Genomic DNA, 144,179 nt, shown 5'->3' on the forward strand with positions numbered 1-144,179 from the left:
CCGAAAGGCGGTTACAAAGAGATTGTGATCCCGGGGACTGGCATTTGAGGGCCATAGGGTCGGTGAATGTTCTGACGGTATTAAAAATTTCCCTCGAAGAGCCTTGTGCTTTGTTGATTTTATCCTCCCGGTAGATTCTTTTTTGATCAATAATCTTTTTCCTATAATTTTTGAGAGCTGATTTATAGTCCGCTTTACTGTCAAGAGAATAAGATAGTCTCCAGCGTCTCTCCAAGAGCTTACAGGCAGACTTGCATTTCCGAAGTTCATCCGTGTACCAAGGTGAAGAGGGAGCAGCTCGGAAGGTTTTAATGGGCCTGATGGGAGCAAGTGAATCTAAGGCAGTAGAGATCCAGTTGTTAAAATAGGTCAGCCTAGAGTCCAGGTCTGGGCCTTCCATAGGAGCGATGGTGGCAAGGTGTGCTGCAAGGCTTTCTGAGGAGATCTTGCTCCAGTTGCGGCCGTGTGTTTTGGCCAATACTCTGGGACGGTCTTGGTGGGATAAGGAAAAGGAAAATGTGATAAAAAAATGATCAGACCAGATCACTGGGTAAGGCTCATAAATAGTATACAATAAACTAGGTATATGTCACAATTGTGAAACTGAGTAAGGGACACTGGAGGAAAGAGAAGCCAGGCTAGGGCATAGAGGATACCAGGAAGCCACAGCATCAGCACAACCAGTTGGTTTCCCACTGCCCCAGGCTTCTAATTGCCTTGCTGTTCCTTATTGGCTGAAAATCGCCCTTAAGAATCACCTCTTGTAAAAAGTCCTTCAAGACAGCCAGCATGGCTGTTCCACACTTTGCATAGTGAGACTTATGGTGGCTGTGGTGAGCAACATAGCGTTCCTAATTATTACCTTCTCCATGACTTTTTTTTTTGTTTAAGAAGTTTTTTTTGAGTTTTCAAGTACATGAGACAAAACAGAAAATAAGAACAACAAAAAAAGGAGAAGCAATCTTAAATATATACAGCATATTACAAAATATAGGTAAGCAAATAACATAGTGGTGTAATATGAACCTAACATTGGAGAGAAAAAGGAAGGAAAAGAAGGGGAAAACGAAGAGAGAGATAGAATAGAAAGAAAAGAAAGAAAAAGAAAAAGAAGAGGAAGGAAGGTCTACAATTGTATATGAGAATAATATAGAGAAAAGAAGAAAAGAACTAGTTTACGGGAGCATGAGTAGCAAGATATATTGTAAAAGGCAGCCAAAGACGATCAGATTTAATTTTTTGAGAGAGGGAAATGGAGGAAACATTAGCAATTCTATGCTCATCACAGATAAAATTCCACCAAGTTAATGAAGATATTTTAGAGTTGTCTTTCCAGGATGATAAGATAACTTTGAAGGCTAATGCAATAAAAAGGTCAAATAACATGGAAACAGAAGATGAGTCATCAACATCAGGTGAAGAAGAACCTAGAAAAACGTTTTGTAACGATAATGTAAGATCACATTTAAAAATTGTCATGCAAATAATCCAAACTGATTTCCAAAGACTTCTTTTTTTAAATCTTTATTTAAAAAATTTGCTATAAACACGGACACAGTCCATATGAAGGGCACTTTCCAGAATCAATACAATCATTATAAGATGCAACCACTGTCCTTCAGTGAGACCTCCCCATAACTGTATATCATTATACATAACATCAAACTGATGAGCTAACTGCTCCAAATCACCGTAACCTTCCCCCTCCCTTGTTGCGCTTCCTTGATAGTATTTTACGTTGATTTCCTAGTGTATCATTTATTCCTCTGAGTCAATTTGAGGGTTTACCAAATTATACAGACTGTCCCACATTGATCCTCAAACATATTTCACAGAGCCTTCCATTTCTTATTTATTCACTCCGGGGCTGGGTGCAGGGCCCTCCCTTGTGAGTGTGCCAATGTAAGCCAGCTTTGTGTCATCTCTGCCCATTCTGCTATTGTTCCCTGCACTTTGGGGTCCCTCCGAGTTTGACACATGTTTGCCTCTTCTGCCCTGGCCCATTCCCCCATATCTGTCCCCCAGACCTCACTTGTTGAGGCCTGTGGACTAATCCAGTGATTAGCTAGTCGTCTTTTCAATATACGTAGGCCTATTATGGCATATCTTCTACTAGTCATTTTCTGTGAGATTCTCGGGGAGAAGACCTAAAAGACATAACTTTATTGACTGTGGAATTCGCGAGCCTGTGGCCTCCTGTAGTTGGCCCAGAATGTCTCTCCAGTAACAACAGATTACAGGCGAGTGCCATGTCAGGTGTAAGAAGTCTGCCAGTACTGCGTGGCATCTCGGGCATTGTAGATGTCTGGAAGGATATATATCATGTAGGCATTTGGGGTCACATAGGTCATATGTATGTTATTGTATTGTATCAATTAATTTAAAATGTGTACTAATCGATGCCCTTTTCACCCCTGCATGAATTTTGAGCCATTCATGTTGGGAGATCGGGTCCTCAACCTGGTGTTGCCAGGCATTCTTACCTTCTCCAATACTTGTGTTCACAGTTGAACCTCAATGGACCGTAAGTCATTTGCCACCCTCATCTCCTTCCAAGAACACCATGGCAGAATAGGAATTCTAAAAAAGGGTTTCCAGTTCAAAAGCATCCCATCAGCAGGGAAAATTGTTTAGGTATTTCAGTGAGGACTTCAGAAATGAACATTTGAATAGGGAATAATAATGAATGACCACTGTTTAGTAAACAGGCATTGCCAGGTAGGGATACACCCAAGTGAATTGGCAAGCAGGTTGTCAAAAATGAGCAATATGTGGCTTACAGCAATAGTAACATGATCAGCTCAGAGAGGGTATAGCGATTAGGTCTTTAGATTGGGGCACTATGGCATAGCTACCACCATCCCATTGACCAATTGCAGCCAAACTCAACTATGGGCATTCTGTCTTAGAGTTGTCTCCCGTGAGAGTAATGTCCCCAATAGGCACACCTTCAATGAGTTTCAATAAATTTCACAAACTGTTTTTTAATGGGTCGTTTCATACACTTGTACTTTTATTTTATTTTGGCGCCTGTTCAGGAGTGCGAACGTCCACGTCCAATTGGATTCCACATTCTGTCTTAGCCCCACATGGATGCCACAACCTCATCACAACATCTGAAATGGTGATGGGTGCCAGAGTCAATTGCAGGTGGCCTGAACCAGGGGGTCAAAAGCAAGGGGAGTAAAGAAGTAGGCACCATGATACAGCATATCTTGCCTCTCCTACTCCTTGAAAATGCATCACAAATTGTTTTCATATAACCTCCAGGCATCTTCCTTCAGAACAGCTTAAATTTTATTTTTTTATGACAACAAATTTTATTGAGATTTTAGCACCCAGAGGGTGACTCCCCACAAGCATTATTCAGACAGATTATAGGTACACAAGCTGCTGGTGAGGGGAGTACCTGAGGCTCAGCAAAACATTCGAACCAACATCCCCTGCTCCCGCCTCCCCCTCCGTTGCACCGCACCTCCCACATGAAACACTAAATACGCGCACAAACTTATAGGCAAGTCCCCACTCTGGCCAATTTGCAAATTAGATTGGGGAGTCATTATGGATGAGTCTTTCAATAGGGTCTGGATTCACTGACTTTGGAAGGATGGATATGTCAATGCCCCAGTATTTGGCCCACCTGGTCCAGATCTTGTCATGCTTCTGTGGGCAGCTCCGTGCCTGAAACACTGCCACCTTGGCCGACATACATTTACCCAAGGCAGATTTCCATGCCGCAACCCCCTGGAGAACAGCTTCAATTTGAAGTTCTGGGTAAGGATACCACCACCACTGCCTTCTGCACTAATACCCATGCTCTTCTTCCAGGCATGATACCTTAGCACCACAAGCCAAACTACACCTGAAGAGTTCCCACTCCTACCCCGCACACTATATAATTATGATCTCTTTTGAGTCTACCTGTAAATTTCACTCCAAAAGCCTTCCACTCTCCAGAGCCAAAAATGTACACGGGGGCACAAGCTCCACTGTTCTGCTCCACAGCATAGCCAATTCAAAGACTTCCAATAGCAGTTTTATGAAGTAGGTCAGCAGAATGTGTGCCTGTTTATTGCTGAGATTTGGAAGGAAAACCTGTTTTGTAAGTTACCAGGCCCCAGGATTAGGAGGCATTTAAGGATTATAATGAGTCTTTGACTTGGATATAAAGTGTCACAGTTGTCTGACGCAGATTAAAGAAATGTATTATGCATTCTAAGTAGTTCATAATGGAAATCAAATGAGTTTTGACATTCTGCATAAGCTGCAGCTTTTTCATTAGGATCAAGTGAAACAGCACAGTCAACATGGTGCTCTAGATAGAAGTGCAGACTAAGAAACATTTTATAGCGCTGACTTGTCTGCCAGGGAGTGGAGAAGAACAGGGAGGGAACCAGCATTTGGAGAAGTGAGAGGTACAGACTTAGACAGTGTATAGAGAGAGTGGGACAAAAACACTTTAAAACGTTGGACACTGAGGAGCAGCATAGAAGGGTATAGTAATAACGTGGAGAGAGTAAACCCAGAGGCACCCTTTGAAGAGGATGCTGGCGAGGGGAGAAGAGTGAGCAGGGAAAAGGGGTACAGGAACATGTAAAGGAGAACACAAAGGAGCATAGCCGAAAAGGATCAAATACGGATGAAGAGTGTGAGAAGCAAAAAAGAGTAGGGGGAACTCAAAGAAATGTCTTTGTTGTTGGCTCCTCTCGGGCAACATGGCACATTTCAACAGTGCTGCAGTTGATGTTCTTATTTTCCCAATTCCTTTTTCTTCATTTAAAAGTATACATAACCTATGGATCAAGATCTCAAAAGCTTGCGTGTGCCAACTGTGTGTCACTTATCATGAACACATTCTCCATGGTCACAGGCTATAAGTACAATTCTAGCACACACAATATTTTCTCCTCTTTGAATTGTGCATCTATCCGTTCCACCAGACCTTTGATGGGCACAGTGTAAACGCTACTCCTTGTCATGTTTTTTACACACTACCGGCATGGATAATCAGAGGTACTGTGCATTTCCTAAAAGGTGTGGCTTTCACCTTTACAGCTTCTACATGGAATATCGGTAACAACTATGCACCTCAAATCCTTCTACACCAAGATAGTAAAATTCTAATTAAGCAAAATGTAAAGAGAACCATCAACAGAAGGCGAAGAGTGGTACAATTGGCCAGAGTAGCACCCAAAAGTTTCAGGGAGTTAATATCCCTCAATCACTAACAATAGCCACACTAAGGGTGATGTAATCCTATACAATGTTATGAATAATGAGAACTGAATCATGAGTTTCAGTACTACCAGTAACGTTCAAACCCTAACACAGTTATCAATTTGGGTAATGGATGTGATTTTCAAGTCATGCCCCCACTCTTACCCAAATATACATAATGCATAGGCAATATTTAAGAAAAAAATTCCTCTTGTCAAGGGACATTTACTTAAAAAGCAAGCTTCCACCTACAACAAAATTATTACAAAAGTAAAACAAAAAAATAAACACATTTGGCCCAGCATAAATAATCATTTACTTTGAATATGCAATAATAAACTACTTTATCTAATACCCACTCTGAAACCCAATTTCAAGGATGCTATTTGCTTTTTAATCATACAATTTAGTACAACTTGCAAACACCTACACTTATAGTAGAATACACCACCAATAGAACGTTTGCATTAGAAATTACAAAATGAATAGCTCTAGCTTTTGTCACCTCCTCTGAAGCTGTAAAACATATGGGGCCCGATTCACAGAACTAACTTAAGACAAAGTCCTAAGCTTACTACCATTTTGGTATTCACAGAAGGCACTTACTCATCAATGAGTAAGTGCCATCTGTGAATACCAAAATGGGTAAGTGCCTTCTGTGAATACCAAAATGAGTAAATGGAAGTACATTTAGGATTTTGTTTTAAGTTAGTTCTGTGAATCGGACCCTATAACCTTCTAGGCCACTTTAGGGCTAATAAAGTGAAAACTACCCCACCTTTAGACTACTTTGGGGACAAGGTCTCACACACCGGTCAAAGTAATTTCACATCCCATGATGGAGCACACATGAAAGCACCAAAAAAAAAAGAAAGAGAACCCAAAACAAATAGTGCCACAGAAGTGCCACAGAAGGACAGCATAACTCTTTCTAGGAGGAAACCCTGAGAGATATCACCAACCGTATATCAATCCACTGAACTCCTGAAGAAAGAACACAGCTACCGAAAAGAAAGACAAAGCCTAACTCTCTGCCCTAAAGTCTTCAATACGGCAAAACAACTACAGAGATGCATGCTACACTAGCTACAATAGACTTTCTTTTTCACAGCTGACACAGTCTTGACTACCTGGAATCAATAGTATACACCAGAATATAACCAACACTCAGAATCAACTTAAAACTGACAATAAACTAACATACTACATCAAACCAACATCCAAATACCAATTCTATAACCAGAACTACAATTTTTACAAAATCCTTGCTCAATTAACTTGTCCGGTAGAATTATTGCCTCCATTATCATACTTCCATCCTAGAAAGTAATTCCAAAATGTCAGAACTACATATCACAATATGAAGAGAAAAAACAAATACTATAAAGGCTACTTACACAGCACAAGTTTCATACAGAATACATTTAAACATTTATATTCATATGTAATATAAATAATACAATCATATAAATACTACAGAAACTGTAATTCAAAATGCATGTGATAAATTTAAGTAAATTTTGTTCTTGTGATGGGCTTTTCACAAAATAAAAAATACACTAAAATAATTAAGTTCCATATCAAATCCAACAAACCCTCCTATACCCGAAAAATATTTCAAATTAAATACTGGTAAACCAAAAGGTAAAGAAATAGTTTGTGCGGCAAAGTGGACTTTTTGTTGAGTCCTCGTCAAGTAATAATGTTACAATTTTGTACCTGGTCCAGTTAGGGGCCAATAATTTAAACCTCACCATAACCATAGGTATTTATAGCGCAGAACGAACAGTCTTAACTTAAAAGAAATGTGTTAAGCACTTATCAGTACCAAACCAATTAAAAAGAAGAAAGCACAACACAAGAAAAATAACACTCCAATTTAGAAAAATAGAGTTAAATTTAACTAACAAATAGACATCAAATGATAAAAAAACAGAAATAGGAAACTAGAGATATGATTTTTAGAAATGTGAATCAAAATAGTGCCTAAAAGTGCAAAGTGCCAAGCGCGGTCATACGATCATTCCAAACCAGGTTCATAAACAAAAGTTAGCACTAATGACGATCTACTGCTGATTGTGTACAGGGATCAAGTTTGTTCCAATGGAAAGCTTACCTTCTAACTAGAAGATCTTTTTGAGAAAAGATCCCAGGCAAAGGGTCGTCGGCAAGTGTGGCTGCAAGCTGAGTCCGAAGGAGGGATTGCCAATAGCGGCCTGGTGAAATGTGGGTCAATGGTGGGAACCTTAGATTTAGCCCGAAACTTGGTTCAATCATTGTCGTAGATGGTGGAAAACTCAGAATGGGAGAAGTTGGGAATCTGTACCCAGGAAGGAATTGTCTGTGGTCGGATGCTGTTCGACATTGGCCTAGAAACATTTATGGAAATCCTTTCAGTGGGTTAACTGGCGAGTTGAATACGATTGGCAATTTGATGTCTGTGGTTGTGACTTCAGCGTTTATCCCACTCTTCACTGATTCTTTGAAGGAAAGGTCTGAAAAAGAGCCTAGTTTTGCAGATTTTAGGGTCAGAGAGTACAACTCTAACCAAGGGTCCAGGAGTTTGTTGTCACCAATAGGGGGTTGGACTCTACCAGAAGCTGCCAGAACGGTATCAGCATTTCCAGCTGGAACTGGCCAGCAGGGCTCTTTAACAAAGTAGGCTTCTTGTTGCTTTTTTGGCCCTGTAGCTTAACAGGAAATCTGTCAAATGAACCCTTAGAGTCCACTTATCTTTCTTTTTGGGGTACAAATGGTAAGAGTCTCAGCCCTTGGGGTCTCTCTTCATAGATTCAGCTGAAGATGCAGTGCTTCTCCTGTCTACTACATGGCCAGATGTTTTCTGAAAAAGGTAATGAGGGGTGCCGCATTTCTACCTAGCACTAGATTGCGGGTTGTGGAAACTCCCTGAGCAATGGCGAAACCATTCCCAGAGGCAGCTCTACCCACTTTGACCTCATTTCCTGGAGTGAGGGCTCTAAATATTCACACATTGCATGTTCTGGTAAATTCAGACATGGTAGAAACTTTCTTCCCTCTAGGCACATCCTAAGGTGTGTCGAGGGAAATGAGAAACTACCCTTGAAAATCAGTTCTGAAACAGGTTTCACTGGGATTGGTACCATTCATACTACCTGAAAGAAGAAGCCTAGGTGAGTGTTACAAGGAATATTGTGCAGTTGGTGAGCACATTCCCTAGGCCATCCCGTGGAAAGCCCCCATCCTCCTGGGAGGTATAGCGGCACCCAAGGGAGCAATACTCGGTTAAGATACACCTGTGGATGATGTCATCCGTGATGACCATATCATAAGTGATGTAATATGTGAGGTCATAAGCAGTGCATTGTGGGGCCTTAAGTTATAGTAGATCAGGTAACTATAACTGCAGAATTTCACTAGTTTTGTACGAGTGAAATCTGAGCTTAACTATAACGCTTTTTCAGTGAATTTCTAGTTTCTAAAAAAAACTATAGCATCCCTCTAGCCATTGTTTTTTTAGTGAATTTCTATGTTTCTTTTAATGTTTTCTCCTAACTATAACATTCCTGTAATCTTTGTTTTTTTCACCCCTTTTCCCAAACACTGGTTCATTTTCTTTTTAAATCCTTTTTCACATTACTTTTTATGAATTTGCAAATCCATTCCGAATTGACAAAACAAAACCACACATTCAGTACACTTCAGCACATTTAGAATTCACAAATCAGTTAGTGACTCTGTGCATCTGATGGATGTGTCAGTGTTTGAATGTATCAGTGACTGGGTATGTGAGTGTCTGAGTGGGTCTCTATGAGGGTATATGAGTGTCTCAGTAGGTCTGTGAGTGAGTGTTGAGTATCTGAGGGATCTGTGACTGGGCGCATGAGTGTCTGAGTGGGTCTGTGAGTTGGTGAGTGAGTGTCTGAGTGGGTATGTGATTGGGGGCATTTGTCTCTTAGTGGGTCTGTGAGTGGGCATGTGAGTGTCCCTGTGTGTCTGTGAGTCAGAGTGTGAGTCTCTGATTTGGTATGAGTGGGTACATGAGTGTCTGAGTGGGTCTGTGAGTGGGAGCATGAGTGATTGAATTGGTCTGTGTGTGGGTGGGTGAGTCTCTGAGTGGGTGTATGAGTACCTGAGTGTTTCTGTGAGTGGCTGTATGAAAATCTGAGTGGGTCTGTGAGTGGGTGCATGAGTCTACAAGTAGGTCTTTGAGTGGGAGAGTGAGTATCTGTGTGTCTTTGATTGAAGGTGTGAGTCTCTGACTATATCTGTGAGTAGGTATGTGAGTGTCTGAGTGGGTCTCTGAGTGGCTGTGTGATTGCTTCTGGGAGTGGGTGCATCAGTGTTTGTCTGGGTCTGCGGGTGGGTGTGTCAGGGCCTGAGTGGGTATATGAGTGGGTGCCTCAGTGTCTTTATGGGTTTGTGAGTGGGTGCATGAGGTCTGAGTAGGTCTCTAAGTGGGTATGAGCGTTTCTAACTGGATCTGCCAGTGGGCGTGTGAGTGTTTAAGTGGGTGTGTCAATGTCTGAATGGGTCTGTGAGTGTTTGCATGAGTGTCTTAGTGGGTGTGTGAGTGGATGTGTGAGTGTCAAAATGGGTCTGTGAGCGGGTGAGTGAGTGTCTGAGTGGGTCTGTGAGTGTGTGCATGAGTGTCTGAGTGGGTGTGTAAGTCTCTGAGGAGTGGGTCAGTGAGTGAATGTAAAACAGTATCAGTGGGTCCATGAATGAGTGCAGTAGTGTGTGAGTGAGTGTGTGAATGTATATATTAAAAAAAATGTTGGTGGTTTTTGCTAATCCGAATCGCGATATTGCAGGATGGCCGCACTGAGCATGTGGTTGTGGCCTGCCACTCACTGCATTTCTGTCGTCATGTGGATTCACAAGGATTCGTATCTCTATATATGAAATGGGATTTCCCATAAATATCTATAAAAACGACTGAACAGATTTATACCACATAATAAAAAGGGCTCTTTCTGCACCAAGAGCTAGCTTTCTGCCAGATTTGGTGTAATTCCGTCCAGAGGTCCGTGTTGCCGTCGTGTTCAAAATCGCTATGGGAATTAACATGGGGAAAAAGCATTTCGGGACTCCCCTTTTTCTCTGCCCCGCTTGAGAAATCACCCTGAAACTTTCAGCACAACCGATGGAATTAGTGCCATGCTAATTTTGAACATTTTGTGAAGTTTCGTAAAACAGCGCCAATGTTATTGGCAATCCCAAAAAAATTTGTAGGTCTAACTATAACTATATTATACCAATATTTATGCTGGCCGTTTTTCTCTGACTGGATTGGTTGGATTGTGTGGTTGCATATATATATATATATATATATAAAATGTATTTCACTGAAAACCCCAAAGGTTACAGACCATTATTGTTAGGGAATAGAATGTAAAAAACCTTAGAAATTCATTGTAAAACCAAACATTACAGGGACATTACTGTAAGACTGTCATTGCACTTGTGTATTTGCAGCGAAATAAAAAAGAAATGCTTTAAATCCCTGGTGGGGTCCCTGTGGTTGCCCACACCATATCTGGGGGGTCAGGGTATTCCTACCCTGCCCCCTTTTCTTAAAGGAGTCCCAAGATTGCTGCCAACACTTCCTGGTTGAAGTGTTAGCACCCAATCAAATTTCAGTAGCATTTCAGTAGTATTTTGGCTCCCAGATATCTATATTTTTAAAACTTAAATATCTCTGAACAGACTTACACCAAATCGCAAAAGCATGGTTTCAGGATCAACATCTAGCCTTCTGCCAAGTTTGGTGTAATTCTGTTCAGCGGTTTGAGCTGTAGTCAGGTTCAAAAAATGAAAAATCCCCACAAACATACCATGGGAGAAAAAAATGTGTTTTGAGACCCCCCTTTTTTCTCAGCCTCTGCTTAACGGGTAACCCCAAATCTTTCAACACAGTAGCTGAACCAAAAAGGGGATGTTGTTTTGAAAAGGTTGTGAAAATGTGTCAAGCGGTGCCAAAGTTATTGGCAAAACAAAAAAAGCTTTTCCGACGGAATGTAGGTCTACAGTTTGGTTCTTACTGTAACTACCTATATATAGATTTATTTATTTACTTTTTTTCTGTTTGGGGAAACCAACAAAGTACCTTCCATTTTTTGAAATTACTCCTTACCTCCCTTTTTCACTACCCATCCCTAAACCCTAAAATTACCCTTACCTCCCTTTTTCTCTATTTCCACCAAACCCTAAAATTACCCTAACCTCCTTTACCACTGCCCAAAACTAAATTTGCCCTTACCTTCCTTTACAACTACCCACCCACACACCTTAAAATTACCCTTGCCTCCCTTTATCATTGTCCACCCCAATCCATAAAATAACCTTACTTTCCTTTACCACTACCCATCCCAAAACCTAAAATTACCCTTATCTCCCTTTACCACTACTGAGTCTTAAGCCTGAAAATTACCCTAATCTCCTTTACCACTGCCCAAACCCTAAAATTAACCTTACATCCCTTTACCACTACCCACCCCTTTTTTTCAAATACCATAATGTGTATGCTCCTTAAAAAGTATATATATATATACGTACCTGCCTTATGAAGGAATGCATGGGTAAAGGTACTACTACTTATCTGGGTGGTGAAGGCTGCATGGTAAAGGCATTGCATGATAAAGACTTTGTTGTAAAGCTTGTTTCCTGTCTAAGAGCAGCTAGCAGAGTTGCTTTTATTAGTGACAATTTTATGTTAGGAAGTGCTGATAGGGGTGAGTTCCATAGTCAGGTCATGGGCATGTGTGATTTGTTTGAAGTCTTGTTCTGGTATGCATTGTTTAATACCTTTCAAAAGTTTGAGTTGGAATTGACCAAATGTAGCTGTGTTGAAGAAGCAATCTTGAAAGTTCAGCTACTTTTCAAGGTAGAATCTCAGCTGCGTCACTGAGCCCAGCATGTTAGGAGAAGTGTTTAGAAGTATGACTTGATTATAGCTTGGTGCGAAATGAGGAAGAATTCTGTTTTTCCATGCTGCACTAAAGTCAAAAACCTGGCTGTAGTTCATCTAGTAGCTCAGTTTCATTCTGGAATTGTTTGAGCAGCAATTTAACACAGCGTTCTAACACGTTTGCAAAGAAGGGCACATTTATCACTGGACCAACGTTGTTTCAATATTTTGGGTTAGCTCCTTGTTTTCTAATAGTATGGAGACTTGACTGACTTTAAATGAGCCAGGTAGTATTCATTAGGTCAGAAATGAGTGGATGATATTCAGCATAATGGAGCTATCAAGCTTTTGATGTCTTTCATGATAGATCAGTCAATCTATTCTCAATGATGGGATAACTGTCTGGTTTTGTTGTCTGGCTTAATTGAGTGTCTCTGCAATACAAAAGAATGCATGAACAAAACATAGTCCAAAATAATTTGGAAAATACTTGTATCTTCATGGTGGGAAAGAACTTTTTTTTGGCCCTTTTCTTTGGGCTCTCTTCGACCACTCAAGTCACATTGGAAAAGTCTAGTTGTCAAGTTATATTCAAATTTCAAGATCATTGCTATTATTGCTTAATGCTCCTTTTACCTTCATATACTGAGACACATCCTCATCATACTTTCAGAAGCAGGTAAAGCAGAATTGTTCCAGCCACTATTGGATCCATAATTTATTACTGTAATTTGCTTAACCTAGACATGTGTAAACAAATATTAGTAGACATTCGATTATTTAAAATTAAGCTGTAAGGTCACTAATTGTAGCCTCCTAAACCCCATTTCACATCAGCCAAGCCCATACTTTGGGAAGCTTCACTGGCTGCATGTGCATACTAGGATTATTTTCAAAATCCCTTGTTTGGTCCACATCTGTATGTATAGCTCTACACCTACTTTTATCAAATCTACACTACCTAAATATTTGCATTAATGATCTTTGCCTTCATATTCCTCTAAATTCTTTTGTGCCTCATTTCAACAAATCTACTTTGAAGCCAAATTATTCTCCGAGCCATGTTATCAGTAATGTTATGTGATTTGTGTGAGCAGGCTGCACTTTTCATTTCTCTCTAGAGAATGTATAAAAGATTATTGAAAGGACGGTGTTTGACACAGTGGTTTCCAATAATAAGAAAAGGGAGAAGATGGCAGGGGACCTAGTCAGAAACTTAAACGCTGGAATTGCTATCAATATGACTGGCAAACAAGATAAGAATCTGAAAGAGAGTCTCAAGGAGAAATCAGACTGGAGAAGTTGAAGAAATCAGAAATTTCTAAAGGATGACATGGCACTGTACTAGGACAGCGCCATTGACAAACAGACAGCCACAGTGCAGTTAAGAGTGGTGGGGAATGAGGGGGTGAAGTTGACAGACGACGATGAGGGAAAATAACACTTTTAAAAATGAAAGCCACTTACCTTGGCTTGACGCATTTCTGACTCGGAAATGCGGTGTCAGATTATGGGTGCGCGGTTTAGGGCTCGTCCCACTCTCCTCTCCTTTGTGGTGGGTGCTCATCTGTGTGTGCCTACTTGTGGGAGACCTCATTGTGGTAAAGTGAATGCCGCTACCATGTCCGGCCCTTGATGGTCATACTGTTCTTAACATCACCACATATGTACTTGATAAATTGTGCTGCCAAAAGGGACACCATATTATGTCCTTGTGTGTGTTTCCAGTCATACTGTTCTTATCATCACCACATGTGAACTTGATATATTGTGTTGCCAAATGGGACACCATATCCTTGTGTGTGTTTCTGTGTTTGTTTCTTTTACAGGACTCTTAGGAATCTCTAGGAATCTTTAAGTTCTGAATAGGACCTCATGTCCCAGCAATGCTGGATGATGGCCATCTTGGGTGTGGCATAGCGTATAAAATGAGCCACACCCAATTCTCAGCGCTCACTATTTTCCCGGAGTCTTGCGGAGCATTTTCTTTGGTCGGTGAATCTGTTTTGTCATTTCTGGGCAGTTTAGTCTATGTCCAATCATTGGAGAGTGGCAATTTTCTCTTTCCACACCACTGGCATGACCGCTCAGCAGGAGCCTTCATTTTGTTGCAAACTTCATCTGGGAGCTGCAGCGCTTGGATTCAGCAACGTCATGATAGCTTATGGTAGCTTTTAGTTTAGGTAAGAGGCAAACAAATTTCTTTTTGTATTTTAGGATATATACAGAAGTGAAGCTGATCATATATTTCTTGTTAAAACTTAAGTGCCTTTGAGACTTTAATTACACCTCCAAAAAAGCTTCCTTTGATTAAAAGATTCTTTAATTGATAACGGCAACAACCCAAGTTATGTTTTCATTTTAAGCTTTAAGATATTTAGCAGATTTCATGCTTAAGACAAAACTATTTTGATCTTGTAAAGAAAAGAAGTAATAACAAGGCGACAAAGGTAAAACATATCACAAATGACCACATGGATAGTTTTATTTTGCGTCTTGTTATTATTACTAATGAGTGATTCTAACACATAATATTGGTTTATTGAAAGCTCAAAAGAATATTTATTACTGCTGCTTATTCATAAAAAACACAAAAGAGTATTTGTCACTGTATATGGTGACATTGTTTTCTTGACAGGTCTTCTTCCCTGCTGCTCCCATCCCTATTGCCCTTCTCCCCTTTTGGCCACTCCAATACTCTGTACTATTATAGTATTTCAGAGTTGGAGGTGACAGGAATTGGGTCCTTCTGTCGTCGAATGCAGACCCTGAGGAAACAAATCTTTGGCGATCTGAAATGCGGTGAGTGCAATGTAAGTGTTTTTGTTTTTTTTATGGTATTTTCCCTCATCGTCTGTCGACTTCACCCCTCCTGCCCTGCCGCGCCCCACCCCACCACACCCCCCCGCTCTTACCTACTCCGACTGTGACTGCAAACATATCTTATGGGGCCAGTGTGTTCAAATCTTTCGCTTCATGAGCGGTTAGCGCTCTAGCTTTCCCAATTACGAGGGCTACATAGGCAGCGAGGAGCGGCGGGCCCATTGCGGTAAGGTTTAGACGGTGGCAGAGTCTTCCCTGACCCGCTTTTACACCAGCAAGCACTGTTGAAAGCAAGACTTGGTGGAAGTGATTGCTGTAGCACAATAAATATTTTACAGCAATATTTTAACAACTGATGCAATTTTTAACCTGTATGGTCACGCAACCTTAACTGTATAAGTGAATTTATTTTTACTTACTCACTCGCACGGATTACTCAGGTGCCTCTAGGGGTGTTTTGGGGGCTATTAACACTGGGGGTAGTCTGAGCTCTTTCACTAGCCTGCACGCCTCGGTCCGACTCGGTGATTACCACCATTGAGCGGAGGGCGGACAGGCAGAGCCAGTTACTTCCGCTTCACGAGCGGTTAGCGCTCTAGCTTTCCCAATTGCGAGGGCTGCATTGCCCCCTCGTCGCTCTGAGCGCGCAGCCGTCACGCGCAGGGGTGCGCCTAAGGGCGCGCCTAAGACAAGACAAAGAGAAGCCCGTCTGCACCCGTCCGCGACTGGACGGGGCCCGGGCCATGGCTCTTACATCCACGGATCCGGCCTGTCATTCTACTACTCAGGTAAGCTACTCATCATTGGACCTTCTAGGCTTATGGACGCCCTCTCAGCTGGGTTGTTCTGGAGAGATGGGAGCCCCCCCGGAGTATCCTTTTTCATGTCGAAACTGTCATTTTCAGGTCCAGCATGACAGAAAACTCTGTGACCATCACCGAGTTCCCTTTAGGGGGGGTAGGATCAAATACGCAACTAGGTTGTAGAAACCTGTTAGGTAATATCAGATCCCTGCCCAAACACTATAGTGAAGTCTGGGAATTAATTTCATCGTCACAACCAGACCTATGCTTCCTAACCGAAACATGGCTAAAGCCCCACTCGGTCCCGGCTATCACCTTAGGGATTCCAGAGGGCTACAAAATTGTTAGGTTAGATCGCCCAGTTAAAATCGGGGAGGTATATCAATTGCTTACAGAAGTGATCTATCGATCTATATTTTAGAGGAATGTAGCACCCCTGAGTTGGAACTGTTGATTTTTAAGGTCTGCATTTCTACTAAGGTCAGCCGTAAAGGGGCTTTAGTTTATCGCCCCCCCTGCCCCTGTGCTAATTTCTCTATCTCGCTGTTGGAGGCATTGGCTAGACATGTTGATTCGGAGAACGAATTCATTCTCCTTGGAGATTTTAATGTCCATAGCGAATTGAAGGAGTGTGGGGAGGCACAGTCTTTATTGACTGATCTTTCACTTCTTGGCCTAACGCAGGTAAACATCGGTCCCACACATCAGGCAGGGCATACCCTGGACCTAATTTTTTCGAATAAACCCAATACCATTAAGTGTTTTCCCCCTACACAAGTAAATTGGACAGACCATTTTATTATGGAGTTCCATACATCGAATCTAGGTAAAATCCCCTCACAGTTATTAGTTTTGCCCAGTAGACAGAGGCAATGGCATAAGGTGACCCCGGAAGCCTTTAAGAAGAGGTTTGTTGAGCCCCTTATTAGTTCCACGGAGGGAGTTGATATGTCCTTAGCCAATTTCAATCAAGCTGTCCTTGCAGCAGTGGATACCATTGCTCCTATAAAAGTGTTCAAACCACGTCCAGCACATAAGCAGGAAGTATGGTTCTCTGAACATCTACGGGCCCTTAAACAGTCCGCCAGAAAGCTGGAAAAGGTGTGGAGAACAAGCCATAGTGAGGACGATAAGAACATATACTGGTCGGCCCTCAATATTTATCATAAGGCTATTCGACTTGCACGCAAGAATCACATTGCGCCTCTACTGTCAGATGCGGGCAACACTCCCAGGGTATTGTACCAAATCCTGCAGTCCTTTGTGAAATCAGTTGTGTGTGAAAGTTTTGAACTATCTTCACAGCAACTGTGTGATGAAGTATCAGAGTTTTTCACACACAAGATAGACAGGATCTATGATAACATTACCAATGCTAATTTGTCCTCCGCTGGAGGTATATCATTGCCCTTGGTTGAAGAGGAAGAACCATGCCCGACTTCCCTTAGTACATTCCCCCCTATCTCCCTGGAAGAGGTTGAATGCCTTGTGAGCCAAATCAAGAGTGGCAGCCCTTTAGATATCATTCCTGCTGCGACGATACCGGTGGTGGTGAATACACTAGGTCCAGGGATCCAGAGCCTTGTGAATCTCTCATTGACCGAGGGCCGGGTTCCCGGGGCGTGGAAAAAGGCATTGGTTAGACCCATCAGGAAAAATGCTGCTATTCCTTGGATGGATCTGTCTAATCTTAGACCAATATCCCTGCTTCCATTTATGGGAAAAATCACAGAAAAACATGTGAATAGGCACTTATCGAACTTTATTGAACAGACCGATAGTCTAGATCACTCTCAATTTGGCCTTAGGCCAAAACACAGTACTGAGTCAGCATTACTGTCGGTGATAGATGATCTTCATATGTACCAGGATAGGGGCCATTCTGTTGTCCTGGTGCTGCAAGACTTATCGGCGGCGTTCGATACTGTATCCCACAACATCTTGCTCGGACGGCCTGCTAAGATCGGCCTTAAGAACACTGCACTGGCCTGGTTAAGGAGTTTCTTGTCTAATCGCACCCCATCTGTTAGCATGGGTACTTTTCGATCGGTGGAGACTGAGATCACCAAGGGGGTGCCACAGGGCTCTTGTTTGAGCCCAACTCTTTTTAACATCTACGTGGCCCCCCTGGCCAGAATCCTGAGAGAGTTTGGTTTCATCCCGGTATCTTACGCGGATGACACTCAGCTCTTGTTCCCTTTCAGGGCTCTCACCGACGACGTGACAACCTCCTTTTCCGATGGCATGAGGGCAGTGAGAAATGGATGTCATCAAATTGCCTCCAGTGTAACGAGGGGAAGACGAGGTCATGCTCTTTGGGGAAGCTAGGATCTTGTGGATTGGTGGCCGCAGGATCTTGGACCGGTGCCTGAGCCAAAGCAGTCCGTGAAAAACCTAGGGGTGCGCCTAGATCGTGAGCTCTCCCTTAAGCAGCATGGCAATTTCGTGGTGGGTTCTTGCTTTCACGTCATTGGCCTTCTACGGAAAGTTTTCCCCCTACTACCTGATTTCACCAGAAAAACTTTGGTGCAGGCTTTGATACTTAGACGTTTCGACTACTGCAACGGGCTTTTGCTGTCAGCCAATGATGGAGTATTAGCCAAACTCCAAGTGGTGCAAAATACGGCAGCCAGGCTGGTGTTAAACTCCCCTTCGAGATCACCGTCTAAACCCCTCTTGGATAAATTACATTGGCTTTCAGTCCGAAATAGGGTAAAGTTTCAAAACCTGCTGCTTAATTCATAAAAGTTTAAATGGATTGGGGCCAGCACACTGGACAGATAAATTTAGACCTTACAATCCTGTTCGGTCTCTCAGGTCCAGCAGCCAGCTTCTCCTGAGAGTGCCAGCTGTAAGGAAGGTCAGGCAGGGTGGCAAGGCTTTGTCCGTTGTCGGGCCTACTTTATGGAACAAGCTCCCCCTGGCACTCAGACAATGTACAGAACATCTGAGTTTCAGGAAACAACTGAAAACGTTTAATTCACTCCCCTACTGACTGCTTTGACTATGCTGCTGGTGTTTTTTTGGGCGCAGAGATACTCCTTCTGGAGTCGATTCGAGCGCGATATAAACTCATAAATATAAACATAAATATGTATGATGATCTGGAACATGATCATATGGTCAGAAGGGGAAAATAATTGATACAATTCCTATAGTACTTTGATGGAGAAAATTGAATATGAATTAAGATAGGAAGGTTGCTAAACCACAGAATGAAATTAAGAATCTTGAGAAAGAATTAAGAATCTTGAGAAAGAGATTGGTGAACCTAATTTACCAGCAGCAACTCAAAAGAGTTATGATATACTTAAGGAGGTTCTTACTAAACACTAGGAAGAGGTGAAAATGCAGAAGGCCAGGAAAAAAAAGAGATAATTAGGATTATTCTAGCGGACATATATTTACCTTTGAGTCTCTGAATAATTTGGTGGTCTGCAATAGGAGACTTTCCCTTTTTAAATGTAATTATGTTTATCTATGTATTCATTTGTTTAATATAAAAGAAGTAAATTATGCTTATATATTGTGTGATTTTCTAGCCCTAAGGAAAACTTTCAACAAGATAAAACATGTGTTGGCGAGATAGGTAAAATATGAAAAAAACAAGTATCAACTTTGACGGAGACTTGGACTTTTGTTTTTTGATGTTTGAAGGTCTCTGCTGCATTAATCTGAAAAATTTGAAAAAAAAGTATACATTCGGGGGCCAGATTTACAACTCTAAATCAAGTTCTACAATATTTGGGGAAAGTGCTCAAGTGCTTAAATTGTGACAGGTCATATTACTATTATATGTCTATCTCATGAGTACACATTAATTACAGTCCTCATTCTATAAAGAAATTCAGGTGCTCTGAACTACTCATATTTATAACTTATATCACTTTAGACATATGCAGTATAACCAGTCCCACTATAGTTTGTTTTCTGCATAACATGGTTGCCCACCAATTAATGGCACATGAAAGAAATTAAGTTACACTTTGGGAGTAAATGTGCATTCACATTTGGTGAATAGCCGAAAAAGTAGTAAATATACTCAAATGTGTAAATTATTCAAAAAGTGTGTATCCCTGATGCCTTTACATTTAGTGGTGAGATGTGAGATACTCATTTGGAGAAAATTTACACTTGGAGTTTGCGAATAACCAAGAAGCCACGTTCTTACTCAGAAGTGTAAGTTACCTTTGTGAAAAAGGCCCTATATTTCCATGCATTTAGCACACAGATGGCAGGCATTTTCATAGGGTTGGAAACTCACAGCGCACCAAGAGCCAAAACAAATTTCAGCACTAGTCTTTATTTGACTACCTAATGTAGTCTGTGAGTGGTAGTCTTGGTGAACTTTATTTGAACCAATTCGACTAATACTGCTAGAAGCTATGATTTGCCAAAGAAGAGGCTAGGATGTAGCAACGTGGTCTACTTTCACATATATCAAGTAATATCCCTGGATAATGTTGATGTATTGTTTGTATTTGGAGAATTGCCTTCAGTTGTTGTTATATAGCAGAAGAAAAACAGAACAATGTCAATATCATAATGTATTCTTCATCTACACTTTTTAATCATTATGAGAACTTTAAAATTAGTACATTTGCATGATGCTATTAGAATCTCTTCTACCAATTCTTCATTGTTTCAGTTCAAGTCAAAATGACAGTTATCCGAGTTAGATTAAGATGTCCCTGAGCCATCAGAATACCTTTTATTGTAAAGCTTGTGGGACATCAGGGTGTTGTCAGTAGGCATGAATGGTTGTTTCTAAGCAACAAAGCAAAAACAACATATACACTTTGTAGAGGATTACACAACATCAGGCTATATCTTTACTGAAAAAATACCCCAACAACAGCAGATACTGAATGAAATTGAAAATGCAGTTCTAAACAGATAGATTTGTTAAATGTGTTTACAACGATTATAGATTATACCGTACCAATTTAGAGTGTCAAGGTCCCCCCTTTCCTACACAGGCTGTTGTATAAAGACAATCAGGGTTACCAGGATTAGCAGTTACTTACCCTGGCTAGCCATTTACTTCCCTTGACATTTATTTTTGCTTGCCAGGCTCTCATAGGGCGTAAAGAAAGAAAGGGGCTGTAAACAGAATCACATTTACTTTCTTTAGTTGCCCTTCCTTGTCCTTTGTTTAGCTCCTTAGCAGCCCATAGGAGTCTATTGAGAGTCTCATTCCGGGACAACGAGGTCTACCCTGTGATTTCACTAAGCCTCAAAAAAGGTATGCGGTGTAAAATGTGCTACACCTAATGTTTTGTTCATTTGACACCCACGTTTCCATGTATCCAAAACAATAGATCTAAAAATATGTGTTCGTAGGGAATCACAAACTATGGAGGAGTGATAGTTCCACCCAGCCCAGGAGTGCCTCTACAAGCTTGCAGACAATGACAGGAGGCAAGAACTTATTTTATTAAAAATGAGCAACACTGACAACAAGCAGCATACCAACAGACCAGAATGAAAATGCTATTAGAAGTGAGGGACATCAACACTCACAGTGGGCCAACATCCCAGAGCCCCACTGGTATTAAAACTAAAGGTCTCTGAGACTAACAAAAGGCCAGCAGGTCAAAATACTACTGCTATTCAAAACAAGCACTGGTAAAGCTAATAGGCCTGTCATTGGTTGCCAGTCTTTTGGCTATATCGGTGCATGTGTGAGAAACCAATTCTCATTTACAAAAACAATGCTTGTAATAGCTTTGGTACAGTTAGCATACCTAATATGTATTAGATTGAATTTTTCCTGTTTGTGAATGCCCTTTCAGAAAATCGTCTAAATTCAGCTACAGCCCCCTTCCTTGGCTGAAGTGAAATGTTTGAAACATTACATAGTTATGAGCTAAACGTCTTATACTTTTGCAGAAACAGTCAATTCTCTTTATTTTGCATTAATAAAGAAAACATTTTTTTTCTGAGTAACAAATCATGGGCCTTATTAATGAGGCCTTGCGACACTTTTACGCAGCACGAGCATCACTTTTTGTGATGCACCAGCAGTGTAAAAATGTGCCTTGTTGCACCATATTTACAAAGTGGCACATCTCGGTAGATGGGTCACTTTGTAAACCCCTGCGACACATTACACCTGCGCCAGGTATAATGTATGCAGGGTGGGCGTTCTGAAGCAAGTAAGCCTCCTAGAAGTGACGCAGAGAAATCTATGAGATTTTAGTGCGCCACTTCTATGACATAAATGCGTCAATATCTTACGCCTGCCGCACAGTAGACATAAGACTGACGTAGGCACATTGAAATGGGACTTGCCCATGTTAAATGACCCATTGCTGAAGTTGCGTGAATTTTGTGACACACTCCAGCAATGCGTCATTTTTGCACTGTAAATATGACGCATCCAGCATGTCGGAAGGAGGCGCAATGAAAAGTGGCGCATCGCTGTTTTCTCGCAGCGATGCATCACTTTTCATAAAAGAGGTCCAATGTATTTAACAGCCAAATAAAATGTTGTCCAAGTAGAACTTGTTTGGAAATGAATACTGTAATTGGATTACAGTGCAAGAAACATTTTTGTCCTGCCTTTTAAGCAAGGTTGTGCCATGACGTTTTAGTGCTATCATTGTCCAGAAAATTGTAAATGCTTTGCTGAGGGTTACATTGTTATTCTGGAGAAGTGTGGCTAACTGGTTAGAGGCGGCAGACCCTGAAGCAGAGATCAGGCCCGGGACCGGGGTTCAATTCCCGGCAGGGTCTAGGATCAATGCCCGCGGACTCGATAATTCTCGCTTCGGCGCCTTCTCTAATCATGGGCCCCATGCTGCAACTCTGGGCAATAGCTTGCTTAGGGAAACATCCTTTACAACGCAACTTTAACCACGCAGTGCCTTTACGACGCAACTATTACAACGCATGTCATTACAACGCATAGCGCTGGGGGCGCTCTAGGATAGGGAATAGATTTAATTTACTATCCAACACCTTCCCTACTATCCACGGGGACTGGAGTTGGAATAGTAAATTAAACTATTCACTATCCAGCACCCCTAAGCGCTATGCGTTGCAAAGGCATGCGTTGTAAAAACTGCGTTGTAAAGGCATGCGTGGTAAAAGCATGTGTTGTAATGTCATACATCCGCTTGCTTAATCTCCACAACGGCCCCACCAGTGCTGGGATGCCTGGCTCCACCCCTCACAGGGAGAGCCAGGAAGGGTTCCACAGCCTAAGCGCCGAGATACCCTCATGGGTGATTCAGCGCTATATAAATAAATAATTATAACTAACTAACTATAACTATTCTGCAGTTTATTCAGAGAGGGCTGGTTATACATTTCTCCTTACACTTTATTTTTCCATTTTGCATTAAAGCATGGCACATTTAAGAAATGCTGCTTATAATTACTTACAGAAAATATTTGTTTCATTTATTTGTTATACTAGAGACTGCTAGGTTTACATGGTCATTATGTATTAGGGCTTGTAATTATTAATTTGACAAATGTGCTGTAGTTACTTAATTTCTTACAGGTTCAGTGCAATATTTAATTTATTATGATCTAGATTATGCGAATTCCTGTTTTAGCTAACTTTTGCTTTTTGTAATATTAACTAACTTTAATAGTTGAATAAATCTACAAAATTGAGAATTAGAAGGAAAACTTGTGCAAGTCTTTCTTTAATGATCCTAGCTGAGGACCTGCATTGAGGATTGTCCCATTCCCGCAAATCGGCACTCTTTAATTTTAATTGGGTTTGAGTGTCAAAACTTGTTTTATTTTGTCATTGTGTGTTTCCAAACTTTATTATTGGGAAAGCTACCAGGCCCTTATCACTCTGAATAAAAACGTAGTGGACAAAAAAAATAATATTTTTTGGTCTTCAAAAGGGTACATTGCTACATCTGCGTGTGAGTGTATGCTCCTTTTTAAAAATCAGAATGCTGTCACTCACAGTGATGTTAGCCAATGGCTGAAGTAAGCCCATCACCCCATGCTGTATGCTGTAGTGGGTAGAAGAAAAGGTAAATTACACAATAACAGACCAATGGATGAAGACGACCGGTTGAAAGTCCCAATGAGTAAGTATGTCATACATATAATTTCAGAAAACTCAAAAGGTCTTGGCTAACACCAAACCTGATGAGGTCATCAACCTTGAAAAGAAGGTCAGAGATTGCTGTCATTAAAACTAAGGGCCTTCTTTGGAGTTGGGCTGATTTGGGGTGTCTGCCAAAGGTGGCAGACATCCTGCCTGCTTCATTAGGAGTGCACTTACTTTACTGTCACTCTAAATAAGGTGAAAGGAACATCTGCCACTTTTTGGTAGATAGCCCAATTTGCCAAATTCTAAATAGGTAAGACCCAAAGTTTTGTAGGGGGTTGACACTTTTATGCTTGTGAATGTGAGTGTGTGAGTTAATTCTTACCATACCATTTGCCATTATGCTGCTTCGCGCTGGCTGTATGGGCCAACATTGATCAATATTTTCCTAATGCAAGATGCATTTTACTTAAGAAGCTTAATGAACAGGTAGATTAAGGAATTCTAATGAGCTATGTTCTCCCCCCTCCTTTTCCCTTCAATTAAATTGACATATTTGTTTAGGGTCTGCTACAGAAGCTGGAAGTCAGATTTATACACAACCAAAACAAAAAGAAAAATAGAAATCTAAACGTGAGAGAAACATTCCCACTGAGGTATAAGTGACTTCATGGATTTATGGATAAGAAAAGTGCTCACTTTATTTAGAAGCCTTATGATGCAAAGCAGGAACAAATGTAATTATTCATAAATTGCTATAAACTCAATGTACAGTCAACCATGAAACCACATGGCTTGATTTGAAGCCTTACATTCCAAGAATGGGAATCAACAATTTATTGAAAAGCACTTTGATGGTTGGTAATATGGCATCGACCCACTCTCATTTGCTTTTATTTGAACTGGGCCATTTTATAGATGGCCAAGCCTGGGGGTGTGGCTTGGTGCCTGGAGGACATGGCGGCTTCCCCGTAGGGCTCCAGAAACGAGGAGGAGATGATGAGCACGAAGACCGTAATGCGTGAAGGACAGTCTGAATATTTAACGCGCTCACAGACTGGGCAGAGTTTTTAACAGTTCTTCTCCTTCCCTAAGACCCAGAGGTGTTATTGTCTATTACTTCGAATATACAGATCTACTGAAAGTTTCGGCAGCTGCTAAGGTTTTGCAGTGTATTTCATGGTCTGGGTCTACATTATTTTATGCGCAGGATTACTCAAGAGCTACAGCAGCTAGGCGCAAGGCTTTCCATGATATGAGGTCAGATCTTCGGGCCATGGGAGCAAGATACGGTCTCTTCCACCCATGCATATTTAAAGTCACATTCAATAACAAAACGTCCTCTTATGATCACCCTGTCATCGACATCAAAACTTCATCAACTCAAACAGGTCGAGTCAAATGGATTTCACCTTATTTTGTATGCAGGTTCTTCGATGATTGCATGACTATTATATTTATAAGTTTCCATATAGACTTTCGATCCAGAGTTACGGCTATTTACCTTTAATGTTCTTTAGATTTAATGTTTTTGTTCATATATTAATGTTAAATGCCTCATCAAGTTCATGTTTTATCCTGTTTTTCTTTTCCTGCATTCTCTGCCTAAACAGTGCTGTTCATAGTGTTACTTGTCCCTTCCTCGGTTGATCCGGTCCCTGTCCGAAGTCCTGCTTGTTCCATGTGGTTCCCCCTACCCTCGCTTTCATGTTCCCTTAATGTTAGTATGTTTCTTGTTTTGTCTTATGTTTTAGGTTTTGTCGTACAGTTCTTCCTTCATTGTTATCATGGTGACCACTGCTTTCTCACCCATTCTCATTTTCCTCTTTTACGGGTTCCTTCTTCGAGTTGTCTTTTGTTCTGTATACTGCATTACATTCCTATACAACTTTTCTTATTCAATTCTTCTTTTGTGACTTTTTTCGCATATCCCTTATGTTTTTGTTTCAACTTTCTCTATGCTTCTAATGCCATTAATACAGTACTTATCTTATTCTTTGTTTTAAGTCTTATTTTTTGTAATCATATTTCTTCTTATGATGGTATCACCAATATTTTCACTCCCTCTTATTTGTTCAAATGGACTGGACTTTTGTGCTGTAAATTTGAAGCATTTTTTTGTTGCACTTTTTTTTTTTGAATTGGATTGTTGCACTTTGATGTTTTTATCATCCCATTTTTATATCTCATGTCACTTAAGTTAGTCTCATGGAACATTAGGGGTCTAAATTCTCCTATCAAGAGACAACGAGTTTTATCACACTTGGCTAAATTGAATACTGACATTGCTTTCTTACAGGAAACTCACCTTACAGATTTTGAATCTCTAAAATTGAAAAGGGGATGGGTGGATGAGGCTTATTTCTCTCCAGTGATGGCAAATGAAATGAAGTGGTGATATTATGCTGTAAATCTTTACCAATTACTTTGTTAACGCAAGAGTCAGATGATGAGGGGAGATGGATCATTGTTAAATTATCACTAAAAGGCGTTCTAATTTCTCTCCTTAATGCTCCTGCACCTACAGGAGAAGATGCTTCCTTTTGGCCTGCTCTGGCACATCGTATTTCTCATTGTATTGATGATAATTTTATTTTAGCTGGAGATTGTAACCAGGTGTTTGATCCCTTTTTAGATAGGAATTCCAAAGTGTCCTTTTTACCCAACATGTCACACAAATCTTTTATTCACACTATACAGCAAAATAAATTGCTTGACGCTTGGCGCCTATGTAGCCCAACAACTAGGGAATATTCCTTCTATTCCTCTACTCAACATACCCAACCAAGAATGTACTATGTTTTTGTATCTCATAACATTTCACAATCCCTTACTCACTCAGAAATTGGCCCTATTCTTTTATCAGATCATGCATCAGTCTCCATTGGTTTTGATCTTCTTCCCAAGAACAATGCTAACAAAAGATGGCCTTTTAATAATGCACTCCTTTTAGACTCTAATTTCACCACGTATTTTGTTTCATACTCCATGGATTATTTTGAGAGGAATAACTTCGATTCCCTCTCTCCTACAACCATATGGGATGCCTTTAAGGCATCAGCTAGAGGTTTTATTTTAGACTATGTAGCAAAGAAACTAAAAGATGCACATAAGATAACTAAAGATCTTCTTCAAGATATTAAGGCATTGGAACATTCATATTACACATCACACTCAGAAGGTTGTTTAAAGGCTCTCAGTAATGCTAAGTTGAAGTTCAACAAAAAATCGACTTAAGACACTTCACTTTATTTATTAAAATCCAACGCAAAATTTTATGGTGGTAAAAATAGAGCAGATAAAATCTTAGCCAATTACCTAAAGGTCCGCCAAAACAGGCTAATTATCAAATCAGTTTTTGATGAGCGTTCTGTTTTAAAATTCAAAGATTCCGAAATTTTACTTGAATTTTCTCTCTTCTACACATTTTTATAGTCTTCAGAAATCCATCCCACAGATCATCTTCTCTTACAAATTTTTCTAACATTCAAAAATCTTCACGAACCACTTTTTCTTCCTTAGAATCGGACATTTCACAGCATGAACTCCTACAAGCTTTTCAGATTCTCAAAATAGACAAAGCTCCCGGCCCGGATGGCTTTACTGTTGAATTCTACGCCCACTTTTCTTCGCTTCTAATACCCAAATTACATTCACTTATAACTTTCTTTTGCTCCTCAAAAAACCCTTCTGGATCATTTTTGGAAGCCCAAATCTGTCTTATCCCTAAAGAAGGTAAAAACTCCAAATACTGCAAAAATTATAGACCAATTTCACTGGTCAATATTGATTACAAAATCTTTTCCAAAGCTTTAGCTATACACCTTGACTCATACCTCCCAAAATTATTAGGTAAGGAACAATGTGGATTTGTTAAGGGTCGAGTCATTTCAGACAACACACAACTTTTTTTTGATGTTCTATCCAAATCTTCTCGTCTTGATCATCCTTTGGCGGCAATCGCACTGGATGGCGAAAAGGCCTTTGATAGGGTTGAGTGGAAATATCTCTTTTATACCCTGAAATGGTTTGGTTTTGGCCCCAACTTCATAAATGTATTGTCCCTTCTCTATTCTAATCCTCGTGCAGCAATCTGTGCTAATGGCTTAATCTCATTGTTTTACTTGAGTAGAGGGGTACGCCAAGGTTGTCCTCTTTCTCCTTTTCTTTTTAATCTGGCTTTAGAACCATTCCTATCCAAATACGTCAAAATCTGAACATGTACGGTTTCCAAACATCAAATGTTCAAGTAAAACGTGCAGCATATGCTGACAATATTCTCCTATTTTTATCCAAACCAGAGGAATCAATAAATGCCTTTTTAGCAGAAGTAAATTCTTATTCACTTATCTCTGGATACAAATTAAATAATGGTAACTGCAAAATATTACAGCTAACAAAACATACTTTTAGTTCGCAATTTCAAGCCTCTCAATTTAAATGGAGTCCAAATTATATTAAATATTTAGGTTTACACTTTACCCCCTCAATTTCAGAAACGGTTACTTTATGTAGGAACAAATGCCTTCAAAAGATCCCAGATCTCACCTCTCAGTGGCATCCCATTTATTTGTCTTGGTGGGGCCGTTTGGATACCATAAAGATGATGCTGTCATCCATAGTATTATATACTATTTCAAATATCCCAACTCCCATTAATTCCAAATCTATTAAAAAAATGTATTCCATTTTATCTTCTTTCTTATGGAATAATAAGAAATCTTGTATGTCCTTCCTAAAACTGACACATCCCAAAACAGAGGGTGGAGTTAATTGCCCAGATTTCCGGCTTATCATAAAGCTTTCTTACTGCGTCAGGCCTCTCTGTGGTTGCTTGACTCCGCAGATGAAGCTCCTCCCAGGACCACAATTGAACGCCTTTTTATGTCTCCTTATTCATTTTGTGAATACCTTTCCTTCCCAGGTAAGCCACAATCCATTTCCACTCCTGTTTTGAAACATACTTCCAAATTACTTGATTTGCCTGACCGTTCTCCTTCTGCTTCTACTTACTCCTTTCTGAATTCCACAATTTGGCATAATAAGGATTTACTGATTCATAATAAACCCATTTATTGGAGGACTTGGAGGGACAAAGGGTTGATATGAATTCATCAATTATTCTTTAACTCTGAATTTTTGCCTTTTGCTATGCTTAGGCGGACATTTAGCTTACCGACTTCCTCCATTCATAAATACAATGCATTTAAACATGCTGGTTTGAAAGCTTATTCTCATGTCCCTGACACACCAGCTTTCTCTAACAACTCAGATTCCTCTTTAAGACTTCAAACTTTGTTATTGACCAAACCCACAGCTTCTACTATTTACAAGCATCTACAAGGCATTTACACTGATAGACAGAAAAAGAAATTGAAGAGGCATAGGAAAAAGATTTAGCTGTATGTTGGCCAATTTTAATTTGGAAAGGCATCTGGTCCCAAATACGTAAGACTTCTAGAGCAGCTAACACCACACAAACATTATTCTTTGTCTATAATAGACTATGGTTTACGCCAACCATATGTAAACATTTTTCAACCATTCCGGATGCTTGTTGGACCTGCTCCACTCCCAATGCTGACTTGTTTCATTTGTTATTCTCTTGCCCACTAGTACATTCTTTTTGGAAGCAAGTATGGTCACAAATTAATTTATTATACAACACTACATTCCCTTTTTCTGTTGCTCATATTTTTCTGGGTAGTCTTTCTTCTTTATGGAATGAGGTTTCACTCAATGTTAAGATTATTGATTTGTTATTAGCGATTGCCTTTCAACAAATTACTGCCAACTGGAAAGACTTTTTGAAGATCTCATACAAAGCTTGGTGGTACACTGTTTACCATAATCATAGATTAGATACTGCTTTTGAATACCCACCTCAAATGGCAAAAAATAGTGTTGACTTGTGGGCCCCAGTTACAACATTCATTGATGGTAGCGCCAAGAAATATGCCTTGGCAAGACCGTCTCAACAGGACGTTCCCAAACCACCCTGACTTCCCTAGGGGTTCCATTATTTAATTTCTTTATAATTTCCTAAATTGCATATATGTTTCATTCAATGTACATTGTTTCCTTTCATGAATTGCTTATGTATTATTAATGCAATTCCTTTCCTTTTCAAAGCAAAAGTGAAATGTAATGTTATATTATTTATAGCATTTACTCTGTATGGTCACCTTGTTTCTTTTCAATAAAACCATTTGAACCTAATAGATGGCCAAGCCTGACAACTATGGCTGAGATTTCAGATTGCCTAAGGGGTTTTGTGTGTGCCAGTGACAGATACCCCCCTACACCTCCCAGCACAATGGTATCGCTTATCTTACCCAGGACGTGCTTAGATTCCTGTGACAGGTTAAATACTATTTACGTTTCAGAAAACAGACTATAGGTGCCTTCTTTCTCATAAATATCTAAAGGTAGCGATATGCTTATGAAAACATTATTCAAAATAATATATCTTACCTGCCAGTAAATTAACAATGTTTGCTCAAATGGAATCTGTTTGTTGTTCCTCTATAAAAGAAGGCGTGGGTCCTTTGCATAGCTTTCCTCCCACTTCATTCTTTTTAAAGGTCAGTGTAACTTTTTATCACCTTTCCTATAAATGTCTCATGAAATCTGTGTGAAAATACACCGTCTTGCACCACTCCGTATGTATGATGAGGGCCCTTGAAGATAGATTCTATAGTCTAATCTTGAGCTAGACCCTTAACGAATTATTCAATGGGAGATATATATAATATTCTTTTTCTCTGGCATGAAGGCACTCATATATGTGTGACTAAGATGATGTGGTTATGCAGAGTACCAGGAAATACACAACGTAGTTTCTGGAAGGTGTAACATGCTAGAAAGTGTACATTTTGCTGTTCAAAGTGCTTTCATCATGTAAAAGAATTTTCAATGCAAAAATGTGCAGTTTGGTGCATATTTGAGGATTGCAAAAATTGTTACAATCTCACACACTTGTGCGGAAAGGAGGGTTTGGGGGGCTTACTTTATTGGGAGAGACAGAATGCCGGTGATTGAAAATTTTGAATGTTCAACAGAGGTAAGTGGGGGTGAGCTCTCTGGGTGCTTGTATAAGGAGGAGTGGGTGAAGAAAGAGTAATGAAGAAATTGCTCTGCCTAAATGTTCTTACATCGCTCAACAGTCTCCATTAACCTAGTGCTTAAATACCACAAGGGCCTGTCAACCAGTCGGAATTATTACAAATACTTTGCCATAACGTAAAAGCAATGCATTAGGCCGGAATTTAATTTAGAGGGTGGTAATTGGTGCCGGCTGGTGAATTCAGAAAGTAGTGGGGCCTAAATGCCTGTTCTGAACTGCAGTGACTGAGCAGGCATAGAGAGTGAATTCTATCCTAATCCGGAGGGTTTGTTCCCAAAAAGCATTTGAGAAAGAGCCCAAATGGTGCTTCTTACACTACACCTGTCAAGCAAGTTGACTAAAAAGCCATACTGTATGTTTTACAGGCAGTTCTGAAGGGGTAGTCATGAAATATGCCAGTATTCATATAGAATGCCAAGCAAGCCTGACTGCACCAGTCACAGCCAGACTGGGAAGAGAAACCAGCCCTGGCTATTCCACTTGACCACCCCCCGGAAGGGGTGGGGGTGTAGTTGCACTGGGAAGCTCTAGTGGCGAGCACTGCTGCCGCTTTTATTCTGTTACAGCGGGCTGATATTGCAGCACTGCTGAAAAACTGCCCCCAGTGACAAAACAGGCTCCCACTGCCGCAAAACCGGTCCAAACCCCTCCGGCCCACCGGGGAAACGCCTGTTGCCTGCTACGGCCAGTTCGGCCCTGGCTCTAGTGATGTGTGTAGGGATACACCCTCCCAATAAATCGTGGAAAAAATGGAAAAACAGTTCACATTTTAATTTACTTTTGTTTGAGGTCCATCAAAAAAGCAGATGTTGTATAGACTGTCCAAACAATCTAGCTATTACGTTGGACTTGGTTTCCTACAATTTTTCAGAATACTAATAACATGTTTCATTAAATGTACCTTCTGCTTCTTTTCATTTTCAATTCTGCATCTCTCAAGTAGATTCACACTGTCATGTAAGTGAAAATATGCTTGAAAGAGTAAAGAAGGGAGAACAGAAAACTTACATAGATCTTAGGCCCCATTTGTAAACTTACACAGAGGCATGCATCAGGTTAGACAAAATGTATAGGCGCACACACCAAATCTACCAGTTGGATAACCAGTTTTTTCACAGGAGACATATGCAGTAGGTTATCCCTGTCTAATAGGCTTTGGTCTCCAACATTAGTGGTAATGATAATGTCATAAACGAAACTGATAAAAATGATTAAAATTCAGGGACAGCCACAATCTTCCACACAAGGTCTGTAAACCACCATCCTTCTCTGTTTTTATTGGAGAATACACTGGTTTGTTTGGGGATGATGGAATAGAAATAAGCTATCAATTCAGTAAAACAATATTGTTGTAGAGCACCGAGGCATTTTACAGGAAAATGCCTGTGGTTTGAACCGAGTTTTTGAAAGAGGTTGGCATTTCTATACAATTTGATTTGAAGAAGCTCTGAACAGGTGTTATTGCTCTCTGGGATTGATCAGAGGTTAGTTTTTGGTAAACACAGTTATGAACATGTTGTACCACTAAACATCCACAATGGACTCTTTTTTGGCACAATGATTATGTTAGAATTTTTGGTGTGATGGCACCAGGGCTATCCCAAAACACCAGATAAGAACAATATAATGTGCAATTTAAGACACAAGTGTGACATTTGACACATTATCACATGGGATACAATTTTGTTGATTACCTCACAGCTTTAGATTTTTTGTGTAATTTGTGTATGCATCCCCAATATTACATTTAACTGTTTTCAATATGACATCATAAAAAAGCACCATCACCTCAGCAAATATTTTCAAAGTGAAATTATTTTAGAGATTTTGGGACAGATGTATGAAACCATTTTGCATTCGCATTCGGTGCGTATCACACAATTCTGACGTTTGCCAATGCAAAATGGCCTTGCCTCATGTATGAAAGGCTTTTGGATTCACAATATAGGTAATCACAATATTTTGTGATTACCTAAATTGCAAAATCAAATAGAGAATCGCAATTTGCGAATCATTAATCCACATATAAGAAGCCTTGTCTAAATGTGAACTGTGGATTTTGGAAATGCTAATTACCATCAACTTCAAGTTGATGGTAACTATGTGTAAACTTTGAAAAATGCCCAAAATGCATTTCTCAAAGTGCCATGTAGCGCTTTACATGTGCACACTTTCTTTTTTTGGGGGACTTAGGTCCCCGGGCACCCTTGGCTTTGCATTCGCTAATTTGAGATTACCAATTAGGTAATCGAGAATTAGCTAATGTAAAACTATTCGCACCTAGGGGCCTGTAGGACCATACCAATGAATGGAGTCATATTACCTAATAGCGATTCGCTTTTTAGCAAATTGCTATTAGGTAATATTAAGGAATCACGAAAAGTTTACAGATTCCTACATACATAGCATTTTGTAATTCCCAAATATCAATTCGGTAAAAATCGCTATTTGGGAATTATAAATTCCTGTTTTGATACATCTGGCCCTTTGGGGAGAATTAGGCTGACAATCAGAAAGCCTCTGACCACAGGTCAGAGGATTTCCGACCGGCATCCTTGGTTTGACATCCGACAGCTTCATATGATGGCGGCAGCCAGAAGTCAGACCGGCTCACTTCCGATATGCTCCAGGAGCCTGTCAGCCAGTTGGAATCCGCAATATAATCCCTTACGGACTGCGTTTCCACTGTTGGGATTATGATGTCTGTTTCCGACAGGCTTTACCTGTCGGTGTTTCTAACATGGAAAGCTTGCCGTAAAGTGCCTTTGGGGGCCTTTAGCAGGGCCTCTTTTCTACTGCAGCCTCCGGTTGGGGGCTGAGGGGGACCTATGGTGCCCCCTGTAAAGCCCTGCACCGTTTGGCAGACACCATAAGGTGCCTGCCACATAGTGCAGGGATTCACAGTAACTCCCATTTCTCACTGGGAGTTTGTGCTACTGCCGGTTTCGACCGTCACACAAGCACCCATAGAGAAATGGGTGTCTGCGACTGCACCATGTGCAGTCGCATCGTAATTGTGGTTTTGGACTGCCGATCCCAGGTCGGCCGGTCTTGAAACCTTAGGGATGTCGGTAGGAGAAAACTTCGACCAACATCCTAATCAGCCCCAAAATGTCATTCATTTATGTAACTTGCATATCACAGATTTTCACGACATTATCCACCTGCCCCCATCAAAGAAATCATTGAAAAAGTAATTTCTCCACCAATGAAGCAGATCAACAAGAACACATTTGTTCAGGACTATTAATTTTGCTTCAGACCACATTGAAACACAGAGACCTTTACACTTCAAACGGTCCAAAACACCGTTCTCTCCAATGACAGAAAGAACCTTAGCCTTCTGATCCTGTGTGACCTCTTTGGACCTTTTAACAATGTCAACTCTGAAGCATCAATTTATACCCTGGAAACATGCATGGGCTTCTCAAGCTCATCATGCAATGGTTTATCTCCTCTCTCAACTACTAACAGCAGTTGGTACAAGATAGAACCAGAGGATTCTAGAAACTCGCTGTTGTCTGTGAAATGCAGGTTTTCATCTTCTAATCAATCATCTACAGTGTACATGGAGCCTCTGTAATTCTTATGCACTCACACCATCAATGTCAATCAATATGTTGAAGATACTTACAGTCTCCTTAACCAACAACATTGAGCAACCCAAAACCTTCCTTAAGCTAATCCAGAACTGGATATCAAGTACCTACCCAAGTCATAGCCCAATGAAGATGATGTTCCTTTTATTTGCCAACAGTTGCAAGCAATCAGCGATCCAAATTTGGGTATCTGACTGAACATAGATGGTTTCATCTCTCATCTGATAGAAAATGCAAAACTGCTTTGTTTTAACATCAGTACACACATCATTGCCAGAAACACCACAACAGCATAGAACCAGCAATCCTTCTTGAAAAAAAGTGAAACATTACCTTCCAGAAATCCTATTCTGATAAACAGGGAACATCTTTGTCCCCGCCAACCGCTATAAAGGCACACTCTGCTTCATATCCTGATCGCTACCATGATGGCACCCCTAATTGCATCCATCATGCTGTGGTATGTCTTAGCAAGCACTTGAAGAATTTTAACCTAGTCACACCTTCACTGAAGGAACTACATTTCCCCCATTCAAGGTCTCAATTAACTTCAAGCAGTGCCTAATTTAAGCTGGTGGTTTCAGGTAGGGGCTCCCTTTCAAGAACTACAAATGTGGAGTGGCTGTAGGGATCATGGATACAGAGTGTTCCAACTGTGTCTGCAGAATTATTCCCAGGCCTTGTCTCCTGGGGCTCCAAGTGCCACAGGCACCTCACCACCTTTCCTGACCCTCATGTGATTCTGAGACAGAAGTACTTGTGGGGTCATAGACACAAAATAGCAAGGGGACAAGGACATGAAAGAAGAAGGCACACACCATATGTGTCCCTCCTACATTGGATGGGCATGAGTGATTTTTACGGGTGAGAGCTGAGAAACTTTAGTGTGATGTTAGTGTTTCTACTGGTGCTCATTACAGTTAATTTTGCCTAGCTTTATCTTACATGTTTCTGCCAAATATTGCCAGACCATCATTGGCGTTTTCAGCCTCAGCTGCCTCCATAGCAAGTTTTTCCTTGACTAAGGCTCTCTCATCCTCAGGCCCTTCTAATCTTCTCTAAGGTTCTCTCTACCATCTCCTTCTCCTCTTTGAGCTTAGGCTGCTTCAGTTTTAATTTCCTCTCCTCCCTCTTGCCAGCCAGCTCATCTTCCATCTTGATGGGGTCGAGCATCTGGTTAGTATCAGGTCAAGGTGTGTGTATCCTGTGAGCACCCTTTGTAATAGTGATAACATTTGTGGAGATCTGTGGATGAAGGAGTAGCCACAATAGAAGAAGTAATATTGGTGGTGAAGTTTGTGGAACATATGTTGAAGTGGGTGAAAGAATTGAGTACTGAGAAATGTGATTCTAAAAATTAATTAGATTCAGAATTTCAAGTAACATGTTTTAGATGTGGAATGGCTTTACATAGAGCTAATGACAAGATGTTTCCAGCATTGGATGACATGTAAGGTATGAGGCAGGAAGGGCCACTTTAGTACATTTTGCAAAAGTAAAGAGGAAGATTTTCTAAGAGCAACACTTCTGAAATTTGTCTACAATTCATTCTTTAAGTGAAAAGTGTATCCAGAACTTATTAACTTATTACACTGAGGCTGAAATGATCGATCATGTAAACTTATGCATGAAATTTGATTCTTGTATTCAAATCACCATCATTTCAAAGAACACGTTTGTGAGAAACAGGTATTCCATTTGGAAAGTATATGTGTTACAGGTGGGGACGATTTACTAAGATGGGTTCATCACAGCAGTGTGGGAGTCAGTTTGAGCCCCAACAAAGATCCACAGGTTAAGGTTGAGGAAATATTGTCGTACAGCAACACATTGGTGAGTACGTTTCAGTGTCTTTTTCAGAACAAACTTGGCAAGCTCAAAGGCAATAAACACAGGATTAAGTTATGGAAAATTATGCTTACAGTTGTGTCAAAAGTAAGAAGTATTCCTCTTAGCATGCATGATGAGGTCAACAGTGAGTTCGAAAAGTTGTGCTCTTAGGGGGTTATTGATCCAGTGGAAGCTACCGAATGGTTGGCCCCATTGTGGTTAATCGAAAAGTGAATGCGGATATTCAAATCTGTGTTCATCTACGTGTATTCAACAAGGAGATTATAATTGACAAAGTCCCATTTCCCAAAATTTAAGAGATGATTTCTACTTCCTCTGAAGCCAAATATTTTACAACCTTGGACTTAGTTTCCCCATACCAACAAGGCAGAACTAGACAAGGATCCCAAAATCTTACTGATTTGTTACTCCCATGGGAGTCCATAAGTTCAAAAGGATGCCCTTTGTGTTAATTTCTGTATCTGCAGTATTTCAAAGAGCCATGATGTCAACATTAAAGGGAATTACCGGAGACTAGTGCTGCCAGGATGATGTTCTTATACATGGTTCCACTGTGAAAGAATATGACGAGAGGATATGTGAGGTACTTAGTAGATATCCAGAATCCGGTCTAACTTTGAAATCATGGAAATCTGTGTTTAGGGCAAATTAAGTAAATTGTTTACGTTTCAAAATATCAGGTGATGGGATAAGCCCAAGAAAGAATTAGTAGACATGATCTGATCATTGGAGGCATCTAGGAATAAAGAATTATAATCTTTTCTGGACTTGATTGAATATCATAGTGCATTTTTGAAGAACTTTACCAACAAAACACCAAAATGAGTTAACTGTTAAGGCTGTTAAGAAAAAAAGTAGAGTTTGTAGGGGGGACTGAATATGAAAAAGAGTTTTTCAGTGTTAAGGAAGAACTCAGTCATGCACAGTGTCTGCAAGCCTTTATACCTGGAAGTGTCACTAAAGCTGCCTGTGAACTAGTGCAGGGGGTTTGGGGCTCTACTCATACAATGGTATGATGGTGAAGAGAAACCTAGTGCATGTGTGTTGAGGGCATTTAGAGACTCTGACTTGGTCATTGAATTAGATTCACTAGTAGTGTACTGGCAAATCAACAGATTCACTTTGTGTGGTCGGTGAGTAGATTTCACAGTGCAAACTGATCACAAGCCTCTAGTTGAAGCGTATGGTTCAATTAGAGGCTTCTTGCATATGTAGGTGAGTGATTATTTTACAGGAATAGTTCCAGGTGCTGGGATTTTTACAGTAAATTGTTTGTTTAGATTGGTTGATGTGCAGTACAGTTGATGTGGATGTGTCAAAGTGGATGAAGTAGACAATACTAGTGTGTGTGTGAAAACACACAACAGGCCATAAAACAAGAAGAATGAAGGCAAGAAATAGGGAAGGATGATGTTTTGAAAGAAAATATAAAGTTGCTTTCTGCTGGAAGTCTAAATGAAAAAAGTTACAGATATTGTTAAGACAAGAGTTAGTAGTTGATAATGGATTTCTGCTGCGAGGAGCAAGGTTAGTACCTCCACAAGGTATTCGTGCTAAACTTTTACAATTGGATCATGAAGACGCCTAAGGAATGTAAAGAGGGAAGAGATACTGTGTAGGGATTTTTGGTGGCCTGCTCTTGATCATGATGTTGAATGTATGGTAAGAGACTGTGTTCAATGTGCCACATGTGATAAGTGTTTGAAATTTACAGGAGCACCCATGGTTTATCAGAAACTTCCCTTTTACCTATGGGAGGAAGTTGCCATGTATTTTTTAGGACCTGTACTAGAGGAACATGTCACATCTTATTTACTTGTTCTAGTTGATTTGTATTCAAGATGGATAGAGATATTGTGTATGAGGCATGTCTTCAGCAGTTGTGATATTAGATTTCTAGAATATATTTTCAAGAGGGAGAGTGATCCCAGATATCTTCTTACAGATATTTAGGTGCAGTTCTGTTCCAAAGAGATGGAGGAATATCTGGGGGAGTGCGGCATAGTTCACAAGACATCAGCTTTTAACCATCTGCAAACTAGTGGTGCTATTGAGAGAGTGAAAACGTCATTAAAGGAAGGTATAGAGTTGGTAAGAGTGAAGAGGTTTGATTGGAAAGCTGAATTGTCCCAAAGGATTATAGGTTATCGCATGTCTTCTTATTTTACAGCAGATAAATCTCCTTTTGAACTATTCAATGGAGGATTTTTTGCACAAATGCTTCTCCAAGTTGGATGATGTGGAACACGGATGCATATATTTGCCTGGCGAGTGGAAAGAAAACTTTATTGATAATGAAGAAGGAGGGAGGATTATGACAAATGGGGAAAGGTGAATCATGCTGTAATCAAGGTGGGTGATTGGGTAAAAATAAAAATACCCACTGGGTGTGCGGATTGGTCCAAGTTTACCAGGCATTTGAAAGTTGGTAACGTTTTTAAGAATGTTGGCAAAACACATGATTGTAGGAATTGGAATACCAGCATGGTTGCAATTCTTTGGCAAAAATCCATGTCGTGATAAGAGGAACAAACAAACAGATTAAAATGATGTGGGTAAGAATGAGGCAGCAGATAATATCAGCCCTTGTTATCATACGAATGAAGGGAGGAAGATTCATAGGAGTGTATGGAAACCCATGCATTTAAAATAATTTTTACTTTAACTGTACATTGAAATGTTAATTATTATATGAACTTCTGTATAAATGTTAAAGCATATTCAGTGTTCTGAATATATGTTAAAGTATATTCTGTTCAAGTAGCAGCCATTTAAAGCTATTTTCATTTGGTTGAAATTACTAAATATGATTCTGGTCTTTCTCATGTGTTACAGTGGGTATCGTTGTTCAAAAGGGAGAATAGTGACATATCTTGGGATTTCCTGGACATGATCAAACCATTGTTAAAGGTGCATTGGAATTTAGAATGCTGTAGTTTGGAGAAAGCAGCTGGCATTTCAAGTTGTCTGAGGTGTATTAATAAACAGTACCAGAATCAAGCTGGTTTCCGGCTCCTCATTAATGGCATGCTGGTAGTAACACCAAAGCCGGATTAAATTAGCGTTGAGGAGAAAGGTGGCAAAGAAGTACTAGGCTAGAAACCCTTTTTTCTGGATCAAGGCTTCTAATGTAAATGCCTGAAGCTGGATAGGAAATGTAGGTAGGCCCGTACTTTGTGCTGTGCACAGGAGAGGGAGATAGACACATTACTGCATCCAGCCCTCATACATGCCCAGTTCTGTAGAACTGCAGGGCCATGTGAGAGATTTTTGACTTCATTGCAATGACAATTTTCTTTTTAATTTTGTTTTATTGCAAATAACATAACAGCCGTACATCAGTGATACCAGAATTTTAAATATCATCCGACCAGTGCGTTTACAATTGTCTTTCCATCATCGGAAAGGGTATCTCACCATTGATGCATGTCCCTCCCAATGTGTCCAAAATCCCTTTCAAAGCCTTGGATAAGTTAGCCACTGCCCCCCGATTTTTTCCCATTTCTTCGGACATCCTCTGTTATGGTAACTAGTATGCTCTGCCAACCTGTGCTGACAACTTTCAACCTTGGTCATAAGAGATACTGATAGCCTGCTGCTTAGGTGCTTTCACAGGCTTGCATCAGATGGAAGAGAGGAGCCCTAACTCTCCCATTGAGGAATCTGAGCTGGGTAAGGCTGCTGAAATACAGTCTAACACGTGGCTGCTTACAGTGTAGATAAAGCTCAAAATCAGGGTAACACAGATTAGACAAAGTGACAGCCACTTCCAGGCACTTGTAGGTAGTTGAGGACTAGGTGGTGACTTTGGTATCGCCCCCAGTCAATAACAATCTGAGTGCCCCCACTCCCTCTACTAATATTCATTTTATAAATTAGACCATTGAAATTGCATGTCACAATATTTTTGTACAATGCTGCGTTTTCATAGTATTCTTCAGGTGGAATGCTACCAGAGGATACTTGTACTGCATTGTTTTAGTCATTTGGCATCAACCTGTATTTCTTTTCTAGTAATGTGAGTTTTCTATAGAAATGCACTTGATTGGAATGTACAAGAATGTGGCTGTGACGGCTGTTTTAAACAGAGGTTGATAAATACCTCAGTTATTCAAATGATTCTTCCTGGAACCAATTCATAACGTGGTCAAAATAAAGATAAGTGGAGATTTATTTATTTTCAACGCAATTTTCTACGTATTTAGCCACCAGTGGCGACTCCTCCGCTAAGGCGGAGAAGTGTCGCCCCACTGCTTTAGGAGCAGTGCAGCGGAAAATATAATGATAATAACCTGCTTATTATCATTGTATTTTTCACTACGGCTGGGTTAGGGTAGGGCGGGGCTGAGTTTACGGGGGAGGAGTGGTTTGCCCACTCCAAGTGCGCATGACTGCTTGGCCAACTGTCTCAGGCCAAACATTCCTACACAATTTGGATCTTCCTGATCAGACTTGCTTTACACAGTCTGGTGAGGAACCTACGAAGACTCCCAGTCCAGTCTGAGTGCTGAACCATGGTGCTCAGTCCAATCACAACGCTGCATTGCAACATTATGATTGGATTAGGGGAGGGAGCCTGTGTACTTTCTGATTTTTTTCTGCTATGGAAGCAGAGGAGAAGGCGGCTAAAGGGGCTGGAGGGGAGAGACAACCGGCCAGCCGACTAAAGTTAAGTGGATTTTTTTTGTCTCCCTGCCACCCCTGTCCCTTCCAGCCACCACCGTTAACTACTGTGGCATTTTCTGTAATGTAGCCTCTTTTCATTTCCCACTTGTTAAAGGCTAGTGCTATGAGTCACTGAAATCATCACTTTATCATACTTGTCTGCAACGGCCTCTTTTGTTGAACGGTAGCCAAACAACATTGTTTGTCAAGGTCAGAAATGGAAGATTGAAAAGCAGGGATTGGTTGGTAGTAACCAGTATGATTTCCAACAGCAATTAGCATTATCGATTAGGCAGCAAGTCTTCTTTACATGTCATAAAAAGCTGTATCTGTTTGGAAAGTACAAATTAAAGTTTATAGCAGTTATGTAAATAAAACCCGCCTTTAATATTGTAGTTAGGAGATAACAGTGGAAAGTTCTTGTTAATTTTGAAAACTTTTGCAGCCCTACTAATATCATAATGACAGTTCATTATAATATCAACTTTGCTAGTCTAGAATGTACCTGAACTAACCAAGAACAGAAGACCTTGTGGTATAAAGATAACTGATACAGTGTGTGCCCCACCCCTCTTTACTGAGTACCTAAGTCACATTACAGAGTATTTAGAAAAGGCTGAATCAAATGTTCCCTGATGAGCAGGCCGAAGGATTCCTACTCTATTACTGCATGTGCATAGAATGTGAAGCTACCTGCCAAGAATTCATTGGGAGTCCAATGACCACTTACTTGTGGAGCATTTATGCACAATGAACTGAGTGCAAATACTGCAAAATGTAAGGTCATGATGTTGGACAGAAAGAAGACATGATTTATTGGCTTGATGTACAGAATGAACCATCAGTAGTATTTGGAATTAGATTTGCTTCACCCTGATGGAATAACCTTTTGTGGACCCTATTTCAAAAAGTAAACTGAAATATTGTGGAACATTATGCATGCCATATTCATATTATGTACATCATGCTCATATTTTCTAAATTAAAGGTCGGAATGGCAGAGAAAAATCCACACTGGGAGGAATACCTATGCATGCATACAAAATGTTCCAAATGCATAACATTATGCATTAGTAAATGGGCTACTCTAGAGAAAAGTAGAGGTTTTCCACTAGTGTTCTCATAAAAAGGGGAACCAAGTACAAATTTGTAAGTGCTAAGCGAGGAGAGAACAAGTGATCTAAGGAAGGTAATGCAAAATACAATACACCCCCGCTTGGAAGGAATTCAGGCAGGAAGAGTAATAGTTCACAAGAAATACTCAAACATCTTATGAAGTATTGCTCAAAGCATGACAATGTGATACATGTGAATTGGTCTAACCAGTCATGCCAAATCATGAGATGACAATGAAAACAAAGCCATTGTGACACTCATCACTGCCAGAATGATCTAGAATGTGAAACATGACACTCATCACAAAATGTATAATCTGTATCATCACTTCTTAGGTGAAGTTAAAGTTGATTTATCTACATAAATACTCATAGTAACAAGTAAGCGCACACAATTTGCAGTCGTGGTTTGGGAAGCACTAATGAGCTGCAAGGGGAAACTAATAAGATCCGTAGACCATAGAACAAAAACAAGAAAGAGTGCAGGATGTGGTGATGTGATGCAGGACACCTGAGCACACCCTTACCCTGCTAAAGCACTCATCCTTACTAACCAATCCAATATTGGTCCAGAATATAAAAACACTTAATACACTCCACGAAATCAAGGAGAGACAATGTAACCGTGGACTTGATTACCGGGAGGTTGAGACAATATAGCATATACAGGAGAAAGAAAGTGCTCTTTAGCATGTCATACAGAGAGGTAATAGGAAAGTTGTAGTAGTATTCTGATTGTATATTTAATGTATGCAGTTTGTTTCTTTCCTGTTGCTATTCTCACCACTAGCGACTCTAGAATATGTTATGCTAGTAACTGACGGTTGGTGGGTCAGTTGACGGTGAGTGCTGCAGAAGTGACCTTATCTTCTCTGTATTTTTAATAAACCTCTACAAACTCTGCTGGTATTTGGACGTGCTCAGTACTTTTTTGTTTCCTACCACACATGGTACTGGACATGATCAAGGAAAGGGTGATGGAGGACGTATCACAAGCTGCTGACCAATGCAGTCTCTGCTATCGTCAGAGTACCTCTTGCATTTCACATCCTGGAAAATTGATCACTTCAAAGGAGCAGTGGTGCACAAACAGGCATAACATAGTCAAGACAATAGGCATGCACCAGTTGATGAAGTGTTTTAACTACTTGCTACATTACATCACCAAGCAGTGTATGGGGGTTCAGTGGACTAAAGCATCCACTCCATGAATCTATATTTGAACTTCCTGTCATACATTCAAATACCAGATTGTCCACTTATCTTTTGGAGACTGATACAATGAGTACCATTGGGTTGGGTAAGAATGAACATCTGTTATTTGGCACCAAGACACTCTAACAGGTTAGTAGGTGCTTACTAATACACAGTATGTCATGTTGCAGTCTATGCAGGACAAGCATCATGTAGCAAGCAATGTTATATTATATACCTGTGCTTGGTGCACTCAAATGCATGCATCTCTCATTGAAGCCATTTTGGCAAAATGTACATCTGTATATTATGTGCAAGCCATGTCTTAAGATACTTCACACATGTGCAAGACAAAGACTCTAGTATAATACAACATAGCTTCAATGATTGTGGTGCAACTTCGGACTGGAGATAGGGAGACATGAGGTCACTTGGTGAGAATTTGCGTAGTAAGATCTGTATGCATGCCCACATTCTAAGCACCCACACAGACATAAACACACGTAGCAAAACTCTCACACACATTGTAATGTATGCGTAATTTAACATACAGGTATCCATCTTTGTAATATACATATTTTAACTCCATTACTTCTGACTCTATTCTCTTGGGCCCTCATTGTACATCAACTAAGGTGAAATTGAGTGCACATCCAATCATTTGGGTTCACTGGAGGAACATTTAATCTTCAAGAGTCATATATCCGATGCATGGAACCTTCTGGATGTCTGCTCCTCTTCTACTGCACAGAAGTAGTTTGTAAGATAGTTTTAGTTTGTTGTGTGCTACACAGTTTCTCATTGCACCTGGCCATACACATCAGCCTCACCCCTGGATCTTTATAAACCCAGATTCCAAAGTATAGGAAGGGTAAAGTGAGCGGATTGGAGGAACTGTATGATTGACTTCTCTTTCTCCTGAGTTCCCAACGTATGATTCCTGCCAACACGGCATTCCTGAGTCAAGGGGGCTGAAATTGCTACCGCTCATAGGCCAGAAATGACACTCTTAAACCCCTTTCTCAACAATTAAAGGTACACCAGCGCAGGGAGGAATATCAATTAGGTTTTTTTCTCTCTACCCTAACAAACTGAAAAATTATGTCTTAACATCTATGTCAACAACATGTATGGAGCCACCATGCAGCATGGGGTGAAACATACTGTTACTTCTATGAACGTTGCCTCTCATTGTATCAGCATGTATAAATATGTTTGCATACCTCATTCAAAGCGCAATCTCCATCTTATAATGTGCCATCAGTTGGCAGCCCTTGAAAAATATTTGCCTATGTTCTCTGTCACTTCATGCATTTTAGCCATTAAAATCTATTTTTTTTAACAGGGAAGAACCATCAGGTTCATTCAGTCTGTGTTGTAATCAACCAATCATGAAAGAGACCCAGCTAAAATATGCAGTTTCTCCTCGTATCTCCATGATTTCCTTCATATTTAGTTACTACTTTGTCCCCACCACCTCTGTTAGGTCATTTCTATACAGATTGTGCGTCTTTTCTAAGAATGCATGCTTGTTTACCATTCTTATAAGATTAGTCCCTATCAAGCTCTCCATGATTAAATTGTACTGTACTTTATATAGCGCTTTCTGATTCCTTATGAGGTATAGCAAATCCCAAAAGCACACAAAACAGCAGACCCAGGTCAAGCACAATGGTTCCAGATGTTCTCAATATTAGGTGGTGCAACTACTTCCAACACCCGCTGTTTTAAGGGTGGAAAATTCCAACAATGTGCAAAAACCAAAGCGGAAGGTGCACTCAAAATAAAAGTCAATTGAGCAAAGGATGTTTTGATGATTATTTCTTCTTTATTCAAATCGAAAAAGTATTTTCATTGGGCACAGGCACAGCCAACGCGTTTTGTTCCCTACGTGCCGTGGGAACTTCGTCAGAGCATCAATGGAAATTGCGACAAATAAGGTTGTGGAAATGCCAATTTAGAACGTAAGAGAAGATTCATAAAGAATTTGTAAGAATCACGTCCTAATTTCCTCAAAGTGTTTGTATGTCATATAGCTTCATACGCGCCCGAAGTGCAAGCAAAGATAATTAGGAACAGATCTGTAAATTACAAGTAATATTAAAGGACTGCGTACACTCAATTGTAAGAGACAAAGTGCAGACGGTCAAATTATGATTCCCTTCTGACGTGGGCCACCATTGCGGCACCTCACATCGGGGTCGGTAGTATATAGTAAATACCATCAGAGCTTATTATAAACTAGGCAATGGCATCAAGGTCCGAATACGACCAGTTCCATGTGTGGGCCAAAGATACTGCACCTATATTAGGGCGCCAAATCCAAAGATCACAGCGAATGGGGACATTGGCTGGGTTGTTGTATAATTACCTACACCTCCGCACATCATTTATATGCGGGTGTGAAGTATTTTATTTGTTGTAATACATGGTTCACACCATCCCCCTTTCCACAAATGCTTAAATACATGGTAACCTGCTTTTTCTTATGAAAGAGATAGTATGGTTGCAGACATCAAGGATAAAAGCAGAATGGTGTGCAAAGTTAAATATACTAAAAAAGTGTTTAGCAATTTTTTATTTTTTTTAGTTGTATAGCACAAATCTGTCTCAACACCATTCCAATGCTTTAGAACTGAACCAGACTAAGGCAACAACTTTGTTTAAACCTTTGTAGGTGCTGGGGGATTAAATGATTGCCCAGAACTACAGAATGTTGAGCCTTTGTTGAAAAAAAGAAACAGAAATCTGTAGTTCAGAATGTGGAGAAACATACAGAGATAGTCTGTATTTCCTGTAATGATATATAGTGTGCAAAATGTAAACATGTTGCTATAAATATTTCATTTCTGCTGAACATTGTGCATTTTAGACAAACAGTTCAGAAGAATGAAAGTCTAGTTCGTCTTTTCTGTTTAGACTGCAACCAGCTATGGTCTGTGACCTGACTTCCACCTTGGCTGCTGGCCAAGCACATCACAATAACATGCAATTTTATTATTTATAGTTGCTTAAAGATGTCACAATTCGATAGTAAAAAAGAAATTAGCTACTGGATTTTATGTACTGATTGCAGCATTCAATATATAATATTGTTCTTCATATCATTGTAGTTACTTTTTGTATTTGTATCAAATCATTTGAAACTTATCTGTGTTTAGGGTTTTTTTGCATGATGAGCACAATTACTGTAATCAGTGTTTTGGAAACTCACATACTTAGCACTTTCACATGTAAGTCTGGAACAAAGTGTTTTTCCTGTTCTACTGGAGCCATTTCTATCCATTGAATGGACACAAATGTTGGAAGGATTCTCCCTGAGCCTGACCCTCTTCATTCAGCACATGCATGATCCCTCTAGCCAGTATAATTCGCTCTCAGAGCATCAACGTCCTTTCCTAAGCTGATGACACACAACTCATTCTTTTCCTTACGGACAAAACGCCCAGTACCTAGTTCAAGTTCAATGTCTGCTTGACAAAAAATCGCCAACTGGATGAAAAACACCTGTCTAAAGCTGACCACTGACAAGACCAAAATCTTGCTCTTTGGAAAGAGCACATCACAGTCGGAATCCCCCTGATGGCCAACAGAGCTAGGATTGACACCCATCCCCACCAACCATCCCAAGAACCTCAGGATCAAAATCAACAGCAAACTCTACATGACCGCCCAAGTCAATGCTGTCACTGCTTCCATACCCTGAACATGCTGTGGAAGATGTTCAAATGTTTTTTAATCAGCACCTGTACAAGCATAACACCTGCCCTGGTCATAAGTAAGCTGAACTGTAGAAACACACTCGATCTACAAAAAAGCTCACCAGGAGCCTGAAGACCATTCAGAACTCAGTGGCCAGACTCAGTCTCAACTTCCCAAGCTGCACTCAGATCACACCACAAATGAAGGATCTCCACTAGCTCCCCATTCACAAACAGGCCAAATTCAAACTGTTCACCCACACTTTTAAGGCACTGCATAACACTGGTCCAGCCTACTTCAACAATCGCATCTACCTTCCAGACACCTCAGCTTGTCCGGACTCCTACTTGCACAAACCCCACACACGGAAAACCAGATCTAGCATTCGAGCCTTCTCCTACTTCACTCCTAAAGCATAGAACAACATGCCTCTACACATTACAGTCTCCTCCTCACTTTTTGAGTTCTGCAAAAAGCTGGAGATCTGGCTTTTTGAGTAGTTCCACTGGGCTCTAGGTGTGCCTAGACTCACACCTGCTCAGCCGCAGGATATCCTCTTGGGTATAAGTGTGCTCTACAAATCTGCATAACATAACAATATGATGCAAAATAGTACAATACTCTAGGAAAAAGAGCCATAAGTAAAAAACAAAATGAACCTGCAAGCAGAAGAAATTCAAACGTACTCATTGAATCTCAAATGGTTGCATATGAACATTTCCAAATTTGGACCAAATGGCAGTAGCAAAAATTAAATTTGCACTGATTGATCAGTGAAAAGTGGTATTTAGAACCAGTTGCCCCTTACATATCTGCAACTTTGTTCCAATGCCCGTGTGATCTACGTTACATTGAAATGATGGCCTAGAATTACTGCGGGTGACAATGTGGGCTGTCATAGATATACCTGTCACCTGTACCTGTCATTGCATGTGCCTTTGCAACCAATGACCGCTGATATATTTATTACACCACACATGAAGACAAGAACACTTGCATCTGTGCTGCAACATGTATTGCCTTATGTCAAAGCATGAGTAAAACATGCGGTATCAGTTAAAAAATGATGCTCTTAAAGTACCACATTACATATGATATTTTGCATGGGTAGGTCAAAATATCAGTTCAAATGTTGGTGCAAAATTGTAGAGGCACCAGCCTAATCAATGTTATCTGGAAACATCAAGGCAAATTGCTGCTGCAGTCTCTTCAATCTGGCCCCTGCTTTATCAGATGAGATGCATGTTATTGTGTGCGCCTATCGCTGGCAGTGGTTTGTTTCCTGAAGCCTTTTAGCGTGCTTCCCAGGTCTATACTAGATGTTAAAAGCCTGAGCCAGGTTATAGGCCTTAGCCACAGGTGACGGCCTATAAAGAAGAAAAGGGCCTTCAACAACAAGTATAGACCGAAGCAGAAGGGATATAGAACATTCCGCCAGAGAGGGTAGAAAGTTCTAAATTGAAAAGAGAGAAAGAGAAAAACAGATAATGGAATGGTGGAGCGAAAGGCCTACTTCGCCAGTAATATCCCTGTGCCAGGGCACTGTCTTCCATGAGCTCACAACATTCCAGTGAGTTAATAGACATTATATAACAACAATATAATTTGTAAATCAGAGTTACACAAAAATAGATATAGTTCTTTATCTGATTAACTCTGGGGGTTCAAAGTAATAATTCAATTAAATGAGTAGTATTTGATTCATAGGAATGCTGTTAGATCTATTTGGGCCCGACTCTGTTGAGGATTTAACAATATAATTTGCATCTCTGGTGCAGCATCTACAGATGTAAGCTGACCTTTAGATAGGCACATGCTGAAAGGGGTTCAAAATAAACAACTCTCTGCGCTAGATTCAGGGCCTTTGAAGAGCCAGATTGCATGAACTGGAGTGGGTGGCAATATTTTGGGGTTTGCGTTGAATTGTGCAAACATGGGGGGCATATTTAAAACAAGCACCCTTGCACCATTATTCGTTGTAAATACCGCGTTGTAATGGTACGCGGAGTAAAAGTATGCGTTGTAACGTCATACATCCATGGTGGAACGGTGCCTGTGTTGTAGACAGGACTGTTTTTGTACAAGAAGGAGCACCTTCCTGCACAAAAACAATCCTCAGAGGCATGTTCCTCTTTCTATGTGTGTGCTGCAGATTGCAGCACAATATGAAAAAAAGAAAAAACAAGGAGAAATAACGATATTTCTCCTAGTTACACCTCACCTGGGAAGGTGTCGAATTTTGACGCATTCACAGGTCTACCACTAATGGTAAATATGGTAAATAAGGAGCATCCCGGCGCTTTGGCGAAGAATATCTGCAGGTAGAAGGGCAACATAACAGCTGAAACGAAGACTAAAAGAGGAAAAAAACAAAAAATTATTTAGTAAAAAGCCATGTTTTCAAGCCCTTCCTAAAAACAAGAAGGCTGGTAGCCTGTCTCAGGGACAGTGGTAGTTCGTTCCAAGCCCGTGGGGCCAGATAGCGGAACGAACGCCTCCCATTCTGACGCGCCTAATGGCAGGAACAGTAATTTTGGAGAGACAAGTTGACCTCAGGGCCCTGCTAGGTTGGTAAAAAGAAAGGCGTTTCCCGATATACTTGGGACCTACGCCATGTAGAGCTTTGAAAGCCAATGTCAGGCTTTTGAAGAGGATCCTCTTAGGAGTAGGTAGCCAATGCAAGGTGTTAAGTAATACAGTGGCACCTGCTCTTCTCGGGAGTCCATAGATGGCTCGGGCTGCCGAGTTCTGTACTACTTGCAAACGGGTCAGAAGATACTTCGGTAGACCCAAAAAAAGAGCGTTTGCGTAGTCCAGTCGTGATCCAATCAAGGCCTGAACAATTATTTTCCTATGGTGAAGTGACACCAAAGGAAGGAACTTTCTCAGCATCCGCAGAATGCCGAAGCACTTCCCAGAAAGGCACGAGATATGTGGCCCAAAGGACAGATCACTGTCCACTATCACTCCAAGGTTCTTAGCCTTGAAGGACACACTGTCGGGTGGAAACATATCCTGTGGCCACCAGGATTTCCAGTTTGGCTCGGGAGCAAAACCAAAAAAGAGCAGCTCAGACTTGTCGGAGTTGCACTTCAAGCCATGACGCCTAAACCACTCAAAAACCGCACCTAGACATTCCCTGATCCGTGTGCCATCAAACATCCCACCCCTGTCACATGTGAACAGGAGCTGTGTATCATCGGCATAGGATATGATCTGGGCGCCAAAGGACTCCGCCACCACCGCCAGAGGGGCCATAAAGATGTTAAAGAGCATGGGGCTAAGAATGGAACCCTGTGGGACCCCCACCTCTAGCGGTGCCATATCAGCGGAGAAAGGGGGCGCCCAGATCGTTTGCCGGCGGCCGGCCAGAAAGGATTTGAACCAGTTCCACACCGTTCCACGAAGGCCACATTCCCAGAGTCTTAAAAGGAGGCCCTCGTGGGGAATGGTGTCGAACGCCGCCGACAAATCAAGCATGACTAACATGGCCTTTCCCCCAGAATCGAGCACCTCCCTGATGGCGTCAGTGACCTCGAGTAGGGCCGTCTCCGTGCTAAAATTAGAACGGAAACCAGATTGCGATGCGTGCAAAAGGTCGTTTCCCTCGATGAAACTGGAAATCGATCTATGCACGTATCTCTCGGTCACTTTCGCCAATGCAGGGAGGAGGGAGATTGGCCTGTAGTTTGCATGAATGAGGGGATCTAGGGCAGGTTTTTTGAGCAGTGGTAGAATCATGGTGCGCTTCCATGCCTGCGGAACCACACCTGTGGACAGGGAAGAGTTCAGAAGAGGGTTCAGCAAAGCATTTAGAGCTGGAGCCACTTTTCCCAGGCATTTAGCCGGGCACAGGTCCAGCGGCGAGCCAGATTTCAAACCTGACAGAAGATCCAAAGATGTGTTAAGACACATAGGGGGAAATTCATAGAGAAAAGGGCCCTGACCCTCCAGAGAGGATGAAAAGAGTGAAGGACTCAAATCCATCTGTGGGCAAGAATAAGAAAGGGAGGCCTGAATGGTTGTAATTTTTTTGACAAAGAAGGTGGCTAGTTGTTTTATCCAGGGTTCTGAGTGTGTATGAGTAGGGGTACACATGACAGGAGATGTGAAATCCTGAACCACTTTAAAAATCTCTTTGCAAGTATTCTCAGCCTCATCAATTCGGCGCTCTAGATAAGTCTTTTTTTCTGCCCAGATCAGCTTATGGTAGGCTCTGGTTACCGCTCTAAATTTCAGTCTTTCTGTCGGGTCGTAGACTCGCCTCCAAGCTCTCTCAGCCTTCTTACAATCCTGCCGTAGCATCCTCAACTGAGGAGTAAACCACGGGGCCGACGCCCTTCTCTCACCTGATTTAGACTTCTTCTCGGGGACTAAGATCTCAAATCTGGCCATAAGCCATTTTTGGAAGAGAACAAGATTCTCCTCCAGGTTGCCCAAAAGAGGACATGGAAAACTAATGAGAGCCTCAGATAGCATATCCGCCGAGAGCAAATGAAAAGGTCGCGACGTCCGCTTGGCATCTGTTTTAGGTCTCACCCGTGTGAGGGCGGTAGAGAGCAAAGAAAAAGTAGTTAAAAAGTGGTCAGACCATAATACTGGCCGTAAAGGAAATACACTGATAGGTTTCGTGGAAAAAACCTGGTCCAAGGTATGACCTTTGTTGTGGGTTGGTCCTTGTATGAACGGAAACAACCCTAACGGGGCCGTAATGTCAGCAAGTTTCATGGCATCAGTGTCAAGTTTGTTGTCCATGTGAACATTGAGATCCCCGAGTAGGATACAGTGTTCTGATCTAAGACATGGAACTGAAAGTGCTACTTGTAGTTCATCAAAAAAAGGCCCAGTGGGTCCCGGCGCTCTATACAAAAGAATCCCGGTGCAAGCCTGAAGGGAAGAGAGGTGAAAGGTGAAACCAAGGGCTTCGCATCCCTGAATGTTCTCTACCGGAAAGGTCGAGCAGGGAATGTTTTTATTCACAATAAGCGCTACTCCTCATCCTCTGCCCAATACTCTATCCTTCCTGAAGATGTTATAGTCAGGAGGGATGGCATTTGCCAGGTCAGGGGCAGAGCTGTCGCCCAGCCAGGTCTCTGTAAGGAATAGACATGATACATTAGAATTCTGCAACAGGTTCCAGATATTAAGGGAATGGCAGTTCAGAGACCTGGTATTGAGAAGGAGACACTGAAGGTGAGCAGAAGTATTAGCCTGCGAGGGTCCATTGGGGTCCGAAAGACGCCAACCACACTCCGAGCAGCCTTTTCTGAGAGCCCGGCCACCAGGGAAAATATGATGGCAAAGGCCTCGAGGGAGGCGTAGAGTAAGAAGATCTGTCGAAGTATAAGTAATCATACTTACAAACAGCACAGAAGTGCGACCAAAAGGATAGAAACCAGCCGTCCTGCCCTGTCCGCCACCGAGACGCTGACGAACGCAGACGGGCAGGACTCTGGCGCGACTCAGGTGCAGGGAAGGCCCACCCCCAGCGCGTCACTGCTGCGCGTTGAAGAAAGTGGAGCTTTAAGTAGGCCGGCGCTGCCTATAGGTCCAAGCGCCGAGACCCGCACCAAGGTGGCGGCGTCTGGCTTCAAAAGCTGTTCCAATATGGCGCTCCCACACCTCCCCAGAACCTGACCCGCAAAATAGCGGTGGGTATGGATGTTTTTATAGTGCAGGTGAGGGGCCGCTGTGGCACTGTTTTAAAAAACAGGGTAAAAGCAACTAAAGATGCAAAGTAAATACAAAAACAGGAGATTTTAAAAATACATCAGAAGCGCTCGAGAAACGCGCGACTATCCTGCAGCAGCAGCGCTATGCAGCCACTCTGCCTGAGGACACCTTTTCCAGGCTGCCCCCGCTTCTGGTTCCGCCTTAAGTAGGCCGGCGCTGCCTGTAGGTCCAAGCGCCGAGACCCGCACCAAGGTGGCGGCGTCTGGCTTCAAAAGCTGTTCCAATATGGCGCTCCCACACCTCCCCAGAACCTGACCCGCAAAATAGCGGTGGGTATGGATGTTTTTATAGTGCAGGTGAGGGGCCGCTGCGGCACTGTTTTAAAAAACAGGGTAAAAGCAACTAAAGATGCAAAGTAAATACAAAAACAGGAGATTTTAAAAATACATCAGAAGCGCTCGAGAAACGCGCGACTATCCTGCAGCAGCAGCGCTATGCAGCCACTCTGCCTGAGGACACCTTTTCCAGGCTGCCCCCGCTTCTGGTTCCGCCTTAAGTAGGCCGGCGCTGCCTGTAGGTCCAAGCGCCGAGACCCGCACCAAGGTGGCGGCGTCTGGCTTCAAAAGCTGTTCCAATATAGCGCTCCCACACCTCCCCAGAACCTGACCTGCAAAATAGCAGTGGGTATGGATGTTTTTATAGTGCAGGTGAGGGGCCGCTGCGGCACTGTTTTAAAAAACAGGGTAAAAGCAACTAAAGATGCAAAGTAAATACAAAAACAGGAGATTTTAAAAATACAGCAGAAACGCTCGAGAAACGCGCGACTATCCTGCAGCAGCAGTGCTATGCAGCCACTCTGCCTGAGGACACCTTTTCCAGGATAAATCTGGCCCCTCACATTTTGCTCCCCCCTTTATTTTCTATAAAAAGTGACACATAACTTGTCAGTACTAATTTGCATTAATATATTTGACAGCTGATAATTTTCAAAAGTGTTTATGTTTAATGAACACCACCTTTAATGTTCGAAATTCTTAAATAGAGTCATTATTCAGCATACATTTTGTATAAGTATGATGAAGTACTAATCTTTTTACAGATTAAACGGCAAAAAGGTAGCACCTTGAAGTTGTAATTTTTTATTATTTAATTCAAATAGGTACATTCAGCTAAAAAAGCAATGAATTGCATTCATACTGCCACTCTTATCGCTCTTAGAAGTTGGCATTCTTACCAATGGCGAATTGTGAGCCACCACCCTTGCACCATTTACTTTTCTTACTTTCTTTTGTCTAATACCCCTCCTGGGGTAAAGGCCATCAACTAGGACTCTCCAGCCACCTCTGGGCTTTTCTTTCAATCTGACTCCAGGTGCAACCCATCTCCTTGCGGTCAGCCTCAAGGCCTCAGTGCCAGGAGTTCCACCATTTACAGCTGACCAAAAAATAGTACCACCTCCTGTTTATTTTTATTGAAACATGTAATGTCACTTCTGTTTTCACAGAAAGTGGCACTGTGTGATTATGTGGCCTCAGTATTTGCCGCATTGTAATGGATTTACCTCAATTACCACATAATCCAATACCTGCTGAATTATTTTCCCATTTTAACAAAATAACTTTTTTTTAGTCAAAACGGATCAAAGGTCACTTAAAAAGTGTTCCACATTGTGCCATGCAAAGGCAGACACTTTGTAAATCTTATCTTATCTTTCAGTTGCTGGTTGTCAACTCTGGTGTCATACTGGTACTACTAATGAGGTGAAACGTTTGTGAGGCAGCATTAAAGTACTGAAACAACATGTTTGTAGATTTCTTCTTCCTCTAGGTAGTAACAGATAAGGGCACACTTTTATCAAATTAGTACAGTATTGGTCATAACAGACATAGATACTCAAAGTAGTTCATCGTTGGGTATAATAGACATGGATACATTCAGTTATTGGGTAGTTTGCATGGCCGTGAGACGATTTCAGATCTTGTTAGTTTATACTAAGATACCCTAATGCAGGGGTCTTCAAACTGGGGGACGAGCCACCCTAGGGGAGACTTAAGTGATCCGGGGGGAGGGGGAGGGGGGTGCCAGGCTCTGAGTCTAGCCCAAAGAAGAATTATTCTAATAACAGAGCTTTGTTTAAAGTATGAGAGTGGCAGTAGGCCCCTGTGTAGTGGGCCAAACACTAACATCTTTTGTCATTTATGTTGCTGGAAGTACATTCTACCTGGGAGTATGTGTCACAAGGGAAGGGACTCCAAATATTCTTCAAAACCCCCACCCCTTTTCTAATAATCACACTGAGGTTCTTTAACATGCTAGTAAGGCCTGCCTGACCAGAATAGTATGTCTGGCAATCATGTATTTGATTGCATTTTTGAAAGGGTAACATAACTTAACTGCAATATTTAAATACGTCCAGACATATTCAAATATTGCCAATTTAATAGAATAATTGTGAAGAATTCCGAGGGGGCACTAAGTATTATTTTTTTCACTGGGGGAGTGGCAATAAAACATTTGAAGAAAATTACAATATTGACTTCTCCGAACGCCAACGTCTATTCTTAGTAATCTGGAAACCAGCCAGCTTTATATAATGTTTGGTGAGCATTTTGGGTGCAGTTGTCATAACATCTGAACTGGGGAATGTACAGAATTACCAAGGAAAGTACAGCCCCAATTTGGATGTATGACGTTACAACGCATACTTTTACTCCGCGTACCATTACAACGCGGTATTTACAACGAATACCGTTACAACGCATAGCGCTTTGGGGTGCTGGATAGTGGTAAGTATAATTTACTATTCTAACTCCAGTCCCCGTGGACCCTAGGGAAGGTGTTGGATAGTAAATTAAACTTACCTCTTATCCTAGAGCGCCCCCCAGCGCAATGCGTTGTAATGCCATGCGTTGTAATGCCCGCGTTGTAATGGTAGTGCGGAGTAAAAGTTGCGTCGTAACGGGTGTATACCCCCCAATTTACCAGAAGGAATGCACGTGCGTGGGGATGCTATGGCAGATTCTGTGGTCAGTACGCTTACAAGTACTGCAATAAAGCGAGGGCACTTTCCGAGTCACCACTGAAGCATGCAAATGTACCACATAGGCAGTCGTTCGGAGAAAAAAATGCCTCGTGGGAGTCTTTCTTTCATTTTTAGTGCCCGTAAATAATATGCCATTTTAATAAACAGGTGGTGGTAGCAAATGGGATCTTGGTGCCAATAGATAAACGGCAAAACGTGGGAACCCATAAGGTAGTTAATACTTTTTTGCGTTATTCACAAGTTCGAATGTATAGTGCTTTGTTTACTTTACTTGTATTTAACACGAATGAGCAACATTTACATATAAAAAGCCACTTAAACGCACCCATGGGACAATGTCCTTGAGAGTAAGGAACTGTTAAATAAAGAGTCTTTTACCGAGCAGGACGAGTCTTAGGGGAGTTTAGAAAGTTATTCTTGACAGTGTGCAGTTTATGCTCGATAGAGTTGTAAGTAATGTTTGGGAAGAGCTGGTGTTGACATGGAGGGCGCTTTCAGACCAACGAGCACCTGGCCGGTTATGTTTAGTCGTTGGCCATTTTCTCGGTAACAGAGCTGGGTTACTTACTATAGCTCATTGCATACTGGACATGGCGAGTGGTATACAGACACCAAGTGGCAATAATGCAAGCCGTCAGGGTTGAAAATGCTCAGCGTTCCGGAGCAGCCTCGCAAGCGCCTCGAACGGAGTCTCAGAGTTGGGCCGCGTTGGTTGCATGATGACAAGGCATTTTCGGGATGGGGAATGTTTAAATTCAAAAGTGTACATCTCCATGCTTTTGAAGCGCCGTTAATGAGCAAGTATGTACATATGTGATACAATACAGCGTTGCTTGCAACATGTATAGAGGAAACTTCCGGAAACTGCACGGGTGCATATATTGTGTGCTCAGCTACTCATCTGCTAATGGTCATACATAGGCATACATATAGTACACAAACATCCATCTATCCGTCTGTTCGCCTGTCTGTCCTCATCCTTTCATCCGCCTACTCGTCTGTGCTGCGTCTCTCCGTCTGTCCGTCCTTTTGTACGCCCCTCCGTCCTTCATCCATTTGCTCAAGCACTCATCCATTCATCCACCCGTCCATGGTTATGTTGTCTCGTAGAAGAAAAAAACAACAACTCGAAGAGCACTAAGTTGAGGAAATAAAAGTAACGAAGGTTTATGCGAGGAACTTTGATTCTGATGAAATGCGTGGCTGACGGAAAACAGACTACTTAATGTGTAAAGGAACGGGGAATTGTAAGCTCCCGTAAATAAAGCCAACACAGTTGTTACAATTTACTAACATCCTAACGTTACATATTAGATCAATTAAAACGTCCTTCTAAGCAGAACTTATAAAATAAAGCAACACGTGAAAATAAAGGCCGTGACAGCCCCTTCTGAAATACTCAAACATTCTCTATTGACTAACAATATTCAATTAACCTTAGGCACTTTAGCAGAGCATTCCCCAAGAGACTTAAGTCCTCATTTAGAGGTTGTCGGTAACGGGACTTCCTCTAAAAATTGCCATTGGAAGGTGGAGATGTGCTGTGGTTCTAATGATGAAGTCACAGCCTGCTCCTCTGTTGGACAGACCCTTACTGGCACACAACTGTTGGCTGACATGGCGTGGGCAGGCCTGCTCTCTGTACCTCGAAAAGCATTCTTGTCCATGACCAGAATACCCAATGTGGAGGTGTCAGACAGGAGAAGGCAGGGGGTAGCTATCAGTCGTGCAGTCGGTGCAGTAGCACCATGGTCCAGAGGGCGTGGGAACTCAGCTAGCCCGGCCCAAGCTGTAATTTAATGAACAGTCCGCCTGGTTGCTATTTAGTTTGTGAGGCAGACAGGCACTGGGACACAGAAAAGCCATACAACGCCCATTGGGCTGAAAGGGCTTTACCAACCCCCACCACCTGGCCCGGGCTAGGATAACCGCTGTGTCTCAGCCTGGGCTGCAGCAGCTTCCAGGACAGCTCCATTCCTCAGCTGATCTGTACTGAGCTGTCCTGGAGATGGGACCTCATGGCAGCCTGGTAGAAAGTATTTCCTAGTCCACCCAGTGGTTGAGGTGCATAAGAAATATGCTGACTTTGATCCTGAGTGTAATGTAGGTGCCGTGGATAAAACAAAGAACCACATATTCTACGATCTTATCGTTGCCTTTCACCTTCAGCTAAACAATATTTAATAAAATGCATACGCTCTAAATAAAAAGCATATTAAAATAATGAATAGTAAATGGATTATTTTATGTTATTTATGAATGCTCAATTAATAAATGTGGTCACCGCAGATGTGTGTATGTGTGTGAATATAACCAGTTAGTCACACAAATAATTCCTGGCTGAGGTAAGGGTAGAATATTGCCAAGTACTTATAGTGCTTTGAGGTCCCAGTCTGTGGCTGAAAGCACTGTGAATTTACAAGTCATTATTTTAAAATTAAACACAGTATAAGAAAGGCTGCCACAAAATGTGAAAAGAGATTTAGGGGCAGAATTTCTAACTTTTCACTCAATGCAGTTACTGGAGTGGGACTCAATTTAACCCATTACCTGCTCCGAACGTTCCGAGCTAGTGCGGAACGTTCTATTGCGCGGGCGGGGCCGCAACGTCCAACGGACGTGCGCAGCCCTACCGAGATTGTGCACGCGACGTCCGTTGGACGTCGCCAGCAGCAATGGGGTTAAATATATATGGTTTAGCATCTCTGTTTCACACCAATAAGGTTGATGATCCCCACTCCGTGGTTTTTCTTGGTTCTCTGCAACAGAACTTTGCCATTGTTTATGAGAAGATCAGGAGCTAAGCAGCACAAAATCATAATATTGTTTATAACTTCAGTCAATAATGAGAGTTAGGTGTCAGTTTTAAGGGTTTTATTTTGATTAAAAGTTTAGTAAGTTCTCTTTCTTTTATTAAATTAGTTAAATGTATCAGTAAAATGACAGATTTGATAATAAAGGTATAGTTAGAACGAAACATAACAAATAAAGCATTCAGCATGTTCCATAAAAAAAGAATTTATATTCTAAAAGACTGGGGCATAATGGTTTTAGTAGAAACCCATAAATAGTTCAAGTCTGAGAGGCAAAAGTGAGATAGAGCATGAAGCTCTAAATTTGATCAATCAAAAATTGCTGAACTACCCACAAAGAGAGGTTCACCAAAACTCGGTAGAGTCTCAGCAATGAAGCAAAATAGTCATGCAGTAGCAGTACCAACTGCATGAAGCAATCAGGTCAGAAAGGGATGGCAAATCAGTATTCAGATTTCAGCATTAAGCTGCTGGCATTCAGCTTCAGAATTAGAAAAAGAATATGGCGGCATTGAGTGTTAACCTACTCTAGGAACACACACTAACATAAACAGTCAAAAAGAAATGTTGCAGTTGGGTTAGCTTCTCTCATTCAATCAACTTTCGGTGTTCTTCTGAGAAAAGTCTCTCCTTTTGCTTTCTCGCGATTCCACACAATGAAATTATAAAGAATCATCACAAAGTATGAAACATTATTAAAACTATGTCTACGTATGAGGACTCTCAATTCTTTAGACCTCCTTTCCCATGGGTATAACCACATTATTAACTTTTAAATGAAATAAGTTGCAGGTGGATGTTTAGGTCTTCGAGTAGCATGTAATCTATGGAGGCGACGACGTGGGGAGTAATAAGGTTGGTCAACCCTTGACTATTTTATCTATCATAAGCTCAAACCCACATTTTTAACCATGACAAATAGTTTTTTGGATCCCGCTAGTCATCTTTAGCAGACACCCTCTTCTCATTCTACTGACATCTACCTACACACCACATCAAAATCTTACACCTCACAACAGGAAAAAAGAAAAGAACTTCGATTAAGAGTCCCCCTGGATGGCCCGTTGGGCATTGACGCACCAGCCAGACGAGGAGCTGCCCGATAATGAAGCATGTGAGGGCCCTTCCTCCTAATAGTAGTACTCCCTGGACTCCCCTGGATTCACCACACCAGGAAACGTAGATCCTCACACAGGAACTGCACACTCCTTGTTCACATAGCTTGTTCTATGAGTGGGTGCATAAGTGGGTCTCTGAGTGAGTACATGAGTCTCTGAGTGAGTCTGTGAGTGAGTGCATGAGTCTCTGAGTGAGTCTGTGAGTGAGTGCATGAGTCTCTGAGTGGGTCTTTGACTGGATGTGTGAGTGTCTGAGTGGGTGTGTGAGCGTCTGAGTGATTCTCTGTTTGGTTATGTGAGTCTCTGAGTAGGTATGTGAGTAGGTCAGTCAGTGTCTGAGTGGGTCAGTCAGTGGGTGTGTGACTCTCGGAGTGGATCTGTGAGAGGGGGCATGAGTCTCTGAGTGGGTGTCGGGCAGCCTCGCTGAGGAGCCCACCCACAGCTACTTACATGAGCCCCGCCCACGACACTCATTGGCAGGCAAGGGTGGCGCTTAGGGCCATAAAAAGGGAAGTCCGATTACAGGATTCATGGATTACCATGTAGCCTAGTCTCTTTTCCTGATTGTTCCATGTCGGAGAACAGGATTGGTTTCCTGTGTCCTTTCGCGACGTCTTTTGGGTCCTGCGCTTCCAAGTCACGACTTCTCTTCTGGAGCGCTCCTCAGCTTCGCAGCTCCCTCGTCGGCTGTCCAGTACACGGCCACCTCTCCTGACAGCATGTCATATTTCTCTGTTCCTGAAAGGGAGGTAACAGAGAGCATTCGGTTAAAGGATCTTAGCCTCCAGCCTATACAGTAGGATTATTGCACACCACAGCATTTAGGTATGTTCTTATCTGACTTGTTGCTTTTCATTTTCGCAATAGATTGTTTCTCTGCCAGGATTGACTTCCATGCTTTCTCTCATGCTGTAAATAAGAGAGGGGTACTAGTGACTTTGGATGGTGACATAGATATTCTATAAAACCCTCACCCAGCACCTTTCTGTGCAGTATTTCATATTTTTTGGCCTGTCTAGGAAAATGACTTCTTTGTTTCTTTCCTAGTTATTTTCAGGATAGTACATTTTTCTTGGGTCTAGTGAATCCAGATTGTGGTTTCTGTTAAGGTTGGTATTGTTCACACTTATCATGATTGAATGCTTAAATTCTGCAGGCTTAATGATTAATACACAGGCTTCTCACTTTTAGATTCAACAGTGTTAATCTCGCCTTCTATTTGTCCATAACTTCCATTTCACTACAAGAGATACATTCAACAGGTATCACTCCTACATTCAGACAAAACATCATACTAGACGAGCCATTGGATTCTACTCCTCCCTTACCTTGTTTTGTTCCCCCTCTTCCCCACCTTTTCCTCTTTGGCTTTGACTCAGTTCCAGGGAGGTGTATGAGGGAAGTTGGGAACCAGCATCTGTCCTTTCCACTTTGCCCCTTCGGAAACACCAGTTGAGCCTCACAGAACACGAAGCCCACATTTTATTTTTCCACCTGGTCGTAACGGAGAAACAACAGATTACCTTGGCCGATGTGGCACACATGATAGGGAACTTACAAAAAGAAACACAAGCCCTGACTCTTAGAGTGGATACCTTACAACACGTCCCTTAAAGGTCACCCTCGTCAGACCCTGTGTCAGGAGCTCATGGTAATTTCTTTTCATCACAGTCTTCTTCCTCCGGTAGTACTTCACCGGTATATCATATTACAACCTCCTCCTCTATTCCATTAGCACCACCAGAAAGGTTCCTAGGCGATTCTGACAAATCTGCTACTTTTATCAACCAATGCTAGTTGCACTTTATGTGTAAAGCTTCTTGTTTCCCTAAAGAGCAATCTAAAGTAGCATTTGTTTTTATCATATTTGTGTGGAACAGCAGCTGCATGGTCAATCCCTCTAGTGGATCGTAATGACCCCTTGTTATATGATTACAGGGCTTTCAAAGAGGAGTTAAGACTCTTGTTCAAAAGAAATTTTTTATGCAATCATTTGACACTGAATTCTTGAATCTTAAACAAGAAACAAAGGACCAACATCTCCTGTTTTAACAGGTTGATTGCTGAGGCAGGATGGCCTGAGGCAAAGCATTGTGCTCTCTTTTACAAAGGGTTAAAGGATGAATTAAAAGATATGTTAACTCAAGTTGTGGACACTCCTAAGTCCTGCGATGCATTGATTGATTTAGTGGTTAAATGAGATCACATACTGCACGATCAGAAACGTGAAAGAGGACGCTCAGAGACTAAGTTCCTTACGTATAGAGAAAAGAAGCCAGATCCAGACAAAAATATTGATAACCCCAAGCCTATGCAGATCGGTAGTATTAAAGGGCCCTTGAGTACTGAAGAAATACAAAGACAGAGGGACAATAAACTATGTTTATACTGTGGCAAAGCAGGACATTTCTTGCGAGACTGCCCGGTTAAACCAAAAAACATATTGAGTCGGGAAACTAGCAAACCAGAGCAAGGTGGAGACAGATTGCTCGGGTAGGTCAGGTTTAATGATCTTCCAACTCTTAAGTCAGAACTATGCCTTTTTCCTGCTGCACCATTTTTTCTTTACAGCTCAAATGAGTTGGGGATATAAATCTGCAGAGGTTCAGATCATGCTAGATTCAGTAGCGAATGGGAACTTTATAGACTCTACATGGGTTGAAAATATGGAAATTCCAGTTGAACTTAAAAAGACAATAGAAATAGTAAGGACTATTGATGGGAGCCACATGAAATCAGGACCTGTCACACATTCCACTAAAGAACTAGGTCTTTACATACATAATAGTCACCTTGAAACTATTCAATTTGATGTCATTTCTTCACCTCAATTTCAAGCAATTTTAGGACTCCCTTGGTTGATAAAACATGACCCAGACATAAAATGGAGAGACCATTCCATGAATTTTACTTCTGATTTCCGTGAATTACATCGTCTAAAAGAGTGAGGCCCCATCACAACACATATCAGTGACTACTGACTCCAATTTGCCAGAATAACCTGCCCGTTATCATTCCTTAAGAGAAGTCTTCAATAAAGAAAAGCCATCTGTTCTAGCACTTCATTGTCCATACGACTGCTGCATTGATTTAGCACCTGGAACAAACATTCAGTGCAGTCGTATATATGCATTAACAGAGAAGGAAAATATCTATTTGAGAGAGTACTTGGATGACATGTTACAGAAGGAGTTCATTTGGCCTTCTAGATCTGCCGCATCTTGCTCTCCTTTCTTTATACCCACACAGGAAGGGGATCTTCGGTGCTGCATAGACTATAGAGCTCTAAACTGTGTACCAATGAAGAATCAGTACCCTCTGTCCCTGATTCAGTCATAACTCGAGCAGGTAAATGATGCTACCATCTTTACTGATCTGGTCTTCAGAGGAGCCTACCATTTAGTACGGGTAAGAGAGAGAGATGAATGGAAAACTGCCTTTCATACTAAATTTGGCCTCTATGAATATTTGGTTATGCCCTTTGAGCTATGTAATGCCCCTTCGCCATTTCCATTATTTATTGATGAAGTTTTGAGAGAAGTATTGGATGTGAGCACCATTGCCTATATAGACAAAATTCTAACCTATACCTCTTCCACCAAAGAACACATTGGGCATGTAAAAAGTATGTTAGAATACCTCAGAAACAATAATCTCTATGTGAAGCTCGGCAAATTTCATGTCCCTGAAGTCACCTTTTTGGGTTTTGTGTTGTCTTCAAAAGGGGTGACAATGGATCCCCAAGAAGTCACATCCATTACAAAATGGCCTCCTCCTAGGTCTGTGAAAGAAGTAGAGTGTTTTGCTAACTTCTACAGACAGTTCATACACGAATATGCATCTTTGCTGTCCCCTATTGCAAAACTCCTTGAAAAAAGGATACCTTTCTTGTGACCGCCAGCCGGAGAGGAAGCCTTTTCCTGTCTAAAAAGATAATTTGTTACCACTCCTGTCCTGAAACATCCTGACTCCTCACATCCATTTATAGTTGAAGCAGCTGCATCCCAAGTGGCCATCAGAGGAGTATTGTCCCAGAGAGACAGACAAACGGACATCTACACCCAGTTGCCTTCTATTCACACAAACTTATACCGCCTGAGCAGAATTATTCTGTGGAAGACAGAGAATTGTTGGCTATAAAACGTGCCTTTGAAGATTGACATCAATACTTATTAGAGGCATTACACACTGTCACTGTCATTATAGATCACAGAAATCTGCAGTTCCTGAAGGCAGCTAGGGTTTTATCCATGTAGCAGTTACGATGGACATATTATTTCAGCAACTTTGCTTACATCACACAGTTACAGGCTGGTAACAAAAATGGCAAAGCAGACACCCTGTCGCAGTATGGTTATGATCTGTCTGATACCCAGAACCATCATGATCAACCCCTTATCTAAAGCCCCGAGTATATCTTGGGAGGTAAATGTTCGGAGGAATCATTTCCGAAGGAAGTACTTCACTCACAAGAAACTAAAGAAATGAAAGAATATGAAAACAAACACAAGGGAGTGAGGGTTCACAATCTCTTGTACGTTCAAGGAGGCTTAGTTCTCCCTACCAAGGCCTAACAGCTACAAGCACTTGAATGGTGTCATTTACATGCGTTAGCAGGACACCCATGTCATAAGAAAACCCTTGCCTTGCTTAAAAGATCCTTTTGGTGGCCATCTATGAGTCAGGACACTCCCCTGTAGATTCAACAATGCTATGTCTATGCCAAGAGTAAGAGTTCATACCAAGTTCCAGGGAGGCTTTTAACTACTATGCCCACACCTCCTATACCATGGCATTCCATTTCTTTGGATTTTATTGTAGAACTTCCACCCACTAAGCAGGCACATACTGTCATATTTGTGGTGGTTGATATGTTATCAAAGATGTCTTATTTTATTCCTTTGAATGATTTACCTGATTCTAAAGAATTTGCTTCTGTTTTTCTCCAGTACATGGTGTGGATTCATGGTCTTCCTTTCGTTATTGTGTCCGGTCGAGACCCCCAATTTGTGTCTAAATTCTGGAAGGGTTTGAGTATGTTGTTACACATAGATGTAAGACTCTCACCTGCTCATGACCCCCAGACAGATGGACAAACTGAAAGGGTAAATCAGTTTTTGAATCAGGTTTTGAACAATATCTAAGGTGCCAACTGTTGCACACTGACGAGGAATGGGATACTCTTCTTTGGACTGCAGAGTTTGCATACTATAATGGTGAACTTTCTTCCATAGTTCAATCCCCTTTTTATTGTAATTTTGGTTTTATCTCCTTCTTTTTCTCCTTCCACTCCTACTGTCTTAGAACTTGTGAAACGTCTCCAAGATATTCATACTAAGGCCAAGCGGAATCTGGAAGAGGCAAAAAGCAGGTATAAGAATGAAACTGATCAACATCGGAGACCACCTCCTGATTATGTGATCTGAGACAAAGTCTGGTTATCTACGAGAAATATTAAGGTCAAAGGGACAAGCAAATTAAAACCTTGCTTTATTGGTCCCTATGTTATCTCTAAAGTGGTAATCCTTTCGCCGTGAAATTAGACTTACCTGCCTCCTTGAGCATCCATCCAGTTTTTCACATTTCTTGGCTGAAGCCTGTAGCTCCTGGTACTGTTGTTCCTGCTCAACCCCCCCTGTTTTGGTGGATGATGAGACTGAGTACAAGATGGACTATATTGTAGACTCTTGTAGAGGACAGCATAGGCTATAGTTTTTGATTTATTGGGAGGGTTATAGGCCTGCTGAACGTACTTGGGAACCTGCTTCTACTGTTCATGCTCCCCCCTATTGCGGTAGTTTCACAGGCGTTATCCCAATAATCCCAAACAGGATTGGGGGTCCTTGGGCGGGGTGTCCTGTCGGGCAGCCCTATTGCGGAGCCCACCCGCAGCCACTTACACGAGCCCTGCCTGCCGACACTTATCGGCTGCAAGGGTTGTGATTTGGGGCATAAAAAGGAAAGTACGATGACGGGAACGCGCCCATTCTCTTTTTCCACACTTAGCTGATCATTCCACCTCGGAGAGCGGGATCGGTTTCCTGTGTTCTATTGCAACATCTTCTGGGTCCTGAGCTTCCGGATCACGACTTCACTTCCAGAGCACTCCTCAGCTTTGCAGCTCCCTCATTGGCTGTCCACTACAGGGCCACCTGTCCTGAAGGCATTTCCTTGTGTCGTATTTCTCTGTTCCTGAAAAGGAGGTAACAGAGAGCATTATTTAAAACCTTAACGGCGGCCGCGATTTTGCGGAAGTGCGGCACTTCTGCAAAACGGGCGGTGCCGCATTGGCCATTGGCCAACGGCAGCACGGAACGGGTTAAAGAATCCTAGTCTCCAGCCTATACGGTAGGATTATTGCAAACCATAGCATTTAGGTATGTACTTATCTGACTTGTTGCTTTTCAGTTTTGCTTGAGATTATTTCTCTGCCAGGATTGACTTGCATGCTTTCTCTTATGCTGTAAATAAGAGAGGGGTATTAGTTAGTTTGGATAATGACATATATAATCTATATAACCCTGATCCAGCACCTTTTTGTGCCTTATTTCAAATATTTGTCCTGTGTAGGAAAATGAGTTCTTTGTTTTTTTCCTAGTTATTTTCAGGATAGTACATGTTTTCTTGGGTCTAGTGAATCCAGATGGTGGTCTCCGTTAAGGTTAGAACTGTTCACACTTATCATGACTGAATGCTTAAATTCTGCAGTCCTAATGATTAATATGCATGCTTCTAACTTCCAATTCACTACAAGAGGTACGTTCAACAGGTATCACTCCTACATTTAGAAACACATCCATGTATATCACCCGTGTAGTTCTAAGGGACTGTATTTAACTCTTGTACTTTTACCCATTAGGAACATATGCAAAATCATACCAGACGAGCCATTGTATTCTACTCCTTCCCTCTTACCTTGTTTTGTTCCCCCTCTTCCCCACCTTTTCCTCTTTGGCATTGACTCAGTTGGGCCAGGTAGGTGGGTGAGAGAAGTTGGGATCCAGCAACTATTCTTTCCACTTCGCCTCTGCGGAACCACCAGGTGAGCCTGACAGTGGATCTGTGAATGGGAACATGAGTATCTGATTAGGTCTGTGAGTGGGTGGATGAGTCGCTGAGTGGGTCTGTGAGTGTGTCTGTGAGTCTCTTAGTGGGTCTGTGAGTGCTTGAAGGGATCTGTGAGTGGGTGCATGACTGCTTGAGTGCATCTGTGAGTGGGTGTGTGAGTCTCTCAGTGGGTCTGTGAGTGGGTGTGTGAGTGGGTCTGTGAGTGGGTACATCAGTGTATGAGTGTGTCTGCCAGTGAGTCCGCAGTGAAAAAAGTAGGGGGTACATAGGAGCAGGTTCTTGTACCAGCTTCCCCTGTGATGGTCCTCTTGTCCAGCTTGCCTGCAGTCCACTACCCTCTGCTGCCTTCAGTTCTGTGCCTCCTCCACTCAGTTTCTGCTTGTTTTTCTGCCTCTTTTCTCTGTTAGCCTACCGTCTGCCCATTATTTTGTCTCTTTCTACTCATTTCTGACATTGAGTTATCAATACAAGATTTATAGTTCCCCACTGCTTGAAACGAAAAGAGGGAAGCGAGTGAGAGAACCCACTAAGCATGGGCATAAAATCCGTTCCGCTCGCGGAATTTGCAGATTTTCGGCAAATTCGCACTCCGCGAACTCTAGCGAATTTGCCAAAAATCTGTCAATTTGCACGCGGCGGATTTTTTTGCTTGGTGATACAATATTGCGGCGCGCGGTGTGGCGCACGGCGTTCACTTTCCGTCATTCAGCGTTTGCCGAGTTGTTTTTCTCTATATTTTGCAAGTGCTGCGCCATTTTGGATCTTGCTGCGGGTTCCCGCGGGAGTTGGCGCCCGCGAATTCGTCATCACGGCTTGCCACCTTACCTTGCACAGCACGCATCGCGAGAGTTCGCAATTGCGAACACGTAGGTGCGGCGGGCAGGAACAATCTCGCACTCGCGAAATAGAGATTTTGCAATTCTGCACAAGAAATCCACCAGCAAACAGCATAAACCTTCATAAAATGATGATTTTTATCAGAATCACTCCTCAGGTTGACATTTGCCTGCACTTTTCTGTTGCAAGGAGTCCATTTTTTTTGGGGGGGAGAGGAAGGAAGAGCCCCACAGTCTCCAACTTCCTGTTCCTGTCCAGCAGGCTCCTCCCAGTGCTTTCTTCATGTGCTGGTCACTTTCATTTGGACCTTGACCTGGAAGGATTACTTTTTGTGGGTGCTGCTGGATATTTGGATTTGAGGCCTTTTTGACTTTCTTTGGATCACTTTTGGATTAGAAATCAACTTTCACAAGTAAGTTTGTTGGGGCATTACAGTTGCTGCAACTACAATTTTGGACCTTTTTCAGAACATTAAATAAAATATATTGTGGGTAGCCACAGTATCCATAAGGACCAGGGTTCGTTATGGGTGCATGCATTATACAACTGTTTTGTTGAATTTAAACATCATTGAGGCCATGGATGGGCTGGGATTGTGCTGAATTTTGTGTTTTTTGTCGTTTTTTTGGGGCTGCTGGTGGGGCCTTTTGCCCAGGGGTAGTGAGTGGTGCATGGACTGAGTCTGCCTGTGGGGTCTCACTCTCTTTAATGTAAACATCCTGGATGGCATTGGATTGTGGTGATTTTTGTGTGTTTTTCGTTTTTTTGCGGTGCTACTGTTGATTTGGACTGGCCATGTGGGTGGTGGTGGTGGCCATCTTGACTTTCATCCATTATGCCCAGGGGTAGTGAGTGGTGCATGGGCCTAGTCTTTTTGTCAAGTCAAGTCAAGTCATAAAATTTGTATAGCGCACTACATACCCAGAGGGTTTCAAGGCGCTTAGGAAGGGGAGGAGGATTATTTGTCAAATATCCACGTTTTAAGCTGCTTTCTGAACGCTAGGTGGTTCTGGGTGAGGCGCAGGTAAGCGGGGAGTGAGTTCCATGTTTTAGCAGCCAGGTATGAAAAGGATCTGCCTCCCATGGTGGTCTTGTTGATGCGAGGTACAGTGGCGAGGGCTTGGCAGGAAGACCGTAGTTGGCGGGGGGGTGTGTAGAAGGACAGTCGAGAGTTGAGGCAATCTGGTCCGATGTCGTAGAGTGATTTGTGTGCGTGGGTAAGCAGTCGGAAAGTGATCCTCTTATTGACGGGTAGCCAGTGGAGGTCTTTAAGGTGACCAGAGATGTGTTTGTTGCGTGGGATGTCTAATATGAGCCTGGCTGATGCGTTTTGGATTCGTTGGAGTTTTTTCTGGAGTTTTGCGGTAGTACCCGCGTAGAGGGTGTTTCCGTAGTCCAGTCGGCTCGTGACCAGAGCGTGGGTGACTGTTTTCCTTGTTTCGGAGGGGATCCAGCGAAATGTTTTTCTGAGCATGCGAAGAATGTTGAAGCATGAAGAGGATACGGCGCTGACTTGTCTGTTCATCGAAAGTGAGGAATCCAGGATGACGCCCAGGTTCCGTGCGTGGTCTGTCGGGATGGGTGCTTTTCCGAGGGCTTCCGGCCACCAGGAGTCGTCCCATGCAGAGGGGGAAGTACCTAAGATGAGGACTTCTGTTTTGTCTGAGTTCAGTTTCAGACGGCTTTGTTTCATCCATTCGGCAACTTCTTTCATTCCTTCGTGTAGGTTAGTTTTGGCGGTGCTGGGGTCATTGGTGAGAGAGAGGATTAGTTGAGTGTCGTCCGCGTAGGAGATGATGTTGAGGTTGTGTTGGCGTGCGATGGCCGCGAGGGGGCTCATGTATACGTTGAAGAGGGTGGGACTGAGTGAGGATCCTTGAGGTACGCCGCAGATGACTTCAGAGGCCTCGGACTTGAATGGAGGAAGGCGGACTCTCTGGGTTCTTCCGGTGAGGAACGAGGTGATCCATTCAAGTGCTTTTCCTTGGATTCCGATGTTATTGAGGCGTTGTAGAAGGGTGCTGTGGCAGACTGTATCGAATGCTGCAGAGAGGTCGAGGAGGATGAGGGCGACTGTGTCTCCATTGTCCAGTAGAGTTCGAATGTCGTCTGTTGCTGCGATGAGGGCGGTCTCAGTGCTATGTTTTGCTCGGAAGCCAGATTGTGAGGGGTCGAGGGATTTGTTGGCTTCGAGGAAAGCGGCGAGTTGGTTGTTGACGGCTTTCTCGATGACTTTGGCCGGGAATGGAAGAAGCGAGATGGGGCGGTAATTTTTGAGTTCGGTGGGGTCCGCTGTTGGTTTTTTCAGAAGGGCGGTGAGTTCAGCGTGTTTCCAGTCTTCTGGGAAGGTGGCGGAGTTGAAGGAGCAGTTGATGACGTCTCGGAGGTGTGGTGCGATGACGGAGTCTGCTTTGTTGAAGATGTGGTGAGGGCATGGGTCTGTGGGGGATCCTGAGTGGATGGAATTCATCAGGCGGATGGTGTCCTCAGTGGAGATTGGGTTCCAAGCGTTAAGGGTGTTCACGGGGGGAAGATGGTCAGCAGATGGTAGGGTGGGTTGGTTTCCGGGTTGGTTGTCAAAGCTGTTGTGGATGTCTGCAATCTTGTTGTGGAAAAAAGAGGCTAGGGAGTCGCAGAGGGATTGAGAGGGTGTGATGTCGTTGGAGTTGGCCGAGGGATTGGAAAATTCCTTGACGATGTTGAAAAGTTCCTTGCTGTTGTGGGCGTTGTTGTCAAGTCGATCCTTGAATGCTGTTTTCTTGGCTTTTCGGATCAGTTGGTGGTGAGAGCGGGTGGCGCTTTTGAAGGCGTCCTTGGTGCTGGTGGTTGGGTCTTTTTTCCAGGCCTTTTCAAGGGAGCGGCAGAGTTTCTTGGACTTCTTGAGATCATCGTTGAACCATGAGGCTTTCTTGCTGCCAGGTTTGCTTTGACGTTTTTTCAGTGGTGCTAAGGTGTCGGCGGTGTTGGATAACCATAGGGTGAGGTTGGCGGCGGCATCGTTGGCGTTGGAAGAGAGGGCTGGGGAGTTTCGAAGGAGCGATTCGGAGATTTGGTCCGTGGTGATTTTGTTCCAGTTTCTTTGCAGGGTAGGTTGGGAGTGGTTGATGGGTTTCGGCTTGTTGTAGATGAAGTGGACGCAGCTGTGGTCGGTCCAGAGGAGATCCGTAGTGTGGCTGAAGGAGACATGGTTGCTGGATGTGAAGATGGGGTCGAGTGTGTGACCTGCGATGTGGGTGGGGGAAGTGACTAGTTGTTTAAGCCCGAGGTTGGCGAGGTTGTCCAAGAGGGTGGTGGTGTTGCAGTCGTTGGTCTTTTCAAGGTGAAAGTTGAGGTCTCCCAGAAGGATGTAATCTTTGGAGGGGAGTGCGTGTGGGGTGATGAAGTCCGTGATGTCCTCACTGAATTTTGCGCGGGGTCCTGGTGGTCTGTAGAGGAGAGTGCCTCTGAGTGTTGTTTTGGGATCGATGTGGATCTGGAAGTGAAGGTGTTCAGAGTTAGCGAGATTGACGTCAGAGCTGGTTGAGATGCGGATAGATTTCTTATGGACGATAGCGATTCCTCCTCCTGTGTGGCTGGTACGGTCTTTGCGGGTGATCTTATAGTCTTCAGGAATGGCAATTGTGATGTCTGGAGCGGAGGAGGCATTCATCCATGTTTCCGTAAGGAAGGCGATGTCCGGAGAAATGGTGTCTAGTAGATTCCATAGGTCAATGGCATGCCTGTGGATCGATCTGGTGTTGAGAAGGATGCATTGTAGGTGGTTGGGGTCGGGAATCTGTGGTGTGGTCGTAGCAGAGATGTTGTCGGTGCCGCTGAATTTGCAGGAGTAGCAGGAGAAAGGGCCATGGGTGTGTCCAGGAGCGGCTTGGACGCAGTTGGGGGCGCGACCGGGGTTAAGGGCTAGGAGGGTGGCGGCATCGTAGGTAATGCGGGAGGGCTGGGCAGCGCGAGGGACAGGGGGTATGGTGCTGGGCGCGGTCCAGGCGCGGACGGGCGTAGACGGGCTTACCTTTGGCGCACCTTCGGCGTGTCCGAAGCGCGTGGACGCTGCGCGTGGGACCATCTGACATTAATGGACAGAGGAGGGGGAGGGGCGAGGGCGGTTCAGCTGGGAGGCGGGTCGGGCTGAGGAGGAGGTCAACAATCACAAAATGGAGGCGGAGGGGTCAGGACGGAGAGAGCGCTTGGGGTGAAAAACACAAATGCTGAGAAATGCTGTCAATTGACAAAGACAATAGGCAAAGCGGCGATTCTGAGCACACGCAACCAATCAGGGATTAAATCTGCAGCTAGAGTTACGCCGGCAGTGCAACAATTGTAGCAGATAGCTAATCAACTATGCAAATGGGCCAAATCGCCACACACAGCGCGCAGCGGCAATCAGAACGTAAAGCAGAATATAAATGCCAAAAAGTACTGCAAATCTTGTGGTATGCCTTCTGCAACGAGGACGCAGCAGCAGGGGAGCGACCACTCTGCTTGGAAGCGAGGAGTGAGTCACGGCGCTTTCAGGCAATGGAGCGCTGTTTGTTTACTGTGGGAGGGCGGTTCAGCTGGGAGGCGGGTCGGGCTGAGGAGGAGGTCAACAATCACAAAATGGAGGCGGAGGGGTCAGGACGGAGAGAGTGCTTGGGGTGAAAAACACAAATGCTGAGAAATGCTGTCAATTGACAAAGACAATAGGCAAAGCGGCGATTCTGAGCACACGCAACCAATCAGGGATTAAATCTGCAGCTAGAGTTACGCCGGCAGTGCAACAATTGTAGCAGATAGCTAATCAACTATGCAAATGGGCCAAATCGCCACACACAGCGCGCAGCGGCAATCAGAACGTAAAGCAGAATATAAATGCCAAAAAGTACTGTAAATCTTGTGGTATGCCTTCTGCAACGAGGACGCAGCAGCAGGGGAGCGACCACTCTGCTTGGAAGCGAGGAGTGAGTCACGGCGCTTTCAGGCAATGGAGCGCTGTTTGTTTACTGTGGGAGGGCGGTTCAGCTGGGAGGCGGGTCGGGCTGAGGAGGAGGTCAACAATCACAAAATGGAGGCGGAGGGGTCAGGACGGAGAGAGCGCTTGGGGTGAAAAACACAAATGCTGAGAAATGCTGTCAATTGACAAAGACAATAGGCAAAGCGGCGATTCTGAGCACACGCAACCAATCAGGGATTAAATCTGCAGCTAGAGTTACGCCGGCAGTGCAACAATTGTAGCAGATAGCTAATCAACTATGCAAATGGACCAAATCGCCACACACAGCGCGCAGCGGCAATCAGAACGTAAAGCAGAATATAAATGCCAAAAAGTACTGCAAATCTTGTGGTATGCCTTCTGCAACGAGGACGCAGCAGCAGGGGAGCGACCACTCTGCTTGGAAGCGAGGAGTGAGTGGGGTGTCTTCTTGGATTCAAACACCATTGAGGCCATGGATGGGCTGGGATTGTGCTGAATTTTGTGTTTTTTGTCGTTTTTTTGGGGCTGCTGGTGGGGCCTTTTGCCCAGGGGTAGTGAGTGGTGCATGGACTGAGTCTGCCTGTGGGGTCTCACTCTCTTTAATGTAAACATCCTGGATGGCATTGGATTGTGGTGACTTTTGTGTGTTTTTCATTTTTTTTGGGTGCTACTGTTGATTTGGACTGGCCATGTGGGTGGTGGCCATCTTGAGTGTTGGTACAGGCAACATGTGCTTGGGGTGCAAGGGGCCATTTTGAAGAGAGGCAGTGTCTGAGGCCTGCACTTATTTTGCCTAGCTTTCATCCATTATGCCCAAGGGTAGTGAGTGGTGCATGGGCCTAGTCTTTCTGTGGGGTGTCTTCTTGGATTTAAACACCATTGAGGCCATGGATGGGCTGGGATTGTGCTGAATTTTGTGGTTTTTGTCGTTTTTTTGGGGCTGCTGGTGGGGCCTTTTGCCCAGGGGTAGTGAGTGGTGCATGGACTGAGTCTGCCTGTGGGGTTTCACTCTCTTTAATGTAAACATCCTGGATGGCATTGGATTGTGGTGATTTTTGTGTGTTTTTCGTTTTTTTTGGGGTGCTACTGTTGATTTGGACTGGCCATGTGGGTGGTGGTGGTGGCCATCTTGATTGCTGGTACAGGCAACATGTGCTTGGGGTGCAAGGGGCCATTTTGAAGAGAGGCAGTGTCTGAGGCCTGCACTTATTTTGCCTAGCTTTCATCCATTATGCCCAGGGGTAGTGAGTGGTGCATGGGCCTAGTCTTTCTGTGGGGTGTCTTCTTGGATTTAAACACCATTGAGGCCATGGATGGGCTGGGATTGTGCTGAATTTTGTGTTTTTTGTCGTTTTTTTGGGGCTGCTGGTGGGGCCTTTTGCCCAGGGGTAGTGAGTGGTGCATGGGCCTAGTCTTTCTGTGGGGTGTCTTCTTGGATTTAAACACCATTGAGGCCATGGATGGGCTGGGATTGTGCTGAATTTTGTGTTTTTTGTCGTTCTTTTGGGGCTGCTGGTGGGGCCTTTTGCCCAGGGGTAGTGAGTGGTGCATGGACCGAGTCTGCCTGTGGGGTCTCACTCTCTTTAATGTAAACATCCTGGATGGCATTGGATTGTGGTGATTTTTGTGTGTTTTTCGTTTTTTTGGGGGTGCTACTGTTGATTTGGACTGGCCATGTGGGTGGTGGGGGTGGCCATCTTGAGTGCTGGTAAAGGCAACATGTGCTTGGGGTGCAAGGGGCCATTTTGAAGAGAGGCAGTGTCTGAGGCCTGCACTTATTTTGCCTAGCTTTCATCCATTATGCCCAAGGGTAGTGAGTGGTGCATGGGCCTAGTCTTTCTGTGGGGTATCTTCTTGGATTTAAACACCATTGAGGCCATGGATGGGCTGGGATTGTGCTGAATTTTGTGTTTTTTGTCGTTTTTTTGGGTCTGCTGGTGGGGCCTTTTGCCCAGGGGTAGTGAGTGGTGCATGGGCCTAGTCTTTCTGTGGGGTGTCTTCTTGGATTTAAACACCATTGAGGCCATGGATGGGCTGGGATTGTGCTGAATTTTGTGTTTTTTGTCGTTTTATTGGGGCTGCTGGTGGGGCCTTTTGTCCAGGGGTAGTGAGTGGTGCATGGACTGAGTCTGCCTGTGGGGTCTCACTCTCTTTAATGTAAACATCCTGGATGGCATTGGATTGTGGTGATTTTTGTGTGTTTTTCGTTTTTTTTGGGGTGCTACTGTTGATTTGGACTGGCCATGTGGGTGGTGGTGGTGGCCATCTTGAGTGCTGGTACAGGCAACATGTGCTTGGGGTGCAAGGGGCCATTTTGAAGAGAGGCAGTGTCTGAGGCCTGCACTTATTTTGCCTAGCTTTCATCCAATATGCCCAGGGGTAGTGAGTGGTGCATGGGCCTAGTCTTTCTGTGGGGTGTCTTCTTGGATTTAAACACTATTGAGGCCATGGATGGGCTGGGATTGTGCTGAATTTTGTGTGTTTTTTCGACTTTTTGGGGTGTATAACTGATGTTCCTCTGTCTTCCATTGCTTGTAGGTGCACAAGAGAACCACCAGTGCCAGGAAGAAGTCCTGCTGCGGTGTGTGCAGCACAACGTCACGTGTGGCCACAGACAACTCTGCAACTTGTGCAACTGCGGCCTGCTGTTCAGAGTGACATCTGAAGAAGATGGCCCCAAAAAAAGTTGCCCGTAGCTCCTCTAGCAAGAAAGTTGCCAGTAAGGAGCAGAAGAAGCAAGTGGCGCCACTTGCCAAGGAGACTGGTGTGATGACGACCGCCACATTTTTGGGGAAAAAAAAAAGTACGCCTGCTGCAGCAGCGGGGTCTGCTGGGGACCAAGCTGGGAGCAGCACCTCCGCTCCATTGGGCTCAGTGCCACCACCACCACGACAACTTAGGTCCAAGCCCTTGAGTGCTACAGAGGCAGCCAGTATAGTTGTTCAATCACCATCGACCAGTGATGTTGGCTCATCGCAAGAAAGTAGCAGCAATGTCCCTCAAGAATCAACACAGGTTGTTGTAACTCATCTGATGAGTGTTGAACAACCACAGCCGCAACAACAATCACATGTGCAAGTAGTATAAGCCCAAGTACATGTGGAAGGAGAGGAGGCGGCGCAAGGAGAGGAGCAAGCAGAGGTGCATGGAGGGGCACAACAAGTGGCCACAATAGTTGTTCCTCCAGAAGTAGGGGCACATCTGGAAATCGACAATCAAGCCGAGGTATCATTCGAGGAAGCCACTCCTCCTGATGATCATTCATTGTCTTCGACATCCCGAGCAAGGAAAAGATCAAGGGTGTTGGTGTCTACATCTTCTTCAAGCCCACCTCCTTCTGATGATCTGGATCTTACTTGGGAACCAGCACCACTGCCGTCTGAGAGTGAGGTTGAGGAGGCACACCATGATCTGACAAAGGTAGCTAAGCGTAAAAGGAAGGTCGTCGAAACTCTCAAAGTTATGGAGTGTGATGACGCTCAACAAGAAGTGACGTATACTCCTGCTGCTGAAGACTCTCACGACGACGACGCAGTCATCATCACTAACGTCACTGAAGCCCCAGCGGGCATGCAGCAAACAGACATTTTGACCCTAGCCCGACAAGCTGGTGAGCGTGATGATGAAGTCGACGATGAGGCAATGGGAACACCACAATCATTGATGTTAACTAGTACACCACAACCTACCTCTTCCATATTTCTTACTCGCCAGAAGGGACCTCCATCCACCTCGACCTCAATTAGTGGTGGTGAAAGTGCACAACGTAGTAAAGTTCAGCAATACACATCCTCCACTTCATCTGGCATTAGCAGCACGACCACCACCAGTATCGCCTCCTCCGGGCCCCACAGACATTACAAGTCCGCAGTTTGGGACTTCTTTACTGTTTCATCAAGAAGGGAAAACATAGCCATTTGTAGCATTTGTAAGCTTGCAGTTAGTCGTGGTAAGCTTGGTAGCAACTATGGGACTGGAGGCCAGAGAGGTCATCTTGAGAGAAAGCACACTGTCCAATGGTTTGCGCACCTAGAGGAGATCAAGAAAGCCCGAATTGCAAGTCGAGAAAACGTTGATGTTCCATTTGATGATGACGAGGAGAAAGAAGTGTCACACACTTCACTTACACCCAGTACCCCTGGGAGCCACACTAAGAGTGTGGGACAGAGTGAAACACCAATGCGAAAAAGTTCATCAGCGAGCGTAACTGGGTCGAAGAAGTCATCATCATCATCCCGTAAAATGGTCCAGGGCAACATTAAAACAATGTTGTTTTCAGACGCGCCATATGACCGCAACCACCCAATGGTGCGTCTGTATAACACTAAGCTGGCTAAAATGCTAGCGCTGGATCTTCTACCTTTTTCTTTTGTAGAAGGGGTTGGTTTTCTCGAATTAGTGGCAGCGCTCTGCCCTAAATGGAAGGTTCCTAGCCGGTACTATTTTGCCCGAGTTGCGGTTCCAGCACTACATGAAGATGTGCTGGAGGTGATTGGGGCAGCTTTGCAGAAGAGTGCTGTTCACACTATACATCTCACAACAGACATGTGGACCAGTGGCGCAGGCACTGATTACATGTGCATCACTGCACACTGGGTCTCTTTTTCAGGGGTTAAAGCAAAGCTAAACGCAGGTGCTGACCTGGACCAAGTTTTAAAGCTGCTCGGAAACATGCAACACTAGCCATGTTTGGCTTGGAGAAACGTCATACAGCAGAAAACATTTTGAATGAGTTCAACACAAAGGTCTTTCACTGGCTGTCTCCAAAAAAACGCGGCATTTGTTATGTTTCCACGGATAATGGCGCCAATGTAGTTAAGGCCATGGAACTGGGTGACTATTTCAGAGTGCCGTGTTTGGCGCACTGTATAAACCTGGTTGTTAAAAAATTCTTGGAGAAAGAAAGTCCAGCATGCCAGTTAGTGGTCACCTGCCGAAAAATGTGCAACCATTTCAGCCATTCTTTTAAGGCCCGGAAGCATCTGAGGAGCCTGCTACATGAACGTCGAATGCCAGTGAAAGCACTCATCCAGGAGGTGCCAACACGTTGGAACTCAACCTTCTACATGCTTGAGCGTCTGTATGAGCAGTTTACGGTACTCGATCAGTATTTCTTAACAATGGGTACAGCTGTGAAGGAGGACCTGAGGTTAAATGCGGCGCAATGGGAGCTAGTTAAAAGCCTGACAGACATGCTTCGTCCTTTTGAGTTCTTCACGCGTGCAGTCAGCAGGGAGGACTGTAATTTGGGAAAAGCTATCCCATTGTTGCGCATGCTGGAGCACAAACTGAAGGCGGTGTCTTCAAAGTTTCAAAACGATGAAGAAAAGCAAGAAGCTTTTGTTTTGGCGGAGAAATTATTAGAGCGTCTACGTGGCGATGAACGTCTTCAAAAGATCCACTCAGAACAGCAAAGTTTTCAAAGTACCAGATCGCACGATGGAAGAAGACGAGGAGGACAGCAACTTAGATGAGGGAATTTCTTCTGTGTTAGGTGACACTGACCTACTCCTGCCTGATGATTTCGCAGAGTATGAGGATGAACTCTTCTTCCCTGACACCGAGGCCTGAAAATGAGCCAATGAATTCAGACATTTTCTTTTTCGTACTTATTGACTTTTATTCCTGTGTTTCTGTCTTTCTTTGTTTTGCACAAGTTAATATAATTAAAACTTTAATCACCTGTACTTTTGCTTTTTGGCTGTTTGGGGGTCTTCTACTTGTTTTCGCCTGGGTTGACGGCTCTGGGGCCATTGCTGGGAAGGTCTAATACCGGATAAAACTGGTTTAAACAACATCCACGAGGAAAAAAGGTTTTGCCTTTTCTGACTTTTCGCTCAATGTAGCGTTTTCAGGGGCCTGTTTGGGGGGCTTCCTGGTGTTTGTGCATGGGTTTTGGGGTCTGGGAGCACTACTGGGTATGGATAGTTTAGATAGCAAGAGGTTTGAAGGAAATCCATGGAGGCAGAGGGGAGTTAGAGCCTAGCTGCAGAGCGCGCGCTGAGTGATTTTGGAAATTTTCACAAAAGTGACAAAGTCCACATTTTTGTACTTTTGCTTTTTGGCTGTTTGGGGGTCTTCTACTTGTTTTCGCCTGGGTTGACGGCTCTGGGGCCATTGCTGGGAAGGTCTAATACCGTATAAAACTGGTTTAAACAACATCCATGAGGAAACAAGGTTTTGGCACTTTTTGTAACTTAGGGTTCGTTAGGGTTAGCCCTAGCAGCAGGATTGCCTGTGTTTGGGTGTTCTTGATTTTTGCAACTGAGTTCTGGGGATTTAGAGCACTCGTGGGAATGTGTTTTTTTGTTGCAAGCGATTTGAAGAAAATCCATGGTGGGAAAGGGGGGATCACTTACTCGGTGAGAGGCACTTACTGTTGAAAACATTTAGCCATTTACACTTAAAGGAAGAAAATGACACAGACTTAAGTTTCAGGAAAACTAACTTACTGTTAAACCACCACCCACCAGACTCTAAACCAGTAGTATGGTGGGAAAGGGGGGATTTGGCATAGTTAAAGAAAGCCTTTGCCACTATTCTTAACTTAGGGCTCGTTAGGGTTAGCAGTATTTCTATTGCATGTGTTTGGGTGGAGGGGCCTTCGAGTCTTGGAGCGATGCTGGCTATGGATACTTTTGCTTGCTTGCAAGTGGTTTGGAAATACAATCCACGGTGGGTAAGGGGGTATTTGGGCCTACTTTTACTTTCAAAGTACGTTTTGTCACCAGTTTTCTGCTAGGCCTCTTTTTTTGAGATCTGATTAGGGGTCTTCTACATTTTTGCGACTGGCTTTAGTAAGGGTCTGAGTGGGAGGCGGGAGCACTGCTGGGAAGGTCTAATTTTGTTCTAAAACACAGTTTACAGTACACCTAGCTTGAGGGGAAAGATCCGCTAAATTAATTTGCTCATACTTATTTATCCTTCAAAAGGTGACTCAGACAGAGTACGCACTTTCAAAATTATTGTACTGTCTATTTGGAAAATCAAAGTGTGACTTTTTGCACTACACAGCGCACACACCTTGTATTTATTTATCAGTGGTGTTGTAATAGCACTTCCTATTTTTCGTTCAATAATTACAGGCCGGGTTTCAGTCTGTGCAATGGGGAAAAAAGGATGGAGTGAGTCAGGCTTCACATTAGCGACCCGCAATTCAGCATCCGCCAGGCAAGCAGTGGACAGGGTGTCTTCTGGTCACCAACATTGATGGACGAAGCGTCAGCTGGAATGGAGGAGTGCCGCTAATAAGAGGAATTGTTTGCTGCATGCAACTTACTTACCAAATTCAACAGGACAACTACAACAACATACAGATACAGTATCCATTGTTTTCTTCTATGAGTGTGACTCCATTTCTTGGATCTCTCTCTGCTTCTAAATTGATCCCTACAGCCATTCTATAGGTTTTACTTCGGCTAATTTTTAAACCTAATGTAATGTAAGAATAAGAAGTGTTTCTCTGAGTGCAGAGATAGGCAAGTGAAAACGCTGCAGCCCTGTACTGTCGCATTCTAGTACTACTTACTTTTCAGTAACAATGCATGCAGTAGGGCATGCACTTCCTTTATGTCACTTAAAAAGATTTATGGTTAGCTTTGTACCCAAAGATTTCTTTATCTTGAATTATTGTTTGTCCATGCTGTTCTGTTTTTTTTCTCTCAACAAAACCTACCCAAAAAGAAACCCCCATTCCCATCCATTTTCCAAACCCTAACCCTCTTCCCCCGGGCTGTGTGGTTTTGCTTGATGTGTGACTAAATGACATCAATAATTCCACACACTTGCTGGGGAGGATAAGGTCATAGCAACAGGCTGGTGAAGGAATCAGAGGATATATTCTAGACTTACTCAGCTTCAGTACTATTTCTTGTAGTAGTAGCCAATGTCAAAGAAATTCAACGCAAGTACTAGTTATACTTCCAATACTTTACCATTTGTTAGGCTCTCTGTGGCACTGTTCTAGTGTACTGTCACCTGCTATATTCTCTATCGTACCGTTGTAATGCTACAGTAAGGACAAACCAAGTTTCATTTTCTTTTTTTCCATAGGCATGCAACTGCCACTGTGTCACACCACTAGTACCACCGCAATGAGGACATTTCATCCGCCCAGGATTGCCAACCTTAATCGCCATTTCCCATGGAGCCAGCCCTGGGCCTAGCCCTACTTTCAAACACAAATTACAGGTAAGATAAGCGTTTGGTGGGAGGTAGTATAATGGAGTATTAGGAATAGACGAGAGATTGACGGTAGTACTACTAAAGTCCTAGGACTCTTCAGGAAAACAAACTTACTGTTAAACCCCCACCCACCAGACTCAAAAGCAGTAAAAAACAGGTATGGTCAGATAAAGTTTCAAAAAGTATATTTTTGTAGCCCTAACAAAATAATCTCCCGCAAGACCCTCCCTAACCCCAACGATTGTCCTTCAAAAGTCCCACAACCCAACTCCCAATTCCCACCCCCCAAAAGTCTCTAAAAAAGGGGCAAGGGACACTACACTACGGGAGGGTGCTGTTGACTTTAGCGGCCAGGGCATCATACTCCTTGCGGAGGGTGGCATGGTCGAAGCGGAGGCCCTCCACCAAGTTCTTGTAGGTATGGACCTCCTGCTCCAGGTAGGACACTCTTAGGGATAAGCGGCGCTGGCGTGCCTTGCAACTCCTGTGGGGGGCAGCTGCTGTTTTTGCTGCTTGGCGGTGGCGGTTGGCTTTGGTAGCCCGGCTCCGTACCGCTGGAACACTGCGTTGGCTGGCAGCCCGTGGGTGCACGGAGGAGGATGCAGCTGTACCAGTGGATGTTGTACCGGTAGACTGCGTCTCCTCCTCCTCCAGGGCCACCAGCCGCCGATATTCGGCGACAGTGGCATCCAGCCTCCGTTGCCGGGCCATTTGAGCCAGCTCCCTCCTTGATGCTCTTCTGGTTGATTTGGAAGGAGCAACTATATGAAGAAAGAAAGACATAGTCACTCTGTAACCAATGCTCCTTAAGATTAACACAAAATGATTGAGCAGAAAGTTGTGTCACAGTACAAGTAGCAAATTGAAAGCACAGTACATAACTATTGAGGACAGTATCTATCTAACCTCCCACTTCTTCATCCTTGCTCTAACATTAGTGGGAGTTTAAGGAACAAATTCTACGAGCACTATGGACTTCCATTACAGTCGACTATGACAGTACACCAGTTATTCTTCTTCTTCTCTCTTGTTTAGGAAAATTGGTACGTTATCTTATGCAAACCGGCATAATGCCAGCGCAGTGAACTTGCACCCGAGAAAAACAGATGCACAACATGATGAGTGAGACAGACTTGCGTTACTGTACCGGTCCAGTACATGCAGGTGGTGAAGCTCTTACTTTTCTATTACGGGTGGCACTGAGAATACTCTGGTAAAAGGGCTACTGCTTAATTAATTTAGCTTTCACCCTACAGTGCAAATGAGTACTAGAAAAGGAAAATGAAGAAGCTAAATAATCTGATTATCTATCACTTCATATGGGATGTATTTGATGACATATGGGATGACGTTAGGTGCTTTGCTTATTATTGAGTGAACAGTGTGCCCACACATGAATGACGTACTACTACTAAACTAAAGTTATTAAGAGAGGTAGGGAGTGTCCACCGTAATAACCGAATATATGCTGTGCTTGCAGTTGCAGTACAAACTACTGCTAGTATTCATGGTAGTATTTGGACAAAATTACAACTTCTTTTCCTTGTCTTTCCTACACTGGAACGGACCTGCGGGTGCGTTGTTACATGCTCTTCAAAGTAACACTTAGTTCATCCAGTGACCGTCTACTCTCTCTAGATACACATATGCTATCTAAGAGTCCGATAATACCATGATCCAGGCATCCATCCATTCAAAGTATATGCACACATACAGTTTTTGTTTCACCCACCCAGGCTGTTCTCCTTCCACCCATCCTTGCTTCATCATTCACCCAGCCATGCACCATACCATATTCTTTCCTTCCCAGCCACCTCGGGGACCAAGCAAACACATATCATTCTCCTTTGCCAGTCATCATTAAATTTCTCGTCCTTCCACACTTACTTACACCCTTCTTTCGCTTTTCGTTCATCCCATCCATCAAGTTCATCTCAGATCTTATTGGGATTCTTCTCGCCAAAAACTTCACAGCTAAGTCGAAGTACATTTAGAGGAGGCTACTACCTGGTTGATTTATAATACACCCATGCAGAAAGCACACTATGCAGTCTTCAATCTCAATAAGTAAGGAATATATAGCTTACCTCTGCCCGCCACCACCGTGTGAACCCTCACAGGCACGTCCGGCACTTGCACCGCCTCCTCCCCAGAGTGGTCCCCCTCGTCCAATACCACCACCTCCGCGCTGGCCCCGCCACCAGATGTTCCACCTACAAAGTAAATTTAAGAATGTTAGAATACACCACTCACTACTATATAATATTTGGTCTAGGAGGAATAAAGAAATGTGAAAAAAACAGAATACAATGTAATAATTTGTGTCTGTCTACTCTAAAGTAAAAATGTCCCTTTTTCCAGGGAAGGCTGTTGTCTTGCTGCACTTTTTGGCACAACTGATGAATGCTTGCTTTTTATTTTTAACACGCACCACTTTTTCTCCTAACAGACTGAAGCTTGACTTCTAAGAACACGAGCAGGATCAACTTCAAACCAGGTGAGAGCTCGGCTCGACCACAAGAAATGTGTCCAATTAATCGTCAGCACTAAGCACTTTTCCATTTTCAGTTAAACGTTTAGTTTTATGACAAAGTTGATTTTTAGAAATGTGTTTACTTTTAATAAAGCTTTTAAACTTAAATAGACTCTGTGGTTTTTGGTCCTCCAGACTAGAGTGGATGAGCTAAAGGTTGTGGAATTTTTGCAAGCATGAGTCCGTGCCTCTGACACTTCTTGACTCTGACTCCGTACTCTTGTCCTGCGTTGGATAATCTAATCATCATTGGGGATCAATCATCGGTGACTTTGGGAGCTAAATGACTCTGCCACACTATCTAGTCAGTAAGGAGATTGGGGGTTCAACTACAAAGTCTGTTATCACTGAGGTATGTGGAAAGTCTAACAGCACCTATTATAATTGATAAGCTAAGCAATGCATTATTTAGTGTCCATAGTTCTGTTTGTGCAGATTTGTCCCTGCAACAGTAGTAGAATGGATTGTCCTACTAGCCAAACCAAAAGTCTACAAGAAGATCAAAGACGATTTTGAAAAAATCGAATGAGGAATGCTAGGAAAAAATAGGTACTCTATATTAAAATTAAAACTTACTGGGGCCAGCAAAGGAGCCCTCGCCTGATCGCTCCTGGCCTGCATCCTGAACAGCACCCTCCTCCTCCTCCTGTGTCCTCTTGCCCCTGGGGGGAGCTGATGTACAACATGAAAGAAAGAAAGACAAGAAAACATGGATGATATTTGTCAACCAAATCAAACATTTCAAAAGAACAATACCAAAATATTTTGGCGAAATAGCAAATAGACAACTATTCCACGGGATATATTGACCGATCTCATGTGGTCTACTACGTTATTGATTTGCGGACCGTTGACTTGGAAAGTTCCTATGTAACTCACTAAACAAACTACTAAAAAGGTTTGCCTAGGCCTGGCAGGCAGCAGTCTGCAGCACGCGAAGTGACAGACAAAGTCCATCGTGCTTGCAGATCAGTGAATACTCAAACTATCAATACACCGACCACCACCACTATTTCTTCTTATAGCCATGTGTCTAAAGGAATGACTGGACTTGAGTCTGTAGGGGCTGATTTAGAAGCCCCTTGCGGCTCTTTTGCACCATTGTTGCGTGACTTTTGTGACGCAGCGGCAGAACAAAAGAGGCGCCATGGTGCGGCGTATATTAACAAAGTGACGCATATGGGAGATGCATCACGTTGTAAAGCCCTGCGCCATCAGGGGGAGTTACGGCGCAAGGGAGGGCGTTCCTGCGCAGGAACGAATCCTAAAAGTGGCTGAGGGAAATCTACAAGATGTCAATCAGTCACTTTTAGGACAATGATGCGTGACTCAAACCCTGCGCCTGCTTGAAGCCGACGTATGGCTTGATGCAGCATTGGGGAGATAGGGCACCCCAGAGCATTGCTGGAGCTGCGCCATCGTTGGCACGCAACTCCAGCAATGCGCCGCCTTTACGGCACAGATGCGTAAGGCTTCTGTGACGTTTTGGGCCCATGGTGCGCCACATTGTAAATACAGCGCACCATGGGTGGTGGTGGCACGGCGCACAATTACTGGCGCATCCCTGCTACTTTGCAGGGATGCGCCGGTAATTGAAAATCTGACCCTTAGTGTCTAGCATTACGCAGTTCTTTACACTACACTCATACATAATTTCTCAGGCCAATGAAATGAACACAAAATAGAAAACAAATAAGCATAGTAGCAAGGCTACTGAGAAGGAGAGCAGTGCACGTGAAATGCATAGAAGATTTTGAAATATAATTTACCTACAATGTAACCGGCAGCATTATTGCTCTTGGTAAAAAAAAATGTTTGCAATATAATAACACACAGAGCGGGATAAAAAAGAGTAGTGATGAAATAGATAGAAATAGCTACTACTACTCACCAAGCCCGGGGATCTCTACGCCGAGCACGTCCAGCAAGTCGCCTTCCCGGTCCATGAGATCCGTCCAGCGGTGGGTGGCCTGGTTATAGGTGCGCCGGACCCCACGGTGTTCAAACATGGCCCGGCACACCTTCTCCCACCGCTTCCGGCGCTCCCGGATCCCGTAGCCGGTAGTGATCCTGCCGCCTCCCATGATGGTCTTGGGGAGGCGGCGCTGGACGTGAAAGACTAGTGCGGCCACCTCCTCCGCACTAAAAATCTCCCGAGCTACAACTGTCTCCCCCCTCAAACGCCCGCACGGGAGCCGGGCATGGGGTGCGGGACCCTTCCCCTTTGCGGGCTTCTTCCCGGCTCCCTTTGCCATGGTCTGGGCAGAAAGGAAGCAAAATAAGAAATAGAACAGGGAAGAAGAAAAGAAAAGCGTTTAAAAAAGTAGTTTAAAATGAACAAAAAGTAGCAGAAAACACAAAAATATAGAGCTAGAAAAATAGAGGGATAGATAATGAGTAAAATAGATCAAAATAAACTTCAAACAAGCAAAGGATGGCAGAGATTAAGAAAGGATACAGAGAGCATGCCCAGAACCATAGCAATGAATGAGAAACAAGATGGCCGCGCCCGTTCACGACCGCGTGGGTAAGTTCGCACGAGATTTTCCTCGCGATCACACGCGAACATGTACGAGCGAGCCGCACACTTTGCGAGATTACACATAGCGCCCGGAAACGGAATTACGTCACGCAAACAAGATGGCCGCGCCCATGTACGACCGCTAGGGTAACTTCGCAAACGTTGCGCTACAAGCGGCTTGCGAACATGCAAAAAATCACGCGAACAAACACGCAGCAAAACACAAATCGTGTATTCGCACGAATTCGCGGCTTCCGAAAACGATCTCGCACGGATTCGCACCCCGCAAATTGCGCGAAATTGCAGAAAAAAGATTTTTGCAAAACTGAAAGCAATCAGCAGGTGCAAAAGTTCAATCTTAACATTAGTAACCATTCACTCTAGTGCTTCCTGAGGGGCCCCTCCAGAGTTCAGTTGCCTACTTGCAACTATTCTATGACCCTGCTCTGGCCCTCACAGCAGGCTCATAGAATAGCTACAAGTAGGCCATAAAGGTCCTGTGAAAAAAAAATGCACTGCAACAGAAAGCAAATTACAGATAAGGAAGGAAGCAGGCGCCAGCCAGACTGGAAGTTTAAAAATCAGTGACACATTAATCAACCCCAAATTAATTCATGGCAGTTGAAGCAGGGCAGGTGTGCTTGCTTTTTTTCACCCCCATAATCTACAGTGATAAACCAACCAGAGGGTGGCAGTGAGGATGTACCAGAGGGTGGCATGGGTGTACCAGAGGGTGGCAGTGGTGAAACAGAGGGTGCTGTGAACCTGTGATGATGAACCAGACGTAGAAACAACATAGTCGCGGCCGTTGCAAGTCGAAAAGTAAGTTCGCAATTGCGAACTGGTAAACAAACCTCGCGAACTGGCAGAAACCCTTGCGAACACAAAAAAACACAAAAATCCGCAAATTCGCGAGAGTTCGCGGATTTTGCGGATTGCGAATCCGTAAATACGCAAGTTCGCGTATGCCAGATTCGCTAAATACGCCCATGCTTAGAACCCACACAAAAAGAGACTATAAGAATTAGGAAGCAAACCCAATATATATTTCTGTGGGGTTTGAGATCCCTACTGTGTCCCCCTCCTTCACTCCCATCTTCCAAAGATCCTGCTCCATACATGGCTCAGTCACGTTACTCCTAAAATGTGGCGGTGTGCCGTGTCAGGTCCGGGACTCTGCCTTAGTCTGTTGTCGTCAGGTCACTGGCACATGCTACCAGGGAGGAACGACTTAGGAAAGGTAGGAGCAGGGAATTCAGTGACTCTTTCTCCTCTGATCCTTTCCCTACAGAGTGAGGAGTAACAAGCAGTCCAGTTGATGGGGTAATTGAACCCTTGCAGGTTTCCCCTCTTCCTGCTTTTGGAGGGGAAACAGGTTGACTTTGGTACCACACTATCTTCCCCGATGCAGCCCTTCCCGGTATCGGTTCCAATGTTGCTTCTCCATTTGGCGGCGTCTTCCAGCAACAACAAGTCTCCATGTTCCGGGGTTTAAAAGGCCCTCCCTGCTCTTTGATTGGTTCTGTGGTTACCTCGTGACCGGCACCATCCGGTTCTCTCGAGGTCGCGGGTTCCTTACCTGTTGGATCCTCGTGTTGGTCATCGGGCTGCAGGGGGAAAGATGAGCATTCAGGTAAGCCGAGAACATGCCAGGCAATGGTTTGGTCATCTTCAGGTTCCTGTTCCATCTCCCTTTTACACATATAAAACCTCCGCTTCCAGGGGGCGGGAGCACTTTGACAGCACTCGCCCGCTGAAAGAACAGTTTGCTTTGCTTTGCAGGAGCTGCAATGCTGCTGCCAAGCAAAAGCAAACAGCTGTGTCCCGGGTTTGGGCACCTGTGCTCATATCAGGAGTCAGCCCTTGGGGATGGCGGTCCCCAGGGACATGTATGGCTCTAGGAGGGGTGCCGTGAGGCCCCTCCGTCTGTTGACACTGGCCCCCGCAGGGTGGTTGTGGTCCCAGTGGCTGAGAACAGCCCCGGAGGTAGAACTCAGCGGCCCCCTCCTTTTTTTAAGAGAAAGAAGGCCCTGAAAGGTGGTGGTCACCCAGGGTGGGGGGGGGTTTGTGCAGCTCCCACTGCATATTTAACTTAGCACCAGGAGGTTGCGGTTGTTAATACATATTTTTATTCTGCAAATATAGCCATAAAAAGAAAAATGACACAATACAGCGTACAGTTAAAATGCGAATTAAACAAACAGTGCAATCATAGAAACTGCATAAAACTCAATATAATCCTAATAAAATATACAAAGGAAGATGTGCCACTCTATAAAAAGCTCTTAATTCATCGCTGAATAGAAAAAGGGCCACATGTATATTAAATATACATTTCATCATACATACGGATTTCCAAGGACCGAAAGTATTCTCAGGTCATGGGTAAAGTCGTATTTCTACCCCAAATCCATGTCAGATTTTATTACCAATTCATTCAACGATTCTTGTATTGCAATTAAAAATCTTACTATCACACACGCTCACATTTAAAAATCTCATATTTATCAATAGGCTAAGTGCTTGATCCCTACTATCAGTTTTATAGGCAATAAAAAGAGGTTTTAAAAGTTATTTTCGTTCTTCCAGGAACGACAAAAAAAACAACAAAATATGTGGGCCACTGCATATTACTTGTAATCCACATGTGTACAGACCCTGTTTGTTCGTCATTGCCGATTTTATCTTCCAATCGGCGTCACATGGATTCAGGCCAACTCTAAATTTCAATACTGTATTTCTAAGCTTCGAGTTTGGTATGGCCTCGATATAGGGGAACATCTACAAAGAATTGGGTGGACGATCTGCTCACCAGGTAACACAAATCTTCTCAGGCCTTTGTGTTGATAATATCACGTAGCACCTGCTTGGGGATCTGCTGCTCTGATTTCCATTGATCTGGTTCTAAAGAAAGTTTAGCACATAACTTATCTAACTTTTGCCTAGCTTGGGACGCCCAGTTAAGTACACTTCCTCTATTTCTGTTTTACAAAGATTTGATATTTTGGGGGGGTTCTTCTCTATTTAGTGTCTGCCAGAAATTCCAGGCTGTAAGATGACATTCCACTCTCATAGCTTGTATCATAGTTGAGGAAGGGAGAGCAAGGAGCTGTTTCATGCATTTACCCTCCTCTAAATTCCAATCCAATTTGCCTACTAAGGATAAAACCTTTACACTGTATTGTAATTGCGGACAAACCACTGCAATAAAAGCTGATAAAATTGGCCGCAGGGAAGGGCCGACATACTTCTCCTTATATTGTTTGAGGCCCCATACTGAAGAGAGAGCCTTTGATTATAATGACTGTATGTGATCCCTCCAATTTAACTTGCTATCGAACCACATACCCAAATATTTATATTTGTCCACTTCTTCGACTCTGACGTCTCCCAGTTTCCAGTAAGAAGAGCTCTTTCTTTTACCAAGCACCATTATTTTAGTCTTTTTTAAATTAACCGTGAGACTTTTTTTTAGACAATAATCATAAAAAGTGTCCAGTTTTTTTGCCATCCCAGCTCTGTCGTGTCCGTAATCACTAAATTGTCAGCGTATAGCAGACATTATATATGGGTCCCCCCGTTTTAGGGCTTAATCTACCTGCCTTACTCAGTATGAAAACACAAAAGAACTAGACAGTGGATCAATTTTTTGCCAGGCACCAAACAACAGAAAAGTTTTACCAATATCTTATCACTTAACTCAATCCTGTGTGCAAAACTTTTAAAAGCACCCTCTGTCCAAGAGTGCCACCCCTACCACAGGGTCAAATGAGTTCTTCAAACCATGTATTAAAGTTGCACCACCTCAACATGTGTATATGTAAGCACAATTATATAAAGTCCATTCAATGAATACAAGTCCTTCTTTCTGGATTTCTCTATTCTTCTTTTTATTTTTTGATGAATCCCAGCCAACGTGTTTCATTCTGAGACAGAACTTCTTCAGGGTTGGAAAATTAAACCATATACAAAACAACATATAAAATCAACATACAAAGACTGAAAATATCACATAAATATAAATACAGGTACAAACATCACAATTCACATGACACAAAAATCGCTTTCTAAATTTCAATCTTTAAAATATGCTATCTGCAACCATAGCTAAATCATGGAAAACCATGAGATAGCTATGCTAGTTTTATAACTCAATGTGCATGTAAGCATAGATTGGAAAGAAACACTTTATACATATACAGGTCACATAAAACATTAGGAAATATACATATTGAGCATATACATCATATTCTGCTTTCTACTGTATATACATCCTTCAAAAAATCTACAAGAAATGTGATTTTCCTCCAGAGCGGCCCATTATATCGGGCGTTAACTCGCCCACAGAGCGACTCTCGGAATATGTGGATGCATTTCTTCAGCCTTTTGTCACCAATTTACCAGCATACATACAGGATTCTAGGGATATTCTCAAGAAATTCGATGGCTTATTATGGTCAGAGGACCTGATATTTGTAACGATGGATGTATTAGTGATGTATACCTGCATTCACAAACATTTTGGCTTAGCAGCAATACACTCGTTCCTGGCAACACACACAGCAGATCATGCAGATCATAACGAAATGTTAATTGAAATGATCGATATCATCTTGTCACAAAACTTTTTTCTACACGATGGAACATGGTTCCATCAGATTCAGGGGACCGCAATGGGGAGAAAATGTGCTCCCTTGTACGTTGGCCTTTTTATGGGCTGGTGGGAGAGGGAGCATGCCTGGGGAAGATATGCCTCCCCCTGGATGGACAGTATTGTCTTCTGGGGGAGGTATATCTATGATATCATCATGTTATGGAAAGGCACTCCCAGTCAGCTTTTGGAGTTTCATGCTTTCTTAAATGATAATCCCCATAATGTACGTCTCACCATATAGTATGGTCAGAGCCACATTGAATTCTTGGATATTTTATTCTATATCGACAATGACAAAATACAGAGTACCATCTTTCATAAAAGTACATCATGTAATAGCACACTGCATGCATCAAGCTCCCACTCTAAATCAATTATAAGGAACATTCAATTTGGAGAAATGATACGTGTTCGACGTAACTGCAGTACGGATGAGTCATTTGGGGTTAACATTTAGGATCTTAAGACAAGATTCAGACAGCGAGGATATGATGAAGACATCTTGAGAAAGGCAAATTTGAGAATCAATAAAGTTTCTAGGGCAAGTACATTGCACAAACAATCAGGCAAAAGAAGCAAAAAAGTCCACCTGGTGGGCTAGTTGGACCCCACGGACCCCCAGGATTAAAAGGGACTTAATTCCCCAACTTAAAATGCGCCACGGGGCGCGTTTGCACAGTGGCAAAGGGAGGGGGCGGGGCCTGAGCTCACATGTGTGCAAACACGCCCTGTGGCGCGGTTTAAGTTGGGGAATTAATTCCTTGTCAATACTGAGGGTCCCTGGGGGCCAACTAGCCCACCAGGTACCTCTAGTAAGCGCTACAGAGTTGCGTTGCAGAGTGTTGTAAAAAGGGGCATGGCATCAGAACACTTCTCTGCAACGCAGCCTCCTGGCACATACTGGAGGGACCTGTGGGACTAGTTGGCCCCCAGGGACCCACAGGATTGAGGAGGAATTAATTCTCTAACTTAAAACGTGCCACAGGGTTTGCTTGCAGACATATCACCTTGGGCCACGCCGCCTTCCTTCACCACTGTGCAAACACCCCCGTGGCGCATTTTAAGTTGGGGAATTAATTCTCTTTTAATACTGAGGGTCCCTGAGGGCCAAATAGCCCAACAGGTATGTCCATTATGCGCCAGTGAGCTGCGTTGCAGACAGGTGTTTTTACACCTCGTTGCAACACAGCTCTGTGGCGCTTACTGGAGGTACCTAGTGGGCTAGTTTGACCCTAGGGCCCCTTAGGATTGAAGGAGACTTAATCTCTCAACTTAGAATGGTGACAGGGCACGTTTACACAGTGGTGAAGGGAGGGGAGGGGCCTGACATGATGAGTGCAAACACGCCCTGTGGCGCGTTTTAAGTTGGGGAAAAAATTCCATTTCAAACTTGAGGGAACAATGGGGTCCAAGTACCCATCAGGTGCTTCCAGGAAGCGCCACTGCGCTGTGTTGCAGAGAGGTGGTGCAGGCCGTGCCCCTTTTTACATCTTTCTGCTACGCAGCTCTGTGGCGCTTACTGGATGTACTACGAATTCCGATTTACTCACCTGTTATCAAGAGAGACCTCAGTGCAGCATCTTTGAGCCCAGTACTGATCCTAAAAAGTAATTCTAACCATACTTACCAGTAACTTGAATTTCCTTCCTTAGGCTAACATTGACTGGTTTCACTTGGAAATTCTTCGAAGTGTGGAGTTTTGCAACTTTTAAATATTCACCTAAAATCATCCAAACAACGAATTCTGATTTACTCACCTGTTATCAGGAGAGAACCCATTGCTGCATCTTTTAGCCCTGCACTGACCCTGGAAAGTAATTCTAACCATACTTACCAGTAACTTGTGTTTCCTTCCATAGGAATCAATTGTCTGGTTTTCACCAGAACAGTTTCTTAGGGCTAGATGTAGGTAATTCTATTTTACCACTTCTTAAATACCGAATTTTACCGATTCGGTATTTAAGAAGTGGTAAAATAGAGGGGGGGGGGATTTAGGTATTTCTGAATCGGTAAATACAGAATCGTTAAGATTTGGTATTTACAGATTCTGTAAATACCGATTCGGTAATGCCCATTGATTCCTATGGGCATTGAAGCCCATAGGAATCAATGGGCAATACCGAATCGGTATTTACCGATTCGGTAAAAACCGATTCCAGCAAGGGTGCAGGGGGTGTCACTTTGACACCCTCTAGCACACCAAATACAGGCATGTGCGCCATGTGGCACACAGACATGCCCTAAGGGCATGTCTGTCTGTCATATGGCATAGGTGTTCATGCACAGATGTGCATGCACACCTGAATTCGGTATTTTACCACACAATAGGATTGTGTGGTAAAATACTGAATTCTGAAGGCCTGTAGCATTGTAAACAGTGCTACCTACATCTTGGATTTACCGAATCGGTAAAATTACCGATTCGGTATTTTACAGATTCGGTAGATTTACCGATTCGGTAAATTTACCGAATCTGTAAAATGATGCCCCCACATCACAAATACCCATTTACCGGTCGGTAACGGCCGAAATCGGCCGTTACCGGTCGGTAAATGGCCTCCTACATCTGGCCCCCAGTGTCTATGTTCACAAACTACAAATATTCCTAAAAAATCGCCTGTATGACTTGAACGCATTCTTTCAACTGTTTACAGGAGATGCACCAGTGCTGGATCCAGGATCCACCACTGAGTAAGAAAAAGTACTGATAACACTACTTACCTCTAAGTGAATTTCCTTCCATAGGGTAACATTGACTGGTTTCACTTGGAAATTCTTCGAAGTGTGGAGTTTTGCAACTTTTAAATATTCACCTAAAATCATCCGAACAACGAAATCTAATTTACTCACCTATTATCAGGAGAGAACCCATTGCTGCATCTTTTAGCCCTGCACTGACCCTGAAAAGTAATTCTAACCATACTTACCAGTAACTTGTATTTCCTTCCATAGGAATCAATTGTCTGGTTTTCACCAGAAATGTTTCTGAGTGTCTATGTTCACAAACTACAAATATTCCTAAAAAATCGCCTGTATGACTTAAACGCATTCTTTCAACTATTTACAGGAGATGCCCCAGTGCTGGATCCAGGATCCACCACTGAGTAAGAAAAAGTAACGATAACACTACTTACCTCTAAATGAATTTCCTTCCATAGGGTAACATTGACTGGTTTCACTTGGAAATTCTTCTAAGTGTGGAGTTTTGGAAATTTAAAATATTCACCTAAAATCAGCCGAACAACGAATTCCGATTTACTCACCTGTTATCAGGAGAGACCTCAGTGCTGAATCTTTGAGACAAGTATTGATCCTGAAAAGTAATTCTAACCATACTTACCAGTAACTTCTATTTCTTTCCGTAGGCTAACATTGACGGGTTTCACTTGGAAACTCTTTTAAGTGTGGAGTTTTGGAACTTTGAAATATTCACCTAAAATCATCCGAACAACGAATTCCGATTTACTTACCTGTTATCAGGAGAGAACTCGGTGCTGCATCTTTGAGCCCAGCACTTACCCTGAAAAGTAATTCTAACCATACTTACAAGTAACTTGTATTTCCTTCTATAGGAATCCATTGTCTGGTTTTCACCAGAAAAGTTTCTAAGTGTCTATTTTCACAAACTACAAATATTCCTTAAAAATCACCTGTATGACTTAAACACATTCTTTCAACTGTTTACAGGAGATGCACCAGTGCTGTATCCAGGATCCACCACTGAGTAAGAAAAAGTAACAATAACACTACTTACTTGCTAAATTAATTTCCTCCCATAGGATAACATTGGTGATTCTATGTGAAAAAGTTTCTAAGTGTCAACTTTTAAAATACAATAATATTCCTTAAAAATCACTACTGTAACCAAAACGTTTTTTTATATTTTTTATTAATTTATTTATTGGCATTTCAGAAAAAACAGACACAGAGTACAAAGGTATCAAATCGTGGCATTGAAGAATGCATACATTGTTTGAGTATCAGAGCAAAGCTGCTACAGATGACCCACAGTCCATAAACACAGTAAGAGTGTAGATCATCCTAGCCTGACAACGATGACCGTACCGCGTCCCGAAACCCCACCCGGAGCCAGCACCACCCATCTCCATGTGTGCAATCCATCCAAGAACCTTTCCAAGTCTATGTTGTAGACCCTCCACGAAGGTCACTAGTGTTCACTGTTAAACTATCCTCCCGCGTGTGTTTATCCGAGCTCTCCTCATCCGGTGTGTCCTGTGTGGGTCTCTTGTCTAGGAATAGTGAACAAAAGTTCTTAAGTCTGTTACGTGGGGGCAGCAATTCGCTACATAGTTCAGACTGTGTGCTGCAATACAGCATTTCGTTTGTCCACTGCTTCAGCATCGGCACGGGCCGCGCATCCAAGAGAGAGCAACGCTAGGAGGAAGGCCATATCGACCGCCTTCTAAGGTCCTTCCGTAGTGATTTAGAGTAACCCAGATTAGCCAACAGAGGGTCCGGTAACAGTGTTAAGTCAGTGACCCTATTCACTTCCTCATATACATTGCTCCAAATGGACGCAACCCCCGAGCACGACCAGGCTGCATGAAGGAAATCAGCCACTTGCGCTCTGCATCTAGCACAGTGAGGGTTCTCTCGGAGTCCATACCTGTGAAGTCTCTTCGGGGTATAATATGCCCTCTTCAGGAGTTTAAAATGTATCCTACGGCGGCGTCCGTTGAGCGATATTCGCTTCATGCTTGAGCAGCAGTATTGCCACCTCTCGTCTGTAAGATCTACAGCCAGGTCCCTCTTCCATTCCAGTCGAGGTTTGGCATATTCTGACATCCTTTTTGAGAGGGCAATGCGGTACAGATTGGTTATCAACTTGGCGGGGGACTTAGCGTTAATGATGTAAGTGAAAGCCGTAACCTCCGGGGGTTCCATCATGTCCGCTCCTAGGAGGTCCCTGAGCGCATGCCGCACCCTGTGGAGCTGAAAACGCAACAATAACGGATGGCAAACTTCCTCTGTCTCGATTTCCTCCCATGTGCGTACAGCGCCGTCCGAAAAAAGATCCCCCATATTGCGTATATCCAGTGAATCCAGCGCAGCCAGCACCCCTTTGTCCCTACATGGTGATAGCCAGGTACACCAAGCAAGGGGGGCGGTCGGGGCATACAACAAGCTGCAGGCCTGTACGTCCTTCATATAGTGCAGCGCGTGTGTCACCGTGTTCAGTGAGTCGAGGATGCCGGTACGGCGATCTCAATCGTTAGACAGTAACGCAGGGAGGGGGACCGGAGTCGTGACAATAGATTCTATGTGTACATGTGGGATCTCCGCCGGGCCATGGATCCAGTGGTAGGCGTGGGAGCTTTGTGCTGCCTGATAATAAAATTCCAGGTCGGGGGCACCCAGGCCACCCTCCGAATACTGGCGAGTGAGAATTTTCCATGCCACCCTCGGCTGTTTCCCGGCCCTTGCCAGACGTATCATCAGCGAGTGTAGCTGTCGAAAGAATGATTTGGACAGCACCATGGGTATATTACTGAACAGGAAGAGGAAGCGGGGCAGCACCATCATTTTCATGAGGGAGACCCGCCCCATCAGTGACAATGGTAAAGCAATCCATTTGTCAATGTCATCTTCCAATTTGGAGATGGCCACGCCGTAGTTCTCCCTCAATACGATCTCCGAGTCCGTATGCAGATGGACCCCTAGGTACCATACCGCCTCAGTGGTCCACTGAATTGGGTATTCTGGAACCACCTCCTTCGTGGCTGGTGTTAGTGGAAACATAATAGATTTATTCCAGTTTACGTGGATACCCGAGAGGGAGCTGAACAAGACCACCTCCCGCAGCACCGCAGAAAGGTGAACCTCCGGGTCGCGGATATATGAAAGGGTATCATCCGCGTACATGGACACAATCAGGTTGTATGTGGGGAACCGTATGCCCCTATGCCCAAGGTATTCCCGCAGAGAGCATACGAGAGGCTCGGCTGTGAGTGCATAAAGTATAGGAGATAGGGGCATCCCTGTCTCGTGCCACTGCCAATTTGGATAGGGTCAGTGATCAATGTACCAATCCGTGTGCGAGCTGTGGGAGCAGTGTACAGGGTCGCTAAGAGCTGAAGGAAGAGCGCTCCCACCCCCATTCAGCTTATGAATGGCCACTTAACAGAGTCAAAGGCCTTTTCCATATCTAAAAAGACTGCAACTGCGGGTACCTCCGGGCACGTATGTTGTAGAGCTGCAAACACCGTCCTGAGATTATAGGTGAGATTACGACTGGGCACAAAGCCAGCCTGCTCGGGAGCAACCATCGAGGTGACCATGGGGCTGAGGCGGTTAGCTATCAGCTTGGCAAAGACCTTCGCATCGACATTTAGTAACGACAGAGGTCTGTAGGAGGCACACTCTCCCGGGGGTTTCCCTGGCTTCAGTATGGCAACCAGTATCGCCTCGCACATAGTGGGCGGCAATGTCCTCAAACAGCGTAAGTAACCATGGGATCAGTAGATCCGCAAAAGCCTTATAAAAGGCTACTGTTAGGCCATCACTTCCCGGCGCACTCCCCACCCGCATAGCTGACAGCGCCCAGATGACTTCCTCACTTTCGATCGGTCGTACCAGAAATTTGCGATGGAGATTAGACAAACAGGGTAATTCGATGTGGGAAAGATAATCAAGTATGCGTTCCTCTGGGGCAGGCCCACAGGAGGCATACAGAGCTGCGTAATACTCATGAAACTTTTCTGCCACCCAATCCTCAGAGAGTGGGGCGTCCGACGGTGAGGCCCTCATGTGCGGTATCACTACTTTGTTCCTGCGCTGCTTAGCCAACTGCGTGAGAACCGCCTCAGGGCGCTCTCCTCAATAAAGACTCCAGCAGTGGCATACTTTCCCAGGTGTTTTACTTCGGAATCCGCCTCTTTGTGGTATTCACGCAGCGTTCGGGCGAGTTCCTGCATTAGTGCGTCACTACAGTCTGTCAGGCGTCTAGCCTCTAGCTCTTTAAGTTTTTTCTCTAGGGTCTCCAGCCGACCCCGAACCGATTTGAGCACCCCCGCATGTTTTGAGATGGCGATCCCACTGATGTACGCCTTAAAGGCCTCCCATACCATCTAAAACGAGTCGACTGTACCCACATTCGTTCCAAAAAAACAACTCAATAGACGTGGCCAGCTCCTCCTTAAAGGAGTTGTCCAATAAAGAATAGGGTGGGAAACGCCAAGTAAATGGTGGGATCCGCCTCCTAGGCGTGGCAATCGTCAACAGTAGTGGTGAATGATCCGAGTAGGTGCGTGGCAATATTGTGCAAGCTTGCACATTGTGAGTTAAGTGAGTAGAGGTCAGCCAATAGTCAATTCTAGTGTGTATAGTGTATGGTACTGAATAATGAGTATATCCTCCCTGGGATGGGTGCCTGTGTCTCCATACGTCCTCAGATCCAGTCGTGTCATTGATGTTTCTATTGCCATTGCCGAGGCCGAGGGGCATCTGTCAGGGCCATCTGACCTGTCTATATTGGGTTGTCTTACCATATTAAAATCACCCCTCCCAGAGGACAGGATCTTATCTGTCAAATCCGAATAAAATGCAGGGTAGTCGTAGTTAGGGCCGTAAGTATTCACTATACAGATCTGCATGCCTTTTCGAGATAGTGTATCGTCCCTCCCTGTCCGTCTCCATCTGCATCAAAGTCAGAGAGGACTTAGGATTAACTCATGTCAGCACACCCCTAGCATGCGATGTGAATCCCGCCGCGTGTATATTACCCAGAAAACCCCTGGTATGTTCAGTTCAGTTCAAAAGTACTTTATTCGGTTACAATCAAATAACCATAAAAGCATACAGAATACAAAATTCATTTCATTAAAATATACACAAGATTGCGCAAAAGATATTACATTAAAAAAGGTTTTTACAATTAGAAAAACAAGAACAAAAGTACATTAACCAGTTATAAACGGGAGAAGTGGGGCAGATGGACTGCATCATGACTATAGCGTTCTGTCCTTAGTTAATGATGTTAAACAGAGTTCAACGTATATGCGGTACGGGGGTAGAAGTGATACAATTCTCGTGGTTTTTTTGCCCATCTCCTCTTTGTGGCTCCCAGCTACGCAAACATGGAACGACCTGCCTATCCTTAAAATTGACAATTACCAAATCACCTACCATGTTCTTAGGCCGAGGCCCTATCCACCCCACCCTTCTCACACTCAAAATTCTACCATTGATACTAGTTGGGAGGGGTCTGTTTTTCGTCAGCCAATACTGAACTTTGTTTTTAAGGCCCTGATGGCCTTCAGTTTTCCCAACAGTGAGGTCCGGCACTCCCGATAGGACGCACACATAGGGTCCTGCCTCTGGTGGTAAATGTATGCAGTTGTTGGGTTTTACTGGACCCTCGGGAAGCTTACCTAGTTGGGTCGGCCGTGCTCTAGAGATAGAGCAGTTGGCTGTAATGTATTTATTAAAAGGCTCCTTACTTTTATGTGCTCGGGATTCAGGGTCCGATGGTTGACCCAGGGGGGTTTTATGATTGACAACGATGTCATAGGTATTTAAAGCAGCTATGCTCTGAGATTGGTTGTTTGTCAGGTTGTTTACCTCTAGTTCTGCGAGCTTTACCCCAATTCTCTCTATCCTGTCGATTATCGGGACAAGCAGGTTTTTAAGCATTTCTTCTAGGCTAGATAGCAGGGTGGCTGGAAGGAGGGATACAGGTTTTTCCAGTAATTGATTGGGGCTCTCAGGGGTGGTGGCAACTGTAACCATAAGTGGTTTTAAGGTGATTTTTGGGTGTTTCGGTGGTTTCCCATTGTAAGCTACACTTTTACGTTTAATACCTTGGACAGGAACCTGTGGACAATCTATCGATTGGACGGTGGGAATTTCTACTAAAGCAACATCCGGGTTTACCGGGGAACTGTTAATGCCGCGGTTTTCTGGGCTTAGGACTTCCAGAACCCACAGGGCGTGAACAGGGACCAGTCTGTTCATCCTCCTGCGATATAATGTTATACTTAGTGTTACAAATCCCATTTAGCTCTTTCAACAATACAGTGTTTGGCAAATCAAGTGGAGTTGAGGGGGGTCCTTCACAGCATGTGACATCTTTGGGAAGGCTGTGTTCGATAGTAGCAATGGCCGATGTCACCCTGGTTAGATACAGGTCCAGTGTCCCTTTCAAGGATCCACCCTGAGCAGGAGTTTGATTGTAGGGTACTTTAGTCGTCATGGGGCAGCTAAATTCACTCACCCATGCCAGTGAACAGACAGTTTATTAAACTACTTCCTTTTTATGTCCGGGATAGGCTTGGTAGGCTCTGGGCAATACACTGTGAAGATCCTACCTTGGTTCTTCGGTAATCCAGGAATCGTGCCCCGTCCCGGCCTTTTCTGGCCTCTCTCTCAGCCCGCGATGCGAGGGCTGCCCTCCCTTATGAAGCGCCTCCGGGCACGGCGCTGCCGGCAAAGGAGTCTGGAGGATGTAGTCCCCCTCCCCACTGCGGCCGCAAGCTGGAGTTCTGCGGCGGCGGGAGGGGAACGGAGGGCAGGCACCAACAGGCCGTAGAGACTCCCCACGAAGCAGGTATGGGGTCCGAAAATCACCCGCCCAAGTGTCCTGGCAGCTGATGTGGTTTTCCGCTCACCTCGCAATAAGAGAGAGGCTCCGTTATCGTCTCAGTGAGCCCCATGTCCGTGAGCCCCCACAGTGGACTGCAGTAATCCTTCTCCGAAATCCGAAATCCCTTCAGAAAAGCCGAACAGCAAACTCGGCAAGGCTCCCAGGAATTCTATCGGCGTGAGCACAGACGCCCGGCTCAGCACGCCAAACGCCAAACTGCAGCAGTCGCCATTGACCTCAAGGCGAAGGGGGGAGGAGCCAGGAACCATGTGGTGTTGGTATGTAATATAGGACTGTCTGAATGGAGGTGCGTCTCCTGTAAGAGAGGTATTGTAAGATCTTCCTAACCTTACGGTGGTCGTTAAGGCCCCTGACATTCCAGGTCATCAGCGTCAGTGTGTCCAGAGACTCCCCCGCTGGTGTTGTCACTGTGTTTGCAGTCTGCACATGGGCTGTGGCGATATATCTTGTACCTCTGCACTCGTGTCATGCCCTGTCACATCTGTGCCAGAAAAACCAACGAGAACCCCTCTCCCCTCCCTGTAGAAAAAACAACACAATTTCCCGCTCTTACTCAATTGCCTCTTGAAATGGTCACAGCCCCCCCTCCCAGCTCCCTCCCACGCCTGCCCAACCCCAACTTGGCCGCGGAAATGCCCCCTCCCCTGCAACACCCAGAAATCTCCCCTCCAATTTCCCCAGAAACATCAAACAAAAATGATAATGAAGTGTGATTCACGCTGAGGCGGAGGTAGCTGACAGAGAAAAGACAAGTAATTTCTATGCCTCATGATCGCCCACCCCCGTCTCACAGCGGATATAGATCTTGTGCTACCTTGTCGTACCTGTGTGCACCTTAAACCTAAAGTTGTATTATGCACCCTCCAGCGCGGCCTCCGAGTCCACGGCAGCTGCAACCCCTTCAACTGGTGGTCCCCTCCACCCCCACGGACCCCAAGAGCTACAATCGTATATAGCGACATCTCGCTGTTGGTGGGATATCATAACTTCAAAACAACACGTACATCAGTTCCATAGGTCACTGAGCATCAAATCCAAGTAAACACCACCTCTCCACTCCCTTCAACCCCCTCCCGCTCCAAAGAAGTAAGTCTTTCGTGGACAGCCAAAAGGGCAGCGCCACCAGGACCCATGCACAAAATTAGACTGTGTTATAACCGTTCCGCCCCACCTAGGCAGTCAAAGCATATACTCAGCCATCCGTAGCCATGCGCCGTGGTCAGTCCTGTTCATCCAGGGCGCCTCCCGCCGCCTCATCCAGAAGAGCTCTGTTCAGGGAGGATCGTGAGTCCTTGTGCAATTCCGTAAGGGCCTTCTGCAGCGCCTTAGGGTCAGTGAAAATCATAGACTTCCCTTGCCTGTTGACCCGTAGTTTCGCGGGGTACAGCATTGCGTAGTCAGTTCCCATTTTACGTAGCTGTCGCCTCATTGGTACGAATTACCGCCTTGCTTCTTGAACTTTTGCCGTAAAATCCGGGAATAATGAGATCTCCAACCCCTCGTATTGTAGCGACTGTTTCTCTCTGGCCAGTTTGAGTGCCACGTCCCGGTCCCTGTAGTTTAGCAGCTTCGCTATTATAGGCCGCGGGGGCGCCCCAGGTTTCGGCCTTGGACCCAGGGATCGGTGGGCCTTTCATCCACGAAAATTCCAGAGAAGGCTGTGTCCCCTTGCAACTTCTTTAGTAGATTTTCTACAAACAGCTCCATATTCCCTGTTTGCGTGGTTTCCGGCAGACCCGTAATGCAAAGGTTGCATCTACAGGAGCGGGCCTCCAAAACCTCAGTTTTGTCCTGTAGGATCTGCATCACCCTGCCCAGCTGTTTGTGCTAAGTGTCCAGGGTTGTATGTGCCTCTTCTACTTCCGTTAGGCGACGTTCGGACATGTCGAATCGTTCCGCTTGCTTATCGAGCCTCTCTGCCATGCGGTCCATTCGGCAGGAGAGCGCGTCCATCTTGGACCCCAAGGAGGCGATTCCGCCCTGTAAGCTCTTCTCCTTGGCGAGTAAAAGGCTGCAAATATCTTGCTGCGGGTGTTCATCGGTTGACTCCGACTCTCCAGGTCCTCTTCCTGGTGCAGATTGCCAGGTTTGGGCTTCTTTGGGTCGAACAAGAGCATAGGCTGGTTCCTGTCTGTCCGGCCCATCGTGTTGTCGCTGTGCACCCCCCTACTGTTGTAGAAGTGTTCTAGATGGCAGTGCCCGATTCCAGGGGTCGCGGCGAGACTCGTCGTGCACCTGGTCTCTCCACAGCTGGTCTCTATGCAGTAGGGTAGTGGTTACTTCAAGCGGCAGCCAATCTGCAGATATGCCTAGCTCCTTCCCTTAGAGGCATGTGTATATTCGTGGGACACCAGGGCTACCAACAGGGCTCCCTTGTCATCGGTCACCCCAATGTGCACTTCAGGCTTCCAAGTCTGCCCCCAGCCAGCCGCCTCACTCTGAGCTCAGTTTAGCCCCCCTGTTTGGTCTCGAAAACGGCATTGCTGGGTCCTTGGCAGCTTCTGAGAATGTGGCGCCAGGTTGCTGGTGTCGTGCCCTGTGTGGCCCCAGCCGCAGTGCCCCCACTCTCCTCTCCGCAGTTGGGCAGCGTTTCAAACCCTCTTCCTGGCTGAGGGGGTGTCCTTAGGGATCTAGAGGGAACTTTGTGCCCCAGGATCGCTCAGCCACCAACCGTAGCTGCTTTGTTCTTCTCCCTTGCTGCCACAGTCCAGAGCTGCTTCCCCCGCCGGGCCTCCTCGCCCCAGAATGGCGCCTCCGCTCCCATCTGCCGCTGGGGATAGGGGCGCCGGGGAGCACCCCCGTGCCGAGTCTGGGCCAGCCCGCCACCAAGGGACGGCCCGTGCCGGAGGCTCTCTCGCCTGCACGCCCTGCCCCCCGCAGATGTGACGAGGGCGCTCCCGCCTCGAGTCCGAGTCGTACCAGCAGCCTTACTTCAGGCCCCGCCAGGGCCGCGCTCACCTTCCCTCGTTGCACCGCAGTCTCTCGAGGCCGCTCCACCCGCCGATCACAGGGGCGATATCCACCGTCGCCGGGCCGCTAGGACAGCGGCTGAGTCGATGTCTCCTCCTCCAGCAGCCGGCGCGGTCCCGCAGCTCGCACCGCCACCAGCGAGCCAGGCCCACCTGTCACGTTCCACATGAATGGGAGAGGCCCAGAGATCCGCTCCTTCCTTGTTCTTGGGCCACAACAGTCCTGGTGCTCAGTACATCGGCGCTATACTGTGAAGACCCGTGCAACATGCAGGATAAATTCCAGATGGTATATGAGACGGGGGAGCTCTCGGCTCAAGCAGCCATTTTGGTTGCGAACTAGCTCCGCCCCCAACCAAAAAGCTTTTACTCAGCTGTTAACAGGAGATGCCCCAGGACTGAATCTAGGATCCAGTCCAGTGGTTAGAAAAGTAATCCATAAAGTAACTAATTGCATTTAACTAGAAATTCCCATTCAGCTCAATGTTGCATTGTGTTTGAAATTGTGTTTCCCATTGCAACAACTGTAACTACTGTACTTAAAACTCTATTGCCTATTTGCAAAGTATTTAAACTAAAGTAATTCATTCTGAGAAAGTATATTTTGTAATGTAATGTGTAATGTAATTATAATGTAATTTTAAAAATAAAATATCTAAAAATCAATAGTTTAAAAAAATGTAGTAAATCAGTATAAAAAAAAAAGATTTAATGCATTTAAAAATTGTCATTACAAAACCTTTGAAATTCACTGAAAAAAAACATAGGTTTCAGGCATGTTATAGTTAGGAATTAGCATTTGAAAAACCTTTGAAATTCACTGAAAAAAACATTGGTTTTAGGGGTGTTATAGTTAATTATTATTAAAGTAAATCATTCACCAGATTATTGTACTTTTCTGAACAATTGTTTGTTATCCTGATTTTTGCCTAAGAAATAATGCTAAAAAAAATCAAGTACAATGAAAAACAGTTCAATAAATAATTTTATGTATATTAATTAATAAACTGCATTGTCAAAGAGCCCAATTTTACACAGGACTAAAGTTGGTTGATGCGCACAGAACTTTGACGCGTGTCAGGTGTTTTATGCATGTTTGTCGAGTTACATGCAATACAGGTCTGGTTGCATGTAGCAGACGCTAACTTAACAGTGCCTTTCCAATTAGATACTGTGTTAATTAGGTGAAAGTGAAAAGCCTAAAATCAGGCTAGAATGCCATTTTGGTCTTGCAGCTTATACAATGTGTGCTTTGATTGCCATGCATTCTAATGCATGCCAAACGAGCCAGAAAATAAAGATGTTCATTCTTTGGTGCATACATAGTTTGTAAATATGGCAGCTGCAGAGATTGCTACAACTTAGGTGACTTTGTGTATCCTTTTATGCAGGAAAAATAAAGGAAACTAGCAGCAGGTTCCCAGGATACATTTTTGAATAAGGAGCAGTGTTCAAATATTCTATATGTTGATATAGAACCAAGCATGAGCCGCTCCACCTCATTCCATTAAACACAATGCCTAGAAAAGGCATGTATGATATTGGTGTAGGACTAGGGTTACAGGAGGTGCTGAACCATGGATTTTAGAGTTTAAGCTTAAATCATTATAAGCTATGCAGGTAGGCATTACTTGACTTTGCATACTAGCATACTACCGAGAACATGCGGAGTCATGCAGTTAGAGGGTTGGTTACAACTAATCTACGTAAAAATAATAAGATAGTCATGCATGCTGAAATATGTGGGAAATATTTTTTACAATGCAGGCATTACATCGTAGTGCCCTTACAAGGCAGTCAGTATAGCGACTGTGACATTACCACAAGTTTCTTTCCAGCGCAAGTCAAATCAGATCAAATCAAGCTTTATTCAACTATTTGTACAATAATCATAAAAGCTCAATAAACATCAATTAAAAATAACATGTTAAAAAAAAGTACATTAGCCGGGATGACTATATAGGACTCGTAGTAATAATATACAGTTTAAATCAGATGCTCACATAGAGATGGCTTTTCTACAGAAAAAAACAGACTTTAAAAACATGGAGACAGATAAAATGACAAGTTCTTCCCCAAGAGATTGCATGACCATAAAAGCAGGGCGACATTGTCGCTGTCCAATTGATCTAAGCACCGGGAGTATCCTTCTTTTCCTCTGTACTTGATAGAATTTACAGAAGAATAAAACATGCATTGGCATCTGTGCTGATAACTCATCACATGGGCATCTATTTATCTGTCTAGACCAGTCATTTCTGACTGGGAAGCTAAGTGATCTGTGAATGATGCCCAACCTAAAGCGCGTGAGCAAAAATCTTTCATAATCAGAAGTAACCAGTTTTAAATAGGGCTGCATCTTGAAAGTAGTCAGAGTATGTAGGTGGCCAAGCACTATCATTTTAGTAATCTCTTTATTCAATCTAATATTTTCAACAAAGTGGAGACAACTATAATATTACACTCCTCCCTGAGCACTCTAGCTATATATGTCAATGTAGACCCTAAACCGTTTCTAGCATTCGGTTTGTCGTAATAGATACAACTAAATACTTCTTACAGTCAACAATACAGTGGGTAAATCACATCAATATATAATATATCTCAACAATCAGTATCATATAAAGTCATTCACTTAGTTCTTCAAGTAAAGATCTAACTGAAAAGTCTTTAAATATATTTATTCCAGTTCACTTGTCTCCAAAAGCAGCCAACACGTGTTTCGTCATGCACTAATCCATGCCAAATGACTTCATCAGGGCTGCAACCCAAACAATAATAATACATTTATCAGTAAAGTGTAAATGTTATCAACACAAACATAAAAAGGTATTTAAACAACTATTTGTACTGTACTTAATCCAAAACATATCCTAATCAGTCATACGTAGGATTGAAAAGATAGTCACAGAATATCACCGAGATCGTGTTCAGTTAGATAAGAAAGAAAATACACCAAGTCACCAAGTCACTGAAGTCACCATAGTGCTCAATTCCACCAAAAAGAAGAAATCATAAGTAATTATTCAAAAGATATGCAAATCACATAATTGGCTAAGTCTCCATACTCGCCAGTATTAAGTATACTGGGAATCGAAAGAAATTTATATTTTAGATGATCACTGTAAAAAATAAGATATATATCAGATATTAGCCATGACCCTTTTATATAGTTGTACATAATAGATGTCCTCATTCTTCAACACAGACTCTAGGCCTGCTTAAACAGATAATAGTTCCTATTCATAGAGGAACCCAAGTTATATTGGTTCACTAAAGAATCTAACTCCGATAGGTTACAGAGAAAGTTCACTGGCGCTCTCATTGAGTAAATCAACATTATCCGCGTATTATATTGAGACTATCTATCGCGTTCTCCGCGAAGATATAACATAGGGCTCAATTGAATTGGCAAGTCAATCTTATTCACACTAAGCAAAACAATCAAGATAGTTCTTACCTAAATTATCTCATCATTCAGTACTCCTAAGTAGGTGACCTGAAATTTAAGAGCCCCCATTGAATTCACGGTCCTCTATTTATCGTATTACTAGTAAAACTATACCGGGAAAGAAGTCGATTTCTCACCTATTCCGACGTGTCCATCTCACCTAATAAAAAATTCCACGTACTGCACGAGCGCCATGTCTATACTGTTAATTAAGCTCCTCTTACATGAGCGCCATCTTGGAAGGGTGGTTTTCCACTAGCACACGTTATAACTACGAATATTCATATTTGTTTGCGTATACATCACTATAAGTCTAAATAAAGTTCTAGTCTTAAATAAAAGAACATTAGTGAGATTGGAGTCAATTATCGCGTATATTAAGATAACAAACATTTGTTTCAATATTGGCTTTAATCCCGCCTATTAAATCTTGTATGTAAAGGAATCAATGATTATTAAGGTTATTTCGGGAACTCAATAGCCTAAATCAATGTAAATTTCTGAGCTAAATTATACATTATTCTTGAAATAATCAGTTCATAGAATCAAAATAAATCGTTCTGAAGTAAGGCTTGACTGGCGGCGATGGCGGTCGTGTAGAGCGCGAGCTCTGATCAGCCGTATTTGATCCTACTTCATTATCCTGGCCCTGAGCATCCGCAGTGGCTGTGATCGACTCCTGTGGTGCCCCAGACCTGGGGGTATAATCCGGTGGCGGCAGCGGTGTGTGGCCGGGCCGGGGACGGCAGGGAAGCCCTGGCGCGTGGTGTCGGCCTGTGGCGCCCGGTGAGGCCTGAAGCCGGGACCTCAATTTTCGTGACGCCGGCCTTGGGCGCGACATTGGCGGACCCCTCGACGCAGCGCGATGGACCCGGACCGGGTTTGAACTTTCCGGTTGCCCGGGGCCGGGCGTGCACGTAGCCCGAGTAGAGGTCAGATATCCTGGCTGCTGGAGAGCTGGCGAGGGCGGGAAGGCGCCCATAGACGGAGGGGGCAGCCTTTCTACGAAGAAAGTTGTGGGAGCGGCCGCCATTTTACATCGCTGGCACGTCCCTCAGTGGTCCTGGCATGGGGAGGAGGCCTGGACTTTGCAGCTTGCGATCCTTGACCGGAGACGGCGGTGGAGGTCTGGTGAGGCCGGAGGGGTCCCCGGTGCTGCGGTGAGTGGAGGAGGTGGCAGGGAGTGAGGGGTGCAGGGAAAAGGCCCCCCCTCATCCTCCCCTCCCCTCCTGCATTGGGTCTCCTGGTCAGGGGCCCTTCCCCGTGATTGCTGTGCTCGGGGGCTAGATCGGGCCCCGGTGGGACATTGGCTGACCTCTGGCACCCATGTGGTGGGTGTATTCCGGTGGCTCGCCTGAGCAGTTGCCTGGGCTGGCCGTGTGGGCCCATCCGAGGGGAGACCAGATACCCAGATACGTGGCCCCTGGCGCACTGAACCCTGAGGACCTGCGGGGAGTCTGCTGAAGAAGAAAGTGGCGGCCATGGAGAAGGTACAAAAGGGCCTGGCAATGAGGGTGGAGGACAGGGAAGGGCGCGCCTGACGGAATAAACTCCGCTTTGTGGGATTTCCGGAAGGCTGTGAGGGGGACAATGTGGAATGCTTCCTGGCCCAATGGTTGGAGGGCTGGCTGCCCCCGGACTCGCTGTCACGCTGCTTTGTCGTGGAGAGGGCCCATCGGGCGCTCATGCAGAAACCCCCCGTTGGTGCTCGCCCATGACCGATAATTGCCAAATTTCTGAATTACTCTGATCGGGATGTCATCCTGCGGCAGGCGTGTGTGAAGGCCTCTCTCACGTGCAACAATGCCACTATCCTCATTTTCCCAGACTACACGTGGATGGTGCAGCAGCAGCGTCAATCTTTCCTGGATGCCAAGGCTCGCCTTCGTGGCCTCAAATTACAATATGCCATGCTTTATCCGGCGCGGCTCCGTGTCATCTACAAATCCCGTACCCTGTTCTTCGATACGCCGGAGGAGGTGTTTCACTGGACGGACGAAACAGTGAAAATCCGAGTCAACGAGGTATGGGGGGGAGAATCGGACTCCTCTTCGAGCGGAAAGGCCCGTGAGGGGCTCAGGAGTCAGCAGAGTCATCGCAGGCGGTCGAGGTCCGGGCGCAGTTCGCGTCCTAGCTCGGTGCCTCGCCGGGAGGACCCGGCGTCTACACAGCAATTGGATGAATCGTAAAGTTTGGGACTGTCCTGCATAACTGTATGTATGATGTTGATCGATGCTCAGGTGCTCAGTTCTATAGGCTGGGAGCCTGTCCCCGCAGGTGTGGGTGGGAGGGAGTGAGAGTCCTGTTCCATGGGCAATCGCTGGGGGATCCATTGGAGGGCGTGGTGCTTGCTCCTCTGTTGGGGGCTGGGCCGCGATCCGACCGCGACAGGTGCTTCCATGTTTGGGAGGTACGGGGTGGGGGGTAGGGGGGATTGTTGGGGTTGGGACTGGGGGTTGGGGGGTTTGTTTGCGCTTTGTATGTTGCTATGTATCTACTACTGTTTCCACGTGCCGCTTCGTGGGGGCATTGGTGGTCTGCATTGTAATGTTGTGATATGTCTGCTTCTGCAACGGGAGGGCGGGTAGGCCCGGGTACCCTGCGTATCTTGAGTTGGAATGTGCGGGGGGTGTTGGACAAAGTGAAGCGGGGCGGTTCTCCAGTATGCCAAGAGGGCGGGGGCTGACGTCTTACTGCATCAAGAGACTCACCTGTTAGGTACCAAGGCCTTATGTCTCCAACGGTTTGGGTATGCTCAAGTGTACTACTCTGGATTCACGAGGGGATCTAGGGGGTTGCTATCCTTATTCACCGGAGGGTGAACAATATTCATGACAGGCTTTGGGCGGACCCACAGGCCAGGTATGTCTTTGTGCAGGGTAAGGTGGGGGAGGACAGAATTACCCTGGGATGTGTGTACGCCCCACCGCCACAACAGTGGCCGCTAGTGGAGAAACTCCTGTCCCTCTGGTGTGCTATACCTGATGCCCTATCGATAGTAGGAGGGGACTAGAACGACGTCATGGATCTGGATAGCGACAGGTGGCGGAGTGCGGCGGTGGGATGAGGGGGGAGTGGGGGAGGGGGGGTCCCTCCACCAAACTGCATGCCCTGGTGACGGGTCTTGACTGGACGGACGCTTGGCGCTATAAACATGGCTCACGTAGGGAATACACGTATCTCTCCTCTGTCCATGACTCCTTTTCTAGGCTGGACTACATCTTTGTTCCGCGGGTGTTGGCCTATAGAGTGATCTCGGCTGATATCCTGCCGCGAGCCCCATCCAACCACTCCCCGGTTGCTCTTACCTTTAGCGTCGGCCCGACCAGGCAGCCATTTCGGTGGCGGCTGTCTGGGTGGCACCTACTGCAGGAGGGCTACAGGGATAATATGGCCAAGGAAATAGATAACTACTTGTCCCTCAATACAGGCTCGGTGAATTCCCAGACTCCCCTTTGGGAGGCTATGAAGCCCACCCTGCGGGGGGTGGACATCTCCTGGTGTGCGGCAGCCCGTAGAGAGCGACGTCGGGTGTTAGTGCAACGTGAGGCGGCCCTAGAGGAGCTAGAACGTAGGAGCCGTGAGGAGGGTGGGGGCCCAGCTAGAAGACAGTTGGTATTGGCCCAGCAGCAATACACGGCAGTGTTGATGGAGGAGGCTAGGCAGGCTTGACTGGCCACGCGCAGCCGAGAGTATCAGTGGGGGGACAAATCATGTAAGATGCTACACCGCCTGTGTCAGGGTGCTCTCCATGCTCAGCCGCTGCCTCAGATTTTGGATCCTGGGGGAGCGCTCATACTTGAACCCCCGGCGATTACAGAGAGCTTTGCTGTATATTATGAGGGGCTCTATGCCTCCCGGGAATGCCTGGCGGCAGGCGTAGTCCAGCACTTCATCGATGACCTCCCCCCGCGGAAGGTCTCGGACGAGGTGCGCGATAGTTCGGATGTCCCTCTAACTGACGATTAATTGGGTGCAGCACCGGGTGAGCTGAGCCCTGGAAAGGCGCCAGGCCCCAATGGGTTCCCGTGTGAATTGTACCGGAGATTTCACGTGCAGCTGGGTCCTCGCCTTCGTCCGGTCATTGAGGAGGCGCGTGAGAGCGGAACTCTCCCTCCGGATTGGCGACACGCAGAGGTGGTGGTTTTCTTGAAGCCGGGTAGACCTCCTGAGGCCCACGAGTCATACCGACCGATCTCGCTGCTTAATACGGAGGCCAAGGTCTTGGCTAAGGCTTTGGCCAATCGACTCAAACCCCATATCACAGATCTAGTCCACCCGGAACAGGCGGGCTTTATGCCTCGACGAGCCACTCGACATAATATTCGGAGCGCCCATGTGGCAATATCGGCCTGGAGGAGGCTGGGGGAGCAGGCCGCCCTATTTTTGCGGACATGGACCGCGCGTTCGACTCCCTGAGCTGGACCTACTTGTTTGCCCTGCTGCGACGGCTTAACCTGGGCCCAACATTCTTGGCGTATATACAGCTACTGTACACTGAGCTCACGGCTTCGGTGCGAGTGGGGGGGTGCAGCGTCCCGATCCTTCTCGGTGCGGTGGGGGGCGCGTCAGGGCTGTCCCCTCTCCCCATACTTGTTCGCGCTCGCTATGGAGCCCTTGGCGGCGTGGGTGCGCATTGATTCTCAACTTAAAGGCTTTCGATGGTCGGCGGACTTGACTGACAAAATTGAGTTGTATGCGGAAAATGTCCTTTTCTTTCTAATGGACCTGGAGTGCTCGGGCCGAGGCTGCTGCGCATACTGCAGATATTCGGTGAAAAGTCTGGCCTCTATATGAATCCGGGTAAGTCCACGCTTTGGATACTCGGGGGCCAGAGGCGAGTGGGAGGGTGGGCGTCGGGTCTGAGACTCGCGACGGTTGGAGTGAAATATCTGGGGGTCTACCTGTCGGAAGCTGCGACTGCTTCCCGGGAGCGCAATCTTGCCCCGGTATGGGATCGCACAGGTGAAGATATGAAGGTGTGGACCCGTATGCCACTGTCCATCTATGGTAGGTCCGCAATTTTCAAAATGGTGGCACTCCCTCGTCTGGTCTATCAACTCCAAAATCATCCGTATCGGATTCTGCCCCGCTGGTTTCAGCAGGTCAATTCAGCGCTGGGGGGGTTTCTGTGGGCCGGGAACCAGTGCGCGTGGAGCTGCAAACGTGCTTTCTGTCCTCCTTTACTGGGGGGCTGGCTACATCCGATGTGCTCTCTTACTACCAAGCGGCACACCTAATGGTCCTAAATGATTGGTGGTATGGCGATAGGAATGATCCGGCCTACGCGGTTGAGCGGTTTCTCATGGGTTCTGCGTCCGTGCATACTCTGTTGTAGTCGGCACCGCTGAGAGGGTGCCTTCCTGCGGCCACCCAGGTGATGTTTCATGTTTGGAGAGCTGCGCTACGCAGAATAGGATGGTGGAATGTGCTCACTCAGGAGACCCCCCTCTGGCGCAATGGTCGCCTGCCCCACCTGGACGCCCTGTTGGGCTTTGGAGGGTGGGATGCAATAGGTATCTCCACGTTGGGGGAAGTGATGTCAGGCCTTTCCCTGAAGTAATTTCAAAATTTCCAGGATGAATTTGGGATGCCCCGCTCACAGTTCTTTAAATACCTTCAGTTCCGGCATGCTTTGACACCTCACTTGGCGGATCTGGAGAGACTCCCTGAGTTCAGTCCTCTAGAGGCCAAGCTGTTTATGGGGGAACTGCCAGATAAGAAGCTCTCCCGTATTTACCAGTCATTAGTACACCACTGCTCTTCTGACTTACATAGACTTAAGGCCGCGTGGGAGGGGTATGTGGGGGAATTGGAGGGAGAGGATTGGGCAGAGGCCCTGGCAAGCCCGAAGGGGGCTGCAATTTCTATGCGCCTGCGACTTATTCAGTTTAAGTACCTACATCGCACTTACTTCACCAGGCAGCGTTTGTGGAGGGCGGGAATGATTGGTTCCCCTGACTGTCTCTGTTGTGGATCGGAGGTGGGTACGTTGTTACACACTGGATGGGGGTGCACTGCGCTATCCAGATTCTGGGCCGGAGTGTTTAGCTGCCTATCTGAGATGCTGGCCTGGGAGCTTCCCTGGGACCCCAAATTGGCCTTGCTGCATGTCATGGCAGGGATTGAGGGCAACCTGTACAAACGTCACCTTTTACTCTTGGGACTTACCCTGGCCAAGCGAGACATCGCCAGGGCTTGGAAGGCGCCCAGCGCCCCGCCGCTGGCTGCCTGGAGGAATGGCATGGACTTTTGCATGGGATTGGAGCAGCCTGTGTTTTTGGCCAGAGGGTGCCCTCGCAAACACATTAAAATTTGGAAGAGGTGGGCAGATTACCGGGGGCTGGAACTGGATCCTCCGCCCGAGAGGGATGCCCTCCCGACGCTTTGATAACTGGAATAATGATCAACTTGAGAAGTGTCCTACCGAACTTGGCATGCTTTGCATAGATTCTTTCCTGTATATGTGCATTGGCAGCGGCACACTTGGGGGGGGGTGGGGGGGAGGGGTGTTAGTGTTTTAGTATAAGTCTGCTGCAATTATTATTGTCTCCCATTGTTGCTGACGACTCCGGGTCTCGGAGCTCTGCATAATATGTACTTACAGACAAATAAAATCTGTTTTAAAAAAAATTAATCGTTTTCTAAAAGATTATAAATAGTCTCGAACCCACGTCTCCGGGCTCCTGAGACTGATGTGTATACATAGAGCTGCACTATCTTCATGCGTTAACATGCCCCTTCTAGAGTATAAACTAATTTGCAATGCTTCGAGTCCATGACGAAGAATATGTTATTATCAGTATAGGAAGAAGATCTAGAAATTAAGGTTAGAGGTTTAGGGAAGATACAAAGATAGTTTTTCTCGAAATCCATATAGATCAATATAGTATTTACATAATGAACATACATTTGTCATCTGGGCAAAAATGTAAGCATTACACATAGTAAATTGTTATATATAGGTGTACATTATACATAACTGACATTCTTTAACAATTTTTAACATTATAATCAATTAATTCATTTTGTATAACTAAACACCTATAAGCTTTGTGTCTCACTTTCTGTTAGTGACAAGAGTAACTTAGTATCATGTATCTCTTGTATAGAAATATTACTTAATTCAGGTCTATTAGTAAAAGGTCTGGCCACACTCGATTGGTTTGCAAAATGTTTCTTTATTTTAAGCATCCTAACAAATTTGTAAAGGTCCACTTTGGTCATATACCAATCCATCTTGGTCGTAGGACAAAAGCTCAACCCTTTCTACAAAACTGATAACATATCAGAGGATAATTCAAATGAGGAAAGATTAACTAAGTCTATCTCTTTAGTAGTAACAGTGCTATCCTTCAGTTCTCCCATGATCGGGTTCTCATCCCTTGTCTTGTTTTTGGATCTTCCTTTCCCTCTTGCTCCTCTCCTGGTCTTAGTCCACCTGTGTATTGAAATTTCACCCCTGCTTCTCGATTGCCAATTCTCATCCTTCTTACTTCCTGTAAAAAAAAAAATTTCACTCGGTGTAACTAACTGTATATCTGCCGTCTCCTCATCCTCACTACTTGAGACATTGCTAGATGAGGAATGTACATCACTCACACTAGACATATCACTCTTCTTTTTAAGATTCTGATCTTTGTTCATTAGATAGTCAAACCGGCGCGCAAAAGTAAATATGCGACCGGTCCTGTAATCATTCTCATCACATTTTAATTTTCTGGCCTTCCTTCTTTTAATATCTGTCTGTAAAGTTGCTAATATCTCGTCCAGTATTGTGTAATTCTTTACTGTCGCTTCAGGCAAATTCAACTGTTTGATCTCATCTTCACATGTCTGAATCTCAATAAGTAATTTTTTAATTTTCCTCTCCGCATTCTCTATCAGTATATTAATGAGATTTCTTGAGCTACAGACAACTATGTTTGAAAAAAGTTCTGTTTACATTGGTCATGGTAGTAGGGTTATCAAAATATTCCTGATGGCCTAATTTACACAAAAAAAATCTCTTACATATTTCAGCCATCCTATATGAAGGGCCCCAGCTAACCCACCACAATCGGTGATTTAAAGTAGTCTTCTCTGTAGTCCAAATATGGAACCAGAGAAGAATTGTTTGGATGCAAATAACATCCGGTATATGTGGTAAACAAATAAAAGTAGACACTCTCCGGAACTGCCAGCAAAAATCGAAGGAATCTATGTTCAGCTGTCTGGAGAGCAGTCATGACCCCAAATGCCCGCCCCGTAGGTAGCAATAGCAACGCATTTAGATTTATAAATTGGAAGTAGTTCTGGGGGAGGGCGTTTACCCAATTTCCTACTGAAATTGATCAGGGCTGCCAGGGCCTTTGAAAATAACAATTTCCTTAACTTAACGGCCTGGGACCATGTGCCAGTACGATCGAATAGACCCCCAGATAGGAGAAGGTGTTGGAACATTCTAGACGGTTCTTCTCTAGAAAGAATGTATGTTATTCTTGCTCCCTGAACCGCATTTTAAAATAAAGGTTTTGGAGGTACTAACTGAGAGGCCCAAGTTAGACATAAAGTTGGCCAAGCTGGATATCACTTTTTGAAGGCTAATTGGGGTGCGGGCCATGAGGACAGCATCATATGCATACAGGAGCGCAGGGAGTGAGCGCTTCCCCACCAATGGTGGGTACTGGAACTTGTTTGTCAAAACCTTTCCTAAATTGTTGCTATACAAAGTAAATAGGAAAGGTGCCAGGACACATCCGTGTCTCACTCCTCTTCCAATGGTAAAGGAATTAGTGCACTCACCTTCTGCCCCGTAGCGCACCCTGGCCATTGCCCTAATATAAAATTGTCTCATAAAGGAGATAAGAGAGATATCCACTCCCATACTCTCCAAGGTCAGCCAAAGTTTATCGTGGATAGCGTAGTCGAAGGCCACAGTTAGGTCCACGAAAGCGAAATAAAGGTTACCCCTTTTGGCCTTGGTGTATTTGCCAATTATTAGGTCTAAATTCAGACACTGATCTAGAGTTCCGAGACCCTTGCGAAAGCCGTATTGGATGTCACTAAATATTAAGTGAAAAAACAACAATGATGGACAGAATGTGGATCAATGTCACACATTCACCCCAGTCAAAAGATCTGGGCCCAAATCCATCGTTTTTCCACTCCACACCACCCTGGGTTAGACAATGGCGATATGCAAATCAGCGCTGACCCTGTGCCCCATGGGAACAGTCCAGTCCGAACTACAAAAGCCATGTCCTTCCCAGAACGGAAACAAGCATCCGAGGACCGGCCCGGTTTCGAGGTAACACCTCTCATCAGCCCGGCTAGCTTGCTTCCAGTGGTGTGGAGTGCCTGGGACTCACGTCTGAGCATCCCCAGTACACTTAGAGCGGTTACTGCAAAAACAACAATGATGGACAGAATGTGGATCAATGTCACACATTCACCCCAGTCAAAAGATCTGGGCCCAAATCCATCGTTTTTCCACTCCACACCACCCTGGGTTAGACAATGGCGATATGCAAATCAGCGCTGACCCTGTGCCCCATGGGAACAGTCCAGTCCGAACTACAAAAGCCATGTCCTTCCCAGAACGGAAACAAGCATCCGAGGACCGGCCCGGTTTCGAGGTAACACCTCTCATCAGCCTGGCTAGCTTGCTTCCAGTGGTGTGGAGTGCCTGGGACTCACGTCTGAGCATCCCCAGTACACTTAGAGCGGTTACTGCAAAAACAACAATGATGGACAGAATGTGGATCAATGTCACACATTCACCCCAGTCAAAAGATCTGGGCCCAAATCCATCGTTTTTCCACTCCACACCACCCTGGGTTAGACAATGGCGATATGCAAATCAGCGCTGACCCTGTGCCCCATGGGAACAGTCCAGTCCGAACTACAAAAGCCATGTCCTTCCCAGAACGGAAACAAGCATCCGAGGACCGGCCCGGTTTCGAGGTAACACCTCTCATCAGCCTGGCTAGCTTGCTTCCAGTGGTGTGGAGTGCCTGGGACTCACGTCTGAGCATCCCCAGTACACTTAGAGCGGTTACTGCAAAAACAACAATGATGGACAGAATGTGGATCAATGTCACACATTCACCCCAGTCAAAAGATCTGGGCCCAAATCCATCGTTTTTCCACTCCACACCACCCTGGGTTAGACAATGGCGATATGCAAATCAGCGCTGACCCTGTGCCCCATGGGAACAGTCCAGTCCGAACTACAAAAGCCATGTCCTTCCCAGAACGGAAACAAGCATCCGAGGACCGGCCCGGTTTCGAGGTAACACCTCTCATCAGCCCGGCTAGCTTGCTTCCAGTGGTGTGGAGTGCCTGGGACTCACGTCTGAGCATCCCCAGTACACTTAGAGCGGTTACTGCAAAAACAACAATGATGGACAGAATGTGGATCAATGTCACACATTCACCCCAGTCAAAAGATCTGGGCCCAAATCCATCGTTTTTCCACTCCACACCACCCTGGGTTAGACAATGGCGATATGCAAATCAGCGCTGACCCTGTGCCCCATGGGAACAGTCCAGTCCGAACTACAAAAGCCATGTCCTTCCCAGAACGGAAACAAGCATCCGAGGACCGGCCCGGTTTCGAGGTAACACCTCTCATCAGCCTGGCTAGCTTGCTTCCAGTGGTGTGGAGTGCCTGGGACTCACGTCTGAGCATCCCCAGTACACTTAGAGCGGTTACTGCAAAAACAACAATGATGGACAGAATGTGGATCAATGTCACACATTCACCCCAGTCAAAAGATCTGGGCCCAAATCCATCGTTTTTCCACTCCACACCACCCTGGGTTAGACAATGGCGATATGCAAATCAGCGCTGACCCTGTGCCCCATGGGAACAGTCCAGTCCGAACTACAAAAGCCATGTCCTTCCCAGAACGGAAACAAGCATCCGAGGACCGGCCCGGTTTCGAGGTAACACCTCTCATCAGCCCGGCTAGCTTGCTTCCAGTGGTGTGGAGTGCCTGGGACTCACGTCTGAGCATCCCCAGTACACTTAGAGCGGTTACTGCAAAAACAACAATGATGGACAGAATGTGGATCAATGTCACACATTCACCCCAGTCAAAAGATCTGGGCCCAAATCCATCGTTTTTCCACTCCACACCACCCTGGGTTAGACAATGGCGATATGCAAATCAGCGCTGACCCTGTGCCCCATGGGAACAGTCCAGTCCAAACTACAAAAGCCATGTCCTTCCCAGAACGGAAACAAGCATCCGAGGACCGGCCCGGTTTCGAGGTAACACCTCTCATCAGCCCGGCTAGCTTGCTTCCAGTGGTGTGGAGTGCCTGGGACTCACGTCTGAGCATCCCCAGTACACTTAGAGCGGTTACTGCAAAAACAACAATGATGGACAGAATGTGGATCAATGTCACACATTCACCCCAGTCAAAAGATCTGGGCCCAAATCCATCGTTTTTCCACTCCACACCACCCTGGGTTAGACAATGGCGATATGCAAATCAGCGCTGACCCTGTGCCCCATGGGAACAGTCCAGTCCGAACTACAAAAGCCATGTCCTTCCCAGAACGGAAACAAGCATCCGAGGACCGGCCCGGTTTCGAGGTAACACCTCTCATCAGCCTGGCTAGCTTGCTTCCAGTGGTGTGGAGTGCCTGGGACTCACGTCTGAGCATCCCCAGTACACTTAGAGCGGTTACTGCAAAAACAACAATGATGGACAGAATGTGGATCAATGTCACACATTCACCCCAGTCAAAAGATCTGGGCCCAAATCCATCGTTTTTCCACTCCACACCACCCTGGGTTAGACAATGGCGATATGCAAATCAGCGCTGACCCTGTGCCCCATGGGAACAGTCCAGTCCGAACTACAAAAGCCATGTCCTTCCCAGAACGGAAACAAGCATCCGAGGACCGGCCCGGTTTCGAGGTAACACCTCTCATCAGCCCGGCTAGCTTGCTTCCAGTGGTGTGGAGTGCCTGGGACTCACGTCTGAGCATCCCCAGTACACTTAGAGCGGTTACTGCAAAAACAACAATGATGGACAGAATGTGGATCAATGTCACACATTCACCCCAGTCAAAAGATCTGGGCCCAAATCCATCGTTTTTCCACTCCACACCACCCTGGGTTAGACAATGGCGATATGCAAATCAGCGCTGACCCTGTGCCCCATGGGAACAGTCCAGTCCGAACTACAAAAGCCATGTCCTTCCCAGAACGGAAACAAGCATCCGAGGACCGGCCCGGTTTCGAGGTAACACCTCTCATCAGCCCGGCTAGCTTGCTTCCAGTGGTGTGGAGTGCCTGGGACTCACGTCTGAGCATCCCCAGTACACTTAGAGCGGTTACTGCAAAAACAACAATGATGGACAGAATGTGGATCAATGTCACACATTCACCCCAGTCAAAAGATCTGGGCCCAAATCCATCGTTTTTCCACTCCACACCACCCTGGGTTAGACAATGGCGATATGCAAATCAGCGCTGACCCTGTGCCCCATGGGAACAGTCCAGTCCGAACTACAAAAGCCATGTCCTTCCCAGAACGGAAACAAGCATCCGAGGACCGGCCCGGTTTCGAGGTAACACCTCTCATCAGCCCGGCTAGCTTGCTTCCAGTGGTGTGGAGTGCCTGGGACTCACGTCTGAGCATCCCCAGTACACTTAGAGCGGTTACTGCAAAAACAACAATGATGGACAGAATGTGGATCAATGTCACACATTCACCCCAGTCAAAAGATCTGGGCCCAAATCCATCGTTTTTCCACTCCACACCACCCTGGGTTAGACAATGGCGATATGCAAATCAGCGCTGACCCTGTGCCCCATGGGAACAGTCCGGTCCGAACTACAAAAGCCATGTCCTTCCCAGAACGGAAACAAGCATCCGAGGACCGGCCCGGTTTCGAGGTAACACCTCTCATCAGCCCGGCTAGCTTGCTTCCAGTGGTGTGGAGTGCCTGGGACTCACGTCTGAGCATCCCCAGTACACTTAGAGCGGTTACTGCAAAAACAACAATGATGGACAGAATGTGGATCAATGTCACACATTCACCCCAGTCAAAAGATCTGGGCCCAAATCCATCGTTTTTCCACTTCCGTTCTGGGAAGGACATGGCTTTTGTAGTTCGGACTGGACTGTTCCCATGGGGCAACAGGGTCAGAGCTGATTTGCATATCGCCATTGTCTAACCCAGGGTGGTGTGGAGTGCAAAAAAACAATGGATTTGGGCCCAGATCTTTTGACTGGGGGAGTGTGTGACATTGATCCACATTCAGTCCATCACTTGTTGTTTTTGCAATTGCCGCCCTAAGTGCGCTGGGGATGCCCAGACGTGGGTCCCAGGCACTCCACACCACTTGGAGTCAAGCTAGCCGGGCTGAAGAGAGGTGTTACCTCGAAACCGGTCCGGTCCTCGGATGCTTGATTCCGTTCTGGGAAGGACATGGCTTTTGTAGTTCGGACTGGACTGTTCCCATGGGGCAACAGGGTCAGAGCTGATTTGCATATCGCCATTGTCTAACCCAGGGTGGTGTGGAGTGCAAAAAAACGATGGATTTGGGCCCAGATCTTTTGACTGGGGGAGTGTGTGACATTGATCCACATTCAGTCCATCACTTGTTGTTTTTGCAATTGCCGCCCTAAGTGCGCTGGGGATGCCCAGACGTGGGTCCCAGGCACTCCACACCACTTGGAGTCAAGCTAGCCGGGCTGAAGAGAGGTGTTACCTCGAAACCGGTCCGGTCCTCGGATGCTTGATTCCGTTCTGGGAAGGACATGGCTTTTGTAGTTCGGACTGGACTGTTCCCATGGGGCAACAGGGTCAGAGCTGATTTGCATATCGCCATTGTCTAACCCAGGGTGGTGTGGAGTGCAAAAAAACGATGGATTTGGGCCCAGATCTTTTGACTGGGGGAGTGTGTGACATTGATCCACATTCAGTCCATCTCTTGTTGTTTTTGCAACTAAATATTAAGTGGTCATCTTCCCAATCATGTATTCGGACTAAAAGAACTCTCCCAATTACTTTGACTGTTGAGTCCAATAATGAAATTGGCCTGTAACATGTGGGTTGTGCTTGTCACCTTTTTGAAAATGGGGACCAAGACTGATTCACTCCAGGTTGGGAGGAAACCACACGAGCTGCATGCATTAATTATCTGAGTTAAAATGGGTCCCCAGAACTCAATATTATGTTTAAAAAGTTTCACGGGTTTACCATCTGGCCCAGGGGCCTTACCCCCCCCCTTACTCAATGTAATCGCCTCCATTATTTTGCTTAGTTCTAATTGGATTTGAGAATGGGGGATTGTAAACTGTCGTTCTTCCCTGTCCCCTGCCAGTTTGCTACTAATTGGTTCTGGGCCAGGTTTATTGTAAAGCTTGGAAAAGTGCTCAACCCATTCGCCCTTCATTATTGCTATCTCTATAGTTGTCCTCTACGTGTCTACTAAAAGGGGGCGTTAACCGAGTACCAGAATGCTGAGGAATCTCTCAGTTCTGACGCTTTGCACAAGGATTTCCATGCTTCATCCTTTAAGAGTTTTTTCTTTAATTCAAGTGCACGGCAATACTCCCTTCTAGCTTCTTTTATTTCTTGCTGGTCTTTGACGGCTCTGTGGAGGGCAAGTTTGAGAATGGCGTGAGCTTTCGAGCAACAGGAGTCAAACCATCCCCTCTTTTGTGAGAGTTTATTACTTGTTTTTATGTGGAGGGCGTTGCTAACGAACTCTGTGATTTCCGAGAAACCCTCCACAATATCTTTCTGGGTGTTGCCAACACCTAAACACTTATTAATAGCATCGCTGCAGTTTGTAATAACCTTGCTCATAAATGTCTGGGTCAAGTTTTTTCCAGCTCAAGGCATAGCCATTTTGTCTGACCAGGGTGATGTCCGCAGTGGGGAGGGTGGTAGGGACCTTCCCATTGACCAACTTGCGGTCAACCATGACACTTATGCTCTGGGCAAAATGATTGCTAAGAGAGATATCATGTGTGTGAAAATCCACTAATCTGGAGGTGTGTCTTGCTGAGATTAAAATAAAATTGATTGTGGAAAACATCCCCAACCGTTAAAAGTTGAACTACATGGGATTGGCGAGCTACATAAGTTGTTTGCAAATTCCAAGTCCTCAGTAAACATTATTTCATTTGTCAAATCACCCTGGGAGGAATGGTTACAATGGGGAAAACATGGGTCTTTATCATACTCAAAACTACAAACCCCATAATCCTCCTGTTGACATAAGGTGATGTTAAAATCTCCCCCCCAAATGATGAACAAGTCCTTTCAGGTAGCTGACTGTAACCTATTAATGTGGGAAGTTATTACCCTCAGTATGCCAGCTAGGTCTTCACATGGCACGTTGTTATAAAAATTAATTAATACAATGCCAGTAATTGTATCCACATCAGCCACCAGTATTTGGACATAGCGATTGACTGTCAGAGTTGCAGAATCCGGAAGTTTAAGTGATTCAAAACATAGATACTCAACAAGAGATTTCCTTCTTAATTCCATTTGCAACCTGGTTACTATCTCCAAGGGGAGAAACAATGGAGACCGCAGGAGAGAAAATTAAGCTACTAGATAAATTAGTTAAAATGTCTCTCAATTAGAGAGTAAAAGAGACGACAAAACTTTACAAAGTTACGGGCTCACCAAGTGCATATACTAGCGTTCATTTGAAAAGTAAATCAAGAGAGTCCACTTGGGGGGAGTCCTCATGCCTACCACAGTGCACAGTGTGGCAAAGAGCCGTGGCCCAGTCCAGCCTCTGCCGACCCAAGACGGGCTAAGACGGGCCTGTCTTGGCCCGCGCTTGGGACCTGCTCTGTTGATTCATACTAGCCGCCCAACTGCAGAGACTCCCGATAAGGTGCTGTATGTTCACCCTGGCAGGGCTCCACTCAAATTAGCAGTCTCCTCGCGTTGCAGAGAGTTTTAGATTTAAACTCTGATGGTATAGAATGGTAGCTTCTGACACTGTCAGCTGCCTGTAATGCAAGTTTTTTAAAGAAAGCCCGGTATCCCAAGACACACCCTCTGGCAATTTAAACAGCTAGCGCAAATGCAAGTGCAAGTATCAGGCGGCAGGCTCACCTAAAAAAACTTGACTGTGCAACTTTATCATTGCTCCCCTACTCGTTCATCACGTTGGCCTCTACAAGTCCTTGGTGAAGAAAAGGCATAGATTGAAATTGGAGCTGGAATCTAAACTCCATAAATCACCAGACGGTCACCGATCATCCGTAGTTAGCACCAGCCACTTGTTAATACAGCCCGCAGCCACAGCTTGCTTCTCAACAGGGCAGTTCCCATCTGCCGCGTGCAGCCACTCAAACCAGCAGAGTGTCCTGGAACCACCTTGAGCAGTCAAAATTAGCCACGACCGCAGCCGCCGTGTAGCACGGGTAGCCGCTCGTCCGCCAAAACGTCGCTAACTCCAGTCCGGTCGCCAGATTGCCACATCAGCCTTCTTTCAGCGCCTCTCTTTTCACTGGAGCCTTAATGGTACGCCGAGTTACCAGCATCTGCATCTGCATTCTCCATTACAGGGGGAGGAGAAAATCAGTCAATCCCGGTTGTCAAAGTAAAAATTGGACAGGGCAAGTCATTACAACGACTTGCTTTAGGGAATGCAGTGTTGGACTGGTATTGGATTTTAAGTCCAACACCCTCCCTTCTGATACACCAACTGGAGTGGGAATAGTAATTTAAGCTAATCTAAAGTCCAGCGCTTACCTAAAGCAAGTTGCTGTAATGTCTTGTGCTGTAATGGCACAGTTGTGGTACTGACTGCGGTGTGGGTGGAGCAATGTTTCGTACGTAAAGAAGCTTGCTTGGACTCAACCCTCTCGACATAACAGGTAACAACGTAACCAACATGTTTGTGATTACAAATAATTTCACCACACAACTTATTCTTCATCTAGGGGAAGCTTACCTATATGATTTACTAACCAGTAACCCGAATTTCTTAATATGGATGCTGAAAATTCTGGTACTCTTCTGCACATGCGTCTACTGCATCTATGTAGTATGACGTCTTTTGCTTTTGGTGGGAATTCTTTGCAACTGCACGATAGAACTAAAGATGGACGCTTTGAACCTCATATGCTAATGCATATGACTATGCTTAAACTAAACTTCGCATGTCTTGCTAATCTGCTAATGCAATAGTTAAAATAAAATAATAGGATTAGAGTAGGAATAAGTTCTTCTTTGACTTTATTATTAGTTTGTATTCGGGCCTGGAGGGTGACTAAATTCTCCTTCTTGTCTGAACTTTGCACATGCATACTAGACTCATTCTGAACTCTGTGCCGCGACATGGAACCACAGTCAAGAAGTTTCTAACCTGCAAAACGCTTGAGCACCTCACCTCTTGACCCAGAGAGGGGAAGACAAATTGAATAAAATGTATGTGCATTGTACATGAAGTAAAGTGAATATTGCTGGAAGGAATAAAGCATGGGAAAGTAAAATTAAGGGTCGGAACATAGAACAAGTAAACTAAAGAAGATGACTTCATATTAGTATGGTGTGATGACCTCTCCCCATCCCACTGACCAATCGAATTAAGGGAATACACGAATATTGAAACATTGGAGGAAGGTACATACACTGAGAATAGTATAACTAAGGTAGGCTTAGTCAGTTAGATTGTCCGACTTGTCACAGACCTGTCACTGACCCAACACTGGGGAAGACGGCAGATGTCACGTAGATCAGAGAGCTGATCGAGCACTCTGAAAGAAGAATTGGGAGATTGCTGAAGAAGAATCGATCCATCTAAAAGGGGAAATCGATGAGAGTAGCACCAGAGAATGGTGTAACGCTGGGGTTGCACTTAGAAGAAGTTACCTGTTCTATCCTGCACCTGTCCTGTACTGCTGGTTCCTGTATAGTCGGGAGCCCCCCTTTTCCAGCCCTTGGCCAGGGGTTGTTCCTCGCACCATTCTAGTTAAAGATAAATCTGTGTTGTATGTCCTTATACCGTTTCCTTATCCACCCTTCCAGGTACCAACGTCATGAGATTTTTCTAAGTTTATGTTTTTACTTAAATCATAATCCCACTTCGAAAAGTTTGGTGTTTGAGATGTGTTGGTATTTGACTCACAAAATTATTACATAGATAAACGTTTTTAAACTCTCCCGAATCTGTGGTCATTCAGAGAATTTAAAGCAAATGTCGATAATGCCTATTATGCTAATACCCTGATCTATCGACCAGAAGAAATTAAAATAAAGGTATTGATAAGAAAACAGTGAACAGGTATAAGTCACAATAAGGATAAAGTAAAAAAAAGTCCTGATTGGCTGTGGGTAAATATCAGCTTATTCTATGTGTGTTTATGGGCCCAGGTGAGTATGGTGTTTTAGAAATAACCCAAGCTGGTAAACCCCGCGCCATCAGTGTTAAGCCGCGCATTGTTTTGGCATGCGTGGTAACAGATGCTTTTCAAAATATGTTGGTAGCATATTTTACGTTAGCCTTCATTTCCATACCTGTCGCTGAGCTGTTCAAAATACTTACAATCATTCTAATTAATATGATTTGTAGGCAAATAATGAACAATAAATATTCATGCAATAATTAAGTGCTTCGCCACATGGACATCATATCACCATCCTTAGACCTCTCATGCACGGATGTATGACGTTACAACGCATACTTTTACTCCGCATACCATTACAACGCGGTATTTACAACGAATACCGTTACAACGCATAGCGCTTTGGGGTGCTGGATAGTGGTAAGTATAATTTACTATTCTAACTCCAGTCCCCGTGGACCCTAGGGAAGGTGTTGGATAGTAAATTAAACTTACCTCTTATCCTAGAGCGCCCCCCAGCGCAATGCGTTGTAATGTCATGCGTTGTAATGCCCGCGTTGTAATGGTAGTGCGGAGTAAAAGTTGCGTCGTAACGGGTGTATACCCTCATGCACATCACAATGAACTTCATGGATTTGGCTGATGATGGATTAGATCCTTGAACAGAGCATAAATAAATTGAGCACCCTTCCTGTGGGCAGAAGTCCTTTGTGAATGGGGTACAGTGCACAATACTGAGCTTTATGATAGTGGGTCAGCCACTTTGACATTAGGTACTTGTTGAAGTGAGGTACTGCATAGTTTTATATCCTGGTTTAGCCAGTGCATCATAGTACCATGGCCAAAGGAAAGGAGTTGGGACAACCAATTGCCTTTGCATTTACATTTTGCCTTTGCATTTTGGCTTATTGTTCTCCCATCCGTCTCTTAACGAGTGTAAAGACGTAAACAAAGCCATAACTAAACTCGAGACAGTGATGATTAGGGCCTTTGATATTATCGCCCCTATCAAAACAAAAATCATATATGAAAGACCCACCCCGGCACCTTGGTACTCTGACAGTCTGAAGTCAGAGAAAGCTGTATGTAGAGTCAGAGAACGTAAATAGAGGAAAACAAAATCAAATGAACACATACTGGCCTACAACACATCACATAGGGCTTATCTCAGGAACTGTAATATTGCTAGGCGATCTCACCTAGCCACACGAATAGATGAAGCCAAGGGTTCCTCCAAAGAACTCCTTAGAGTCCTTAAGGAATTTACTACTCCAAGAGTCAGCAATCCTGCTTGTCCCTCGTTGCAAGAATTTTGCGATGAGCTCGCCTTGCATTTTACTAGTAAAATAGATAACATTTTGTAGTATTTTAGTCCATACATACATGAAGAGATGTAGCCGAGGCAGATGTAGTAGAGTTGTGAAGTAGGTTTATTTAGCCATAGATAGAGTTACAGGAAGTATTATGCTGGAACAAGCAGCCCCACCAGGAGCAGCCTCTTAGCTACTCAGCCCAACTGCCAACCTTCATACCAGTCACACAAGCATTCCATCCATGTCAATCACACTCACATTCTAACCAGGAACACTCACACTGGCTGAGCAGCTAGATGCAGAGAAGTGCAGTAAGATAAACACTAAACTCAGAATACTACACATTCATGACTCTTTCAATCAGGAGTCGGAGTATAAGGCAGAAATCCCGGTCCCAGATAAGCCTTATCAGCCAAAATTGGAGACCTTTGCAACCATAACGAGGGGGCAAGTTCTTTCATTATTAAAACACATCAAGTCAGGCTCTCCGGCTGATGTGGCTCCTCCCCACATCATGTCTGATTTGGGGTTGGAACTGGTTAACCCAATTAAGGAAATCTGCAATTTGTCTTTAACATCTGCCTCTTTCCCTCTGAAATGGAAGAAGGCATTTATTAAACCTTTCCCTAAGAAATCCTCAGCTGATCGTGGGGACCTACAAAACTATAGGCCCATTTCTCTTCTGACAGGGTGCTCAAAAATTATGGAGTCCATGGTGAATCGTCAACTTTCAGATTACCTGGAACAGCATAACCTCCTTGACCCCTCACAGTCAGGCTTCTGGGCTGGATTCAGCACGGAGTCTGCATTAACTGAGGTGTCAGATACGATCAAGTTGCTATTGGATGAAGAGACCCCCACTATGCTGGTTCTTTTGGATCTATCAGCAGCCTTTGACACCATCTTTCACTGAATCCTATTAGATAAACTGCGAGAGATTGGTGTCATGGGGAGGGCCTTGGATTGGATACAGAGCTTCCTCTCTGAAAGATCTCAATGTGTACAACTGGACACTTTTGTGTCCAGGACTACAACTGTGGATAAGGGAGTGCCTCAGGGCTCAGTCACACGCTGTTCAATATCTACGTGTCGTCCCTGGCCTCTGTTATTAAATCATGCAGGTTTCATACCATCTCTCATGCCGACGACACGCAGATTATTGTCCCCATAGAGAAGGATCCAGGAGCGACTAGAGACAGATTCAAGCTATGTATGACAAAAATTGCAGCGTGGATGAAAAAGAACTTCCTGCAATTGAATTCAAATAAAACTGAGATCCTACTGTTCGGCTGAGCAGCTATGGACTAAGGAATGGTGGCCGGCGGAATTAGGAGAAGTCCCTCCCCCCAAAAATTGGGCTAAAAATCTGGGCATGCTGATCGACTGTAAATTATCTATGGAGGAGCATGTGAAAACTCTATCTGGTAGATGCTTCGGATTGATGCGCATGCTAAAGAAGATCTTCCCCTGGATTCCTCTCTCCACCAGAAAGGTTCTAGTACAGGCACTTCTAGTTAGTAGGCTTGACTACGGAAATGTCCTGCTGGTGGGGATGAGGGAAGATCTATTCTCTAAACTTCAAGTCGTGCAAAACACTGCGGCACGGCTAGCTCTCAATAAACCTGCACGCACCTTCTTCCCCATTACTGAGTGAGCTGCATTGGATTCCGATGAGGAAAAGAGCAGTCTTTAAACTCTTGTGTCTGGTCTTCAAAGCCCTGGTTGGTTTATGACCAGAATATCTAATGAGAAAATTAATATGGTACATCCCAACCAGGCAGTTAAGATCCAGTGGCCATAAGTTCCTCCAAATCCTGAGAATTAAAAAGACTAGGATGGGTGGGCGTGCCTTTTCTCATGTGGCCCCCAAATACTGGAATGCACTACCAGAAGATTTTGCAGACCTGTTCCACATTTATGGTCTTTAAGAAAAAATAAAAAACCTGGCTATTTTATTGTGTTGATTCTGCATGTCGCTGTCTGCGTCCCGGGCACGGAGAGATCCCTCTGGGGATGATTTGTGCGCCATATAAATAATAATAATAAATAAAATAATAATCTTGGGTCCCAGTATTCAGTGGCAGTAATCTGCATAATCTGCATCAAATTGCCCCAATTTGATATTGGAAGCTATTCAGCATTACATTCCACATGGATAACCAACCTTAGGTTTCTGCTGTGATGAAGAGTGTTGCTCTAGTATAGAAGACAATTCAAATGACTGTTTGTGGGTATCTGGGCAGTTGCATAGCAACTATCTAATGTGATACCACCCCTGAGGAACTCTTCAGTGCTTTCGTTTAGGGTCTACATTTTGCACACTAGTGACATGATGAGAATCTTACCAGCATGGCTTCAAGTAATGTTCAAATGTGACCTATCATGCCCACAAAGTTTATCTAGTTGGTAATGGGCTATCTTATCATTGTGTCTTTTATTGAATCAAGGACCGCTTTTATGACTCCCGCCTCGGGCTTCAATCCCGGCAGGGCCTGCAAGCCATCTACCACACTGAGGTGATAAATTGGAGTTCCATGAAACTAGGCAAAGTTGACACCAGCTACTTAAAGTGCATAGAAATGCCGGCGGTGTTTGTAGTACAATTGCTGTTCTACTGCTTAATATTAATGTATAAAAAGGGGAACCCTTAATTGTTACAACCGCCCTTTGTTTACTAGAGGTACCAGTATTTGAAGGCTGGCAAAGCCCAGGAAAGTGCTTATATCAGCAATACAATGTTTTATTTCACAGAGTATTTAAGGACCTCTTGCTTTAATTTTCGTATCTAATTCTTCAATGGGTACCTGTATATGTGTCATCAGTTACTGCACCCATACATTAGGTGAATGGCAACAAGGTGGCTCAGAAGTAGAAGGTTGCGATATGAGATGGAAGAAAGAGAAGGAATCATTGCATAATATAAATATGGGATAAAGTACTCCATGTCATATTTTATGATGTTTTTGCAAGTTAGGAGGAGTTCCATGAACAAGGCCAAATACCGAGTACCGTTATAAAGCCATTGCACGCTGAGATAACTTGCAATATCCTTCAATGTGCAATAGAGGATATTTTATCCTTCTATTACATGGTAACACCATTCCCATTCCCACAAACCACTCAAATCAATGATGCCTTGCTCTTTTCATTTTTATTGCAAACAAGAAGAATAAAAGCAGTCTCTTCTTTATTATACAGTTAATTAAAACCATAATATACAAGCATATCAATACATAATGAAATATAAAATTTTAAATATAAAAGTTGAAAAAAGAGAAAGTCCTAATCAGTTTCTTAATGCTAAGCATTATGCAGTGCGGTTAAAATGATATTAACAAGCTTCCCAGCTCTTGCTAGAGCTGTAAAAACCAGGTCAGGGACAATCAATATTTGCCCGGCGGTATCGCCTCTTTGACCCACAAAATATTAATCAATGAAGAGGCAGGCGCTGGAGACTGGAAGGTAGGAAACAAGGTTTATTCTCTCCGGAGGAGAACACATCAGTTCAGACAGCCAGTATCGTCACGAGGTGCTCTAACCGCATCTCTGAGGCCTGGCCTCTTATACACATTTTCATCATCTTTATTGCAGGTAACACATCTTTGTAATGCTTTGAAGTATGAAAGGACATCCTCTGAATCTCCCCTTCAGGCCCGTTCCCACACACATTTACAGTTGAAGTCCCCACCCCGGTCACAACAGGTGATGATTATCGCGCAGCTGGACATTCCGCCGATTCACGGAATGTGGGGGTTTGATCGGATCTCATGTGGGGGCTTTGATCAACTCGGGGGTCCTTTGATGAGGGAAGCTTCCTACTGTACGGGGGGGGCAATAAACAGTATCCGCAGAGCTAGGTGTCGGCCTGGGAACGAGGAAGACAAACGGGCACACAGGAAAGGGGGGTTTGTATCAAAGGGCCTGGGACCATGAAAGGAATGAAGGGAGGTGTCGCGCTGGGAACAGGATGGGGTTCTGAGGCAGAGCTGCGCTGAAGAGGGGTTTACGACCCAAGGCATGTGAGAGCGGGGGGGTTGTCAGCGTGCGGGGCTTTGTGAGGGCGAAGGGCTATGCTGGGGGCCAGTGGCGTGCAGAGGGTGGTTCTGATCGAGGCACCTAAAATGGCGGGTGCGTACGACAAAAAGTGTGGCATCAGGGGAAAAGGCAAGATGGCGCAGATAATGTTTACCACACCGTACTAATTTTCCACAGTCCTCCCTTTAACATATCCAAGACATCTTGCTGGCCTATTTCCTATCCCTGTCTACTGTGGTGGTCATAAGTAAAGAGGTAGGAACCCAGGTGAAGGAGCTATAAACATTACATTTAAAATCTTTCGTCTTAGGAGGCGGGTCTATCGATAAACTCGTTTGCAGGAAAGTCATAGTAATGCAATATCGGACAAAAACGATTCTGTAGTGAGAGTATTGAGTACATTTCATAGATAGTTATAATCATTCGGAATGTGAACTGATAGGTTATTACATATGCAAGTTCTGTTCATATTTGGTTGGAGCATAATCAATACAACGGTGGCTGGGAGAGAAATGAGACGTAGTAAAAACAATAATCAAGGGTGTCATTGTTCGAAGTTAGTGAGTTCTCAGCATTCTTTGTCATCTTCTGTTGGCACTGTGGAGCACCGGCGGTGGAGCTATGGGTCCAGCTCTATTCTAAGTCCCGCGTTGCAGGGCATGACCTTTTCCTCGCTTTTCTGGTCAAAAAGGCCCTTTTCGCCCGGTGTCCTTTTGAGTCGATTGTCAAAGAGTTCAGGTAGAAGAAGTGTGTGTGTGAGTAGTCCCTAGGGTAGGTCGGAGAAAAAGGGGGATGGAGCAGGGCCAGATCGGGAACAGACCAGGGGGACGGAAAATTTCAGGTAGGCGGGCTCATGACCGAGTTCAGAGAGCGGGGACTTTTCGGCACACGTTGAACATCGAGCAGGGGCATCAGGTCAGCCCTTTCCTCTCATTTTGTCGGAAACAGTGCCTCGTCCTGCAACTCCTTACTGTCGCGGTCTCGCCTTGGCCAGTGTCGCAGATGTTCCACGGTCTGTAGTCAGGCCGCGTGCTCCCACATCCGGTCTCTTTCTCCTCCGACAGTGGTACCCTTAAATGAGTTTGAAAAGACAGTCTTTAGAGAATTGGCAGAGGAAGGTAATCACATAAGTCTATTTCTCTCCCAGCTCCAAGCAAATGAGAAACATCCGTTACATTGGGGTTCACAACCAACATATAAATAATTGGTGATGGGCTTGTTGGATTTCCTATAACTTTCCTTCGTAACTATTTCTTTGGTGTTTGTTGGTGTTACATTCATTGTCGTGGTACGAGATCTGGTGCCTTTTTATTGCATTTTGTTTATGACAGTTATGTCAGTTCTTCTGACAGAGACCCACCGTCCTAGTACGAGCCTTACAAAGTTATACCGTTTCTCCAGGGCTTTATATTTTACGAAAAAAGTGCAACGTGCTATCACCATGGTCTGATAGGTATCTTTCTGAGGGACGAACATAGGCTAAACAATTTTTCATTCTATCAATGCATCCTACCTTTCAGCTAAACATTTTACTTTCAACAGGGTTCATTGCAACGATTTCTTCACTTCGGTCTAATCTTAACTTTGCAAACATCATTCTAGTTCCTACATAGCCTCTTACAACCTGACTACTTAAGTAAAAACCGGGGTCTTATGGAAAACAACTAGGGACATAGCAAACTGTGGTAAGGGACTATCGTCTTGCTTTGTGTCATAAGGGCGTTATTTAGCAGAAGGCCACAGTTCAGTTGGTAAGCGTTCAGTGACATTTCTCGAATTCTAAACTCTGTAGTTTGCTTATCAACAAATCATTTCTAGGGACAACGGCTGGCCTGTGTTAGTCGTAAGTCGACCCATCTCGTGCAACCGGGGGTGAGGGACATTTTTAAAAATCTCGTCTGGGGCAGCTGATACAAAACTGGGGGCGTTCTGGGAAGATGGGGATGTTTCGATCACCTTTACTGTTTGGGGATTGCGACAATTCGGGACGGGGAAGGTCGCGTTATCTGAGGCATTTTTTTATCATAGAAGCCGCTGACATGTAGTTCCCTTATTACGGGTCAGATTAGGGAACCTCAGTCGTCTTACCTGTCCTTTCCCTTTTGGCCAATTCTCGGTTTCATCAATTTTTAGCAGAAAGGAGAGGTAGTGACACGGCATCAGGGTGATTTTATTTAAGACAAATTTTGTGCAAATACTTGCGGTATTTGGAGCCAATTGGGGGGTGCACTAGGGGTGGCGGTTTGCCAATTTAGGTGCTAGTCGTTCGGAAGAGTGGGAGTGTGAAGGAGGAGAGAGAGAGAGAGAGAGAGAGAGAGAGAGAGAGAGAGAGAGAGAGAGAGAGAGAGAGAGAGAGAGAGATGTGCAACGATAGGCTAAATAGTACACGTGCGACATGGGGAGTGGCCGTGTATTTAAGATAGGCTATTCAGCGCATTACACAACATGAGACATTACGGGTCTGTGTTAGAATTTCAAAAGCATGCAGTTTGGGACGGACGAGCATTAGGCCGGGTACAGGGGACATGCATTGAGTAAAAAGGGCACCATTGTGTCGCACTTCTTGCATTCTCGGTCCTTTGACCAGTTAAGTCAACGCTTCAGTCACACAAAAACATTTTCTCGTAGTTTCAGACATGCGTGACACGTGCCCATTCACGCAACACGGCATAGTTTCAGACATACGTGACACGTGCCCATTCACGCAACACGGATTAGGGGTGACCGTGTTTTATCATATCATACAACTTATTGGCTCTTTCGTTACAAGAGCAGTTTGTGGGTGTGCTTAGGTGCCACCTTGCAGCGTTAGTCCGCTTCATGTATCAGACATGGCGAGGCTTCAGATCTTCACCATACCTCGGTCGTGATTTCCAATGTAACCTGTAGAGGGAGGAAAAGAGGGGAAGGGAGGGGGACAACATTCGCGCATATCAAATGCATGGGCACGAAAGTCCTTTACTTACCTCATACTCGTCTTATCTCCTCGGGGTAGAATCCCTGGGGTCCTGGTTTCTGAAGCCAGGGGGGGGGGCAGTGTGTCCTTATAGGTCGTGTGTAGGGAAACGTTAAAAATCAGAAGCACTTAGTGCGAGGTATCTAGTTGGCAAGTGTATCTAGCTATCGGGGTTCTTAAATCTCTTTCAACGTTGTGATGTTCTAAGGCATATCAGTTCTTCGGCCAACTTTGTTCCCTAGTACCTTTGAGTGCCGTACCTTTATAACATTCTACCATTTACACCGCTTCACTTTACCCATCCTCGGAAGTCGAGGTCCTTCTCCATGCGTTAGTTCCTAAGCCAGTCGCATACTTGGAGGCAGAGTATCGTGTCTTAGATTCGATCCTCCATCCGGGGCTGGGCAACCATCTTCTAATAACCTTAAAGAGAGAGCAAAGCAGGGTGCACAGAAAAAAACTCTCCCGCTGATCCCACATTTAAAAAAGCATGCAATACCTGTTCATAGTTTGGAAAACCTTTATTTGCACAATCGTTCAGCATGTAGATATGAGAGTGTAATCGTATTTGGCCGGACATGGCGACGGCTGAAGTACGTACAGTAAGGGGGGGTATTTTGCAGCATTAAAAACATTAAAAAAGGTTTATTTAGTCAGTTGCAGGAAACTAAAAAAGGTCTATCAATAGGTGAGGGATCAAGGAGCATTCATTTCATAATTGGAAGCACGGTCAGGCTAGTTGCAATCAAATTTCCTATATGCATACCGTGGGCGTGTGTCACCAGCGAGGTGATGTATCGGCTACAATAATATCATAATAAATCGTACATTGAAAACAACATTTTTCACGGGGTTCTTTTACATGTTCGTCGAGTGAACCCTCCCTCATTTTCGTCAAGTGTACAAAGGATCACATATATATATATATATCTCAGAACATCGAGTCTTTTTAGCAAAAAAACACCACGAGGCGTTCGTAAGTTCTCATTGATACCGGTGCCATTTTGGGCGGGGCCGGGTTAGTCCGGAAGTAGCATCAGGGACAAATGTTTCCTACAACCGGCGGTTGGACCAGAGTCCTTTTCGGCAGTTCAAAAACTCGTGCTAACAGAAGGGGTGGCTATATCGTGGTTATTTCGTTAGCGACCAAGGCAGTTGTCCCTCACCGGAAGCCTGCAGGGGCCGAGGGCTCCGGGGACTTTTGTAGAATCTTCAAGGCTGTGGAGATGCTGTCGGAGGTGGGGCCTCGTGCCCCGGTGGGCAAGCGTCCGAGTTACATTGCTGGTCAAAGTTACTCTAGCGGCCTAGACCCGCCTTCCAGGGGGCCCAGACGCCATTTTGAGGCCCTGCAGCAGCCGCCCTTCGTCGAGTCTGCAAGAGTGGAAGAGACCTTTTTGGAGTGAAAGAAATGGAACTCCGTGTTGTGGAAGCAGGACATTCGGCTAGGGTGCAGCTGTGGCGCCCCCACCTGGGGGGGCGAGGGAGACTCGTTCGCGCCGTCTCCCTCTCCCGGTGCACTCCACGCTGCCCTCTTTCATGGGCATGCATGATGGCCACTCTACATCCCGTGCTCCACAAGTCCCATGTCCTGTGCTGCGGAAGTATGGCCGCCTGCAGTGCATGTCCTGTGCTGCGGAAGTATGGCCACCTGCGGCGTATGTCCTGTACTGCGGAAGTATGGCCACCGTTGCATGTTCGGTGCTCCGCAAATATGGGCGCCACCGTTGCATGTTCTGTGCTGCGCAAGTATGGGCGCCGCTGTTGTATGTTCGGTGCTGCGCAAGTATGGGCGCCGCCTGGCTGGAGGAGTTCGGCGCCGGGCCGGGGGCTGGGAAACCTCCTATCCGGGGAGGTGGGAGAGGCCCGTTCGCGTCGCCTCTCCCTCCCAGCCCACCTTGTACCAATTTCAGCAGAGGTATTTGTGATGGCCGGACTGGGGCTGGGAGCCTCCTATCCGAGGAGGTGGGAGAGGCCCGTCCGCGTCGCCTCTCCCTCCCAGCCCAACCTGGACTAATTTCAGCGGAGGTATTTGTGATGGCCGGACTGGGGCTGGGAAGCCTCCTATCCGAGGAGGTGGGAGAGGCCCGTCCGCGTCGCCTCTCCCTCCCAGCCCACTCCGCGAAGAAGAGGATGGGACAGCCATTTCATGCCGGGCCCGTGGTGCCTCCTGGACATCCCACTGGCGATTCGCTCGACGGTTGTCAGCAGGCCCCGCCCCACACGTGCTGTGTGGTTTACCTTCCGGATGAGCGTGACCGGTGACCTGCGGCATTTCGGGAACTTCCGGAGTGGGGGTAGGTACTTTGTTTGGACAGGCATGTCTGGGTAATGGGGGGTTGTCTATGCATGCCTGTAATTGCTCCTTCCTTTTTACAGAGTGGGGGGGGGGCAGCAGAGAGTAATCAGTCCCATTGCACTCGAAGTTTGAGTTCATTAATGGAATGTATACTAATCTGTCCGAGACTACTCTGTGTATTGTTTCTGTAAGTTATCCGAAAAGGGTGGCTTTTCTTTTGTTTTGTGTTAGGGAACAGTAGCGGTAGTACAGGGTTCGTTACCGGGTAATTTAGAGCTAGACTGGGTTTCTTGTCTTAGCGTTGTTCGATCTATGAGGATTCGAACATGTCGCTGAAATCGGCCTGGCGAAATCTGTGCCATCGGGCATAATCAAACGTGGTGGTTCTATCTGGCCTGTCCATGTTAGTCTGATTCTTCTTTGTCTCGCGCCTTTTCCCTTTCTGCCGGCCTGTTATTCCTGTCGGCCCTCTGCTCCTACTCTCGTTCAGTAGAGTCGGGCATTGGGCTTTCCAGTGCCCGGCATATTTACAAAAAGCACATTGGTTTTGCCCTAAGTCTGGTCGTCCTGTGCGTAGTGTCGGGGGATTACTTTCGGGTCGTTGTGTCCTGGGGTTGTCCTGTCGATATATTCCTTTACCTACTCTGTCATCGTCTCTTTTCTTTCGTTGCATTGCTTCTTTGCGCCACATACCGAGGCTGTCGAGCATAATAGGCGTTGTCTTATTATTACGAAGGGCTATTTCTAACGTTTCTATTTTATCAAGATCGAAGGATCCTATCAGTGGCCACTGTTTCTCTTGATTTTCTTTGGTATACCTATGCCACAGTTTACTATAGGCTATGGTAACTAATCCATAGTTTATGAACATGTCTTTCTTAGGGGTGCCTTCCAGCGGAGCTAGATGATCCACCTCTAATAAACGGTCCGGGCTGAACCAACTACCAACCAGTGGGGAGAAGACAGACATGACGGCTCACAACGAGGGACAAAAAGTCAGCACTGCCTATCTTATCACTGCGTGCAAAGACTAGACAGAATATTTCTATTCTACGTTGTTTGCAGGCAGTGAATACCTCATGAACCAATATCCAATAAACAATAAACGACCAGTGGGGAGAATAAGTAGGCCCGCAAAAGGTCTGCGTCCTCTACCCTTTCACTATCTGCAAAGGGGAACCTGTTCTTTCCTGTTTGCAGACAGAGAATCTCCAGAAAACAATCCGCGAACAGTAGTTCGGGGTTAAAAACAATTAATCAGTGTGGGAGAGGGGAATCTCCCGAAAACAATTAGTGAACAAATAATCAATATCAGTGGGGAAGAAAGATAGGCACGCTGGCTGCGTTACCTATCCTTCACTGTTTGCAAAGAGAAAGAGCCTATTGTTTCTCCGTGTGCAGACAGTGAATCTCCAAATAAGTTAACAAAGAGTAATACTAGTATTTTCCGGTCAATTAAACAATCGTTTCGCAATTCGTCGTGTTTACACGACCTTACCCGGACCGTATGGACAGTTTCATATCTTCCGAATCCAGCGCCCGATCGTCCTCTTTTCCTCATATTCCTCGCGGCACTCCTGATGGTTCCCAGTCAGGACCGTAGATCACTCGAGAGAGGTCTGTTCGGAACTAGTGAAGTTCGGATGATCGGCTGCCAGACGAGGGTCTATTGGGCAAGAGCTCTCCCGATCGTTGCAGTCGTTCACTCTGTCGTCAGGACCTCTCCCACTGGATCCACGTGTCGCTGATGGGCCCCACGCTTGGGACGCCAATTGTAAAAACCAGGTCAGGGACAATCAATATTTGCCCGGCGGTATCGCCTCTTTAACCCACAAAATATTAATCAATGAAGAGGCAGGCGCTGGAGACTGGAAGGTAGGAAACAAGGTTTATTCTCTCCGGAGGAGAACACATCAGTTCAGACAGCCAGTATCGTCACGAGGTGCTCTAACCGCATCTCTGAGGCCTGGCCTCTTATACACATTTTCATCATCTTTATTGCAGGTAACACATCTTTGTAATGCTTTGAAGTATGAAAGGACATCCTCTGAATCTCCCCTTCAGGCCCGTTCCCACACACATTTACAGTTGAAGTCCCCACCCCGGTCACAACAGGTGATGATTATCGCGCAGCTGGACATTCCGCCGATTCACGGAATGTGGGGGTTTGATCGGATCTCATAGGGTGGGGGCTTTGATCAACTCGGGGGTCCTTTGATGAGGGAAGCTTCCTACTGTACGGGGGGGGGGCAATAAACAGTATCCGCAGAGCTAGGTGTCGGCCTGGGAACGAGGAAGACAAACGGGCACACAGGAAAGGGGGGTTTGTATCAAAGGGCCTGGGACCATGAAAGGAATGAAGGGAGGTGTCGCGCTGGGAACAGGATGGGGTTCTGAGGCAGAGCTGCGCTGAAGAGGGGTTTACGACCCAAGGCATGTGAGAGCGGGGGGGTTGTCAGCGTGCGGGGCTTTGTGAGGGCGAAGGGCTATGCTGGGGGCCAGTGGCGTGCAGAGGGTGGTTCTGATCGAGGCACCTAAAATGGCGGGTGCGTACGACAAAAAGTGTGGCATCAGGGGAAAAGGCAAGATGGCGCAGATAATGTTTACCAAACCGTACTAATTTTCCACAGAGCCTGGGCTGAGTTATTGCTAAAACACAAAGCATTTGGTAATTTTTCCAAAAATATATCAGGATCTTTTAAATGTAAATAAGATTGAAAATGTTGTGGCTCAGATTGTGTTCAAAGATGCAGCGATTACCTCTTTGCTGCAATCATCTATAACATGGAAAATTAAATATGATGCCAGAAATAGCTTATTTCGACTGATCACTTTTTCTTTTAGGAAAACGTAAGAAGGAAACCCTAGTTGTTGTTATCCTTGTTCAAACTACTGCTGTAATTGTTCCCTGTGATCTGCCTTTCACCTTGGTTCTTGCAGGAGGCATTTTGAGGCATTGTGACTCAGTACTGAACAGCAATAGCTTATTACAGTTAAGTAGCTAAGTCATTTCTTTATTACCGGTGACAACAAACAACACAACTGGCCTGGGATAAGGAAAATAGAGACGGTCTTTTATACATAGATTGCCGGTTTCCAATTTATTACATGAGTCTTGATGTCAGCCTAGTTCAGCCGTAGGCTGACAGTACTCAAGTATACCTTAAGATTTCTTAACCCAAGGATGTTCAACTTCTAGCGAAGACTCTAGAAAAAGTACAATACTGGATGGCTTCATAACATCTGAAATTCAATTCCAACACAATTGAATTTCTTCTCATTTATCCCACTTACTCAAGACAATTACAATCTTGGCTTGACTCCTGTTGTGTACTGGATGTAAGTGCACTATCAAAGACAGCACCAAATCTTTAGGAATCATTCTTTACAAAAGACTGAGGCCTATATTTATCAAGGATGTGCATCGCCCTTGTGCCACTCAAGGGTGACATAAAACCTAAACAAGATTTACCAAGCAATGCAAGGACACATTGTGTGGCGCTGAGTGGCTTGATAAATCCAGAGTATGCAAGGCAGCTCAAATCGCTGCCTTGCGTTGCTCTGTAGCCGGGAGACAGGCCATGGGGGTAGTGTGGGTGTTCCCACAAATCCCCCCATGAATTCTGACACATTCCTGGATTTACCAACATTGGTAGGCCTGGAAATGCATCTGAATGGTGCACCTTCCCACCAGAGGCGCAAAAAAGAGAAATATCTTTATTTCTACTCGTTGTCCACTCTTTCCATGTGTGCTGCATTCTGCAGCCCACTTAGAAAGAGAAAATGCCTCTGAGGATTGTTTTGGTGCATGAAGGTGCCTCTTTCTGGACTAAAACAATCCTACCTAAAACGCAGGCACCCTTGCCCCATGGTGCAAGGATGCCTGCATTGGCACTAGCCAGCCAAAAGTGCACCAGCACTAGGAAAGGTCAGGAATGCATGCTATAATGGTAAATTCTGAGCATTCCAGCCCTTTCACGTAGCGTAGTAAGGTGGCTTGTTTTGTTGTGTGGTGTTGTGTTGCATGATTTTTGATAAATATGGGCCTTAATCAACGAGTTTCAGTCAGTACCATGGAGAATTGTCAGTTCATCTCTGAAAGGGATCTAAAAACCCTTGCTCAATCTCTTGTGGTCTCAGGGATCAAATGTTGGAACTCTGTTCTGATTGACCTCCCTATATCTAATTTAATTCTTCTAAAGGAGGTTCTACATGCAACAGCTCTGTAGACAAAGCATGTGACCATATTTCTCATGAACTGTTAATGCTGTAGTGGCTTCACTGGATGCCAGCTCTTGCTACAGGACTGCCTGCATTACACAGAAGGTACTACCTCCAAACCCCCTAATATATTGCTATCAAATTAAAAGTTTCAGGAGGGCTGGCATTACACTACCGCTACTAGAACCTGAAGCCTTCAAGAAGGAATATGCAAGGGCCCAGGTCTTTTCTTGCATTGCTACCAGAATCTGGAACTCTCTCTCCTAGCCTTCATACCACTGACTCAGTAGACACCTTCAAGAAAGTGCTCAAACTGCTCGCCTTCCAAAGGCCTCTTCTGACCTGCATCTAAGATATCAGTTATCTTTAGTTGTTTTATTCATGTTGTGCTGCTCTTCTTTGTATGAAATATTGGTCTCACAAGCCTAAATATTCTGAGGTTTGATATGATGGATGTTCGAGACAATTGGCAGGGCAGTTGAGACAGTTGGAGTAACGGAGCTGCCCATAACGATGTTACTATGTTTGTTTACTTCAAATAAACATTGTGATTTCCTTTCTATGCTTTGCCCGTTTTCCTGGTCAGGCTGCAAGCTCTTCTCCGACTCAATATTGTCAAGGAGGAGGAGGAAGAACAACCATTCTTTTCTGGATAGTTTACAGGTATTCCGGGCAGGTGGTTCAGGTTACTACTTTGCCACATCATCTTTGACAGGCTGCGTGGATTGTGACCGCAACCCTGTAATCATAACTGCATATCGACTTGGCCTTTCATGGGCAGTTGCAGAGGTATACAGAGTTCTGGCAACAATCAAGCTGCTTCTAATATCGTTTTTACACTCATTACACACATGCTGAGAGTATGTGGGTGCCAACTTGTCTCCAGATGATCCACTGTTCATATGAAGGAGTACTTACTTGACCTGCCTGATCTGCTCTTTCAATAAAGAATACCTTTGTAGCACTTTCAAGCCATGACATTTGAGTACTTCATTTCTGTAGTAGTTGTTTTCAATCTACATCCGCTGCAATCTATCATTATTATTTTCACTATGTTCTGTGGAGAATTTTGAATTTTAACCTATATTTCACCTTTTATTTTATTTATATAAAAAAGCAGTAATCATCTGTGGTAGTAACCATGCAATCAATAAATCTTCAACCACCTTTCTTGCAATCACCTTGAGAACTATCCATTGCTTGGAAAGAGTGGTTCAGGGCTATTAATGCTTACCTTAGAGCCATCAATGTTTTTAAGTTTAAACCTAAGAGGAAGAGATGGTTGTTAGAACATTTGTTGGTCTTGGAATGGCAAGATTTTTTTTGCACATCTTCCTACATTTACACCTGAGGATGATGAAGAGGTTGATGAATATGGGGAAGCCATTAAAAGACTGGAAAAGAACTATTGGAAACACGCCAATTTGGTTGTCCAAATGCTTAATTATGGGTTTAAGCAGCTAAGTGTGAATTTGAAAACTTTACTGACCAATTGGTTACAGGTCTTTATACTAGAAAAGGACAGGAAAGATTAGGCAAAGTTGACGTGAGAAGAAGCTATGGAAATAGCGAATAGTAAACAAATCTCGAAAGGATCTGCTAGAGTTCTCAACAAAGGACTGGAGTAATCTGATTGTATGCTGTTAAAGAAAGCAAAGCTTTCAATATCAAACTATTGCAGGGGAAACATATTCCCAACATTAGCAATTTTTTTATCGCTGTGGGTCAAAATTCTATGTTGCTTCTTTTAAACAATGTCCAGCTTTGGGGAAGCATTGTGCTAAATGTTGTGTTTCTGGGCATTTCGCCATACTATGCAAAATGAGTCCAAAAACCAGTTATGTGAATGCAGTGATGGATACAAATGAATAAGATCTGACCAGCAGTTTCAAAATCAAAATCAAAAGATCCAATTGAAAAAGGTGTGTGGGACAGGTTACTATACCTCTGTTAACTGACTCAAGATCAAAGTCAGTCATTTTTAGAACATTTTTTGATGAAAGTGATCTATTGGAAACATTGTGTCCTCCTGGCATTACTCCTCAAGGTTACAATGGTTCCAGAACTGATTTAGAGCTTTTTATGAAACAACAGTAGAATTCAAGGGACAGGAGGTGTTTGAGAAAGTGTATATTTCTAGTTCTGAACTTGATATTCCTGGTTGGTACAATCAAGGTTGTCTGGATTTGACTCTCAAACTAGGAAGTGACCGGCAAATTAAATGGGGGGGGGGAGGGGTGGGCGTGATACCAATGTGACACACAATTTTCCTAAGCTCTTGAGATCCCTAGAAAAGAATTATAACATTTTCAAGGGGGGACTTGGTAGATTGGAGGACTTTGTGCATGTCCTATGCCTTAGAGAGGGTTCAGCATAAGTTGGGATGTGTACCTATGAGTGTGGGAGAGAGTTTGTGCAAACTTCTGGATCAACTGTGTTCTGATGGTGTTATTGAACATGTTTAACCACATTATGGTTACCTCCTATAGACGTTGCGTGGAAAAAACAATGAACTGAGTCTGTGCATCAACCTGAGCCGTTTGAATAACACCATTTGGGTACATGGTCCTGCATTACCTAGGATGTTACAGTGCTAGTCACATTAGAGATTTTTGTAAGCTACCCATTTATTCTGTGTACCATAGAATTGTTTTAGCAGAGAAATCCAGACATTTTAAATCATTTGTCACTCCCAATGGTGTCTATCAGTACTTCAGAATGTCGTTTGGACTTGCCTTGGCTGCTCCTGTGTTTCAGCAAGCCATTTGTGAAATACTTAAAGGGCTTCCTGGAGTTATGGTTTTCTAATATGACAATTTAGTTTACAGTAAAGATATGGAAGAACATATTCAAAGACTTGATGATATGCTTTTTGCTCTCACATCCAAGGGTTTGAGGCTTAGGATGGATCAATGTATATTTGGTGTGCTTGAAGTGGAGTATCTTAGACATGTTTCTGGCAAAGGGATTGATCCACTTCCTGGCCTGTTGAAATCTATTGAGCAAGTACTGATTCCCAGGGATCTTGAGCAACTTCAAGCATTTTGGGTATGTGTGAGTTTATTGAAAACTTCGCAACCAAAGCAAAACGACTTTACTTTTTATTGAAGAAAAATGTAAAATGTATTTGGGGGAAGTGCAAGACATGGAACTCAGTGAAATGAAAAGGAACTCTCCAATGCTACACTGTTGAGTCCATGCTCATCTGGCCACCCTTTGTGAAAAATTGTTGATGCCACTGGAAAAGGATTAGGGCAGTACTATCCCATGCGAGAGGTGAGTCTGAAAGTGTTATTGCTTTTGCTTCCCACACATTCATAGATCAAGAAAGCTAATATTCAGCCATTGAGCAGAAGATGCTTAACTGCATGTGGGAAGTTGAGAGGTTTAAAGTCTATTTGTGGGGTATCAAGTTCTTATTGCTCAAAGATCATAAACTATAGGTAGTGAAACTCATATTGCTTGATTAATCAGTTATTATATTTTTGTATTCAATGAGTTTAACGCTATATGCCTGTTCCATTTTCCTATTTCTACACCATATCCTCTTCTTCTCTCAAGCCTCCCTAGGCTCACCCACCTGGACTCTCTCCTTAATCATGTTGTATATTGGTGATCTATTGTACTCAGGTTGTAAACAGTGAACATATTTTTAATTTGTTGTACATATGTAATTATTTGTAACTTGTTCTGAGTTTCTTTTACACTGCAATATGTTTATTCGTTCCTCTAGCATTTAAGTTGACACTGTTGTACCACATTGGGCCATGTTCACTCTTTATAAAGCAGCACTGCTAAATAAACAACACACAACACAGAAAAAAGTTACATTGAGGTAAAAGGGCACAGGCCTATTGACTTTATCATTGCTAGTTTTTGCCCAACATTGACGTTTTGGACTAAGAATAAAAATTGCTCTGTAATCAGCATTTACATCAAGTGCTCAGTCTGAGCTGGTGGTTGCACGTGGGGCCCACTGGCATTGATTACGGAGACCAGGACTTATTTTTCCGCTGCAGACTTTGACCCAGAGCAAGAGAGATTAAACACACAAAAAGGGGAAATAAAGAGGAAGAGAAGGAAGGAAAATAGCGACAAAGCAGGGATAAAAAATCGTACTGGCAAGAGCCAGATAATTGGACAGTGAGAGTCTGGTGTGGATGAAAGAGGCATTAGGTAGAATCAAGACTGTGCAGTTTTGGTATACAGCACTCCCGAAATTCGACAGTGCCAGCTGCGGACTTCTGAACGAAATGTTGATGAGCACTGACACTTACTCTTTTGCGAATTAAGCACTTTCACTATTAATATAGGACATAAATGCAACTCTGTACGTCAAAGGTATTAGTTCGGCAATAGTTTCTAGACTTTCATAATTCATTGCTTGGCAAGCCTGAACAAGAACTGCTGATCTCTTCACGATCATGTACAGGAAGAGCAGCATTTCGTCATTGCCAGTGACTGTTAAGAACACAGAGGTTTTGAAGACGTACTCAACACTCATGCGTTAAGGGACCCTCAGAAGATAGGATGCATGACTCAAAAACAGCAAATAACATACTGTTCACACGTATGAGTCACTGCCA

Source organism: Lissotriton helveticus, chromosome 8 (assembly GCF_964261635.1).
Source record: "Lissotriton helveticus chromosome 8, aLisHel1.1, whole genome shotgun sequence".
Classification (NCBI taxonomy): Eukaryota; Metazoa; Chordata; class Amphibia; order Caudata; family Salamandridae; genus Lissotriton; species Lissotriton helveticus.